The sequence below is a fragment of the Syngnathoides biaculeatus genome, chromosome 22 (assembly GCF_019802595.1).
Source record: "Syngnathoides biaculeatus isolate LvHL_M chromosome 22, ASM1980259v1, whole genome shotgun sequence".
NCBI lineage: Eukaryota > Metazoa > Chordata > Actinopteri > Syngnathiformes > Syngnathidae > Syngnathoides > Syngnathoides biaculeatus.
Genome location: NC_084661.1, coordinates 6,485,632 through 6,623,611, shown reverse-complemented (window position 1 = coordinate 6,623,611; position 137,980 = coordinate 6,485,632). Strand labels below are relative to the sequence as shown.

The following is a 137,980-nucleotide window of genomic DNA, read 5'->3' as shown; positions in this document are numbered from 1 at the left end:
TAATATTTGGTACAGTAGCCTTTCTTTGCAATTACAGAGGTCAAACGTTTCTTGTAGTTGTTCACCAGGTTTGCACACACTGCAGGAGGGATTTTGGCCCAATCGTCCACACAGATTTTCTCTAGATCAGACAGATTTCTGCGCCGTCACTGAGAAATACAGAGTTTCAGCTCCTTCCAAATATTTTCCATTGGGTTTAGGTCCGGAGACTGGCTAGGCCACGCCAGAACCTTGATACGTTTCTTACGGACCCACTCCTTGGTTTTCCTGGCTGTATGCTTCGGTTCATTGTCATGTTGAATGACCCAGCCATGACCCATCTTCAATGCTCTGACTGAGGAAAAGAGGTTGTTCCCCAAAATCTCACAATACATGGCCGCGGTCATCCTCTCCTTAATACAGTGCAGTCGTCCTCTCCCATGTGCAGAAAAACACCCCCAAAGCACAATGCTACTACTCCCATGCTTCACAGTAGGAATGGTGTTCTTGGGATGGAACTCATCATTCGTCTTCCTCCAAACACAGCGGAATTATGACCAAACCTTCCATTTTGGTCTCATCTGACCAAAACACTTTCTCCCATGCCTCCTCTGTATCATCCAAATGGTCATTGGCAAAGTTAAGACAGGCCTTGACATGTGCTGGTTTAAGCAGTGGAACCTTCCGTGTCATGCATGATTTCTAACCAAGACGTCTTAGTGCATTACCAACAGTCACCTTGGAAACGGTGGTCCCAGCTCTTTTCAGGTCATTGACCAAGTCCTGTCGTGTAGTCCTGGGTTGATTCCTCACCTTTCTAAGGATCATTGAGACCCCACAAGGTGATATCTTGCATGGGGCTCCACTCTGATTGAGATTGACAGTCATGTTTAGCTTCTTCCATTTTCTAATGATTGCTCCAACAGTGGACCTTTTTTCACCAAGCTGCTTGACAATTTCTCCGTAGACTTTTCCAGCCAAGTGGAGTTGTACAATTTTGTCTCTGGTGTCTTTGGACAGCTGTTTGGTCTTGGTCATGTTACAAGTTTGAGTCTTACTGATTATATGGGGTGGACAGGTGTCTTTATGCAGCTAACAACCTCACATGGGTTCATCTGATTCAGGATAATACATGGAGTGGAGGTGAACCTTTAAAGGTGTCCTAACAGGTCTTTGAGGGTCAGAATTCTAGCTGATAGACAGGTGTTCAAATACTTATTGGCAGCGGTAAAGGTGGACTAACAGGTCTTTGAGGGTCAGAATTGTAGCTGATTTTTTTTTTTTAGATTATCTCTTTCACAGTGGACATGCAACGGGGATGAAAATTTCCGACCCCTCCATTATTTATAAGTGGGAAAACTTGCAATATAGCAGGGTGTTAAAATACTCATTTTCTTCACTGTACATGATTTGATTTGAATGTCAAAAAGATGTTCCATGTTCACTGTATGACGTTATGATATTCCCAACTAAATGCATCAAACGAAACCAAAGACACCAAAGACTGAAGCTCTTAGTGTGTGTTTTTGTGAGAGCTCGATCACTCGGTGACTTTGTGTCCTCCCAGAAAGAGAACAAAGGCTTCAGGCTCATTCCAGGTGTACGTCAAGATGCTGCATCTGTTGATTTATCTCACTGAGCGGCAGGAGACAGGTGGTAAACACAGCCATGCTAATACGTAATTAACTGTTGGATCCTTAAGGGAAGTCTTGGATCTGGATTTCAGACCATTTGGACACACGTGGGGGAAAGAATTGCAAAAGTGATATTGAACCCACTTCAGTTTCACCTCATAAATTTCCGCTCATAAATACTGATTGAAATAAATTGACATTTCATACATTTACATTACTCCCGTGTCATATAAGAACACGAGAATATGACTGATAGATACAAAGGCTGCAATATTGTGTGTAATATTAGTCACAAGATACCTCCATGATACTCACTAATCCTGGAATTTCAGGGGAATCCAGAGAATTCAATGAAATTGACCAGCTACTGTATATACAGGTCACTTTTGAACAGTTTTTAAATTTTAAAGTGGTGTGGGGGGTGCACATATTCCCTCACCTTGATGAGGGAATATGAGGAATTGTTTATTTAAATCGTATTTTGAAAATGTACAATTCAGACACATTGTTATTGTTTCATTTTATTGCGGCACTGTATAACGCAAGAAAGGCACAACAAAGTTGTTACTGTCTCCTGTTCTGGCTCTTAACTCTCCTTTGGGGATTTTTGGGGATCTGCGTTTTTGGTGACCTTTTCGAGTAGATTTGCATTATTGACCGGTATGTGTCTTCATCTTTATTTGTTCTCGTCGGCCATGTCACTTATGACTACCAATTAGGTCCCTCCGGGCACTCATGTCCTCTCCAGGCGTGCCTTGTTGTCTCAGCGGTATGTTTGAATTTATTTTCAAATTCTTGGTTTATTCTCAAAGGTCCTTGTTGCATCATATCATTCGCCATGTTGTGGTGAGTCTATTATTTCTTTGTTCAACTTGTAATGGTGGCATTAGTTGGGTTTTTATTTTCCATCTGGACTTACATTTTAGCCCAAGCACCTTTTAATCATTGAATCTAGTACAAAGAGTATGAATCATGTGTGAATAATGCAAAATTAGGTTCAATGAAAGTCGTGATGGACAAGTGTATGCCTGAGATGAAAACCCCATTTAGTAATATGCAGGTAAGCTTCCCAACATGACCTGGAAATGTCAGATCAATGATCCTCAGCATGTGTGAGGTTATTATCCAACTTGCTCACAAGAGTGGCATTATAAATATGCTCAATTTAATTATGGTGTTAGCTCTTGGCTCATGCACGCATCCTTAAAATTTCTCACTGATCTCCTGGAAATGTCATCCCCAGTTATAATTAAAGTACAGGTAAACTAGGTGATCTGTGTGTAATGTGGATTTTTTAATTATTATTTTTTTGGTTTACTTTTTTCATTCCCTTTGATCCATTTTACCTGTTTTACTTGTGATATTCCCCTCTAGGACAAGAATGTGAGACACTGTCTAGTGGATGGTCCTTTCTCGTTACTGTTGTATTCTTTTCGTCAGTAGCAGCTCCATGCAATGTCCAGCTGTCACATCATAATGTTCATTGCTGATTATACTGTATTTAAAGAGCATCCTGTCTGATTATGTTAAGCATGTGACAAAATATATATCCTCCCTGATCTGTTGAACGTGACCCGTGACAATGGTAAATGTTAAACCAGTTCAATATCAACGATCGCAAATCCTAATGCATGGGGTCAATACTGAGCGTTGCTGACTCTAGGATTACAATGTGTAGCAGAACAATAACCCTCTAGGAAGTGGTCGGAAGCAAACACGCAAATAGAGAAAATATCATTTGGGTATATTTCAGTTATTTAATTGCAACCCCCTCAGTCCTTCATATTTCTAGTTAAAACTCGATACCTGGCTGGGTGCATTGCCCTGTTGAAACAAATGAGAATATCTCCTCGAATAGACATTTAATTTTTTCCCCCTGACAAATAGAATAGAATTATTATAGGTGTCACCGCCCAGAGCAGTGGCGTGGCCACACCCCTCTCGGCAGCGCCCAAGTCTTGCTCATGAGAGTAGCATGAGTCCTAAGAGATAGGGTGAGAAGCTCCGTCATCCAGGAGGGGCTCAGTGTCGAGCTGCTGCTCCTCCGCATTGAGAGGAGCCAGATGAGGTGGCTAGGGGATCTGATTCGTATGCTTCCTGGACACCTCCCTGGTGAGGTGTTCCGTGCACATCCCACCGGAAAGAGACCCCGGGGACATCCCAGGACACGTTGGACAGACTTGTATCTTGAATGGCCTGGGAAGACCTTGGGATCACTCTGGAAGAGCTGGATAAAATGGCTGGGAAAGGAAAGTCTGGGTGGATGGATGATTTGATCATTAGTGTCCTTTAAGGGGAAATAAAATTGACATTCTGTGTATTCGACACTGGATAATTTGTGTTGCACACATAGATTAAGATCCCACATATGCATGCTTGCAAGATGAGTTTTAGAGTGCTGCTGAGGTGGTTGAGACCACCTTGATGGTAGCCAGCAAGCGGACCAGCACCTCAACAAGTAATTTCTTTTGTTTGTTTGTTTTTTTACATATGGTAATTGTTCATATCTGGACAACAGAGTAACGTAATGGTTCAACGGTCATTTAAAGATCTAATCCCGAGGACCTGTATTTTGTCTATCATACAAATGTATCTTAAATGTCCCCAAAAATATTTTTTTAATTCTCAACACAACAGAAATTAAATAAATTAGCATCAAAGTCAGTCTTAAATTGTTGTTTTATATTTCACTTAGATTCGGCAAGTTTCGTAACATAACGTGATGTCACATCCAGACAAAATTTTGCCATAGAGTGAAAAAGCTAGCAAAGATGGTGATCGAGGAATTGTGTCGTATACGGCTGTTCTGCGTCAGACGCTGACGGAGTCAAAACATGAACAGATTGGCAGGTTATGGACCAGGTTTGTGAAGACAAAGCGGGCACATTGGACTGACAAATCAAAGTGGACAGTGATATGTTCCAAGAATTTCAAGGAGGACTCCTTTGAAAACCCGGTACAGCGTTCACTTGGCTTTGGTAGTGTTGGAGGATGCTTTTTTCCTCCCTGTGTTTGTTTAATTTCAGGTAGTGAGAATGTTGGTTATACAAATGAAGGCTGGAGATGATGAACAGTTTCTTCAAAGAATTTACTTACATAATATTTCGTGCACTTATGAGTTACAGACAATCGCTGTAGAGAGCAGATCAGAAGTGCGAAGGTACAGAGAAAGCACACATCCTTTATTTCGTTAGAAGGGCGGACTATGGGTGCCGTGAGTTCGGGGCTTTCCACTTAGACAAAGGGTTTCTGTCTCAACCGATTCTAGCTGGCAATGGATTATTAAGAGTCCAGTATACAGTTCATCAAGGTTAGCCTACATGCAGAGATGCGCTCAAGGACACATCTGGCTAGAGCTGAGGACATGAGGAAATTATGTAGTCATGACTAAATATGGGCATAAGACATACTTCAGTAGCAAGTATGTATGTGTTCAGTTGTTTAGTATTGACAAGTATCCACCGCATTTTAAATGTAACTACAATACCGATACAGATATATATGTCAGCTAATATTCGCATCCATGTGATGTTTAGAAGGTGACGAAATTTGGGCACTGTATAACGTTAGTGTACTGTTGACGCTGAGGTTTTCCTGAAATTTGACTACGGCAGTGTTTGCTCTCAAGTGTGAGGTGTATTATTTAAAATACGGGCTAAATGCATGTAAATAACATGAAGAATGGCCTATAAACATGTGATCTTTAAACACAGAGCAATACCGAAGGTTTAGATTTTTGTTTTACGCCGTCTCAGTCACTAGTACAACAACAACAAAAAACGACTCCCTGTTGTGTGGAAGCAGCATCAGACGTTAGACATTAGAAAATTCCTCCTCTTCAGTTCCAATCTCTTCCACAGAGCATTCCATAAAAACTTCTTCACCGCAACTGTCTATCTCCTCGAGATCCCACTTGCAGTGTGTATGATTGTCTGTGTAGGAAGCCATTTCTGTACTTGGGTTGTCTTGGTGTGACGTCACACGGAAGCAGCTTCAACAGAGCCTCGGTTTCAAACAACGATCAGCATTTGGATTACCAAAAAAAATGTGCACTTTGGCGCCAATTTATTTCTTAGCTGTTTTGTTAAGAATTTTTTAAATATTAATAATGTTTGTGTGTTACAAAAATGAAATATAGGTCCTCTGGATTAGATCTTTAAGCCCGATTTGTGGATGTGATAATGTCGTTCTGACTGGACAATCTTGTTGCCACCACTTTTAAACTATTGAAGCAGAGTCATTTATTATCATACACAAACCATACACCTACACATGGACACCAGTGTGTCAATAATAATTTATTAAAAAAAAGAAGAGTTACTCACCTCCATCTTATCTTTAGGCCAGTTATGACATATAAGCACATAAATCTGACATTCCTGCATGCATGCAGCATTTCTAATTAGTGATGATGGATAAATGTTTAATTGAATATGTGAATTTAACTTCAAGTTTCTTTTCATTAAATCAGATATCCAGATTTAAATTGAAAGATCTCAAATACGATTAGTTTGCAGACAGGTGGCATGTCCCTGAACCCAACCCTCATCTCTTCTCAACTTCTTAAAGTCTTCATAACTAAAATAATAATAATTACAATCATCATCATATCTTAACTTCAACCATTTGATCCTCCGCTCTAACTTCACTCTCTTGTTTTTTCCTCACCTCTTTCATCATTTCACACACAAACATATGTTGATCCTGCATTCTCCCTTGTCACCAATTTGCAGCCTCCAATCTCTCTGGTTGCATCGTCCACGGACAACGTTTTATGACTGATGTCTTTCCCGACACAACCATGAATATTTACAGTGGCTTGGGAGAAGCGCGGGAAATAAAATGGCTTGTGGACCCTAGTGGCTGCACATGCATTAAAAAAAAAAAAAAAATCAATGAAAACTGAAATTGACACGTTCACATTTACGAAAACATCACCTGCCTTGATATGTACAGAAAACATCCGTCATTACGCACTCTCAGTAGCTCAGTAAATAAACACCAACGGTAACTTGATCAGAAAATGCAGTATTTCATTTGCATGTGTCAACTACCCAACGTTTTATAAGATTAAAACAAACTGTAACCTATGACAACATTGTAATCATTAAATTAAGACGGATTGTGAATGGTGTGGATGTTCATGTTATGTCAGCAAAAATCTTTACTTGCATTCATCAACCAACATGACTTTAAAAAATGACTGCAAACCCGACGAGGTCAGGCTGCACTATGAAAAATTACTTGTAATACAAGAGAAGTTTAGATGGTCAAGATGATATACGAGTCTGTGAAGGACTTATGTCCAAGTTCTGTATTGTGTGAATTGTGTGTCAAGTGCTTTGAATATTTTGAAGGAAGAATATGTTTTATAAATGCAGCCCATTTACCATGTGGTCCCTCTATGAGAAGATTAGATTTATATCTATACTTTACAGTTTAGCCATGAATACGGTTGGTACAGTATATTGATCAAACCTATTGTATAAACTGTTCATCCATCCATAATATCCCCATTGGTCAAAGTCTATCTTTTTTTCTAACTTTGACAAGAGACTTTGATTGATCTATCAGACTACAGTATAAAATATGAATATATAAAATTATTAACATTTCACATTAATTAAAAGTCAATAAAATATTTTTAAAAAGTAGACCTATATTTTCAGAAAGGAACCCAGTCTGTTCATGAAGTTGGAAATGAATAAAGAGATGGACAATATAATGTTTAAATATTACAATTGTTCTCTTTACACTGACGCTTTTTTAATAGTGACTTTTTTTTGTACAATGAAGAAAATGTGTATAAAGACATAACTCGTAATTAGTTTAATGAGTAGCTATGCTCAATCATGAACTTTTATATGCAGAGTTTGAAGGGCAACACATGAACAGGGAAATTGTGAGTCTCGTGATTGCTGTGAAGTTGTTTGTCTTTACAGTTATGCATATTTGTTGGACGGCCATGAAATTACTGCATTATATTTTCACGTACATAACTATGATGACACAATCACCATTAATGTTTTGAAAATAGGACTTACAGTGAATAAAATAAGTATTTGAACACCCTGCTATATTATAAAATCTCCCACTTATAAATTATGGAGGAGTCCAAAATTTTCATCGTAGGTGCATGTCCACTATGAGAGAGATAATCTAAAAAGACAAATCCAGAAATCGCAATGTATGATTTTTTTTTTTTTAATGATTCATTTGTATGATACAGCTGCAAATAAGTATTTGAACACATGAGAAAACCAATGTTAATATTTGGTACAGTAGCCTTTGTTTGCAATTACAGATGTCAAACGTTTCCTGTAGTTGTTCACCAGGTTTGCACACACTGCAGAAGGGATTTTGGCCCACTCCTCCACACAGATGTTCTCTAGATCAGACAGGTTTCTGGGCTGTCACTGTGAAACACGGAGTTTCAGCTTCCTCCAAAGATTTTCTATTGGGTTTAGTTCTGGAAACGGGCCACACCAGAACCTTTATATGCTTCTTACGGAGCCACTCCTTGGTTTTCCTGGCTTTGTGCTTCGGGTCATTGTCATGTCGAAAGACCCAGCCACAACCCATCTTGAATGCTCTGACTGAGAGAAAGAGTTTATTCCCCAAAATCTCCCAATACATGGCCGCAGTCATCCTCTCCTTAATACAGTGCAGTCGTCCTGTCCCATGTGCAGAAAAACACCCCAAAGCATGATGCTGCCACCTCCATGCTTCACAGTAGGGACTGTGTTCTTGGGATGGAACTCATCATTCGTCTTCCTCCAAACACGGTTAGTGGAATTATGCCCAAAAAGTTCCATTTTGGTCTCATCTGACCACAAAACCTTCTCCCATGACTCCTCTGTATCATCCAAATGGTCATTGGCAAACTTACAGTAAGACAAGCCATGTGCTGGTTTAAGCAAGGTGTTTTGGCCATGTTACAAGTTTGAGTCTTCCTGATTGTATGGGGTGGACAGGTGTCTTTATGCAGCCAACGACCTCACATAGGTGCATCTGATTCACGATAATACATGGAGTGGAGGTGGACTTTTAAAGGCAGACTAACAGGTCTTTGAGGGTCAGAATTGCAGCTGATAGACAGGTGTACAAATACTTATTTGCAGCTGTATCACACAAATAAATTGTTAAAAAAATCATACATTGTGATTTCTGGATGTTTCTTTTAAGATTATCATGCGCCTATGATGCAAATTTCAGACTTCTCTGTGATTTCTAAGTGGGAGAACTTGCAATATAGCAGGGTGTTTAAATACTTATTTTCTTCACTGTACCTGTGAATATTGTTATTCATCTTGGTCAATTTATTCTCAGGACATTGAATCAATCGCAACTGGACTATTTTGGTTGTCTTAGAAGATATGTTCCCTCTCATCTGAGCAGGCTTCATCAGTTCACGCAAAAAGGTTTTGTTAGGGTTCACAACCCTGAGTTACTGTTAAAAAAAATTAAACGATGTTGCGAGTTGGAGTCAACCCCCAATGACTCCTTTATGGCATTCCAAAAGAATGATACTACGGGTGCCTCCAAATTGGAGCGCGAAAGTTGTTGGATTATTCACATGCATATATTCTTTATCCTCTGGAAAAATGTGACTAATATTAACGCAGTTTGCTGAGTCAACTCCAGTAGTTGTGAAAGCTGTCTTCATTTGTGCATTCATAACTTTATCATACTGCCTCCCTGGTCATGCACACCAGGATAGCGAGAAAGACAGACTATTTTCTGTTCTTTATGATCTCCCTTTGTTGATGCTTTTTTTAAATTACAATAACAGTTGACTATTTTTAAGTACTGTATTAACATCCTTGCACATAAAAACTGGTTCAATCTCTCAAAGTGCAAAGTGATGAGCAACAGGTTGACTTTAACACAAAAGACCTGTAAAAGCGAACACATCTTACTGGCATTACTGGTTGATCCTGCCAATTTTCTATTGATCACTGTGATAGTGGTGGGTAAATCAGAAGAACAAGTTGAATAGAACAACAGATTAAGGGCTTTCCGATTAGCAACTTGTATTCTGCTGGTGACAACGAAAAGAAAACACTCTGTGAAGACTCAAGAGAGCAATTAAAAATCGGATCCAGGCCATTAATCAGTTATTTAGAGTAGCTTTTGTGCGGAAGCAGCACAGCAGAAAATAAGGCGGTTGGCGTGTTTGCCCTAAATTCAGGAGATCTGGATTCAAATCTCCACTGGTCGCTAGCATATCATCCGCCACTTATCGAAAAACATCTATTTACACTCTTTAACAGCTATAGTTAATTTAGAATCTTCAGTTAATTGGGAGAGAACTGGAGTATCCAAAGAAAATCTACAGTACACAAGCACAGAGAGCTTTTACAGTATACTGTGCAACCTCCTAACAGGAAGCCTTTGGGCAAGATTCAAACACAGGAACTCAAAAATGTAAGGCAGATGTGGTAAGCCCAGACACTTGTGCCGGCATCACATTGTTTTTATCGGAAAGCAATTTCAATTCATTTGCCTTTTATTTAAACACAATTGATTTCAAAATATATCTGTTAAAACTAAAAATATACAGATGTTCTAGTTGGGGTACAGTAGAATTATTTCATGCCAAAGAGAAGTACCACAGATGTGTTATTTGCTTGAGGGTGTTGATGGAGGTGTACAGTGAAGGTCAGAAGGAGCAGCAGCATTTTAGTCTTTGTGTCACGAACCTCCAATGAGGGGCTGGACCCAAATGCAGGACTCCAAGATGAGGAGATGATGTTAGGCGTAGTTTTATCCAAGGTGAGGTGGCATAGAAACACTGTGACGAGGATAGCTCAAAACTACACTATTTTCAGTGGTGGTGGTGGTTACTACTATCAGTGAATGCAACTCACAAACTCAGGGCACAACGCACAACAAAATTGGCAAATGCCAGTGACCAAAACTCCAACTTAAATACACCATCTAATTACAGTCCCAATGTGAAACAGCTGTGACAGGTGTCACCGGCCAGGGCAGTGGCTGTCCACACCCCTCTTGGCCTGGCTCATGACACTTTGTAGATCTAGAGATAGCCTATGACGGAGTACCCAGAACGAAACAGGTGTGGTACTGCATGAGGATGTCTGATGCGGTCAAGAAGTGTGTTAAAATAATACCATACATGTACAAGGGATGCAGAACAGTGGTGAGGTGTGCCATAAGAGTGGCAGAGGGGAGGGTGGAGTTGGGACTGCATAAAGGATCCGCTCTGAGCCCTTTCCTGTTTGCAGTGGTAATGTAAAGCATGACAGATGAGGTTCGAATGAAATCCACTTGGTCCATGATGTTCGCAGATGACATTGTGATCTGCAGTGAAAGCAGGGGGCAGGTGGACGAACAGTAAGAAAAGTGGAGGCAGGCACTGGAAAGGAGAGCAATGAAGTACAACAGAATATTTGTACATGAATGAGAGATGAAGAGAAGGAAGAGTGAAGCTACCAGGAGAAGGACTTTAAAATACTTAAGGTCAACAGTCCAGAGCAATATTGAGCGGGGTAAGGAGGAAATGAAAATGCCCTCTAAAGCAAGTTCAAATAACGTCTATACTATTGTTGTAGGGAACTTTGGGCTTTTTCATGTGTTTGTTATAGTTTGCCAAAAAAAAAGACTTCAACAAATGAGAAAGAACAGGTGGAACCAATTGGCCTTTTTTATGTAGATATAAAAGGCCTCTAATTTTCTCCATGAGTCATTCCTTTGAAGTATTTATTAGACCAAAAGACACGCTGTTTATGAACAGACCGGTGATATTGATGCCAATGTAAGTGTGAAACTCGTTAAAAGTAAATGGTGCGTGGCACCGCGGCTCGCACGGTCGGTGCTTTGATCAGGGTGACCGGGGAATTGCTGAGCTCAAACATTGTTCGTGCATCACTCAAGTATGATCCCAGTGCAGTGTCATACATTTTTCCTCATGACAGCCACGGACACGGATCACATAGCACAAATCCACAGAGGCTCGGTGTACTCGCTGAATTTTGTGTTCTGATCTGTGCAGCAAAAAAAAAAAAAAAGTCACAAGCACGTTTCAAAAAGATGGACTGTTACAAACAGCCATAAAACAACTTGATGGACTGAAAATACACCTTTAGATTTTCATGTAGTGTAACTAGAGGACGATAAAAGGACAAAAATAAATCTCATTCTGGACCTCTATATTGATATGTACCCAAATGGAGTGCTTTCATCCTTTGAAGAAGCCTTAACCTTCCTTTTGCGTTCGTAGAAATTGGAAGTTATTTTTCTTTGGTGGGGGGGTGTAGCTGGACTTGGAACAATTTGACAGTTTTAAATTTGACAGGTTAATTTGCTTCAGGACAGAAGATGAAGCTCAGCCGCTAATTGGCTCCTTAGAGGAATTGATCACAATAACGACATTTACTCAGACTGACTGAATCTATCAAATTGTAATGAATATATACCTACTTCACATACATGGGAAATAAATGCAATGTGAATCAAATAATGGTCCTGCCCGATACTGACATTGCCCATTAACAAAGAAATTTGACTTTGATGAGTGCTGGATTGGGCGGCATGGTTGCACAACTGGTTCGAGCGTTAGCTTCACAGTTCTGAGGACCCGGGTTCAAATCCCAGCCCAACCTGTGTGCAGTTTGCATGTTCTACCCGTGCCTGTGTGGGTTTTCTCCGGGCACTCCCGTTTCCTCCCAAAAACATGCATAATTTGGAGACTCTAAATTGCCCCAAAGTTTGATTACGAGTGTGACTGTTGTCTGTCTCAATGTGCCCTGCGATTAGCTGGCAACCAGTTCAGGGTGTACCTTGCCTCCTGCCCGATGACAACTGGGATAGGCTCCAGCACTCCCGCGATCCTCCATAAGCAGCTCCCAAGATGGATGGATCCATGGAGTCCTCGATTGAAGTTCTAAATATTTCTGTTAGCCTAGATACCCAGGTGTCAAACTCAAGGCCCAGGGGCCAGATCTGGCCCGCCACGTGATTTTATGTGAAGGTATATCATGTCAACTCCCATCCTTCTTGTTCAAATCTGTACCAAATTTTTTAAATGGTCATATCATAAATGATAATGTTGTATAATGTAATATTGGAAGCATTTTGATGATACCAAACATCAGCAATAGTTGAAAAACGCATGGCATGCATGATTTCTGATACCAAAACTGTTTAATAAATTTCATGCATAGATATAAAGAGGTTTTTTTTAAAGATTTTTATGGTTTCACAGTGATAACAACCTTTGAAGGAAACCATAACTAGAATCCAACAAAAAATTAGTTTGACACCCCTTTTCTAGCAACTGACCATCTTCCTGTCCTGGAACTAAAATACCCCAAAAAATACCTTTTTTTATTTGTAATTAGTGAGAGGCCCCGTAGCTCAGTGGTTAGAGCACTGGATTGGTCAACCAGGGGTTGTGAGTTCGTATCCCATTGGGGCATCCACTCCCTGAGAAGGGTTGCGTCAGGAAGGGCATCCGGTGTAAAAAAAAAAAAAAAAAAAAAAAAAAAATGTGCCAAACATACATGTGTGTTCATCTGAGATGACACACTGTGGCGACCCCGAAAGGGACAAGCCGAAAGAAACGTAGATTTGTAATTAGTGACCATACAAGTATGTTACAGATGAAGTAGCAATTATTTTTCAAATTCTAGTGTGGGCTGGGTTAACTGTGAGGAGCAACTGATTGTGTTGAAGAAAATGTAATTAATAATCATAACATACAAATGTATTGAACAGAAATGTTCAATTACTATCCCATTCCATTTAATGTTTGAAAAACAATAATTTCTTAAACAACTAAAAGGTATGTGAAAAGTAAAAAAATGTACTGTACTTGATTAAAAAAAAACATTGAAACTGGGTTTATGACAACCTATTCTGTGTTTTATTGTATCATCTTATAATGTTTTTTTTTGCGTTATCATGTGTTGCGTCTGTCACATTTACAAAAAAAATGGTTAGATTCTTACAATTGTTCCATATTGTTGATACTCAAACATAACATTTCAGTATGTTTAAAAATTGGGTATCATCCAGCACTACACTTTAATTTCTTAATGATGAGACAATAATTGCTATTCTTTATTTTATGTCATGCAAGACATATTTATCAGTTTTGAAGTCATAAATGAACTGACCTTTTCACTTTCAAATCTTAATGAGCTACATTTCACTAAAGAAATGTGAAAATGAGAAAAAATTGAGCCGCAAAGCATCTTGAGTTCACGGAACATACAGGTTTTTTAATTATTCACTCTTGTTTTGTTTTATATGGATTTTTTTTTTTTTTTGGTATACATTTATTAAAAATCATAACCCTTGAGAAATCTCCCCCACAAACTCCTCCAAGCTGTTAAGCAGTTTTAAACCTGACTGGTACATTTACTCAAAGACCAGAACTGGGAAACAAGACCCTTGCGACCTTTCCCCAAAAGCCCATCCATCCATTTTCTGTACCGCCTGTCCTTACTAGACACACTGACATTACTTCTTAATTGTCCTTATTGGCTCAGTCAAGGTAATGGGATTGGTTCAGTAAATTGGTCGAAGGCTGGTTTGGCCTTTACGGAATGATTGTTGACAACTTGTTTGACAAGGACTAATCTACGTTCAAGAAGGATTAGAAAGCACCAGAGCCAACCAAGTCACGTCAATATAGAGGCAACTCGGATTTCTATTGCTTTTGACCATGATCAAATGTGACCATTTACTGTGTAAATCAGGGTCAATTATAAGGCCACACAGCGAGTATGTGGTTAGCATGTAAGCGTTTGAATCTCAATCTCAGTCGTGAGCTCACAAGTTTTCTCAGCAAGTACTCAAGCTGCATCTCACATTCCAAAAACATGCACGTGAGGTTCAGAGAAGTCTAAATTGTGCGTAGGTGTGAATGTTAATCATAGTTTGTCTACATGTGCCCTGCAAAACACTGGTAACTGGTCCAAGGTGCGACTGGCCTCTCACGCAAAGTCAGCTTGGATAGGCTCCAATGGGGCATGCAGTATAGAAAAGGAATACCTGGATAATTAAATATAACACAATGGTGGTATACAGTACATCATGTCTGGTCTGTGAAGTTTATTGATATAGACATGCCAATGGTTTTAGTGTGTGTTATGCAAGCACAGTTATGTTCATGTTGCCCGAGGGATTATTTATAATACAGTATTATAAACAAGAGACGCGTTGTTGGGATCTCCAAGTGTACAAATAACATACTATTGGTACTTAAATATGTAAGCTTACAAGTTCGTTGGGAGATCATGACAATTAATTGCTTTTGGTGATTCAATCATGTCCACCTGTTCTCACCAGTCAAAACTTGGGAAGCCACCTGCTTCATTGAAAATACTTTATCTTAATTAAGTAAATGCTCTATGTGCTTTGCTTATACGGAATACCTTCAAACAAGTACATACTATACAACCAGCACAACGGACAACAAAAGAACACAACAAAAATATCTTAACAAAAAATATCTGAACAAAAGGCAGGTTGCATAGAAATGACGTGATACACACAAAATTATTAGTACCCCTCTGTTAATTGAAGAAAAAAACATAATGTCACAAGAACATTGGCACAAAATTGTGGCTTATCAATATGCATTTCAGAAAATTTCTGTAATGGTGATGAGTTTTCTTTCTGTACCAACGATATTGCCTGTGCTGTGTGTACTGAGAAAAGAACACCATACCTACTGTGAAATAAACAGGCTCAGTTATGTTCTAGGACTGCTTTGCAAAATTTGCCACAGGGTGTCTTGATGCTATGCTCGGTGCAAAGACATCTCAAGGGTGTCAAGATATTCTGGAGTATAATGCCCAGTCCCGAAAAGCTTGCTCACCGTTCTAGGTCATGAATCTTCTAGCAGGAAAGATACTCACTGTCACGGACGAGACTCGGGGGTGGGCCCAAATGCACGACTCAGGTGAGAGGTAAGCAGTGCGGAATAAGCCTTTATTCGTTCCAATGTCGGTTACCAGGGAGTCAGTCCAAACAAGCAGCAAGATCAGTAACGGCAGGCTTACGGGGTAGGTCGGGAGACAGGTGTTGGTCGGTACACGTCAGGAGTACGGTAGTGCGGGAACGAGGCATGAGAGGCAACGATCTAGCAGAGTAATAGTCGTCCCCCGGGTCCTATATGTACTGGGTCTTAATCAAAGGTCATGAGGCGCAGGTGTGCACCTTCAGATTAGCTGGCCACGCCCAGCCCTGGCTGGAATCCAGGAGCATGACAGAACCCCCCCCCCCCCCAACGGCCGGCTCTGGACGGCCCAGGAGCATCAGGGTGAGCCGCGTGAAAGTCCCTGATGAGGGAGCGGTCCACGACGAAGCGGGAGGGGATCCAAGAGCGCTCCTCCGGGCCATATCCCTCCCAGTCCACCAGGTACTGGACCCCCCTTCCTCTGCGACGGGAAGACAGCAACCGGCGCACAGTGTACACCAACCCACCGTCGACCATGCGGGGGGGCGGGGGGGATTTGAGCGGAGGAGCCAGCGACGATGTGCGATTCGGGCGAAGTCTGCTGACGTGGAACGTAGGGTGCACCCTCATCGACCTGGGCAGTTTCAACGAGACGGCGACCGGGTTAATAACTTTGGAAACCGGGAACGGGCCAACGAACCTGGGAGCAAGTTTGCGGGATTCCGTCCGCAGCGGGAGATCTTTGGTGGAGAGCCACACTCGCTGTCCCACTCTGAGCTCAGGTGCGGCCCTCCTCTTGCGGTCTGCTGCGGCCTTGTAGGCGCTGCTCATGCGCAGCAGTGTCCTCCGAGCTGCTTCCCAGGTCCGTTTGCAGCGTCGCACCACGGCCAGGGCCGACGGAACTGTGGATTCTGTGACCAGTGGAGGAAACAGGGACGGAGGATACCTATGCACGACATGGAGTGGAGCCATACCTGTTGAAGCGGAGGGTAGAGAATTGTGGGCATACTCCACCCACTTGATGTGCTGGGTCCACGTGCTCTGGTCCCTGGATGCCAGACATCGAAGACCGGTCTCTAATTCCTGGTTAATCCTCTCAGTCTGGCCGTTAGACTCTGGGTGATGACCCGATGTCCGACTTGCTGAAGCGCCGATGAGGTTGCAGAACTCCTTCCAGAAACGGGCGCTGAATTGCGGACCCCTGTCCGAAACGATGTCCTGGGTTAGGCCGTGGTAACGGACGACCTCGTCTAATACCAACTGGGCTGTCTGCTTGGCCGACGGGATCTTCGGAAGCGGCACGAAGTGGACCATTTTGGAAAAACGGTCCACTATGGACAGCACCACTGTGTTCCCTTGAGAAGGCGGCAGGCCGGTGACGAAGTCCAGCGCGATGTGTGACCATGGACGAAAGGGGATGGACAGGGGTTGCAACTCACCAACAGGCCGTAGGCGGGAAGTCTTATTGGCAGCACACACCGGGCAGGCGTTGACGAACTCCCTTACGTCCTTGCTGAGGTTAGGCCACCAGAACCTTTGTTCGACCACTGAACGTGTCTTCGCCATACCCGGGTGGCAGACCGTCTTGTTGGTATGGGCCCAGTTGATGACGTCTCCCCGCAGAGATGGGATGACGAACAGGCGGCCCGACGGACAATCCGCGGGTGACTGTGTCTCTCCCAGAGCCTCCTTCACCCGCGACTCGATCGCCCAGGTGAAACCGGCCACGAAGCACCCCGCTGGCAGGATAGTAGCGGCCGTTTTTGGAGCCTGGGCGGAAACACACCTTAAAGTGGAAGCGGGTGAAAAATAGGGCCCACCTGGCCTGACGGGCATTCAACCTCTTCGCTGACTTCAGGTATTCAAGGTTCTTATGGTCCGTGAAGACAACGAACGGTACTTGCGAGCCCTCCAGCCAGTGCCGCCACTCCTCCAATGCGCTCTTGACCGCCAGCAGTTCCCTATCTCCCACGTCGTAGTTCCTCTCTGCCGGGGTCAACTTTCTAGACAGGAACGCGCACAGGTGGATCCTTCCATCCCTGGGACTCCTCTGCGACACGACTGCTCCGATTCCTGAATTCGATGCATCCACCTCCACCACAAACTGGTTATCTGGGTCCGGAATAATGAGAACGGGCGCAGTAGTGAAACTTGCCTTGAGCCTGCTGAAGGCCTCCTGGCAGGTCCCGGACCAGTCGAAGAGGGTATGTGGCGAGGTGAGCGAATGCAGAGGAGCAGCCACGGAGCTGAAGTTCCTTATGAATTTCCTATAGAAATTGGCAAATCCCAGAAACCTCTGTACGTCCCTCCTGTTGGTGGGGGTAGGCCACCGCAGCACCGCGTCGACCTTCCCGGGATCCATCCGTATCTCTCCCTCAGCCAGGACGAAGCCCAGGAAGGACACAGAAGCCCGATGGAAATCACACTTCTCCATATTCACGTATAATTGGTGCTGCTGCAGACGCCGGAGCACCTCTCTGACTTGTTGAATGTGAGAGGTTAGGTCTGCTGAAAAGATGAGAATATCATCCAGATAAACAAAGACAGATCTGTTCAGGAACTCCCGAAGCACCTCGTTGATGAAGTTCTGAAAGACGGCCGGAGCGTTAGTCAGTCCGAAGGGCATCACCAGATACTCATAGTGCCCTGTGGGGGTGTTGAATGCCGTCTTCCACTCATCCCCTTCCCGAATCCGCACCAGGTGGTAAGCGCTGCGCAGGTCGAGCTTGGTGAAGATCCGGGCTTCCTGGAGGAGTTCGAATGCTGTAGAGATAAGCGGCAAAGGGTACCTGTTCTTGACTGTGATGTCGTTCAGGCCTCGGTAGTCGATGCAGGGTCGCAGCGTGGAGTCCTTCTTCTTGACAAAAAAAACCCCGCACCAGCTGGTGAGGATGAGGGGCGAATGAGTCCGGCTGCCAGCGAGTCCTCGATTTAGTCCCTCATGGCTTGATGCTCTGGTCCGGTTAAAGAGAACAGTTTCCCTCTGGGAGGAGAGGTGCCTGGCAGGAGTTCAATCGCGCAGTCGTATGACCGATGTGGCGGCAGAGACTTTGCTTTAGATTCAGAGAAGACCTCCCGTAGGTCATGGTAGCAGGAGGGCACTGCGGTCAGGTCCAAGGCGGTACTAGGTTCTGTTAGCCGAACCGGCGCAACTTGAATACCCCTGTCTCTCCGGACAGCGACACAGCGACTGAGACAGTCCTCTCCCCAAGTCTTGATCTGACCCGTGGCCCAATCTATGTGCGGATTATGTTCTTTGAGCCACGGGCTAACCAAGATGATGTCGCTACTACGTGCGTCGAAGACATGAAAGCTAATACGCTCCGAGTGAGCGTCCGGAAAGCTCATACGTAGCGTCTGAGTGCGATGTGTAACCCGACAAAGGAACTTGCCGTTGGCGGCATAGGCGTGACGAAAACGTTGCGTGGGAAAGGTTGCTGCCCCCAGCTCCTCGACCACGCGGGGATTTATCAGATTTGCTTCCGACCCAGAATCAATGAAAGCCGTCACAGAGCATGAACGGGAGTCCGTTCCCAAGGTGAGGTGAAGAAGGGACCTCCCTGACACCGTCGCGGTGTACCGCACACTCACCGGAGTAGCGATCCTGATGTCAGAATGCCCTAGTCGAGTCGGGCAACGGGCGATCAAGTGTCCCAAACGCCCGCAGTAAAAACAGCATCCCTCTCGTCGCCGACGTAAGCACTCCTCCGCTGAGCTGCCAAGCCCCTCCACTTGCATGGCTTCCGGTGAAGCTGACAACACGGGTAGCCGGGAAGCGGAAACAACCGGACTGCGACTCTCCCTCTCCTCCTCCCTCAGGCCCTCCATCTGTCTCTGCACGGTGAGGCGCTGGTCCACCTTGAGGGCCAATGCGATGAGGGAGTTAAGCGAAGGCGGAAGATCCATGGCCACGAGGTGACCACGGATCTGTGGGCACAGTCCTTGTAAAACGCGTCATCGAGGGCTTCCTCATTCCAGCGGCTCTCGGCAGCCCGAATCCGGAACTCGATGGCGTAGTCGGACACGCGGCGACGCCCCTGGCGAATTGTCATGAGTGACGACGCCGCCTGGCGTTCCGGAGCCGCATACTGGAACACCTGGGTGAGCGCGCAGACGAAGCTCGCCCATGAGCGGCAGGTCTCCGAGTTACGGCTCCACTCGGCGGTGGCCCATGCCTCTGCCCTCCCTGTCATGTGGGAAATGACGAAGGCGATCCGGGAGCGGTCTGTGGGAAAAGCGGGAGCTTGCAGCTCAAAGTGGAGATCGCACTGCGCCAGGAAGGGCTTGACGTTACCGGAGTCGCCTGAGAACCGCTCTGGTCGAGAGAGCGGAGTGATGGTGGCACGGGGAGGCACAAGAGCGGCCGCGCTAGCTTGGGAGGCTAACCACGGTTGCAGCTGGGTGCAGAGCTCCTGGATCTGGTGAGTCATACCCTGGAGAGCAGCCTCTTGCTCACCCAGGCGTTTGCCCTGCACTTACAGCGCACGGCGAATGGCTTCAGAGTCGGCTGGGTCCATGTTCTTGGCTAGATTGTTCTGTCACGGACGAGACTCGGGGGTGGACCCAAATGCATGACTCAGGTGAGAGGTAAGCAGTGCGGAATAAGGCTTTATTCGTTCCAATGTCGGTTACCAGGGAGTCAGTCCAAACAAGCAGCAAGATCAGTAACGGCAGGCTTACGGGGTAGGTCGGGAGACAGGCGTTGGTCGGTACACGGGAGGTAGCCGTCAGGAGTATAGTAGTGCGGGAACGAGGCATGAGAGGCAACGATCTAGCAGAGTAATAGTCGTCCCCCGGGTCCTATATGTACTGGGTCTTAATCAAAGGTCATGAGGCGCAGGTGTGCACCTTCAGATTAGCTGGCCACGCCCAGCCGTGGCTGGAATCCAGGAGCATGACACTCACAGCCAATTAAAATAAAAACTTTAAAACAGTCAAGAATTGCTAAGACTATTCTGAAGACTCCTGACATAAATATTACTATACATCTGTGAAAGAAGCTAAAACATACCGTCTGGAGATAAAAAAAAATAGGTCAAAGTACCTTTCAAGACATGTTTAATGTCTTACTGAGTGTTATAGAAAATGCTATTATGTTTGATGACAGTGATGCCATCAAAAGGTTAAGGGACCACTTTTTTTTTTGTCCAAGCCCATTTTATTTTTGAAGATAATTCTGTTGAACAATAAATAAATAAATAAATAAATAAATAGATAAATAAAACAATGACTGAGATGTATGATTTTACTCTACAATTTTTTGGTTTATTTGTACTTTTATCAGTTTGTAAATTTTTCATTTATTTTTATTTATATCAGTTTGTAAATTTTTTCAATGTTATTTTTACTTTTGTCAGCTTGTACATTTTTATTTATTTATTTTTACTTTTATCTGTTTAATTTTTTTTTTTTTTTTTTGGAGTGGTCATTATGCTTCTTTCTGAGCATGTTAGCCTTAGCCTCTTGAAGTGATGGAATATGGTGAATCCCACGGCCTAATCAAGAAAAACCTCACGGCAGTCTGATTTATTTTGTAACAACTTTCAGGCAATCGATATTTTGCCTGGGGTCAGCCAATAGAAGGATAATAAAAACTTTGAGAAGAGTAAAGAGAACATTGATGAGAATTTTGCTCAAGTTTCTTAATGAAATAAACTGAAGATGATTTATAGTTTGAAACAAATGTGAGCCGAGGGAGTACAAAAAGTATCAGCAGAGACCAATTGAAAATGGAGGATGAGGAAAAACCAAATGATATCCCAAAACACATCTCAAAAGACACAAGAGAACCAAGACGAAGCATTAACCTGAATGTCATATCCTGTTGAGAACTTGCGAAAAATTGCCGGTTGCTTTGAATGTGGAATTACAGTAAATGTTTGAAAACTCATTGTACTATTTTGACTGTACAAGTACACTTCAATACATCATTCAGAGTGATGAAAACTATATCATTTTACTTACCATTAGATATGAAACTTGAGGGACAAGTTATACTGTGCATTCAGCCGCTTATCTTCACAAGGGTCGCGGTACAATTTAAAATTTTGGTGCAGATCTTAAGAATCATGGATACTCGCATGATTTACCTTTGCAGGCCACATAAAATCAGGTGGCGAGCTGGATCTGGGTTCTGGGCCTTGAGTTTGACACCTGGGGGTTTAATGGCGACATTGTTGTACTGAATTCCAACAATAAAGACATCAACACCAAAACTTCTGGCTTATAGCTTTAAGTGTAAAGGGGATCTAAGTTGTGAGTTATTACTGTGTGGTGTAGGGCTGATGTATTGTCCAGATATTTTCATTTCAGGTTTTGCTGCTGCTCAACATTGTTGCCCACAAAGGAGAACTTAGTTAGTTTTTCCGACGCAATCCTATGCTCGTTCCTATTTCAATGCCTCAGAAATCACATCCGATGATTCCATTGCAGGAAAAATAGATGCATGCATAAAATGTCTTTGTCAGGCTTTTTATTTCTACTTTATGATCCACAGTGTACACTGTATGCACTGAAGAATACAATGTATGAACTATAAAGGCAAAGCTTTCTTTTTCCTGAATGTCAAAACAATATTTATATTTGTGTGACGAGTTCAGTGCATTTTTATACCATATTTTACACATGACAATTATTATGATTTCTTTCAAATGGGTGCAAATGCAAAAGTAACACAACTGCTAGGATTTTTCAAATTTCCTCCAGTATGTATAATATAAATTATAAATAAGGGCTATATGTAACAAGTAGGTTTACAGCAGTCTCTGGTGTTGCTGCGCCCAAATGAATACAGATGAGGAAGGTTTCGCTCAGCTCTTTGTGCGTGTAAAATTTACACTGAGAAGAAATCACTTTAGTTACACTCAAGTATGTCATATAATCACAAACACTGCTATGTATTTGCACCTCATCGTTTGGCACGCTGACATTTTGCATGAGAGGAAGAACACACAAAGGAGGTCTCTGTTTGTTATTGTCCATAACATGCAACAAGTATTTTATGTATCTTTCTTTTTTATGTCAAACTTCTACTTGCTGCTTTGTTTACTTTCTCTTATACAACAGCCTTGCCTTAAGGCAAACACAACACACACACACACACGGGGATACGCTTCAAACATACGGGCCCACATGAGGAACAATATATAATTTTAAAGCACTCAGCATTCACAGTAAATAACTTGGAAGAAGCAACTGCACAATAAAGACTAGTATTCCCTACACTCAATTCAGAGTCGTGAATATATTACATTGTTTATGATCATTATATTTGCCGCACTATGTGCTTCACTTTGTGACGAGTACAAAGGCGCGGGTGAAAAAAATATTTGCTTGGTACTCACAACTTGGATGTGCGTCTTTGGTCAATGTCGCTACAAGTCGAGAGCTACTTTGTCACTGTCACCGCCGCCTTTTAATACGCTTGTCGGTGGTTTTAATGTGTACCATTTATTATTAGCTATCGCTTCCTTCTTCGAGTCAAATAAAAATACTTTTACTGTCTTTTGTCCTTTTTACTCATTATTAAAAGACGGAAATGGTGGACGGCATTCCACAAACAAAATCAGTGATGAATCATTATTGGACTAAATGTCAGCTATATAGCACGACAACGAAGATCACAAAAACTGCTGGTTGCCATGTTACTAGACAATGTTCATAGGCTACAATCATCCATGCATTCACATTGTAGAGATTGGGTTTTAATTAGTGTTAATTAAATGTTACTCTGTATACACTGTATAAATCCTCTATACCTGCACATTTACTATGATTGCTTATAAGTTTGTTAAACATTTACATTGCCTAATTGTATACCATATCCATGCTAACAGCAGTTCATCAAAACAATTAAATTTATCTACCACACCTGGTTATAACCCTCACCCAGTACATCTGTAAAGGAAATACCATTTGCTCCATACATACGCCGCAGCTGTGTAAAAGCCGCAAGTGCCCACATTGAATCCCATATTGAAACACGAAATATTTACAAAGAAAGACGTTACATAAAGTTCAACGCTAGCGCCGCCGTGCTAACACTAACACCAGTGCCGCCAAGCTGACGCTAGCATTAGTGGCATGCTAACTCTAATGTTAGCGCCCCCCTAACAGGGCCGGTTAATGAAAACATACAGGTATAAATCACTGAGACACGGCAGTTACACGCTAGCCCAGCTCTAACAGGGCCGGACCGGTAAAAGTCACTTCCTCTCCACATGTATTACACTGGTCTCACTCTTAGTTTTTCTGCTCGAGTGGCCCTTCGCGGCCGTTAGAAAAAATGCACAAATTAGGCGCATCACGGCAAAAACCGCAGGGTTGAAAGCGTGTGAAAAGAGTTACGGCTTATAGGCTGGAAATTACGGTATTCATGTCAGCATTTTTGTGTGGTCCTAGAAAAGTTTTTTTGAAATTATTCTAATTATTCTGTGGCTGGATTTTAGCCCCACTGGCCCCATCAGCAGATTTGTTAGTTGTTTAACTTTACATCTGATGGCTGGGCAGGCATCCAGGATGCCCAAATATTTGAAAATAAGCCATTAAAAAGTTTCACTTTATCAACAAGTTCCCTTTAAATTCAGAACAAACTGTTTGAAATCATTAAATATATGCAGTAGATATACAGTAGTTGGAATGTCTGTATTGCTTGCAGTGTGCGATGTCTTGCATCATTAAAAAGACACATTCTGGATGAAGCTGCACTCACTTGCTGGGGCTAATGAATTGCGCATGTCATTTGACTGTATTTATGCGTGCGTGTGTGCATGTGTGCCTGAGAATATGTCATCCATATGACAGTCCTGTCCTCCGTACGGCATGCGGGGAGAAGCCTATCACTATTCTAGGAGGCTCTTCATTTAGATTTTGTGCGCAAGATGTTAGACTTTTTTTTGGGGGGCCACAAGTGAGCAAGTACTTAACATTTGTGACAAGATTAGATAATAAAAAATATTCTGGTAACTGTCTTTCTGTTATTCTATGTCCATTTTTTTTGTTTTATAGTTTTATGGTATTCTATTAATTCAAAAAACATTCACGACGGTATGTGAGGGATTTATACTCATAATTGCACTGATTTATTGGATTTAATTTGAAAATTTTGAATAAAGGAGGAATTATGTCACTCCTTCCTTTTAAAATGCTGACAGAGGGTTTGTTATTGGTTTTTCTATAGAATGTTGGCTGGATTTGATTCACGCTGTTCTTTGTTATCCTATCCACGCCTCGTTACTGCAAATTAGCACGTATTGTTGCAGCTCCAACTTTGCCAAGTGCTGTGATTGTCATATAGTAAACACTTTTATGGAACGTTGCTCCTCCAAAACTTCCCAAAGGAGAAAATGAAAGGGTGAGCATCTGTTTGCATTAGCATGTTAATACTTCACGCCAAAAGTAGATTTAATGCTTTGAACGCAAAATCGAGGTTACTTTTGGGACAAAGACGCTTTAAAATCATTTAAAGGGAATGCTGAACAGCACTCGTAGACACGAGATATTAGCGCACACAAAAATAAACGTGAATCCCCAAACACACACCTGGGTTTTCAGGAAGGGAAAATTTATTGATTTCTAGTTCATATCTAGCTTTCCAGCTTTTGGGGTGGATTTCAGTGCTGTTCAATTTTTATTCCACAAGCCTCTCCATCATCCTTCCCTTCTGCATGTCAGCTGTTGCAGGGACCAACTTCCTCCAACCCTGAACAGCAGAAGCAGTATGGATAATGGATAGTCGTCACAGACGTAGTAAAATGAATGCAAAATGAAATATAATGCAAAATAGAATAGCATGAATGTGAGCAAGCACCCATTACATTTTAATGAAATGTTTGTTTTGTTAAAAACCACGGGAAAGTGTGGATGTGTGTTTAAAAAAAATCAATGTTAACCTAACAGTATGCACAGTGACTGATTGAAACTGCATGTATCAAGTGATAATTTACTCTTGAATCCCCAAAATACAACATTTATAAGATTGCTTTCAAACACTATATGCTGCGAAAATACTTTGAAGCTGTGCTGATTAATATTTTATATTGTCATGGTCTGGAATGACCAAGCGCAGTATGAAAAGAACCCGAATCGGCGGTTTCCCGAAGCCCCTGTGGATTGTGTCAGGGTCAGTTCAATGTCTCACTTTTTCAGATCACAACTTGTTGCTAAGTGCGACTCCCACCAGTTTGATCAATATTTTAGCCTGTCACTGCAGGTTTTTAGATCAACTGCCTGCCCCCAGGCCAGGAAACACATCAACGCCACCAAAAAGCGCACACACAAAATGCCATTGCATCAAGTTTTTGTTCTTCATCTGCAACGAATATTTTATTACAAATATGTCAATACAATCAGCCCTTTGCCCTACCATCTGTCCATCCATTTTCTGAGGTGCTTATCCTTATGAGTGTCGCGGGAGTTTCCGGGGCCTATCCCAGCTATCATCGGGCAGGAGGTGGGGCACACCTTGAACTGATTGACAGCCAATTTCAGGGCACATGGGGACAGACAACAGTCTCACTCACAATCACACCGAAGGGCAATTTAGAGTGTCCAATTAATGTTGCATGATTTTGGGATGTGGGAGGAAACCACCGTGCCTGGACAAAACCCACGCAGGTACGAGGAGAACGTGCAAACTCCACACAGGTGGGGCTGGGATTTGAACCGAGGTCCTCTGAACTGTGAGACCAATGCTATACAGCTGCACCAACGTGCCGCCATGTTTGCCCTACCATGTGGTTCAAAATATTTTTGGGGGATGTTGAAATGCAAACCTTTTAAAATTGATATTTTAGCTGTACAAGACCTACCAGGCTCTTAAAATAAGAGCAAGACTGTAGCCCCTTGCCAAAGGATATTTTCTCATGGGGATGGGATAGATAATCAATTTTTAGCTTTACTGCGATAGAGTTGTAATTAATCCTACATGGAAGATGACATGTTAAAAAGTAATTATCAAATAACATAATGCTGGTGGAATGAAAAAAAAAAGTGTATTATGGAAGTGCAGTCATTGTGAAAATAGGGCTGTGTGTTCAAAACCTCACGTATAGGCAGGCATAACTCATTATTGTGTTCGACCTTGAACCTAATGTAAATATCCATAACTATAAGCTTGGTCATATTTAAATTCACACAAATGAACAGCACAATTTGCATTTTTTCAATGATAATAAAAACCTGTTGCTATATGTTAAATTACACATCCATCCATTTTCCGTGCTGCTTATCCTGGCAAGGGTTGCAGAACGTTAAATAATCATTTACACAACTATTTTCCCAGATTGTAGTTTTCTATTTCCAGGTTGTATTGCGATCATGATGACTGGTTCTCATCTTGATTGCTGCCCCGTGATTAGTGGCCTTCACCCCGCATCCGACCAATAGGTGTTAGGCAAGCGAGCTGGATCATTGATTGAACCCCAGAAATCCGTTCCACCCGCCAGCTTCCCATTATTTGTTACAGGCATGAAATTGTTTTCTGATCTTAGATAAAGATAACATTTGGATTAGTCCCATTTAGATGCAACATTGAGCGGTGGTGTTGGGCCACTAGTATATTTCCATAAAAAATGTACAAAATAAGTTGGGAGTTAAATAAAATAGAATCCAGGGAGAATCCATATAGTGTCTGCAATAGCTGATTGTGTGATAGATTGCGTGTGTGTCTCAAAAAAAATACATTTCACTTCAACCGATAGCGCTTCATTTCAGTTCAATTTCATGGTTTTCGTCCATGTGTGTGTGTGTGTGTGTGTGTGTGTGAGACTTGAGGTAGCATGACAAGTTTCAGATGACAAAAGAAACCATTTTTCAATAGGAGTTTTCAGGCCGCTTCGATGCGAAGAGAGGATGGGAAAGCGTCTTCCTCCAAAACGCTCTAGGGATCAACATTCAAGGGGTATCGAACAAAGAAACCTTTGTCTCTTCAATACTATGTCAGTATGTTTTGGGTCTCTCTTTGGATATCTTGATCATAGCACTCACTGTTCCCGTTTCATATAAAAATGGATGGATCAATACTTAGCTCGCAGTGTTATGAAAAAAATGGGTTAACAATTTACCCGAAAATTCCCTCAGGTGTGAAATAGCCCAATATGTTTTGATTCACATCGAAATAAAGGCACAGACTATAGAATATTCTTAGACCATTGTTACAGTCTGCTTGCATTTGGGCTGAGAAATGTGGCTCGCTGCTATTTTTGGTCAGATGTGCTCGGGATCGTTAGCCCTTGGCAGAGGTCTGACATGAGGTAACAACTCTTTTGGTGAAAAATGATGAGATGTTTGGTGTCATTCTAGTGATCTTTATGAAGGCAAAACATTTTATGCAACACTTGGTTCACCGCTGGAGCGAATAAAGTATCCAGTAAATTCATGAATTATTCCACACCTCCAAGATGTCTAATAGCACTTAAATTCAAGTGAAGTTTCAAGTAAATGTCTGAAACTCAGATGTCCCTGAAATTTCATCCTGACTGGTAACCCTGAGGTGTTATGTTTCAAGTGTTTTTTCATCAACAATCTGCTCGGAAAATGGTTAAGAAGGACAGTCAAAAATTATTTACAATCACAAGTTATGATCTGCAGTCAACATCGTGACTCAGAACAACTACTTTCTGACGCTTATACCCTTACCGGTCATAAACACAGCACCAACTGGTTACGTATGAATAAGTCATTCACTACAATGTACACGGATGACAAAAAAAAAAATGCACCTCCACTGTCCAAACCCTCCTCCCCCACCTCACCTACAATACACACTGATCTAAAAAAAATAAAAATAAAAAGACTGGATGGCTCATTGGCTACCAAAACTGAAGTCGCCATCCGCCATCTTGATACCCCCAAAACAACCATGCCGACCTGTGTGTTAAATGCCAGCTTTGTGGCTGTGAGAAAACATTCCACAGGTAAGTTAGAAAGATTTACTTTGACACTGTTAAAGTTTGTTTGTAAAGGGTTTTTTATTTTCTGATGAGCTGAATTCACTTGTTTATGGTTGTTGTTGTTCACTGTTCACTCTCTGCTTCACCTTTATGGGCTGACGATTTTTCGTGAAAAAGCGATGTAAATATTTTCCCAAACTTCATCAGTGGATAAGCAAGGAAAACACATTTTCTGTGAAATTTTTGATGAATTTTATAATACAGAACTCGGCAAATTTAATTTGATTTTCAAAGGCAAGGAAACAAGTTTAAATTTTCTGTCTGAAATGGGATGTCGCAGAGACAACTAAAGAACAATGCGTATAGCATATATTTTCCCATTGGGAATCCTAATTTCCAAAAATTTTAAGTTTTTGTGACAAAAAAGTGTTTGCTATGTTATGATAATGCTTTACAGTGTATTTTGGGAAAAGGGAAAACATACTACAGAAATCGGGCCCTAGGTAATATGAAAGGTCTCTTGATAGTCAAGGTGTTATATGTCTTTTCTTTGCACTTAGCCTTTTTTGACTTACCAAGTCGAATTAAAAATCCTCCATGTTACCAGAACTGAAAAAAATGTCAAGGTCACATGACCAGTTTTAATTCTACATGCTAAACTTTGAGAAAAACCCCGCCATAATCCAACTCGTAAAACCATGTCCTCCACACTTTTTTGGGAGTACCAAGATGGCGGCCAACTGGTCTCAACCAATTGACATACGCTCAATGTGTACGCACTATCCAGTCTTTCTTATTTTTTTAGACCAATGACAATACCAGATATGAAGGAGTTCTCCCCCCACCCCCCACCCCGCCCCTCTACTATTAGTTATCTTTCTTCTTTACTGTATTCTCAGGCAGTCTGGATACCTTGTCACACCACTGTGACTTTCACAGGTCAGTCTTGGTACTACAGCAGGCAATATTTTTTCCAAGGGGGGGAATCTAGATTGTTCATGGAGGTATCGCCATGTGTGTGCTGTGTTAATCGTCTTGATTACACAACCAAGTAAACTCGGCAAGTGTAAACATACACTTGCCAAGTTATTTTTCCTCACCAAGCATTCGATATCTACGACCTCCTCAACTTAAAAAACGCGTTTGTACAAGGCAATGGGTAAACACGTCACTAAACCTTATCACAACACACTGAATTATGATGCAAGTAATTAAATGTTTTTTTATTTCATTAATACTGCTTTCAAAGGTAATGCAATTTGCATGAGTCATTTTGAGCAACCTATTGAGTCTTGGACGCTATGCTAGCAACTACATCATGTTTTCTTTGTGATATGCGCGGAAAAACAACAGTCATTCATCATTCCTTTCGATTTCAACACACAAAATAAATGTCTACTATCTTTCCCAACTATGGATTTTGGAGCATTCACAAAATTTCTCCCAAAAAAAAAAAAATGCTTGGTTTTCAGTCCCTATAACAGAACAAATAACAGAAACTGAAATAGCGCACCAAGACAAACTATTATTTTCTTTCAGTGAGAAACTAATAAAATGGTTCTTTCCATCAGACGATAAGTTATTGTTCTATTGATCGACGTATTCCCATTTCTATCAGAGGGGATAACTTCGCAAACGCCTTTGAAAAAAACATTTATACAATTTGTGTCGAGATGAATCCCTCCCCCACCTCTCAGCCCCCGTTAACTGACACTAGAGTATCCGCAAAAACAGCCTCTTCAAATGGAGCAGCGCAGCTGAGACTTAATCAGTTAATTCAGCCATGGATTTTCATTGTATTCTTTGTCCTAATTAGTGTCGCTTATGAGCTGGAGCCTATCCCCACTGACTTTGGGAAAGAGGTACACACCAGACATTATTATTTAATATTAATGTTATTGTTATTATTATTGGTGACATGGTGGGGCAACTGGTGAGAGCGTTGGCGTCACAGTTCTGAGGACCAGGGTTCCAATCCCGGCCTCGCCTGTGTGGGGATTTGCATGTTCTCCCTGTGCCTGCGTGGGTTTTCTCCAGGCACCCCGGTTTCCTCCCACATCCCAAAAACACGCAACATTAATTGGACCCTCTAAATTGCCCCTAGGTGTGATTGTGAGTGCGAATGGTTGTTTGTTTCAATGTGCCCTCCAATTGGCTGGCAACCAGTTCAGGGCGTATCCTGCCTCCAGTCCGCTGACAGCTGGGATAGGCTCCAGCACTCCCGTGGCCCTTGTCAGGATAAGCGGCCTAGAAAATGGTTGGATGGATCGATCATGAGAAAAACTCCGTGTTAAAAGAGAACCATCAGTACCTTCCTTTGTGCAGTGGGTTCCCATCAAGGGGCTTGTCGTGCAGGGTATGATGAGCCTGATCTAGCAGTGGACTTTATACTACACCAAGCAACTCCTGTAGGAGCCACACCATCCTATATTCAATTGGTTGAGTGCCCCCAACCCCTCCAGTGCTCCAAAAAGACAAATGTTGTGCCTCTGTATACATCATTCTCTCTATGTACTCGCACTCATCCTCAAATTCGGTCATATTGGTTGGAGTTGACAATAGCTTCAAGATCAGTAATTCAGGTATCATGGTCATCCAGGCCATACTCCACACATACCTTGTTTTTTTTTTCTCTAAATATTTGAACCCTTTTAGTGAAGGGGAAAAAAACAAATATATGCTTACTGCTCTCAGAGTGTGTAGCTTACAGTACTTAAAATAACCAACACACCACATATACAACAATGTATCCACCAATAATCCCAAATCATATCTCAAATAATGAAGAGCTCATAAATTGGGACACTCATAAATTAAAGAGTCATTTGTCTGAATAGTGAGCAATGATGTTTCCATACAAACTGATTAATCTTTTTGAAGTTGAGCGATTTATATCAATTTAACCATGAATAATGGCAATCACCATTTTTCTGAAAACACTCACATCTCTGTATGAAACCATTTTTTCCCCACTTATGTAATTTAAACTTCTGCAATTCTCTTGAGGCAAACTTGTTAAAATCAATCTTTTTTTAAAAAAATTATTCTGTTTGAAGTCACCGGGAATGGAGCCAGTCCCATCTGATTTAGGGGAAATGGCGTCACTCAGCCTAAGATCGTTGCCTCACTGGACTGAAACAGAGAAAAACACCTTCACACAATGGGGCTAGTCTTCAATGTAACGTTAATTCAAAGTGTAGTGCTTCACTTAGCCAACTCTCGTGCAATCAGGGTGTGATCCATTTCCCAAAATATTCTGTGTGCTTTCTGAGGGTTTCTCTGAGTACTCAGCCCTTCTCTCACTCAAAGTAAAATGGGAAGGCTCCAGCTCACCCATGACCCTGAAAAAAATTAATGCAAGGTCATGGCTAGACTGATTCTCAAAATCAGAACAAAATCATCTATTCATCTAATTTTTTGCCCATTTATTTTATGTACCCTTATAAATCTGTCTATTAATCTGTTATTGAAACTTCTCCTTGGCCTCATAGGTGTGACATGACAAGAACCTGATTGAACAGTATGTTTATTCCACAAGCGTGCCTTCCCCTTTGCGCTCTGAAACATGAAGTTTTATCAACACAGCACAAAGCATGTCACAGGTTTTGAGGGAGGTGTCCTTCTTCCATAAGCATCTTCCTAAGGCTCTCCAGAGAATTTGTTTCAGGACCCCCCACATCCAGGATCCTGAATTATAAGATTATCTGAGACAAGCCACCCGGACAGCTGTGGCAAAACGAAAGAATTTCGACACACACTGTCAGAAACAGTCTTAGGGAAGCTTATCTGCATACCGGTCATCCTCATTGGTCTGTCGTCCTGACTGCAGTATGTCTTCTTAACTTTCTTTCTCGAGTGGGCGTCTGGCACTTTGAAAAGGTATTCTCCTCATGGATGAATAATTTTTTTTATTGTGCAGAGCAGATGGCAGACAGCGCATATGGTGACCTGTGGATGTGCGGTTCGCCGTTGTCACAAATGTGGATCGAGCAGCCCTTAGTGGAGGTGGGATTATGATATGTATTGACACGTTGTGAACAATAAATTTTGTTGTTCATAACAGATGCAATGTTTCAATGACATTTTTACTGCTTAGAGGTGTTTTGATGAGATCCTGAGGCCCATTGTTGTCCAATACATCCATGATCATGAACTCATGTTGCAGCATGATAATGTACAAATTGTAAGGATCTGTTCACAATTCCAGGAAGATGCAAACATCCTAGTTTTGATTATTGTTATAATTATAGTAGTGCCTCTGAAGTATAGAATACTTTTGTGAGAGGTGGCTAACCTGAGTTCTTTCCTCAATCTAAATTAGGAACTAATCAATTAACTTAATGGTAATTACTCTAAACTTCGATTACAACTTCACTCTTTACTTGTGCACTTATTCCCTCTCATAGGGTCTCTGAAATAATATTTCCCCTTATGAGTTAAGGTTATCCTAATTTAAATAACCAAGCTACCAAATAAACTCCCCACTTTTTTAACTGTCTATATAGATAGTCAAATTATAGATCTGGTTATGTAACAAAAAGTGTGAACATTTAACAACAAAATAAAGGATGGAAAATTAAACATGTGCGGCATAGTGGTTCAGTTGGTAAAGCGTTGGCCTCACAGTTCTGAGGTCCCGGGTTCGATCCCGGACCCGCCTGTGTGGAGTTTTCATGTTCTCCCCGTGCCTGCGTGGGTTTTCTCCGGGCTCTCCGGTTTCCTCCCACAACCCAAAAACATGCAACATTGATTGGACACGCTAAATTTCCCCTAGGTGTGATTGTGATTGTGAGTGTGGCTGTGGCTAGATTGGCTGGCAACCAGTTCAGGGTGTACCCTGCCTCCTGCCTGTTGACATCTGGGATAGGCTCCAGTACTCAGCGCGATTCTCGTGAGGTTAAGCAGCAAAGAAAATCGATGGATGGATGGAAATCAAACATGTATACAAAACAAACTCATTCAAATAAAGTCAACATAACAAGTACACAAAACACACATGAGCTAAGCTAAGCTAACCTAAGGGTCCATACAAAATGAATATAACTGGAAAAACAAAAGAAATTCAAACCCCAATGTCCCTGCAGTGTTTTAAACGGCAGGAGTGACGACCGTCGAGGGTTGTGTCCAATGGTCCAGCCTCGTCCAAGTCCTCACGGTCCAATCTGTTGCGAAGCTTTTATCTTGAGCTCCAATGCAGGCCTCACTAGCATTTGCTGGTCGCGAGTGTCCTCGTCTTCTTCCTCGTGGTCCAACACAGGGCTCGCTAGCTGGTGTTAGCTTGTCGCTAGCGTCCTAGCAAAGTCAAACGACACACCATCTCAATTGAACTGCCAACAGTCCTTGTCAAACCTGTTGATCAATGTTGATGTCTGCCCTTAACTTTTTTTTTTCTTCAAACAACCACTGTACTTTGCACTTCTTTCTGCTTTTTCTTTTTCTCTTGTCTCTTCTCCCCAGCTCCTCCTCAACACGTCAATTCCTGTCCTTCTCAAACACTGTTTACAACAATAAAATGACAAACTAAATTATTTCTTTTCACAAATTAATCAACCATATTTAAATATATCTCACTCCAAAAGAAATAAATACAGCACACACTTTAACAAACATTCCACCACCTTGAATAAAAAATACCTATAACCTAATTGCTACCCTATTTATTTTAACATTTAGCTGTAGCAATTTCTTTGGGTTACATTATCTTTCAGTGCTTGAGGCAAATGGTGGTCACAGCAGCTACTAACATGGCTGTGTGACTACTCATTGTACATCGATTAAACAGCAATTGTGTTGGCATATTTGAGCCGATATGGAGGCTGATTGCTTAATGAATTCATGCACATGTTCCAGTCAAAACCGGCGTACGTTAGGCGGGCCACATTATTGGCGGTGAATCAGCAATGGTTTATACAAATAGCACTGGAACAAAAATACAAAGACGGACATGGGGCATGTGTTTTTATGTAATTTTACTTAATCCACAGCAGGAAATAAACGATTCAGTTCTGCTTGGCAATGCTGTTTTCAGTTTGAGATAGTGGTGGATACAAGGCTGACACTGCTGTGGAGATTAAATTCAAGAGCTGCATACAAACTTGTGCCTACACACAGATTTTGATGCTCAGGTCACAAATGCATTACACCTGAGCATGCGCGGGGCTAAAATGGATTCAGCAATCCTCTGCCGCGCCCATAAAATATAATTTCATTGGAATGGAGTTTTCAGGGCTGACATGATTGTCTAGTCGTTGGTAGCATGGCTGCCTCCAGCGGTTCTGTGTTCTAATCCCAGCTCATTCGGTGAGGAATTTACGTGTTCTCATGCAATAGCTTTAGCATTGGTGGAATTCTCCACACCCAAAACATGAGTTTTTCTGTCTTCTGTAGTGTTTTGTTTTACTCAGTAGACATTACACTTAATAAAACAGACTCTACTGTTTTAATGGAATACAATGTTCTTTTTCGTGCATGTGGCCCTGATCAGTTGACCTCTATACTGGTCCAAGTCTATCCACAGTTTTTTTTATTATTAATGCATATTGTATGACCGTTTCACAAACAGACCCAGAGTTCTGAATTTTTAATTGTGATTAGATTTATGGACTGGACAAGTCATCATTAGACCAGCGGGATTAGTGGAAAACAGTGAAACCTTAAATACCAGATACACTATTTTGTGGTGACACCACAAAAGGGTACCAGTAAGCACTATGATGATAACCATCGAATTGTGATTTTTTTTTTAATCACCACATTCTATGTACTGTATGACTACTGTGACAAGTGAAAAATAATAATACCTGCAGTATAATGTATAGCACAATTAGTAGTCTTTTTGTTTTAATAAACAATGGGCAACTTTTTAACCATTTTACCTTCCTTTCAACAGCAATTCTATGTCTACTACTATGTCTACTAATGCGAATGTTTGAGAACATTCTCTTTGAAGCTTTGAAGTGGTGAAGCACTGTTGATCCTTCATGGGGGTGTCACCTTGCTCTCATTGTGTCGATATGTGAAGAGCATGATAAAGGGGGACTGTTAAAATATCAATTGTAATTCAACTGAGAAATGTGTTGCTCGATTCCTCTCCATTCATAAATTCCTCAATCAATAGCAATCTTATTCATATGTTTATATGTGAACTGCGGCCCGATCGAGAGCAGCGCTTGTTACAATTCACATTGTGAGGGGAAATGTTAGAGGCAGGCGTAATAGAACGGCTCTTAGTGTGATCACTAAGGGAAAAACTAATTATCTCGATTGTTCAAACGAATCGTTCGACATATCTCCCTCCCCGAGTGAGAGGCAACATAAACACTTTTTAAATAATTACCACAAGTAAGGACTATTAACCTTATCTGACTGTTGGCGTTAGATGAGCTGCAAGCGAGTATGCTGTAATGTACTTTAAACAAAATGCCTAAATCAGTTAGTTCTCCGAGTTGAAGTCGGTTGCAGAGCTTTCATGACTCAGTCAACGACAAGGCTCCCCAAGGGAATCCGAGGCCAGGTCCAATGTACAGCCACAAAGCCGTGTCTGGAGCGACTGATAGGTCCAGCGAGAGGCTCTGCATCAGGAGGAGGTTGGATTTTCAAATACTATACATTAAATGCTTTTGGACCACAACATGAACATTCTGCAATCCAAAGATACCTAATACTTTATACAAAGTTAGTCATTTCAAACTGCTGTACATTATCAATTCAATGCTTAACGTGTGAACATTTTGCACCTCGTGAATTGATAATTCAAATTCTGGACAATCTGCAAACATCCATACATTACATGGGTTTGGTTTGATATGCTTTCCGCGTCTCAGACACAAGCAAGGATGCCTCAAGTATTATAAATCTGTGCCTTTGGTTGGACGCCTTAGTGTGGTGCTGTAAATCTGGAGTATCGTTTATTGGGGTGCGAGACAGGAGTCTCGAGTGCAACTAATTTGGTCGCATATGTGTAAAGGAATCAGGAAAAAGTGAAGAGCCGGGATCCTCCGTCTGATTGGTCGTGAGTTTCTGTATGCGTGCAGGTGTGTGTGTGTTTGTGTGTGCACATGCGTGCCTGTGAAATGCGGGCTTTCATGTACACAAAGCCAAGATTTCTGACAATGAACCAGCAGCTGCACAGTTAATGGAATTCATGGAATTGTTTCCAAAGCAGGAATGCGGGAACATTTTGGATCCAAGCCAGATGGATGCAGCCATCCCTCGAACATGGAATGTCAATTTTTTTTATGAAGTTGCAACAAAGACAACACAATTTAAAACCTTAAAGTGACAAAATACATTGTAAACACGACCCCCCCCCCCCCCCCCCCCCCACACACACACACACACATTCACAATTTCTTCAGCTGGGAACAAAAAAAGCCTGTTAGTATTTGTCCAAGAAGTCAAATACAGATTATTTACTGGTCTACATTGCAATGTCGATGTTTATTATTCCTAGAATAAGAATTAAAAGTGAATTGTTCTTCAGGATATGTTTAAACTGTGCTCTAATATCAGTGGCAAAAAAATAAACATCGTAAATAGTATCATTTACTGTGATAGTATATCATGCTTTAAAAATGTACTATCATGACAGACATCAACAAATATACTGACAGAGAACAAGAGCACAATGGCACAATAATATTGTACAAAGAATATAAAAAAGTGAGTAATACCTGCAATAAAAATCTGCAATATAGCAGGACCGCGGTAGTCAAATCTCAAAGTGTTGTTCTTAACTACATTTCTCAGTCGCGTGGTGGCAGCGCCATTGTTTCAACATCAAATAATTTTCATAGCAAAAGTACCGTAATTTGCGGCCTATAAGATGCAACTTTTTTCATACGCTTTCAACCCTGGGGCTTATGCGGTGATGCGACTAATTTGCGCATGTTTTCTAATGACCACAAGGGGGCACTTGAGCGAAAATGGTAAGAGTGAGACCAGTGGAATATATATGCCGAAGAAGTGACTTTTACCGGTATGTTTCTTTTTAACCGGCCTTGTTAGCGGTGCGCTAGCATTAACGCTCTGCTAGCGTGTTGCTGTTGTGTTACTGCCGTGTCTCAGTGATTTTTACCGGTATGTTTTTTTTTTACCCGGCCCTGTTAGCGCCACGCTAGGTTTAGCGCCACGCTAGTGTAAGCACCACGCTAGTGTAAGCACCACGCTAGTGTTAGCACCATGCTAGTGTTAGCACCGCGCTACTATGTTGGTACTGTGTAGCTGCCGCAGCTGTTTTTTTTTTTTATTTTTACCGGTATGTTTTTTTTTGGTTTTTTTTTTTAACAAGGCCTGTTCGTGCTCCCGTGTTGTTGCTATGTTAAGCTAACCTAAAGTATTAAAACTTTGAAAACTCTTTCTGTGTACCGCCTTTCTTTGTAAATATGTCTTTTTTCAATGTGGGCACTTGCGCCTTTTACACAGGTGCGTTTTATGTATGTTCCAAATGGTATTTCCTTTACGAATGTACTGGGTGAGGTTTATAATCCGGGCACTCTGTTGGCCGGAAAATAACGGTACTTTCATGTTCACATAGCGACAGCATGTCGGCATTCACAGAAGCTACAACTTCCCATGCAGTTCTAAACCTTAAATCAAAGGTCCTGAAGAGATTACTTGCAAGACACCAGGAGCTCACCAGGACATTCGTAATAGGAGCTCACTTTTCTAAATTCTCAACCATCCATTTCCATACAGCTTATCATCACTCCATTTTGGAGGCAAACTGGCACCTATCTCAGTCAACTCTGGGTGAGCGGCGGGGAACACCCTCAAATGGTTGCCAGCAGGGGGCACATATAACCAAACAACCATTCAAATCCATGTTCACACCTATGAGTAATTTAGAGTCTCCAATTAACATCCAATCATAATCAAAGATGCCTCACATCTTCCTGAGATTAAATGTTTATTCATCAACTACCTGTCAATCAAATCTTTACACTGTGGTGCTGTCTGTCATTAGTGTGAGGGCCAGGAGGGAACAGGCCCTCAAAGGCAAAAGTCTGGCAGTTGGTAAAAGATTCAATGTGGAATAACATTTTGCCAAAGTCCACAGCAAACTCTTCCAGGACTTTCTTGCAGGAAAAACCCTGTGCAACTGTAAAGCACAAAACGCCCTTCACCGATGGCAGAATCATTTAACAGCAATAACTGTTGCGGCGGAATCATTATTTTAGGACCATAAAAAAAAGACTGGTCGGCATTTCTGTGAGTCAGCCTTTTCTGACATGAATATGTGGTTCAGAAGCAGACTGATTAGAATTGATTGAATAGATTTCAAAATGGTCCAAATGGAGCATCCATACAGCATGCTCATGTATTAAAATGCAGCTAATGTGTGTACAAATCTGTTTTTAAGACTGTGAAAGAAGATGGGCGACAGTTGCAGACAGATGCCTAAGAATTTGAGCTCAAGGCGGTAACGAAAATGTCGAAAAATATTGTCATGAAGTTTTAGCTCAATTTTTCACCTTACTATATATGGATATTTTTGTCACCTAAGCAACCCCTTCTAGAATGAATGGAGCCATCACCTCCCCATTGCCTGAGTCCTGACAAGGCTATTTAAAAATGAACCTTTTCAATCTTTGGAATAACAATGAGAACATTTTTGCTATGATTCTCACGATGCATCTTGAGTAAATCATCTCATAATTCATTTAGACCAAGTGGGATTTATTGCACGGGTGTCATTCTGTTTATAACATGCAAATCTTATTCTAAATAACGTCCGAGGCGGCATTTCTTCAACATCTTGGGGTAGCAATCTGTCTCGATGCTGATGAAGCCTTTGTCCTTAATTAGTGGCCTGATTTGTTTCACATATGATCTATAATTGATTTTGGACCAACATGCATGTGGATTATGGTTGTCTATTACGATTTCATTTCCTGTGTTAAAAACAGTCAATTAGTTTCTTCCACTTTTCATCTTTTCAAATCGATTTGGCAAGATAGCTCCGCCTCTTCAGCTATCTTTTATTTAGCACTCGAGCATCTTGCACGTGCTACTGGGAAAACTCAGAGTATCACGGGTATTACACAATTCAAACATGACTTTAAAGCTAACGTTTATGTAGACTATATTTTGTTTTGTCCTGATGTGCTCCACTTTCTCAAAGTTATCAGAGACTTTAGAAGGTTTGGCGACAGGAATCAATGGCCCAAGAGCCAGACCGAATCTTTTAAGTAATCTTGGTGATAAAGTCGGGGTCAAACACCAGTAAATAATTAAAGACTGTGCAGGAGGATTAAAATATATAGACAAACGTATCCTTATCTTTTTGGGACAGGTACTTAAAATGAATGTGCTCCTATGATTAGCTTTTTTTTTTAACCCTTTAGAAATTCATTAATGAACTTGACAAATTATTTTCTTTGATTCTATGGAAACTGGAAATAGGCTAAAAAGAATGTCTGTACCTTGTAAAAATAAAGAATTAAAGATATGTTTACTCATATTATTTAGCATGTAATGTTGTATTCCCAATATCCTGGGAGATGGAGATGGCTGTAGCAGAAGATTAAAGCTGAAAACTGTGATATATTGGTTTTGAGCAATTAGGGTATCTGCCAGAATTCTCAAGTCTGTTTCTGTCATGCATAGCCTTGTACTTAAAAACTTGATGGAGGCTCAAAATGAATCGATTGATATTCAACCAAAGGATGCAGTCCTTTAGAGACATTGTTTGTAAGAGCGATAGATCATTGTGTTGTTTTTTGCATCCATAAAAGCACAATGGGAGAAATATTTGGAGGCAACATTTCACAAGATTACTTGAGTCACACAGTAGCTCTTCAAATGTGTTTGATACACGATGATGCAAATGGAGACTCTGAATAGATCCCATCTAACTCCAAGAAAATGAACTGTAATGTTTCTAAGTGGTGGCATGCGTGTTGGATGATGGGTACTTTTGCATTTATTGCAGACACATCTTGGTTTATAGGTAGAGACTTTTCCGTTATGTCCATAATTTATTTTTCCCAGTAGACACACTTTCAATTTAGTGAAATAACAGACAGATACATTTCAAAGGAACTTCATAATTTGTTCTATTTAGCTTTTCAGTCAGCTTATCATTTAAATGAATAATACTATTGGAAGCATTAAATATACTAAAGAGGTGGGGCGGTGGATCAGCTGGAAAAGTGTTTGCCTCTGAGTTCTGAGGTCCTGGGTTCAATCCCAGGCCCGCCCGTGTGGAGTTTGCATGTTCTCCCCGTGCCCTCCCACATCCCAAAAACATGCAACATTAATTGGACACTCTAAATTGCCCCTGTGTGTGTGTGTGTGTGTGTCTGATTGTGAGTGCGGCTGTTTCTCTCCATGTGCCCTGTGATTGGCTGGCAACCAGTTCAGGGTGGACCCTGCCTCCTGCCCGTTGACAGCTGGGATATGCTCCAGCACTCCTTGCGACCCTCACGAGGATAAGGTGCAAAAAAAATGGATGGATGGATGGAAATATACCAAAAAATGAAGTGAAGGCAGTTATGATCAAATTGAGAAAAGATGGGACAACAGTGACATGACAAGTAACCTGAAGAAAACTGGTCAGGGAGGCTGCAAAGAGGCAACACCGAGGAAGCTGTAGACATTTCCGGCAAGTTTGTTACAATTGGTTCAAATTCTTAAGATTTTGACTATGACAGCTGGATTGCTGTTAGTAAATATCTGGACTCACTATCTTTAAAAACCAAAGACCAAATCCTAAACTTTGGTGTTCTGATAAATTCTGGCCAGACCTTCAACAGTCACATATCAATTAATAAAACTGCCACTTACTATCTGAATAACATACTGTATCTCGAGTGAAGGCCTGTATGTGTCAAGCAAACCAGAAGAAGCTCATCCAGGCTTCTATCTGAAGTAGGCTTGACGATTGTAATGGTCTTCTGACTGGACTCCCAAAAAAGAGCTAGGGTTCTGATCAGAACAAAGAGGTCAGAGCATATTACTCAAATTCTAATTTCTACACTGGCTTCCAGTCTGTCATGATCCTGCCGCTTCAGCACGAGCTGTGCGGGTGCCCGCGCGGCTGCGCTAATTGGGAGGCACACACCTGCGCCTCATGCGGGCTGATCATCCCCTGTATATATAGGACCCGGTGACGACTGGTCCTCCGCCAGTTCGTTGAGCTTTATGTCCCATTCCAGCACTCTCGTATCCCCGTTTGAACCTGTGTGTACCGACCTTCGTCCGTTCTCCGACCAACCCCTTCCTGCATTTGGGTCTGACTCTCGTTTCTGATGGGACGTGACAGAACGAACTGGCCAATACAGGACCCAGCAGGAAAGACCCGGCGTCGCCGGGACCGACGCAAGGTAGACCGTCTGCCGGAGGACCAAGCCTGTCCAATCCGGGTAGGCTCCCTGACGTCCTCCACTTCCGTGTCTTACGCTCCGCCAGCGAGGTATGAATACGTCTCGAACACGACCCGTCCGGCGCCTCATATTCTCCTGGACTCTGACTTTTCGGAATATGAGGAGGACCACGATTTGTTTGACCGGCTGCTTGAGTATGACTCCGATGACTTTGATTTCGAATCTCTTTGCCCGGCTTTGCATCCCAGTCAGTTTGCTCCGCCTCCCCCCGTTTCCAGCACCCGAGCGACTTCGCCCTGTAGATCCAAGTACACCTATCGGTATGAGGGAACCCGCTTGGCCATCTACCCGGGACCTCCGCGTGGCGGCCAGAGGAGACGCCCCGGCCGGGCGCTCCCTGGTGTCTCTCGCTGCGCGGCAACGAAGACACCGTCCTCCCACTCCTCGCCGGCAACGGTGAGACCGGCAGTCCCGCAGCTGGTGGCGAAGCTTCCAGCCCAGAGGGAGGAGGAGCCGTCAAACCACGAGGCGTTCTGTCGCGAAATGCGGGCTCAGATAGAGAGGCAGAGCGCCGAATTGGCGGCTCTCACGGCCCAGGTCCGGCAAGGATTGGCGAACCGGCCGAGCTACGCAGTGGGAACGGATTCGCCACCTCAAGTGCACGTCGCAGTTTTGGCTGTTCCGAGCAGAGTTCACGCAGCAGTTGGAACTGACCCGCTCCTGAGACACGCCCACGTGTCAGTTTCGACTGACTCTCCGCCGACTCTCGTTCACGTTGCCCTGGAAACGGATTCGCCACCGCGCCACGCCCACGTTGTTGTTTCAACGGATGCACTGCAAGCTCACGTGGCAGTGGGGACCGACCTGATGCCGCCTCACGTTGCTGTCCAGGAGGTGGCGACGTCTCCACAGCCGCTTCTCGTCCGTGCTCTGGAATACCAGTGGCGACCGGCCCTCGAACGCTCCACACTCCTGCTTCGTCGGCGACCGGCCCTCGGACGCTCCACACTCCTGCTTCGTCGGCGACCGGCCCTCGGACGCTCCACACTCCTGCTTCGTCGGCGACCGGCCCTCAGACGCTCCACACTCCTGCTTCGTCGGCGACCGGCCCGCGGTCGCTCCACACTCCTGCTTCGTCGGAGACCGCCCCGCGGTCGCTCGCCGTTCCTGCTCTCTCGGCGACGGGCACGCCCATACGTTCCTGTCCAGGAGGAGGCAGGGACGGGGTCGCTGCCTTCTCACGTTCCTGTCCAGGAGGGGGCGGTACTGGCGCCGCCTTCTCATGTTCCTGTCCAGGAGGGGGCGGTACTGGCGCCGCCTTCTCAAGTGGCTGTCCAGGAGGGGGGAGGTACTGGCGCCGCCTTCTCAAGTTGCTGTCCAGGAGGGGGCGGTACTGGCGCTGCCTTCTCAAGTTGCTGTCCAGGAGGGGGCGGTACTGGCGCCGCCTTCTCAAGTTGCTGTCCAGGAGGGGGCGGTACTGGCGCCGCCTTCTCAAGTTACTGTCCAGGAGGAGGCGGCGACGGGGTCGCTGCCTTCTCACGTTCCTGTCCAGGAGGGGGCGGAACTGGCGCTGCCTTCTCACATTCCTGTCCAGGAGGGGGCGGTACTGGCGCTGCCTTCTCAAGTTGCTGTCCAGGAGGGGGCGGACTGGCGCCGCCTTCTCAAGTTGCTGTCCAGGAGGGGGTGGTACTGGCGCCGCCTTCTCAAGTTCCTGTCCAGGAGGGGGCGGTACTGGCGCCGCCTTCTCACGTTGCTGTCCAGGAGGGGGCGGTACTGGCGCCGCCTTCTCACGTTGCTGTCCAGGAGGGGGCGATGGCGTCGCCGCCTTCTCACGTTGCTGTCCAGGAGGGGGCGGTACTGGCGCCGCCTTCTCACGTTGCTGTCCAGGAGGGGGCGGTGCTGGCGCCGCCTTCTCACGTTGCTGTCCAGAAGGGGGCAATGGCGTCGCCGCCTTCTCACGTTGCTGTCCAGGAGGGGGCGGTACTGGCGCCGCCGCCTTCTCACGTCCCTGTCCAGGAGGAGCTGGGGAGTTCTGTGGAGCCACCCAGGAGCTGGAGAGACTTCGGGGTGGCGGTCATGGCTCTGGTCCTGCTCGTCATCATCTTCTTCGCTCCTGAGTGCGCCCAGCCACTTCAGGACCTGGCCTCGTTGGCAACCAATCCCTGGTCGTCTTGCAACGACGGCGTGGGAGGTTCTCGTCCGGAGCAGTGGCCTACCTCGTTCTGGTTCCTGCTTCGCCATTTGGTTCCTCACAGAGGTCGTGCACCCGAGTCGCCCCATGGGGACCCTGGTGCTTGGTGTCCGGGTCGTCCTCCTGACCTGTCCGCCCGGACGCCTCGTGTTTGGTGGCCTGGATGGCCACCAGTCTGGGGTTCAGGGGGGGGCGTGCCCTCCTCCGGACCCCCTTCCGCCCACCCCTGCCTGTGTTATTGTCTGTTTTTAAGTTGAGGCACGTCTGGGACCCGTGCCTTTGAGGGGGGGGGGGGGGTACTGTCATGATCCTGCCGCTTCAGCACGAGCTGTGCGGGTGCCCGCGCGGCTGCGCTAATTGGGAGGCACACACCTGCGCCTCATGCGGGCTAATCATCCCCTGTATATAGAGGACCCGGTGACGACTGGTCCTCCGCCAGTTCGTTGAGCTTTATGTCCCGTTCCAGCACTCTCGTATCACCGTTTGAACCTGTGTGTACCGACCTTCGTCCGTTCTCCGACCAACCCCTTCCTGCTTTTGGGTCCAACTCTCGTTTCTGATGGGACGTGACACAGTCAGCTTTAGAATAGATTTTAAAGTTGGTCTATAAATCACAAAATGGTTTAGTTTCTGAATACACTGTATTTCCAAATCCTAAAAAGTACATATGGCGCAAACACAACACTGCTCATCACCAATAGGACAGTGAAGCATAGCAGTGGCAGCATCGTGCCTGTTAATATTCAGCTGGAGCTTGGTCCTTAGTCAAAGTGGAGGGAATTATGAACCGTTCCAGATACCACACAGTGTCTCAGAGAAAGCAAAACATGTCAGGAAAAGACTACTAGACCATCTGGACATTCATCAGAGGCACTTTAAATGGTTACAGAGGTGTACTGACTCCCATTTAACAGGAGTTTGATACAATTCCTGGCTCACTACCTTCCCTGTTCCTCAAAGGCTGTGCCTTTCCTTCACAGTTAAGAATGCAACTGAAATGTAATATTTCAGAAGTTATCCATCCACTTTCCGAGCCACATATCCTCACAAGGGTCAGGGGAGTGCTGGAGCCAATCCCAGCTGTCATCGGGCAGGAGGCAAAGTACACTCTGAACTGGTTGCCAGCCAATCGTAGGGCGCATCGAGATAGATAACAGACTCACTCACAAACACACCTAGGGGCAATTTAGAGTGTCCAATTAATGTTGGGGATGTGGTAGGAAACCGGAGTGCACGGATAAGGTACAGAAGGTATATTCTGTATTATTCTGCTATTCGTCTGTTTTTTTAAAAATCTTTTTTTTGGGGGGGGGTTAATGTTCTTTATTTTCTCTCAGTCTGTCCCCTCACAAACCTCATGCCGGGGTGCATTTCCAATAAATGTCAGGATGAAAACAACCACAGAGGGAGTATTTCAAACTCCACTGTCGGACAGAAAAACGGTTCTAGCATTTTAAAGACATACAGATCCATGCATGACCACACAGCTAAACATGACAGTGGAGAGATAGATAAAAAGATAGAGACAGACAGATAAATAAATACAAAAAAAAACATTCATTTTAATGTGATATGTTAATCCAGTCACATCCCCAGTTATGAAAGTGTTGACATTTGTGCAACCGCATTATCCCTGCTTTTTTTTTTTTTGTACATCCCCTACCTAAAAGATTGATTTTACAAGTTATAGCTCACATTAACAATAGAAATAGATACAGAATCCATAAAAAAAGGAATTTAAAACCATGACAAAACATGTTAATTTTAATATGCCGGTCAAGCAAAATTTAAATTAGGAAAGAAAGCCAAAATGTTTCTTCAAAAATGGGTTTGAGCGTTTCACTTTGGTAGGAAATCTGTCATAAAATTCCAAATTTCCTTCACGTTTTTTCACATATTCCTGGCATTTAATTCCACCCAAAACTTTTCTCAACATCTGTAGACTTTTGATTTCAAATTTTATTTGTTATTAATAACGCAGCGTTATTATAACCACTGTGGGGTGGGGGTACTGAAATTCTTTTTTTTTTTTTTTTTTCATATTATTAATGTGTCTGAAGGGGAAATGCTGTTAGTTACGTGCCATGGGACAGTAGCGCTGGGTCTCATTAGATTGTCCAAATGTAGGCTCCCTAATATTGTGGTCAAGGACTGCATGACGAGTTTGTCACGGCGATGACGTCAAGAGCAAAACTGCAGCCAGTGAGCACCTTGGACGAGAGACGCATGCAGCCTGCACGAACGAGCGCATCTTGAACAGCCCCCACCTCCCCCTTCCCCCACAAACTTCCCAAGAAGGGCGCACGAGAGGCGACGCTGATTTAGTCAAAGGAGGAGAGGGGAAAAAAAGCAAAAGCAAACAAAGGAGGAGGATGACTAACAAGTCGTTTTCAAGTGCGGCCGACGAGGAACTGGTGATCTCTGCTACTTTCGGGAGCCTGCTGTCCGTCGTGTACATCGTCGGAGTGTCCGGGAACGTGTACACGCTGGTAGTGATGTGTCACTCCATCCGCTTGGCCACGTCCATGTACATCTCCATCATCAACCTGGCTCTGGCGGACCTGCTCTACCTGTCCACCATCCCCTTCGTGGTGTCCACCTACTTCCTCAAGGACTGGTACTTCGGCGACGCGGGCTGCCGCGTGCTGCTCAGCCTCGACCTGCTCACCATGCACGCCAGCATCTTCACGCTCACCGTCATGTGCTCCGAGCGCTACCTGGCCGTCACCAAACCCCTGGACACGGCGCGCCGCTCCAAGAGTTACCGCAAGGCTCTGGCGTGGGGCGTGTGGCTCCTCTCCTTGCTCCTCACCGTGCCCATGATGCTGATGGTGGCCCAGACCACCGCCAAGTCGCCGGACGGCGCCGTGAAGAGAGTGTGCGCGCCCACGTGGGCTCCCAAAGCCTACAAATTCTACGTGACGCTCCTGTTCGGCACCAGCATCATGGCGCCGGGCCTCATCATCGGATATCTGTACGTCAAGTTGGCGCGCACCTACTTGGAGTCCCAGCGCAACGCGGTCATCGGCCGAGGCGAAAACAAGAAGCGTTCGCCCAAACAAAAAGTTCTCCTCATGATCTTCACCATCGTGCTTCTGTTCTGGGCCTGCTTCCTGCCCTTTTGGATCTGGCAGCTGCTGCCGCTGTACCACGGCGAGCCGCTGAGTTTGGCCTCGAGGACGCACACTTGCATCAACTACCTGGTGGCCAGCCTCACCTACACCAACAGCTGCATCAACCCTTTCCTTTACACGCTGCTCACCAAGAACTACAGGGAGTACCTGAAGAACAGACACAGGTATGCACGGAAAAGAAAAGCCTTGCGCGCGATCCAGTTTGGTGTGGGTTCTAGCGGGGTTGTTTGGGCAGAAGCCTGTCAGCGCAGGAATTAATGTCATCTTGAATTGGTTGCAAATTCCAGTTAACATGAGTCAACTATAGCGCCTACAGCACCGCTCTATTATCATAACTGCTATTTATTTAGGTCTGCTGTGTTGCTGAAAAGTTGTGTATTCAGCACCAATGTTTTTTTTTGTTTTTGTTTTAGAAGATTTTTTTTCTTTTTCTTTGCTGCCTTATTTGGTCACACTGACAATGCAACAAAAAATTATACGGAACAAAATTTTAAAAATACCATAAAATAAGTTAAACTATGTGTTCTGAAATTGCTTTGTAACCGCCACTGATCCAATTCAAGGTTCGTGCAGACAACCAGGGGATGTCAAACGGGGAATTTGTTTTTTTTATGTATACATGTCACTCCCAGGCAACATGATCAATGTTGATTACTACGTACCTCCACCCACATGGACGTTTTACCGTCTCACTGGAACCTGGTATTGTTTCACAGTTTAAAAAAAGTGCTCAAATGGTTTGCCATACACAGGAGCTTCTACAGGTACACATCATCGTTCAAGCAGCGGCCGCCCAGCTTGTATTCGTGGGGAAAGTCAGCATCCTCCAGCAACCAGTTCGAGTTCACATCGGAGACGCTCGTCATGGGGACGTTCAAGTGACGTGGGGGCCGCTCGGAAATTAACTGGAGGCTTTTTTTGGAAGGTGAGAACCAGACATACTGCCAGTGTACAAAGCCTGCATAACTCAACAAGTAACTCAGTAAGGTGAAAAAGTAAAACAAGTACATAATGATATTCAGGATGAATTTTTCGACCATGTAATAAAAGTCAGCAAAAAACAGTTGGGCTGACGATTATAAATGTTAAACCTGTTCAATATTTATGATCAGAAGTCCTTCTGTGTGTGAAGCGTGACTCATGTTGAGGAGCGACTGAAGTGGGAGTTGGACAATCTTAAAATACATTCGTTGGTCCTCAGATCTGTTCGGAAAACGGTCGGGCTGACAATGGGTTGTTTTCACTGACGACAAATTTTTTTGCTCAACCATTGCGCACCGCCATTTAACCTCTCTACCTAACGCGTACCCTGTGTGGAAGTCTACGGAATACTCTCGGTTACTGTTTGTGTTTTTGTGTTTCACGGACATCTCGGGACTCAAGTACACAATAGAGGACTTGCTAACCATCAGAGAGCCTTCTCCTGACTTTTTTTCGACAACTCTCGCATATTCGCTGAAGCTTTTTCCAGAGTTACTAGTTGGCGCGCTCTTCAAAGCCTCGCGATCCAGTACACAAGTCCGGCTGCATAAGCGGGCACAACGTCTAGTGCTTCTGACGAAAGACTTTGGACGTTCTGCGGCTCTGCGCTTCATGGAGACTTGGCTTTGTGAACGAGTGCCCGACGCTGCTATCACGTTGCCCGGTCTCAACCTCAATCATGCTGATTTGTCGCCGCTACCAAGCTTAATCGATACTCTTTTCAAAAGGTTAACATTACAGTTAAGATCGTTTTTAGTTAGTCACTTGAAAGATTCGAGAATTTTGTGAAATACTGGATTAGTTTATCCTTTGTCTTTCTGCCATTGTCATCAAATTTTAAACAATAAATATTTCGCTTTGCTTGTGGTGAACTAATATACAGGTTTTACTTTTAGAAAGAAAAATGGAATAAATGGAGTTTGCCTCGATATTAAAAAAATAATATCCCACCGCCTTTCATTTTCCGTGTTAGCATACAGGTAAGTGCTCCTCCTTCATGATTTCTGTCACATAGAGTAAAAGATCAAGGGCACAATACTGCGCCTTTGTTACGCAGTCCTGAGTCCCATGATGTTTGCATGACAGGTAGTCTGGGCTTGATGTGGTGTCGGTCGCATCTTCAATAAATGCAGTTAGCAACATAATGTCATCCACCTTGCCTATGTTTGAGTAACGGGAGCTCCGGGGTCAAAAATGGCCACCGTTCGAGCCAGCCCAATGGGTGACGTCACGTGAAAACAACCCATTGAAAATACTAAACCTACGTACAATACAATTTGACAGATTCCTTTGGAAAGATGTTAAATAATTAAAATGCATGTGTGGAAAAAATGACAAGAAATAAAGATCAGGTATCAGATACTCTACCTTTTTATTGTTTCTCATATCGTTACATTTTCTTCTTTTTAGTATTTTCCAACAGTGAGGTAGCACCATGCTGCCTCTCAGAGTTCAGTGTTGGTACTACAACTTACAATTCTCCATCATGTGATACTGTATAAGATATGGTTGTGTTTGTAGTGTTTGAAAATTTTGCTAGTTGACCTTTATGAGGATGAGCGGCTCAAATAATGGGTTGATTTTGTTGATCAGTGTGATAGCAATGTTTTATTTGAACCTCAGTTATTAACAAATGTTTTTTTGTTGGAAAGAGTTTAAAAAATGCTTTCCCATTTCCTTTCGGAAATATTTAGTGGCTACACTGATGTAAAATCCAAAAGGATTCAGGCAGCGAATAACTGGGAAAACATCTTGTTCAAGATGTTCTTCTGAGAAGATCAACTAATGCTCAAATGTGTCTCATGTTTTATGGAGGGCTCATATGGTTGTAATGAAAGAAGCTCGTTTACTTTAATCTGCCTTATTAACGTATTTTCAGATCAAACAACCATCTGGTCTTTTTAGCATCACAATGCCTGGACATAAAACGGACTGTTGTTGCTCAGGGACAATGGAACTTTTTGTCATGTTCAAAGTTCAAATTTTCTAATTTCAAACCGCTATTGTCTGGGCACTTTTTTTTTTTTTTACCCTTGATTTCTGATTCCAAAACTATTTCCTAAATTTCATGTGTAAATATGATGACATGGTTAAAAAAATTTTTATGGTTTCACAGTCTGAGGGAAATTGTAACTACAATGTGGCCCGGGGAAAAAACGAGTTTGACACCCCTGAATTGTACACTAATTGTGTTTAGTGTATTATCTGTGTCTGCTCCCAGCCTTGAGGACCATTGGCATCCTCCCAAAAAGTTCAGCAAAACAATCAACAAAAATGCAGCACTCATTTGTTTACTACTATACTGTAAATAGTTCAGCCATTGACAGCAATTCTTAGTTTCATTTGTTTAGAATAAGAATTAGAATCAGCTTGAATGGCCAAGTGTGTAAAAACACACAAGGTATTTTTCTCCGGCAGTCGGTGCTGCCCTGGTACGACATGCAGAACACAGAAAACGGAACAACATAGCAACAAGAACAAGAGACATTTCTGTTTATGGGAAGTATTTCTTATTAGACGTGCAAGATGTAAAATCTACACATATAAGTGCGTTAACAATGTCAATTGTGCAAAGGGAACAGTTTAAAGTGACAAATCGTATAGTCTACAAACTACAAAAAAAAATCTAAAATATATACATATGATTGTAATAAAATATATAAATATATTACTCATACAGATTGGACCAGCAGGATGTGAGTGAGTGTCCTAAGAGGGCACAAGGCAGAAAAATAGTAGGTTCGCTGATCAAGAATTTAAGTAAAGGTGATTAAGGATAGTGATGGAAATATGTTGACTGGTGCCAGTAGTGTGCTAAGTAGAGGGAAAGAGTACTTTGAGAAGTTAATGAATGAAGAGAATGGGAAAGAATGTAGAGTCGAAGAGACAAGCATGAATGAACCGGGAAGTGGCATCGATTAGTAAGGGAGAAGTTAGAAAGGCACTGAACAGAATGAAAAATGGAAAGATAGTTGCTCCCAATGACATACCAGTGGCGGTATGGAAGCAATTTGGTGAGGTGGCTGTGGAGTTTTTGACCAACTTATTCAATAGTACAGTGATTCCCAAACAACATTAGTGTGCCGTGAGCGCTCTTCAGGTGTGCCGTGGGAATTTATCCAATTTTATGTAATTGGTAAAAAAAAAAACCAAACGTTTATTCCAAGAAATAATGTATCTTTATTCATCTATTTATGCCAGTGAGGCACAATGACAGACAGAACAAAAAAAAGATCTCTTCTATTAAATGGCAGGAAGTACATACAGTAACTAATCGATCCATTTTTGGTGACATTTACTGTTGTTGGTGTGCTGTGGGATTTTTCACGTGTAAAATATGTGCCTTGGCTCTATAAAGGTTGGAAATCACTGCAATACAATACTAGTGAAAGAGAAAATGCCAGAAGAATGGAGGAAAATTGTACTAGTCCCCATTTTTAAGAACAAAGGCGATGTTCAGAACTGTGGAAACTACAGAGGAATAAAGATGATTAGCCACACAACGAAGTAATGGGAAAGAGTAGTGGAGGCTAGACTCTGCAGAAATAAGTATCTGCGAGCAACAGTATGGTTTCATGCCTAGAGAGTACCACGGATGCATTATTTGCCTTGAGGATGCTCGTGGAAAAGTACAGAGAAGGTCAGAAGGAGCTACATTGTGTCTTTGTAGACCTGGAGAAAGCCTTTGACAGAGTACCAAGAGAGGAACTGTGTGCATGTGCAAGTCTAGTGTGGCGGAGAAATATGTTAGAGTAGTACAGGACAAGTATGAGGGCAGCAGAACAGCAGTGAGATGTGCCATTGGTGTGTCAGAAAAAAATTAAGGTGGATGTGGGACTGCATCAAGGTTCCACGCTGAGCCCCTTGCTGTTTGCGGTAGTAATGGATAGGCTGACAGATGAGATTAGTGTGGATTCCCCTTGGACCATGATGTTCACAGATGATATTATGATCTGCAGTGAAAGCAGAGAACAGGTGGAGGAACAGTTAGAAAGATGGAGGTACACACTGGAAAAGAGAGGAATTAAGATTAGCCAAAGTAAAACTGAATATATGTGTGTGAATGCGAGGTGCGCAGGAGGAAGAGTGAAGCTCCAGGGAGAAGAGACAGCGAGGGTGGAGGACTTCAAATACTTGGGGTCAACAATACAGAGCAATGGAGAGTGTGGTAAGGAAGTGAAGAAACGGGCCCAAGCGGGGTGGAACAGTTGGCGGAAGGTGTCTGGTGTTCTATGCAACAGAAGAGTCTCCGCCAGGATGAAGGGCAAAGTTTATAAAACAGTGATGAGGCCGGCCATGATGTACAGATTAGAAAAAGGGTAGTATAAAAGAAACAACAGGAAGTAGAACTTGAGGTAACAGAAATGAAGATGCTGAGGTTCTCGCTTGCTGTGAACAGGTTGGACAGGAATAGAAATGAGCTCATTAGAGGGACAGCAAAAGTCGGATGTTTTGGAGACAAGGTTAGAGAGAGCAGACTCCGATGATTTGGACATGTTCAGAGGCGAGAGAGTGAGTATGTTGGTAGAAGAGTGCTGAGGATGGAGCTGCCAGGCAAAAGAGTGAGAGGATGACCAAAGAAAAGGTTGATGGATGTTGTGAGAGAGGAAGAAGACTGTGGGTGTTAAAAGAGGAGGATGCACGAGATCAGCTTAGATGGAAAAAGATGACACGCTGTGGCGACCCCTAACGGGACAAGCCGAAAGAAAAAGAAGAAGAATTGCAAGAGGGGAAAAACTGTTTGAATGCCTGCTACTTTTGACTTTCATTGATCTGTATCGCTTTCCCGATGGAAGGAGCTGTAAGAGCTGATGGCCAGGATGTGGAGGGTCTGAAAGGATCCTACCTGCTCCGGACCTAGTTTGCGTTGCATGCAAGTCCTCAATAGTGGATATATAGGCTAATACGCTAATTTATAAACTACAAAACCCTTTTCCAGCAAGTAAAAATAATTAATCAAATGTTGATTTGGGAATGAATCTTCTCAGGGATGTGCTCCGGAGACAAAGAGACATGGAAAAATTGATTGACAGCCATTATTGTGGCTTTTTTTCTTTTTTTACTTCTCAATTTCTTAGTGCTAAGTCATGAATCCTAATGAGAATATTCCAACACATATAGGTCTGTATTGAAATTCAGATAAAAATGAAATAATGGTGAGGGGGGAAAAGGGTCTTGGCAGGAATGCGTTCTAACAATTTAAATGTGTTGCAATTGCAACTTGGTAACAAAATGGACAGTTGCACCCAATAAACTTTCTAATGTGGCCATGGGGGAAACCTTCCTGCATGGGCTATTTAATGGAAAATGTAATGGCAGTACTTGCAATGATTATTTTTACATAATTGGTTGTTACAAGTTACAGAGGCAACCCTGGTCTGTTTCACCCCTCATTTCAACTTGTTTACAAGTACTAGATAAATGACATTTTCAAAAGCCAGTGTCCCGGATAAATTTTTGGAGTGTGTACGGATGTCAAGTGCCACAGACTCATGAATAATAATAATCATTGCAGCCTATCCCTTAGTGCTTTGTGTACACTGACACTGCATAGATATGTAAACAGCAGCCGCTTTCTTTCTTCGGATTGTGTTGCTTCACTTTTGGGAAGGATTATCTCTTAGCAATTTCATTTCAAAAGCAAAACCTTTTTTTTGTACTGCTTTCTTTCCAGTTTGTGATGGATTCATTCCTTTGCAAGGAGAAGTATCATTGAAATAAGCATCTGAAAATCTTCCATCGGTTCAGAAATCACAATAGTCACAATCCATTAATAAATGAAAGACACCATCCTAATTTCAAGAATGTGAAACAGCTTCATATCTAGACCTTCAAGTGCACCAATAACCGAAAAAGTACTTGGCTGCTTCTGAAATTTTGTAAAAAATAATTTTGCCACTTTCATTTTTAAGTTCATCCAACAAATCTCAAACAATTATAACCACAGTATACATAAAATGTGTTTAAATGATGAGTTTATTTATTAAGAGAAAAAAAAATTGTTCAAGATACCTGACCTGGTGTGAAAAAGTAATGACATTAAATTAAAACCAGTAACTGGTTGGGGCACCCTCAGCTGGAAGACTTGAAATTATGTGTGTTCTTAAACGTGGAGAGTTTTGGATCCATCCGTCTATGCAGAACTGTTTTAATTTAACAACATTACATGGTTTTTGAGTATGAATGGCCTTTTTAAGGTCATGTCACAGTTTTTCCAATGAGACTCAAGTCCAGACTTCCAAACATTCTTCTTCAGGATTTTCTTGTAAAGAACAGAATTCACAGTTAACTCAATCACATCCTGGTCCTGAAGGAGCTAAGCAACCCCATAGCATCAAACTACCACCACCTCTAAATATTTGTATGATTTATTTCTGAAATACTGTTATTTCGTTTGTTATATTTCAATATCTGCCTTTGACCATGTGGTTCAAATTGCCACAATATAAAAGTTAAACAATTGCTAAACATGCCTATGCCACATACTGAAAACATGTTTTCAGAAATGACAACAATAATAGTCACATAGCACTTCAGTTCTCCCCAAAAAACAAACGAAAAAAATTTAGTGCCTGGTATCTCTAACTCAAAATGTAATCATCTCTAATTCAGTACAAAAAAAAAAAGAATTAAAAGCTAAATTCCACCTAGAATGGTTATTACAGGACAAAAAAAAATACATGGTACAATATAGAAATACCCTCATTGCAAATGTTATTGAACAGATTGCATATAATACATGCAGTAAAAAGATAGATTTATTAAAAGCTAGGTACATTTTCTTGTCTTCATACTCTTTCATCTACAAGATCAAAAGTCGTTTTGTATTTTTTGAATGTGTTTTTTTAGGCGGGGCAGAAAGTATTGGCATTTCAAAAACAAAGAGTGCCTGCATAAATATAAGATCCCAAAAATTCTTGCATCATAAACCATAACAAAGCATCACAACAAAAAACCCCACAAGATTAAAAAAAAAAAAAAAAAAAAAAGCAAGTGTGGACTTCCTTAAAATAATCACAGGGGGCAAAAAAGCTTCATTACAGATAATCGTAGATATGACATGCAAATTTGAAAATTTCACTCGGCGGAACCTAAAATTTTGTGGTCAAGAGACAATTTGCATTGAAATACAGTTAATCTGTCATATAAAAAATTCCAAGACAAATGTGCACACCATTGTGTTGCATATGTACTGCAGTGTAAATAATGATTGGACAATAAACGAGTCAACAGACCCCGAGGGAGGTGCCGACCCAATTCAACGAAGCACATTAAACACACTTGTGAAAAAGACAATCTGTAAGTAAGCATAAGCACTCCTGGCAAAGAAGCTCTTCTCCTGAGTTAGGTTTTCTCATGTGGCTTGTACTAGGCAGCTCTTCATTAAATATCAAAATCACAAGAATAACACGCGCACACATCCCTACTGTTGAAACTAAATCAGTTGATTGGGAACCTGATCATCAGATTCTGATTCTGGTATGTGCAGAAACCCAAACACCCTAAACACCTGAACAAAACTAAAGTGGATAAAAAAATCGTGTTTAGTAAAACAATTTCAAACACCTTAGGAAAGAAGATGGCAATGTCACTTTTTTTTGCAGAACCAAAAATAAGAGCCTGTGAAGGAAACAGACTGACTGTGTGCCTGCAGGAAGATTAGAGGAACTAAACTGAGCAAGAAATGAATCTCTTCTTCCTCTCCTCCTGTCTGATTGCTCATCCTTTCCCTCTCCCACTTCCATTCTGCAGGGCTTGACTGAGCCGGGGGACCTCGAGGTCCGCCCCCATCACCTATGGTTGCCTCGAGGCATAACAGGGTCAGCGATGGCTTGTGTAGGGTCGCACGTAAAGGACACCGTGATGGCATAACGGGTCCCCCATGTGACCTTCTCCACGCGGTGGAGGTTCTCAGAGCCGGAGGAAAAAAAAGACACTCGACCTGGATATGGAGAGTTAAAAAAACATAAGACTTGTGAGGTAATATTACAAAAGTATTCAGAATTTCTACAGTTTGGGACGATAAGATAATGGCTTTATAAATGTGGATATGACTTTATCATTAAAAATACTGGAATTACCTTCATGATATTCAGAAACTAATATACAGTGAAGAAAATAAGTATTTGAACACCCTGCCATATTGCAAGTTCTCCCTCTTATAAATCATGGAGGGGTCTGAAATTTTCATCTTAGGTGCATGTCCACTGTGAGAGAGATAATCTAAAAAGAAAAATCCAGAAATCACAATGTATGATCTTTTTAATTATTTATTTTTGTGATACAGTTGCAAAAAAGAATTTGAACACCTGTCCATCAGCTCAAATTCTAACCTTCAAGGACCTGTTAGTCCGCCTCTAAAAAGGCCACCTCCACGCCATGTATTATCCTGAATCATATGCACCTGTGTGAGGTCGTTAGCTGCATAAAGACACCTGTCCACCCCATACAATCAGTAAGACTCAAACTTGTAACATGGCCAAGACCAAAGAGCTGTCCAAAGACACCAGAGACAAAATTGTACAACTCCACACGGCTGGAAAGGGCTACAGAGAAATTGCCAAGCAGCTTGGTGAAAAAAGGTCCACTGTTGGACTAATTAATTCCGTCTTTCTCCAGAAACCTGTCTGATCTACAGAATATCTGTGTGGAGGAATGGACCAAAATCCCTCCTGCAGTGTGTGCAAACCTCGTGAACAACTACAGGAAATGTTTAATCTCTGTAATTGCAAACAAAGGCTACTGTACCAAATAAACATTGGTTTTCTCAGGTGTTCAAATCCTTATTTGCAGCTGTATCACACAAATAAATGTTAAAAAAAAATCATTAATTGTGATTTTGGATTTTTCTTTTTAGATTATCTCTCTCACAGTGGGCATGCACCTACAATAAAAAATTCAGACCCCCCCCCATGATTTCTAAGTGGGAGAACTAGCAATATAGCAGGGTGTTCAAATACTTATTTTCTTCACTGTACAACACCATCTATTAAGCTTGACCATTAGTGTGCTGCAGCAAGGGAAACAGCCCTTGAGGTATCATGGAGAAGTATAATTAGAGATGCTTCAGGCAATTTGGTTGAAATGTCAGTTCGTTTCTCAAGGTGGACACGGATACATGAATCATATGCATAATGAACTTGCGGAGGGAAAAGTGAGCAAATGTGAAATCACGAAAGTGTATTAAAACAGCGACGTTGTTTTGGTTAACAAATTACCTTCTGTCATTTTTTTCAAACTGAAAGAACAATATTGAGTTCTTCTATAAAGGGAACCTAAATGTTGAAGACACAGTGACCGACGTCTGGATCTGTGGTTTGTTGTATGTATCTCGACTGTGTGGTGTTCGCATCTTCTCCCCCGTACATCTGTGGGTTTTTCATTGTGTACTCTTGACTTGATGCTGCAAACCCAAAAGGTAAGCTGAAGAAATATAATTGCCCATCGGTGGAAATGTCATCTTGACTCATTGTTTGTCTATAAGTGCCCTGCAATTGACAGGCAACCAGTCTTAAATGTTACTCCTCCCCTCGCTCAAAGTCAGCTGGTGAAGGCGTGAGCTCACCCATGACACCGATGAGATCAAATAGATAGGAGATTTATGGTTCTACATTGCAATAAATACTGTATAAATATTGTAGAATGGCAATTACATTGCTACTGGAACGGCACAAAAAGCAGCAAGAGGATGGTGCAACAGGCAGCTAAAATTGGAAACATTGAGGTTGCATATTCATTTGCGTTGGCTGTCTGATTTGAAATTGTTAAATGAAATTTATCCTGGAGTGACACATGCACAATTAGCATCGCAACGTTTGCATCATTAAAGGAAGGTATTGCTTCAATGAACCTGTAAATTTGAATTATTTGAATATTGCTGTTGTCAGTCAATCGTATTTGCCCCCCCCCAATAAACTTCTGTGTTTAAGATGTGTACCTTGTCTTCTGTGTTCAGTGACTCGATGCTCAGAGATGAAAAATTACTAAAACACTTGACTTGCAATAGAAGCTTTTGTGTAATAAAGTAATAAAAGAAAACTCCCATTTTGTCCCATTTTCTCTTAAGGGAATGTTAGTTATTTGAGTGCTTGGTTTGATTTAAAAAAAAAAAAACAACAAAAAAACACTCACTTACCTCATGTAATAATACTATAACTAGAGGAATTGACTTTTACCGGCCATGTTAATGCTGCGCTAGTGTTAGCACTGTGGTAGCGTGTTGCTGCTGTGTTACTGGCGTGTCTCAGTGATTTTTACCAGTAAGTTTTTTTAACCGGCCCTGTCAGTGCCACGCTAGGGTTAGTGCCACGCTAGTGTTAGCATTAGCACCGTGCTAGTGTTATAGTTAACGGCGCACTAGCCTTAGCATTAGCGCCATGCTAGCATTTAGCGTCGCGTTTGTACTTTAAACTCTGTGTACCGTCTTTGTTAATATCTCGTGTTTCAATGTGGATTTCAATGTGGTCACTTGCGGATTTTACACAGCTGCGGCGTATGTATGTACCAAATTGTATTTCCTTTACAAATGTACTGGGTGAGGCCTATAACCAGGTGCGCTCTGTAGGCCTGGAATTACGGTAATTAATTCTTTTTGGAGTAGTTCCGGAGACGTTTATGAAAGTCTAAGGTGAAATTGGTTTTCCAAAAATATCTGTTTTGCATAGCGTGTGTTGATATCAAATTAGCTAGTCCCAGTTTCTTTGTTTCATATCATTGAAAGGGGGGCCATTATTGAGTTTTCAATTAACTCCAAAGCTTTAGATAATGACACAATAGAGTAATCTTTTTCAATTATGCACTACGATCACTGTAATCCTGCTAGCTCAGAAACTGCAACATGGAACACACTCGTCTGAGCGGATTAGCAATGACAATAAAGGTCGATAATATTACTGAACGTCTTTCGTCATTATTCTGGCATTTAGCAAATAATAACTCAGGTAGTGCTAATTTACATATGAGGGGGAAAAAATACTGATTTGATTTTTTTTTTTTGTCGCTAGCGGCTATGAATTCAAAAGTACAACAAAACTTGTTCAAATGCACGCGGGTTTGGGTATGTGAGATGTCTACAATGTGTACAAGAATAATTAGACGTTACTTTTAGCACACATAGACGAACAAGTATCTACCTTGTGTGTAATTGTGTGTAGAAGAAGACCTACCTCTAATTCCCATAGAAAAAGATGAAGCGAACTCTAATGTGTGTAAAACAACACACTACTAGTTTTTGGTGCCCACAAAGCAGGACACGGTACGGCATGGATGAACGCAAAATATATGTCTTTACTTGAATTTAAAATCTTTCACAATAAATGACCAGATGTGAAGGTTTTCCTTATCTGAGGTCTGCCAGTGGATTTTAAAAGTGTGGAGGAGTGTGAAAGAAAGATAAAAAGGTTGCACTGCTATGTGAGAACAGCACAACTTCAGCAGTAACTCGAGATGAAAATGAAACTGAGAGGTGAGAGCGACTAAGAGAATGAAATGGTGTGTGACAGAGAGTTTCTGAGGCTCCAGTAGTGAAGACGACAACTTTAGTGGCGTGAGTGAACAGGGGCAGGTGGAATAAAAACAAAGACTTTTCTGTTATGTTTGAGCCGTTTTACTGCTGTAATACAGTCACTGTTTGGAAACAAGGTATGTAAATTAACATTTACAAAGTCTTTGCGTGAATATCTAATTTCACAATGTACCAGTTCATACAGTATATATCTGCGGCGTATGGTCAGGCGAGGCTCATGTATGGGGTGGGGTAGGGTGGGGGACGCTACACAGAAAGGGCGCAGTTTATTATCCAGTGCGTGCTGTCGTATGAAAAATACGATAAGTTTTTTTATTTTATATACTGTATGTCAACCTCTGGTTTTGACTATGCGATTCTGTGAAAATGTCTTCATGGGCTGAATTTTCAAAAGCTACAGTGTCAACCTCTACCAGATGTAAATTTTCAACAATATGAGCATGATAAATTAAGACATTTTTCATGGGTAGCAAAAATCCCTTAAAATGTCGCTCAAGAATTAAAACGATGACAAAACAAACCTAATTCAAGAGGGCTGTCGCAATCCACCTTGCATCACAATAAAGGCACAAATGACATCAAAAGACAACTATTTTCTAGAGATGTAGAACTTTTTAAGTCAGTCCATTGTTTCTTTTCAAGTCTTTTTATAAAAGCTGCCTCTTACTCTATGAAAAGGGATCAGTATGCTTTGGGTACATTCAGCACATCTTTGGTTCACGCTACAAACTTGTTTGCATTTGACTGATTGCATTTCCAAACACCTCAGAAGCAGAGAATGAGGAAGAGATGGGGAAAAAAAGAACAACCACTTGGACCAAGGCTTGTCCGCTATTGAGACCGCTGAAAGTGCCTTGTTCTTGGCTGTGATTGAGCTCACGTCAAGTTGACAATAACGGAAAAGCAATGACGAGAAGAAAAAAAAAAGTGTTGTTGTCATGGTGGGTTGGAGGCTTTGTCAGAAGAGAGGCCGCAGTCCCTGACAGTCCCATGTCTTCAAATTGTGTCCTTGAGAGGCTCCCCAGGCACTATATAAACAGTATTGTTATATTTTCCTTTAAAAATTATTGGTGATTCTAACATCGGCGGCACAGTGTCGACTGGTTAGAGCGTCTGCCTCACAGTTCTGAGGACAAGGGTTCAAATCCCACCCCGCTTGTGTTGAGTTTACTCCCCGTGGCTGTGTGGGTTTTCTCTTAGTAGTCCGGTTTCTTCCCACGTCCCACAAACATGCATTCATTGGAGACTAAATTGCCCGTAGGTGTGATTGAGAATGCAACTGGTTAGTTGTTTGTATGTGTCCTGCAATTAGCTGACAACCAGTTCAGGGTGTATCCAGCCTCTTGCCCGATGACAGCTGGGATAGGCCCCAGCGCTCCTGTGACCCTTGTGAGGATAAGTGGCACAGAAAATGGATGGATGGAAAAGTGGTTTACAAACTGTCGGTGTCCATGCATCACTAACAAGTTTGTGGTGAAATCCCATATAATAAAAAAGTAAAAATTCATCCAATTTCCAAGACGCTTATCCTCACAAAAGTAAAGCACCCTGGCTCGACGGTGTTGTTCAACGCGTACTGCGGCGTCTACGAATAACCCCCTAAAGCAGCGCAGGTCGGCTCTCCCTCACTCAGCCACGTGCGACCACAACGCAGTAAAGTGCCCCGGCTCGACGGTGTTGTTCATCGCGTACTGCGGCGGCTGTGAACAACCCCCTAAAGCAGCACGGCTCGGCTCCGTCATAAGCCACACCGGCCGGCTGCGGAAGTGGATCGGACGGGGATGCGGTTTGGCCGTGATCGCATTATCATCTGAATATGGCTCGAAAAAATAGTGTAATATTGCCCCGAGGGCTCGAAACAATAGAGTAATATTGCCCCGGTAACTTCACAAGGTTGTGTGGTGTTCTCCTTTTCGAAAAGAGCTTCCGTGTCAGAAGGGACGCGTTCGTCTACCATAGTTAAGGTGCACCGCGTGTTTTCATTGGGGAATGTCCGAGTGACGTCACGGACGGAGGATGCAGCCAAAATGGCGACCACTTGGATGTCGTAGAATGACACTTCTGCAACTTTGCTGATGGATAATGCGCTCTCCGCTCACATTTATTTTTTCATATAGACATTCAAGTGAATAATGTTTTATGTATTTTTCATTACAATATCTATTTTAGAATGTTTATCGGGATGACACTTGGGGTTTAAGTTGTTGGGTGTTCAATTTTGGTGCTTCCACTGTACTTTTGAATTATAAAACTTTCAAATCTTGGGTTGTGATCATATTTCCAAACACCAGTTAGGTGATTCATTTTACCGAAATAGATGGCTGTTCTTTAATTCACGTCTCAATTCTCTCGCAACATTTAGTAATAGATATGGATCGTTGGTTTGCACCTACAATAACAAGCCATGTCACTTCTGAAACTCAGTATTATGGCGGAAGGTAAACAAAAAGCTTAACATCGAAAGACTCATCGTTGCCACTATCTATGTTTTCTACCCGAGTAAAATACCCAAATACAATGTTATCACAACAACAAGATCCACATCAATACAGAGTCAGTCAATGTACTGATCACTCCCATAAAATCACAATTAGATGCTGCTAAATCCCAAAGGCTGAAAGGTGTTAATGTAGGATGAGGTGCCAAATCATTACCCACTACATGGAGAATCACACTTTGTAACATTTAATGTAGACAGATGTTGACTGTGTGGAACAGACACTATTCACTGCACACAGGCAACTGCTTTGTACCACTACGTTAGATTAAATTCCACTAAGTGTAATGTTTGTATATTTTCCTTGAACAGATTTAAAAATGCAGATCATCAACATGTCAGATTAAATTCTGACAAATTCAGTGTTTGTATATTTTTGGCCATAAGACTTCTGTCTTAGATGACAATGTTGTGCAATTTTAGCAATGTTTGTTCTGCTGACATAAAGCACAGCTGACAGGTCTGTCTATTCCCTCTTTGCACTTTTATCACTCATTGAGCACCATAACAAAAAAATGAGGTCGACATAATCTGCAGTTAATCTAACCACATGCACAAAGACATATAATGTTATTATCAGGTTTGATTTCTTATTTCAGTGAACTAAAATATCCTAAAGGCTTACACAAAGGTGGTAGTGGACTCAGCAAGAAGAAATCAATTCCCAAAGAGTTTTAATGGCTAAACTTAGCTTTAATGGCTTTGCCGCTTCAGTCTCCCACAATATTTTTATAAGGGTATTAGTTCAGGGCCATTGGAAGTGTAGTGGTTCACAAAGATGACTTTCATTCAGATGACATGGGATCAATTCAGAGTCAGTGTTCCATATATAATCATCCTGCTGCAGACTTGTACTAAGTCCAAGGTGCAGTGTGCCTTTCACTCTGAATCAACCAGAAGAGTTTCCAGCCCCTGCACAACACATAAAAAGGGGATGCTGGAAAATATACGTGGATGGCCAGGGAGATTTGTGGAAGACTTGGGAAAAGTAACCTTAAACATAAATTGTAAACTAACTAAATACCACAGGGCTAAAAACTAGCCAGAAAGACAACTGCATTACTTCAAACTATTCTGACTAGCTTCTACATTGTGTTTGGCCTCTGAGCAGTCCAATCAACATGATTTGTGATTTAAACAATTAGTAAACTATGCTGTCGTTAGGGCATGGTCTCAAACGTGCGGCTCGCGGGCCATTTCCGGCCCGCCAACCGATATTTTCTGGCCCCCACCTTAATATGAAAGTGTAATGGTAGTGCGGCCCTTGAGTTTTATATGGATGGCACTTTTACAATGTTGTGTCCGGAGCTGATGAGCTGACCAGTCACGGTGGGGTAGATGGCTATCAGGCGTGTGACATCGACCAGGCTTGATGCAAGCAGAGAAACAATTTTCAATGAGAAAGTTACAGCAGTTTTTTTTTTTTAGTTTTGCACACAAGTTGTAAACACCAGCATCCTTCTTCATCTTATTTTGTGTTTAAAAAAGATGTTTGATAAGATGCGATTGCTTTTAATTTCTAATTTAAATTCCACCACCCTGCTTTAGGGTGATGTCTCCCTGAAGGCAAAAGTGTACAATTCTCACACTAAGCAAGCAATGCAATAGCTCCCCCCAGTAGTTGAGGCAGAACAAAGCTCAGTGTGAGGGTGGTATATGTGCTGTGTCGTGTTTTCTTGGGGCCAGTTCCTTCAAGCTGTTATCTTCTTGATTGTGAACTTGCATGCTGTTGTGCATCTCCGTGTTTACATCTCAGTGTATAGTCAGTAAATAAATTTACTGCTGCATCTCTGTTCTGAACAAGAAAGTTCAGGCCAAGTCAAAACATTTGGCACCTGGGGCGAAGAAGGAGGAGGGAAAAAAAAAAAAAGAAATCAAGCAAGCACACAATTCCAAATATTTTACTGTTTAAGGGAACCAGGGAAGAACCACATTTCTAAATTGAACCTTGATCTGAAAGAATAAACTGTAGAATCCTTGCTATGACTAAAGGCATCACTTGGGGGCTGCACCCTTTATCAGATCAAAGGTAAATGTAGAAGGAATATGTAAGATAAGCAGAGAGAGCGAGAGAGAGCGAGAGAGAGAGAGAGAGAAGAGAGAGAGAGAGAGAGAGAGAGAGAGAGAGATAGAGAGAGAGAGAGAGAGAGAGAGAGAGAGAGAGAGAGAGAGAGAGAGAGAGAGAGAGAGAGAGAGCACGTGTGGTCTAGTTTTAGTTATCGAGGCCAGCTAGTCCCCTTGTGGGGGTGAAAAGGGAAGCAAATTGGATAAGCCTCTTTTGACTGCTGGTAGGTAGCCCCTCCACTACAAAGACTCAAGCAGAGCCGCCTAAGAGCCACACGTGGTATCTAGGTACCCTGCTGTCCCAAGATAAATTGTAGGAGATTCTCTGGTTCAGCAGCAGGCCCCAGAGATTATGGGTACACAGTAATCACACCTATGAACACAACCTAATACCTGTTAACCGTGGCTCAATTACATCTTAAAAACCCTAGTATCTTGAGGAAAAAGGGGACACACCCCAACAAAAATGCAGAGGGCTGGTAGTGTATGTAGGTATGCTATAAAATGACAAAGGACGTGGCAGCTTCCTCAAATCTTGAAGGACAATTGGTTAACCATGATACTGGGTTTACCTCATCACTGTAGAGACTGCAACTGGGATGAGTGTTTCACTGAGGACAATTTAAACCCATCTTTGGGTAGTTATCCACCTGACTTTAGTGAACCCTATCTGGACTTTTCCAATCTGGCAGGGAACGTGTTTCTGATGACTGAAGCAGGCATGAATGAACCAGAAGCCCCTATCTGAAACTCAGCAGAACAGCAGCATAAGGGCTATTATGGTCACTAAACGCTGGTACTGGATGGCAGCTGTTCTTAGCAGACCCCTGTTGAAGCAGCCCCATTTAGGGACTGCAATTCTCACACCAAATTCTCTGGCAGCGCTAATAGGCACCCATACGAGAGCAGCTTTGATTGCTACTGAGGTGAAGCATTCCGACATTGATTTTGATGCTCTGAGTGAGACCAGGCTCCGAGATGAAGAGTCACCAACAAAGGAAAGGATTGACTACATGTTCTTCTGGAGAGGTTAGCATGTTGTCTACATGTTGTGGAATTGGCCATCATAAATATTTTACCCATCACTGGATGATGTTGTACAGTATACAGGACCCAAGGAATAATATCTTTTTGCATGGATGCTTTAATGACAGGGCAGGGCCAGAGAGGTGGATAAGGAGTGGAGTGTTTGATCGATAACGAACTGCCCAGGCTAATGCAAATGGAATGAGACTACTCACTCTCTGCTCTGACCATAACCTAATCATAACCAACATCATCTTCCAGTAGAAGTCCAAGTATAAGTACATATATCATGGATAAATAACACTTAATGCGGTGTGACAGACGCAATCCTAGTTACTTGCGTAAGAAAGAAGACGTAAGAAGATATATATATACACACCTATCCATTTCTTACCCTAATGAGCAATGTTTAATAATTAGTGTTCAATAATTAGTGTCATTATTTTTTTTTGCTTTCTCAACAAGCCTGATTTATTGCCTTGGAGTTTTAATTATATCTTAGTCATCACTAAGAGACATGGTTATCTTAGTGAACTAATTATCCATCCAAATCAGCCCCCTGCAAAGACAAAATATGACAGTCAATCACGTTGCATGCTGTACGCATTGTCAATGAGGTGAAGTTGTTTTAGCAAAAAGAGAAAGTGTAGCTCAGCTATTGATGTATAATGTTCCCGTGTTAAATTTTGTCGTCTCTAAATAAACGTCTCAGTCATCAAGGGATGGATTACTTGACAGTTCTGTCATATTAGGATTCTAAACAGGTTCTTTACTCGGTTGAGAATTCTCAACCAGCCAAGAATGCTTAAAAAATGACCAATGTCATCTTTTTTTTTTTAACTTTTCTGTTCTACATTAACCACATTTTACAGGGTTTAGGATCTGTGTGTCCTACATTATTATTCTATTTTCACTGATGCAAGCTACTGCACTATTCACAACCAGTTGTCTCGGGAGGCAATTCAACAGGGACGTCGTCATCACTCTTCACCACCCCACTTCTGGACGCCATCAACAGAATGTCACCTTTATGCACGCTGCCGACTTAATCGAGTGTCTGACTAAAAGTGGGACCATTTTTTTACGAGTGGGACAAATTATTGTATGATTGAGAAGGTGATTATTTTGATAATAGGTCAAGATGGCCAATGTAATGAGGGGAAAAAAAATAATCAAAAGGAATTATGAATCAAGAGAAGAGATGATGGTTTCTGTAATGTTAGTGAGGGATGACCATAAAGAGAAAACTGCTCTAGGATATATTTTCATATGGAATAGATTAACAGTTCAGTTACAGATGGTAATAATGGGAAATATGATATATTAAAGTATACAATCGCTTTCGAACATTTTTCATTCAATTAAAAAGATTCTGAGGACAATCCACGTGTACATGCCAATCAGTTTTTGGATGGAGGCAGACATGATATATTTTGACTAGGACACCAAACATTCAATTTTGGGTGTCTCCTCCTATAAACAAACATTGGTATATATTCATCCTTCCATCTCTATATTGCTCATCTTCATTAAAGTCGCTGGGGAGCTGGAGCCGATCCCAGCTAACTTTGGGCAAGAGGCAGGTTATACCCTTAATTTGTCGGCAGCCAATCCAAGGGCACCTAGAAACAAACACTCACATTGAAATGGCCAATTTTGGGTCTGAATTTTTCTGGAATATAGAGTACCCAAAATAGAACCCAACAAACATAGGGACAGCATGCAAACTCCTACAGAGGATGGCCACAGAGCTTTAGCATGGGGGCGCATGGGGAAAAAAGAAAAAAAATCATGATGAATTCATAACTTACATCTCGACCCATATTAAATTACATTTTGAGCAAATAAAAACATTCACATACACTTGTCAAGCACGACTTGCATGCTTCACTCACTACACTCATGATTCACTTAGCCTGCAGTCAGATGTAATCAAGGAGTTAAAATATAAAACCAGCTGAACTGGGATATGCTTTCATTGAGAACAAAGACTGACTCTAAAACTAGACTAATCAATTGGGAAAGACATTTTTCTTCCAGCAGCAGTGGTGTATAAAGTCTTGCTTGAAACAAAAGCAGCTACAAAAAGGAGCAGTATACCTTTCAAATGATACTGTAGGGAGAAGAAATAAAAAGACTCTGGGTTGACATTAACTCACAGTTAGTGCGTGCTACCCCTAGCAAGGTGAAATCTTTGAAAACTTTCTCAAGGGGGGGTGACAGGCAGGTCTTATTTAGAAATGTAGTTTATGTTTAAAGAGTGCGTCTGTCACACAACTTCCACAGTACAAAAACTGTGTGAGAAGCAGGGCTAGTCTTATCACAAATGAGTTATTAATTTATTGTTGTATATGTGCCAATTGGTGTTTATGTTACGAACACTATGCTGCTGTTTTTGAAGATAAACATTTTAACAGGAGATTTGTGCTTTATGAGAAGTAAATATTAACTGCTTATATTAAATGACCAGGACTCAATCAGTCTGTGCAAATCTTTTCACCGTTTTGTACTGCACATAAAAATTAGAAATGAAACATCAAGTATTGCAGTTTTGGGTTCAGTCTGTTCTCATGCAAAGTCAATGCAACACGTTTAATAGAAATTAGTAATATTTCAGGGTTTACAATGGACCCAAGTTTTTTTTTAAAGTCTGTACATGCCAAAAACTCAAAATATAATATTATTTATTAAGGTTTAAACGCTCACCTTCCAGGACAGGCAATAAGAACAGTTTACCCTTATCCCTTGTGCCTCTCTAAAGCGTATGGGTCAGTACATCTGATTATTCATTTAGTGAGATTATGCTCACGCCGCTACTCCATTGTCTGTTTTTAATGACCTTGAGATTCCCCAATTTAGTTGACTGTCATTATAAGAGATCCTGAGATGAGATCCTTGAGCATGCATTACTTGGTTTAAGTGTGGCTTTAATGGATTTAAGCAAATAAAGATGTAGGTTACAGGTGTTAATCTTGCTAAGTAAGTCTTGAAGAGCAGATATTGAGAAAATAAGTGAAGTTACTTTGTCTTAAGTTTTTTTATGAACAGGCGGTATTTACCTGCTTTCGGCTCTACTGTCTTATTACCATCTTGGTCCATAAAGACAAATCTTCCTCCAGTGAAGTCAACGCCATAGTCAGAAAGGTATAGAAGGGATGTGTAGTCAAATGAGCCATAGGTGACCTAAAAGAAAGTAAAAGGAACACGACATTTTCAATATACCTAGAAATTCTAAATGCACTTGGGTTGTATTTTCTTTTCCTGAAGATTCAATGTGACCCAAGGACAAATGTAGCAGTGCAATAATTTATCAAATCACGTTTGGAACAGATGAAGTTTCATCGCACAAAGATTGAAATAAAAGAGGCAAAGGGCTATGTACATTTTAGAATGATGGGTGCTTCCATTTTGGTACCAACCAGACCTATGTGCATGTGATCTTACTGACACAATTAGTGGGCCTCAATAATTAACACTCACCATGTCTGTGTTCTCATCTAAGCATTTGCCATTTTAAGAAAATCTGAAATTTCCCAAAACAGAAACTTTCCTAAACAGCTGTCAGAGCACAAATAAATAGATGTTGACTGAAGGAGGCAACAAGGGAGAGTGGCTTAACTCCTCCTGCCAGTATTGATCTAACGAACTGGATTACAGCATTAAAACATGGTTGCAACCTGGGAACATAAAATTGAAAGTGGTATCCTTCCAGTCTTTGAAAATAAAAGCAAAATACTTGGTGGAAATGGAACTTTTGACTAAACACGAGAGGTCCCTACAGAGGACTGTGAGAATGCAAACTACATGGAAGCCACTGGGTCTGCAACCCGAGGCTCTATCGTCACATGTGGTGCTTTCATCCTTTTGCTGAGGGTCTCAGTGACTGGAAAATAAATGAGAACTGTAATCCTTCGTTTATCGCAGCAGAGATAGATAGATAGATAGATAGATAGATAGATAGATAGATAGATAGATAGATAGATAGATAGATAGATAGATAGATAGATAGATAGATAGATAGATAGATAGAATCAGATAAATGCAAGAAAAGGTTCAGAACAAATCCCCCTAAACTATATTAAAAACAAGCAGCAGTTACACCTCACATATTAAAGTTTACAATTGAGTTTTACATGGTGACAACTTGCAGCCTTGATAGTTTTGCATTGTATTCATGATTCGCTCAATAAGATAATCAATGCATTTCAAAGCAAGCTTCAATAAGCTTTTTTCATATTTTTTTGAGGGTGAAAAAAATATGTAATGACCGTTTTCAGACAAACAGGTAAAAAAAACAAGCAGTATTATCTCGAGTTGTAATGTCTAAACTTTTTTTTTTCCTAGTGTTTTGTTGTTGTTGGTTCCTGTGGGAGATCATCAAAATTGTTCTGAGTATTAACAGTTCCCGACCAACCAATGGGGTATACAGTTCGACAGCCATTGTGAACATAAAATGTCAGCATATAGCATACTTTCACCTTCCCATCTAAGAGAAGCAAAGGTCATGACTAAGAATAATGTTTGCATTTAGAAGTGCCTCTACTTTTAATCTACGTTAGTTTCACATTATTGTCTGTCTAGCTCTGTTATTTACAAAATGCACTTCGAACTCTGCCAAACTGCAATTTCTACTCCGACACATTAATTGCTGTATGATCGATGGGGAGGAAATTTGCTATTAAAAATGTCGAAGCCAATTTATATTTTAATGAGGGTGGGGTTTTAGTTAATTATCCCCAAAAATGTCTGCAGAGTCACAGAGCATGGAGGCACCCATTCAATTCTTTCAGCTACTGAGATACAGAGATGCCAAATATTGATTATGGCCACACAAAACCAATGACACAGCAGACATGCAAAAATGAAATATAATTTCATTATAATATTTTATTCAATCATAGTTCCTCGCACTGTTTCAGTTTTCTAAAAAGGACTTGCACTATTAGTATGAAAAGTGATGTCAAACCATACATTTTGCTTCTGAAGTTATTGTGTAATTGATATGACCAAATGTTATTTGCTGCAGGAAACAGTCTTCAGAGGGCAGGTTTTCAAATAAGTTTGTTTGAGCACCCCAAATGTTGTACAATTTGGAGTTTGACCAAACCTTGGGTGAAAAATAAATCCCAAATACTGTAGCTATAAAGTGTGTGAATACAAATCATTTGTCATACGCGATGTCCATGTATAGTCGAATAGTGGACCTCAGTAGACTAGGGGCGGGTATTTTAAAGTGAGATATTTTTGCACCATTTAGCTTCAAGGAATACAAATATACTTGTACAGTATGTCTTCTGAATGAAAAAGTATGAGAAAATCCAGAAAGTCCTTCCAAAATTATTCTGAATGTCAAAAGTCTCGTCCTGAATATTTATGTGAATTAATAAAACCAGTCAGTCTGTATGGATACATTGCATTGCTGCTTTAGTATTTGTAACCATCCACAATTTCATTTGCCGCACACGTTATCAAAATTAAGAACCTCCAACCTAAAATTAACCGCAAACTCGACCCACCATCAAATACCTTATCTATGTGTGGGTGCCAGTACTCATCATGTTGGGTCTTGGCTATTGTAGAGTTGATTCTGGAGAAGAAGGTGGGCTTGGTGAGGTACATCAGCGCTTGGTCTAAACCAAACTCCTCTGCGATAAGTGTTTGGATTCGCTTGCGTACATCTCTAAAGATGAAAAGAATATGACATAGGTTAAGATAGCACATTCAGAGGTTTGTATGTACAGTTGTGCAAATAAGGCTGAATGAGGAGGGATTTTTTTGTTGTTGGATTGTCTAAGAGCTCAACATTCCTTTGTCTTTCCATACCAGTTTTTGTAGTCATTTGAAAAGGGTGTATGTAAATACGGAAACTAATCCAAGCAAGGCAAGGGGGTAAATGATAATTTATTGAGTCTTTATTTATGTATTTATTGTTAAATAAAACTGGACTCAGTGGTGTCCAAGTCATTATTAATGTAGACTTGATGACAATCTGAAAGCCAGAAATTTAACAAATGCAATTAAAACAAATTAACCAGATTCACTATCAACTAAAAGCCTAGTTTTAAAACTACGCTTACTTGCTCACCTATAAAGATGGAAATCCTCTTCCGTGAACACATCCTGGATCTGTTCGCCAAAATATCTGGATACAAATTCCAGATGCAAACAAATCCAGTAAGAGATGACATTCGGAATAGGGGACAAAAACACAGTCATTCAGTAGAAGAGGAGAGGAGCTGAGATCCGTTAAGATAAAGTAAATATTCAAGCATCCGTGGGTCAACCATGAGAGGAGTGCTTTGCCAGCTTGGTACATGGTACTATTCATGTACAACTGCTTTATCTGATAAACCTCTACAATAACAGGTGAGGGGTTGGATCACCCCAAGTTTTAATCCCTGAGAATCCTATCATGATAAACACCTCCTCTCGGAGATGACATGATAGGATGTGGAGCTGGACTATGGAAGAGGGTAAGAGAGGAGCAGACAATCCCAATAAAATCAAGTTTTGCTGGCAGCGACGAATTAAGGTTAATTGGGTCAATGGACCTGAGGGCAAATTGAGCAAAACCGATGCCTACTCAGGAGAACATATTCCAGCAAACACTGTATATTACACTAGACATTCAGGCAGTAAAATACTGAAAATAATCCCACCTGTAAATGTTGACAAATTGCTGCCCCATTGATAATGCTCCTGAGTGCAGGTCCAAAATGGAGGCCTTTTCATGTCAAAACAAACATTGGCATGAAAACATTTCAGCAGAAGCACAACAAAGTCATTGTTACAAACCATCGCCCCTGTGCCCCTTAACTGATATCACCGTGAACTCCATTAGGACACTGGTGTTTTCGTCATCGTTTATTTCCCCACAGAAGTCACTGAGTTGCTACTTGATAAATTGGCCCATCAGTGGCTAAGAAGAACATTTTTTTAAAGCATAAAGGGGTGATAGGACATGGCAGGGACATTCAAATAGCTTGCAATATATGGTGGAGGATATAAAACGTCTACACACTCTGCTCAAATGTCAGGATTTTGTGATAATAAAAGAGACCAAGAGAAATCATTTCAAAACATTTTTTTCCCACTATTAATGTTACTCATATTCTTTAGATGAACGCTCATATTTGTTTGGCACAGTTTTTACGCCGGATGCCCTTCCTGACGCAACCCTCTGCATTTATCCGGGCTTGGGACCGGCCTACAGATCGCACTGGTTTGTGCCCCCATAGGGCTGCATTGTGTCTTTGTGGATCTAGAGAAGGCCTATGACAGAGTACCAAGAGAGGAACTGTGGTACTGCATGCGTAAGTCTGGTGTGGCAGAGAAGTATGTTAAAATAGTACAGGACATGTATGATGGCAGCAGAACAATGGTGAGGTGTGCCTTAGGTGTGACAGAGGAATTTAAGGTGGAGGTGGGACTGGATCAGGGATCAGCTCTGAGCCCCTTCCTGCTTGCAGTAGTAATGGATAGGCTGAAAGATGAGGTTAGACTGGAATCCCCTTGGACCATGACGTTCGCAGATGATATTGTGATATGCAGTGAAAGCAGGGAGCATGCAGAAGAACAATTAGAAAGATGGAGACATGCACTGGAAAGGAGAGGAATGAAGATTAGCCGAAGTAAAACAGAATATCTGTGCGTGAATGACAAAAGTGGAGGGGGAAGAGTGAGGCTACAGGGAGAAGAGATAGTGAGGGTGGACGACGTCAAATATTTAGGGTCAACAATCCAGAGCAATGGTGAATGTGGTAAGGAAGTGAAGAAACGGGTCCAAGCAGGTTGGAACAGCTGGCGAAAGGTGTCTGGTGTGTTATGTGACAGAAGAGTCTCTGCTAGGATGAAGGGCAAAGTTTACAAAACAGTGGTGAGGGCGGCCATGATGTACGGATTAGAGACCGTGGCACTGAAGAAACAACAGGAAGCAGAACTGGAGGTGGCAGAAATGAAGATGCTGAGGTTCTCGCTCGGAGTGACCAGGTCGGATAGGATTAGAAATGAGCTCATTAGAGGGACAGCCAAAGTTGGATGTTTTGGAGACAAGATTCGAGAGAGCAGACTTCGATGGTTTGGGCATGTTCAGAGGCGAGAGAGTGAGTATATTGGTAGAAGGATGCTGAGGATGGAGCTCCCAGGCAAAAGAGCGAGAGGAAGACCAAAGAGAAGGTTTATGGATGTGGTGAGGGAAGACATGAGGGCAGTTGGGGTTAGAGAGGAAGATGCAGGAGATAGGCTAAGATGGCAAAAGATGACACGCTGTGGCGACCCCTAACGGGACAAGCCGAAAGGAAAAGAAGAAGAAGAAGAATGTTACTCAACTGAAAAGAAATATAGGAAGCAAAACAATGTTCCCTCTAAGCAGCGCGCGTGCGCATTTGCACATTGCTGATGTGGTTTCTGCGCACGGAAATTCTGCATTGCACACAAGAAAAATAAATAAAATACAACCTGAATTGAAAGTACAATATCACGAACAACTATTCTTTTTTTTTTGATTCAATGCATGAGGAGTGACTTGGCTGCATCCGATTCACGTATGTAATTACACAGCCAGTCAAATGATGTTTACAATGACAGCGTCCTTATGTGTTGCCCACCACTGTCTAGGCATAGTAGAGCAAAGACAAGCGAGACACACTACTTATGTTTACCCTCGTGGTGAAAGTAAAAAAGTTGAAAAAGAAATGCTCTTATTTTATGATGCAATGACTGCCAGGAAACGTGTGGATGGAAGCTGGACTAATTCAAGCATCACATTCTGCACAAGTCATTTGAAAGTAATCAGAATTGTACGCAGATGTGAGTGGGGAATCGGGATTGGTACTTCGTTGGGGGAGAGCGCCAAAGAGAAAAGGAACGAGGTGACACTGGTAAACAAATCAAACACAGAGCAAGTTAAAATTCACATCAATAATGTTCTGCTAGCCATAAACAGGAATGCATCTCTGCTGTCTGTTTAAAAAAATTCACAATCACATGCCAAAGTGTTTTTTTTAATCAGTCAATGATTAAAACAACAATCAATTAGTAAAGTTACAGTTCCACCATGCCACACCTTCATCATGGCTGAAAGCACAGAATATAGTGTACAAAAAGCTAGTTCTGTATTTTGAATTGAGGGGGAAAAATAACATTCAGCATCAAACTGTTTGGGAGAATCTATCAGCTGTCAGCTTGCACTACAAAGAATATTGTGGAGGCAATAATTCAGTTTTACACCAAGAAAAACAAACACGATATTATTGTGAATTAATTAAAAAAATAAATACATTTGGAAGCGGGCTTTCATATTTATAGTTTATAGTGGTCTTGGTTTGGTTAGCAATGTATTTATTGGTGTAGTTAAAAGAACAAGTTTGTTGACATTGTCGGTGTAAGTTTGCAAATATATAATAAAAATAATTGTTCTTAATAAAAGTATTCTGATAGGAATGGAAATGCTGTAATCTGATTCTTTTAATAAGTCTTGTAACTTCAAAGGATGACACATCTAATGTTGCTCATACTGGTCAAAGGGGCCGTTCAGGGGCTTTGTGTGTTTGCTCAGACATAAAAAAATTAGAGGGAACATTTAAGCAAATTAAATACTTTTGAGAGGGGAGTTCATTCCATGTCACATATAGCTTAACTCGCTGGTAAACATCTACATACTGTACATATTTAACAATTACATGCAGAAACAAAGTTCTAGAATTTAAATGGCCTTGGCTTCTTTTTAACAGAGGTCTCAAACTCAAGGCATAGGGCCCAGTTCCGGATCTCCCCATCATTTTAGACAAAACATAGAACAAATTGGTCCTAAAGTTTGACGAAGAACTTGCTGACTAATGGTGACTTGTGTTCCTCAGAAGCAGAAAGTTCTATCTCCAATTTAACCTTCTGATATCAGAGTCTAGGAAGATATAAATCATGGTTGCTGTATATTATGGCTCTCCTCTATAGTCAATAATTATTCGAAAGATTACTGAGGGAGAACTCTCAAAGCATGACAGATCTGACAAGTGAAATCTTCAAGCTCTGTTTTCCCCAAATGAGTAAAAGTGGACAAAGAACGAGTTTATTTGTCACGGACGAGACTCGGGGGTGGACCCAAATGCACGACTCAGGTGAGAGGTAAGCAGTGCGGAATAAGCCTTTATTCGTTCCAATGTCGGTTACCAGGGAGTCAGTCCAAACAAGCAGCAAGATCAGTAACGGCAGGCTTACGGGGTAGGTCGGGAGACAGGCGTTGGTCGGTACACGGGAGGTAGACGTCAGGAGTACGGTAGTGCGGGAACGAGGCATGAGAGGCAACGATCTAACAGAGTAATAGTCGTCCCCCGGGTCCTATATGTACTGGGTCTTAATCAAAGGTCATGAGGCGCAGGTGTGCACCTTCAGATTAGCTGGCCACGCCCAGCCCTGGCTGGAATCCAGGAGCATGACATTATTCTCACGGAGCAAAGTCACAAAGTAGAGGTTTTTGAAAACACCAGTGCTATCCACTAAAGACGCAACAATTTCTAGTGTACTGTTCTCAAGACGAGAACAACTGTTTCATGATCTAGAGAGGAGTGGCCTGAGGCTGACCAGGAACCTAATATTGAGCCCTGCCTCGAAATAAATACCGTAATTTCCGGCCTACAAGCCACGACTTTTTTTACACACTTCCAACACTGCAGTGATCCTGCTAATTTGTCCATTTTATCTAACGGCCGCACTCGACCGGAAAAGGTAAGAGTGAGATCGGAATATATGTGCCAAGGAAGTGACTTTTACCGGCCATGTTAGTGCTGTGCTAGCGTTAGAACTGTGCTAGCGTGTTGTTGCTGTGTTGCTGGTGTGTCTCTGTGACTTTTACCGGTAAGTTTTTTTTAACCGGCCCTGTGAGCGCCGTGCTAGCATTAGCACCGCGCTATCGCCATGCTAGCGTTAAACTCTGTGTACCGTCTTTCTTTGTAAATATCTCGTGTTTCAACGTGGGTTTCAATGTGGGCACTTGCGCCTTTTACACAGCTGCGGTGTATAAATGTACCAAATGGTATTTCCTTTACTAATGTACTGGGTGAGGCTTATAACCAGGTGCGGTCTGTAGGCCGGGAATTACGGTACTATGAATTAGTAGGTTGAAAAACCAGCTGGTGGAAAGGTGAGAAACCGTTCTGAATGGCTCTTTGACTTCTGCTCTTTTGTCTGATACAATTCAAAACCTGGCTCTTGGCCTTTATATGGTACTGACAGCATCTATCTGTGGTACGTTATCTGTTTAAATGGATTCTTAACATTGTGCCGCGCCAGACTGTGTAAACAAACATTGTCAACTCCACATCCATTGCACCCTGGTCGAACATTTTCCCCCCAAATGGTGTTTTGAGTTTTTCCTTGCCCGGATGGGGGGTTTAGATTAGTTCTCTTTTAGAATTAAAGGCTATACAAATAAACCTGACATATTTACAGGAGTAGGTACCTACAAATTTAGCTTTTTGACCAAATACCCTCAAAATGCTGATTATTTCGCTGACAGAAAGATGCTCCTGAACATTTGAAGCATGTTAAACACAAGAAGTCTTCAAACCTCCCACAGCTAACTTGTGCAATTTTTCAGTCAAAATGAATGCAAAATCTTTTTTTATTATTATTTTAGCTTTAGGATAATAACCCATCATGTTTTAATGTGGAGAAAGGCGTGAAACCGATATGGACATACAGCAGCCAAACCATGTTCTGTTCTAAACAGATATTTGCACTCCTAAAAAGGATTCCAAGACCACAATTTATGAGATCAGAAAAACATTAAAAATTAGTAGAGAGGAGTGCTGAGTGCACAATGTGCAGAACCATTAAAGTTCCTCTAGTTTTATTTGGCAATATACTCACTCCTCCCTCTGATCCAGCCAGTTGAAGTCCCCTCTCAGCCAGCCTACATCAAAAAAGTATTAAAAGTGATTTACCCTTCCTATCAAGGCAGGGAAATTAAATGGCAAAAAAAGAAAAACAACTAAGAAATAGAAATTAAACAGGCTGCTCTCTGTTGGGCAGTATTCACCTTCTTAGGAGCTGAGCTTCTTCCCTTGTCACCACACCGTCCGCGACAGCGCGGCCACACTTCTGAGGGGTACATCCTGAGAAAGGACATGAGCACAGCGAGGAACTGAAAATTAATTGCAGCTTTTCTACATATATTCACACCGAAATTGATGAGTAGAAAGCAAAACGTGGGAAGGAGTTTATAGTGAGGGGTTCCACTAGTTACTGTAATTTATCGTCCACCCATGTAAGATACGCAGCCCCAAAGTTGACCTTGAAATTCCGGAAAATCCTTAAAACTATGTACAATGCATGACATTACTTCTACCAGTATGATCAAAAGATGAAATAGTATCTGTATTTTGTTGTTCTTTTCAAAGATATAGTCTGAAGTTTAGTACATTACTTGAACAAGTAATACTTTCTATTAACTTGCGCTTATTTTGAAATGCACAGCCGTACTATTAAAATAAAAGTATCGTGTTTGATTACCCAGGCCAAATTTGTAAGATGGCTACAATTATTTAAAGACAAAAAAAATGAAGCACTAAGTGAAACACATTTTATTTCAGTGGGATTCAAATTAACCTGTCAAGCATTTCAGAAAAACATTATCACTAAACAAAGTATAGCCATCAAGAAATTGAGGATGCATGTTGTTCAGTCATTACTCGTATTTATAAAAACATTTCACAAATGATGCCAGGGTGTGTAAACTGTTGAGGACAACTGGACAAATATGCATTTATATGTACCAGTCATATTGGAATAAAAGTATAGAGTACAACTTTTTTATAACCTTAAGGTGGCGGTAGCATATGAGAATGAACGTGTACAACTTTTATATAACCTCTAGGTAGTGGTAAAATATTGCAATGAAAGTTAACAGTTTTTTCATATCCTCTAGCCAGCAACACACATTTATGAAATGTGAAATATTTTGTCATTTTGCCCAATATCTACGTATAATACTGATGTTTGGGGAGTGAGGGGGCACATTATCGACAAGAAATTACAGTAGTCATAAAGACAAAGGTCAGTCTGAAATGATTTGCCTTGGGCAGAATTGTACAGAGAACATAACCTGTGCACCAGATTATCGATTATTATGTGGAAAGTGGGACTTTTTGCACGAGAGATATCATTCTTTTTCATGTGCCCTGGTGGTAATCCCTCAGTGAACAGAAGAACAACAATATAAATGTTGATATAAATGTTGTTCCTTTGCAAGAATGTGAGTGGTGTGTACTCATGTTTGAAACATTCAATGAATTGGTTAGAAAAAAAATAGGTCTGCAGTGGCAAATATAATTTACAGTTAATGTCGCACATATGTGTGACTGTTTTATTGGATCCATCTTCGAAGCTGCTTATCGTCACTTGGTTCACAGGTGTGCTGGAATAACTGGTTTTCAAAGTATCTCTCCCCTTCACAAACTTGCATTTGCAAGAGGAAATAATGGCAAAAATGGAGGACAATTGCTTGACTTGCATGGTTGTAGCTACACTACTTTTGACTATAGAAACCATTTCTACAAGTAAAATCCTGCTACAAAAACTCAAAAACATATAATCAAAAACATCACAGGTTCCATTTAGTGATTTTGAGATAAATGCCATTAAACGTAGATAATTACGGTACAACATTCATGTTACTTCACAATTGTGCTCTTTGTAAAGGGGTCTGAAATATCTGGGTCCGTTTTCAAAATGTGAATACCACCAAATCAATAAAAGGTTGTAACTGTTCTTTCCAGAGCAGCTTCAATAGAAAAAGGAAACCTTACATAAGATAGTATGGAACCCCCTTTTTTTTATTACAATTTGTTAACTAGTAGGACAAATCCAGTAAATAACCACCAGGAAAGAATTGTAAAATAAACCAACCTGGAACATTCATTGGCATTAATTACCAATTAATCAAAAGGTCTTTGTACACGAAACAACACATCCAAAATTGTGTGTACTGTCAAACAGTGTGCAGACTTTGGCAAGTACGACAGTCGGCCAGTGGTCATAGTGCTATTTGAATAGCTACTGCAGAGGGCTGAAACTCTGCACGTGTAACTGAGAATTTAAAAAAAAAAAAAAAAAAAAGAGAACTAACAAACAAAACAAAAAAAAACATATCAGGGTCCAACATGAAGCCTTTATGAGTGGTGCCTCAATGAGTTGAGTTGCGGTTGCCCTGTCAGAACCCTTACTGGACCTGAATATTTACGATATCATACCATCAGGTTTAACAATTACAGATAAATACACAGAGATTCAATAAATTCTTTTATAAGAATATATATATATATATATATATATATATATATATATATATATATATATATAAAGCCCCTCCTCTCTGAACAATTATGTGCGACAATATGTTGAACGCTTTTTTGTTATCTCACTTTTGAGTTTTAACTTATTCCATTCAATTTATTGAATGAAACATTTGAAGAAACATCATAATGATATTTTAAATGACTTATAGGAGTAAATTTCCAAGTCAACAAAAACATGATGCTGCAATAAAATTATGTGGATTCTCTCCTACATTTAGCCTGGATAGCTTTATTCAGAATGTGTTCCTGCAGCAGCCTCAACACCCAAACTAATTTGCATACTAAATCCATATCATATCATGTCTGAAAATTATAAAATGGGGAGAGGGAGGAGAATTTGGTCTTTCTATGACAGCGAGTGAATTCAAACAGGGTTGTTTCTTGTTGCTGCTGTGTGCCTCTGTCCTGACATCACACAGCTTACAGAAATCTGGCATTCGTGACATAGCCACAGTGGAACCGCCGACTAAATCGGGGTATCAACTGTCCTGAACCCGCACCGCTTGGCGGTCATTTTAAATCAACAATGCTGATTGAGTACCCCACAAAAGTGCCTCAAACGTCGGTCATGGGTTGCTTTCTAACATTGTAGAGTTGAATACTGAACTGATCACTGGGGTCATTTGAGGTAGGTGATAATTACAATCACCTTTTCCTGAGAGGAAAAAAAATCTGGCATCTATTTGGGGACAGGTATTTGTTTTATGAGGTCGACCATCTGGTGCCAAATTGAAGTATTGGAATTGAGGTATCAGGTGTCCTTAGACCATTACTATTTACATTATTCCCTTGGCTACATATCAGCACATTGCACCAAGGGCATCATTAATTTTACGGGTTTTACTCTTCTTATTAGAATTTGCACACCGGTGTGCAATGCCAAGATTGCATGAAAAGTTACGATTCAAAACAATTATTCCGCCAGTTCTGAATGTGTGGGAAGGAGAAGACAGCATGTGGGAGTTTTGCCTGCCAGTTATTGAAGGTGGAGTTTGGAATGAGCCAAGGCCAAGGTGAGCGAACCTCTCTTGGCAAGTTAGTGATGACACCACAGCGGGTGTCGAGGTGAAATTGCTGCCACATTAAACTGGATGAAAGACACTTGGCTGCTTTTTTTTTTTTTTTTTTAGCATCCGCAATCACATCTCGGTCATACAGCGTCACACCATGATAGAGCGTCACCAGTCCTGCGGGAAAGTCAACGCTTTTCACCTTAACAGACTGGCTGCCCCCGAGTGCACACTGGGCAAACAACAGACACACATCCGACTACGTTCATAATTGATCTGATAAAACCAACCTTACGAAAACAATCTTTTTTTCTATATTATTGGGGTGCTGGATTGTTGTCAGAAAATGGAATCATCAATTTTATTGATCGTACAGACAATTTCTTGGCAAAGGGCTTGATGATTCATGTTTTTAGCGATGAATCCTTGTCTACTGTGATATTATTAGTTTATGTACATATGTATGTATATGTTGAGCATGAGGCACTATACAATGTATTCTCATAATGTTTGGCGCTGGGGAACAAACATTTATCAGAGTGTGAAATGAAATAAGAGAAATGAGCAACAATTGCAGTCAGTCACATTTGAGGAGTGCGACCATGCTCGCGCGCCTTCATGCTCGTAAATCTGCACAGTTGAGCAAGAAAAATCACGCGCGCACAATTTGTTACGAGTAGAAAAACTAGATACTGAAAGACGTCGCTTATTTTGTGTAGTCTTGACATTAATTTACGTGTTTATTTCATAAACGTTAACTAAAGAACCCTTTTCCTAAACAATCAGTATTCACCCGGAAACAGGAAATTAAAATGTTAACCGTACTGAACATGTACGGAAGTGATGCCACAAGCGCATGTTCAGAGCTTCTTCATGTACTGCGAGGGCATTTACGTCCAAAGTCATCAACATAATGAGCCATGTCAAAGGAAATTCTGTTACACCAGGGGTGCTGAATGGCAGTGTGACGGCGTGCACCCCCCCCCAAAAAAAGACGTTAGATTATCATCCACTTTGTCACTTGATTCAAGTGTGGTCAATATATTGAGTGCACACACATAAAGACGCGTTCTAGCAAGTAGGCCTCCTAGTTACGGTTTCATGATTGGCGACAGGCATGTTTGTTACAATGTATCGCTAGCTTGTTGCCACTAACGCCGATTATGTTGAACTAAATTTTCAGCATTTTCAAAACATTGCGGGTATAGACCGTTTGCGTTTGTTCCTTGACAGGCCAGTGCATTTAACTTTTCCTCAGATAAAATTTGTCAGATCCAGAATTTTTATTGATGAAAATTTTTAAATACCGTTTTATATCATGTTCAACTAATATCAGTTGAAATTGGAAATCATTTCTGAAATTGAAATTTTTGTTTTCTATTTTAGCTATTAATTTGTTTATTTTATTTTTAATTTACAGTTATATTAATCCAGTCAAGTATTTTAAGGTCTTGAGATTCCATCCCTAATCACACCCGCAACTTTATCTGTGAGCATGACTGACCACGCCCATACATTTTTCAAATGTGAGTGACGGCAATTGCCATTCTTGTGGAATTATCACATCTCAATTGATATTCAAATACAAATCTAACAGAATGGCTATTTGCATTGGGACATCAGCAAAGAGATATTAAAGGAATGCAAAATACAGTACAATTATGTTGACTTGTGAATTCCAAAATAAAAAGGAAGTGTTCGATTTACAAATAACAAGTAAAAAAAAAATCCCCCAAAATGTGTTCACCAATACATACAAAACCATACAACAACTAAAGCGATTACATTTCATGGATAAGATTGAAAATATTTCAAATGACACATTACACTTGAGGTTCTCTAAATGAGATGTAATAAAACATTTGTGATTTCCAGGGTACGTTACATTTTTTTTATTTGGAGTCAAACCTGTTACACTTGTTTTGTTGCACTTGTTTTGGAATGTAAGTCACCTTGCCCAACAGTCACTTTTATCATTAGTGTTTCATCTGCCTACATGTTTGAAGCAAGGGTGTTCCTGAAATGCCATTGCTTATGTGTTTCACATGGAGATTTTGCTACGTTTGTTTTTTGTTTGTTTTTTGTAGTGATGGGCAAGTGAAGCCTGAAGCACTGAGGCGTTCCTAACAATTGTGCCAAAAAGATTAAAAGCGTCAAGGCTTCAGTCATGGTGACATCTGGTGGACAACTGAAGCCATAGCAAACTCTCAAGAAAACCACCGAAGCACTGGCACAGTTTCCCAAGATAACAATAAAAGTTCAGAAATGTCTGTATGATCATCCAAGTGTTTGTTAACACCAACTAATCAAGCAAACATATGTCCAATAAAATATGCAGATGCTCTCCCCGATACTCTAAAACAGATTCCAGATTGTTATTTAACATTGTTACTATTCTGTGTGATCTGTGTGTGTGTTGTTTTGAAGGAAAACCTTCAAAGATAATGGTTTGTCATTTGGGGACTTGTATGGTTGACTTGCCAAAATACTCTCACTTACCAAATCTCCTCATGATGCATTTTATACAGCTAGAAGGTCATTGTTCAAAAGTCATTTAAGTCAAGGAGGTTGTGGTAACTGGCACACATACACTATGTCACAAAGAGCAATCCAAAATTCAGAGAGACAATTTTGATCTCACTCTAGTCCAGTCACAAAAGCCTCACCTGGGTAGCGTTTATAGTTCTCGTAGTCCTCAGAGCACTGGACGATGTAAACTCTGGGCTCAGGTGTGACATGCTCACGCTGGGTGACCAATGTTTCTGTTATGTCACTGTCCAAAGAAAAGAGCAGCCAAGTAGCTGCACCACACAAACAAAGAATAACCAGCAGCAAAGCGAGGAGCCCTCTGGCAGTCCACCAAGCAGTGCCCTGCCGCAGTGCATTACCCCTGATGAAGGGAGGAAACCGATCAGATACACAAACCCTTACAGTATCACAAAAAAATAATAATAATGTTAACCTCTCAATAACTGGCAAAGTTCTATAGTTGCTAATTTCAAAGCACTATTAAAAGGAAGCAGTTACTCATATTTACACGAGCCAGTGACAGTTTATTAAAAGTGCATGAGTACTTTAAATTTGTTCTCAATACAATAACAATGAAAGTAATAATACAATATGACTGATTGTGAATTACAGTATCTGTTCATTTAGTTAACTTACTGAAGAAAAACTTTGGGTTTGTCCATGCACCCATCTACTTTAACAGAAAATAAATGCAAGGTGGTGTAATACATTGAGTATTTATTTAATAATTTTGCGTTTCCATATCTACATCACGTTCTTGCCATCGAGGGTATGAATAAAACATTTGCAGTCCTCGTAATCATCAATGTTGCCTGTATTAACATATTAAAATCTGAAAAACAAAAGAATCTTAAATTGCCTTTTGAATTTCCCTTTTCTAATGGAAAAAAGATTTTAAGCCTTACAAGCATATCTTCGCTGGGGCAATATGTAGCAGAGACAGGAATGTGGAATCTTGAAATATTCATTGTACTGAACTCCCTTTTGTGTTTAAGGCAATTTGTATTAACTTCTAGTTGAAGAAGAAATGACTGCGTAACGTTGGTATTACAGGTAAATGAGGTGCAATGTATTATTAATATTTGTGCACTTCAAAAAAGCAGCAGGGATCAGTGAAAACGCACTGAAATCTTGAGTTTCAAGTAGAACATCAGATCCATTTGCCCTCAGCAGCAAAACAAGGCTATCAGTTGTGCATATCAAAAACTACTTTTTAAGTTTTACAAGATAATAAAAGTTAGACTGTACCATAGTGGGTCATTCAACAATTTAGGATGTCATGCTGATTTGTAAAAGAAGTCCCTTTGGTTTACATCAGTCGAAAATTGCTTGATTGTCTTACCTTTTAATTTTCTTTCCGATCTCAGTCGAATTGAGGCCCTTAGCATTTCTTTGTCGAACCGGCGCCATTAAAATTGGAGCTTTCTCAAAACGCAGTCATGTACTGATACTGTTGTCGCCGTCGTTCCGTGCAAAGCACACTACACACGCCGCGCCATTTGCTCCCAAACTCTCTTCCATTTCCGGGTTAGCACGCCTCAAACATCATGATTGGTTGGGTTGAAGAGAAAGCTGCTGTATCATTGGCTTCCCGTGAAGTTGACGTCACCGAGTTATGCGGACATGATCCCAACAAACAGGACCGGATTTTATAGTTCTTTATCAGATAAACTCTTAACAGTATATCCTGACTTAAATATTACCGTTTTTGTGAATACTTATGTGACTCCACAGTGATCTAATCAAAGGGTAAGTGATCGTTTTCGAACGGTTAAACTCAACCCCTATGTTTTATTTCTTTTGATGCCAGAATTACTGCCCAAGTCAAGATGAATAACCCACCGTGGCCCAACGGAAAGAAAGTTGTTCACTTGGATTTGAAAGGTGCCCCTCCGAAAGTGGAATACCTTCACCAGGTAACTCCTCTCACACACAAAAATTACAACGTTCAAAAGCCGTTATCACATTTCCATAAGTCACCTTGTAGCTGATCGAATGCTTCGCTCAACTTGGTGCCGATGGTCTTCTCGTGGAATATGAGGACATGTTTCCTTATGAGGGGGCTCTGAAGGTGCTGCAGGCCACAGCACAACCTGCATACAGGTTAGACTGGAGTGCCAATTTCTTGAAATGAATTTATCATGATGCGAATTGGAATCAATGTTACTGTTTGTGCAATTCGTTTTGGGTTTTTTTCAGCCGAGATCAGATATTATCCATGCAGAAAGTTGCAAAATGTAAGGGAATGGAGGTCATACCACTTGTGCAGACTTTTGGCCATATGGAGGTATGCCACACATTGTGTTGCTGTGATACAGTCTCTGACTAAGTCACTGCTGTAATTCTATTCTTCATGGTGTAGTTTGTCTTGAAGCATCGACCCATGTGGAACCTGAGAGAAGTGCCAAACTGCGTGGGGACTCTGAATCCTCACAAGGAAGAAGGACTTAAACTTGTGATGGAAATGCTGAGGCAGGTGGTGGAGCTGCATCCAGATCTAAAAACATTGCATATAGGTGCAGATGAGGTACTGGAAACAACACATTATTTTGTTCGTTCTCAGGTAACCCTCTTATGACTGAAAATTTAACTTAAGGTTTACATGTTGGGTGAGGGTGAGCTGTCAAAATTGTGGTTGGCCTCACCTGGACGCACGGTGGAACAGCTTTTCTTGAATCACATTGCTTCCGTGGTAAAGTACATCAAACAAGTGTGGCCTCATATGACCATCATCATGTGGGACGATATGATGAGGGGGATGAGTCTGGACACGCTTAAAGGTTAGTAGAAGCTTCTTGAAACGGAATACAATGTAAGAAGTACTTTTCTGTCAGATGTCTGACATAATGCAGTGAAGTTTTGATTAAATGCCAAAGTATTATCAGTGTACAAATCATTTGTAGTGAACTGAATGGTAAATATTTTGTTACAGTTCCAATTTGCAAATAATTACACAAGTAAAACAAAAATGGAAGGAAAACTAGTAAAATAGACAAACTAATTGATTCGTGTATATGACTGTGCAGCATCATTTGGCAAATGTTAAAGGAAGGCAGTTTCCTTGGGAATTAAAGGGGGCTTTGTCGTATCCTACACATGGCGGTAGTGTCGTTGGCACTCCAGTGACCAGTCCAAACCCCGATACAGTATTTGTACTGGTACAACCGCCATGTTCATTTGGAAACCAGTTCCGGCTGGTTGCCAGCCAATCGCAGGGCTCATAGAGACAAACAGCTGCACTCACAATCACAATGAGGGGCAATTCAGAGTGTCCAATTAATGTTGCATATTTTTGGGATGTAGGAAGAAACCGGAGTGCCCAGAGAAAACACACGCAGGCACGGAGAGAACATGCAAACTCTACACAGGCGGGTCCGGGATTGAACCCAGAACCTCAGAACTGTGAGGCCAACGGTTTCCAGCTGAGCTACCGTGCCACCCAACTTCACTTGAGAACTGTATTTATATTAAAAGTCTTCTATTTTTATTAACGGGCCACTGTCATGAAATGCATGATTTTTAGTGTGTTATTAATGAAAAAACGGCAGCTGATGTGGACCCGTGCGTTTTTTCACCAAAAAACATGATTTTGACGTATACAGGTTTTTGTAACTCCCGCCATGAAAATCCTCTCTAGGGATTTGTTTTCGAGAAGAAGCAGGAAGTGACGTACATGAAAGGACCGCCCTCAAGTGAAGTCATTTGTTTCTATTAGTTTTACCTCCGGGATGGTAGCTCTTTGTTCCTTCATGTTAGCCAAAATGTCGGCTCGTTGCATTGTTGGACATTGGTTGAACTCTCAGGTGGATGGATTTACCCTTGATAAGTTTGCAATAGACCCAGTTCGTCGTGAAAAATGAATTGCATGGGTGCAAAGGACGAGAGATTTGTGGGTTCCAAATGACAGGTGGGTGTGTCTACAGCTACTAAAAAAAATAATAGATTGGGGACCACGTAATGCGTCTCTCATAATGTAACAAAAGATTCGTTTATGTAGGACAAGGGTGCTAAATGTGTCAATGTGCGCATCGGACGGCTTCCGCGTTGGGCTCGCCTGCGAAGGCTGCCGTGACGGCTCGCCGTAAAGTGGCCCAGCTCGGCGCCGTGATAAGCCACCTCTGCGGCGAAATTGACCACCCCGGCCGACAAGGCCGCAGAAGTGGATCGGACAGGGAGGCGGTTTGGCCGTGATCGCATATCATCTGATTATGGGTCGAAACTATAGGGTAATATTCCCCCGGTAACTTCACCCGGTTGTGTCATGTTCTCTTCTTTCGAAAAGAGCTTCCGTGTCAGAGGGGCGTGTCCCATAATAGGGGTCACAGCGTGTTTTCAATGGCGAATGTCCGGGGTGATGTCATGAACAGGAGATGCAGCCAATATGGCGACCACTTGGGTGTCGAATAACACTTCCGCAACTTTGCGCATGGAAGACGCGCTCTCCACTCATATTTGTTTTTTTTGTGTAGACCTGAATAATGATATATGTATTTTTCATTTCACAATCTATTTTAGAATGTTTATACGGATGACATGTGACCTTTAAGCACCTGGTTAAGAATGGTGTTAATTAAATATCACTGCCCGCCTCATGAATATCAATTTCTAAAGACAGAATTCATAGCAGAGATGTAGTGCACTAGGTGATTTCTGCTGTAAAATGACAGCCTCCCTGTATATATACAATATATATTTGATCTATTGATGAAGAAGATTGTATCAAAGTTTAAGGTAGAAAGTAATAACGTTGAATGTTTGACATACTGTATAATCAATCTGTTTTGCTATGACACAGCGAGTGGTTTTGTTGAAGTAGTCCAACCAATGCTGTGGGACTACACCCCTAACCTGGACGTGGAGAAAACAGGTATGAACTCTAATTTTGCTATTTTGTAAATCATCAACTGCTGTTGTGTAACAATGCCGTCACTGTGAAGCTTCTTGGTTTTGCAGATCTTGATATGATGCACGATATTTTATTATGGAGTTTAGTGATGGATATACAACTTTCTTGAATAGTGTCATTGCTGGAGAAGTACTACGGTGCTGGGATGCAACACGTTTGGGCGGCCAGCTCCTTTAAAGGCTCCACCAATGTTCACACCAATGTACCCAGCACACAGAGACATGTTGAGAACCACTTGCAATGGTTAAAAGTGGCTGCATCCGTGTCCTCTGGCTTAAACATTCGGGGTATTGCCATGACAGGTTGGCAAAGGTAAGCATCTACACAGGCACAAACGCTCATTAGGTACACAAAGATGTCCTTGTGTTTTCCTGATGTCAGGTATGACCATCTCTCAGTGCTGTGTGAGCTCATGCCTGTGGCTCTTCCATCACTAGCGGCTTGTCTCCAAACGCTTATCCATGGCCAGTTTAGTCCAGAGGCTCAAAACAAAGTGACTAAACTGTTGGGTGTCTCCTCCGTGGAGGCAGAGTCCATGGGAAGGTCAGGCGCTAAACTTTCTTTTACCAGTAATTAAAACACATACATGTATACATGTTAATTCTTAATTGCCTCATGCTGTGTTTAAGTACGTCTGATGATGCCACCCTGTTCCCGGGAAAAAGACTAGCGGAGTCGATCGTAGAACTGGATTCACTGCTTTGCGTTGAGGACATAAGGTCTTTTGAAAGAAATATGTGAGTAGGTTGGTTAAACATGAGCAGTAGCCTTGCACGTTTGCCTTATAGTTCTGAGGTCTGGTGTTCAAATCTTGTCTCTGTGTGGAGTTTGCATGTCCTTTCTGCGCTTACGTGAGTTTTGCGTCATAACATTCTGAATTGTCCACTGTTTTGGGAATGTGAGTCTTAACAAAGAGGGGGGGGAGGTGACTATACTAAAGTGCAGAAAGCCAAGGGCCATTTTCATAAAGTGTTCGCACACTTATCTGTAACACTTTTAGCTCAGTCTTTGCTGAAGAGTTATTCAGAACCACCATGAGAGCAACGAGAAATGAAAAACCATCTTGCTGAGGAAGGAAGGAATAACATTATATATAACTCTTATTGAATCTCACAAAAAATAGGGTGAGCATTGGCTCAGTTACATGAAATGACATTGACCCCTCAAAATAACGTTTAAAGTGACCTGTAATTATAGATCTGTGGGGTATTTGAACAGAATTATGTTAGGACACCTGGGAACTGTTTTAAATTGTGAAATAAATGTGTAACATCGCCTTTTAATATGTTTTTTAACGGTACAATAACTCATAAAGCTGACATAAATGACCCCAACAGCACAAGTAAACCTAGAATATCTATCAATAAACACAATTCAGAGCCTGCAGAGTGCATATGTCATTTACATAAGACAGCTCTGTGATATTTATAAGATTAGGAACTCCTCAAATTGTTTCTGTGATCATTTTCTGAAAGAAGCTGTCACCCCAGTCATTGGTGTCCACAATTCTCTTACTGATAACACGCAGAACCTACAATGAAGAATTCAAGGCCTGAGCTGAGCCAAATCTGAACCTCTCGTCTGTGAGGGAGACCTGCTAACCACACAATTCACTTCAATTTTTTACTTCATATTTTATTTTCATTTTGAGCCATTATGTGTAGCACATTCTTTGTGATTTTAGGGCATGTGGCCGTTATGATTTGTGGAAGTGCATTCCTCCAAAATACATACTTTTTTAGATACCAATAATGTAGTAATTATATCTACTTCTATATGGTTGACTTGACTAAAGATCCATGATGTAAAGATAACAGTCTGCATGTAACCTCAGGTATGTAAGAGGGTGGTTCAGTCCCTACCACAGATCAAGAAGAATGGCAAACCCTCTCATCGCTGTGCAAATTCAAAGTCAAGCATCAATGTAAGCAAACCCTTCTCATGTTACACTTTGGACATCATCTTTTCTTGTATCCTGCTCACAAATACTTCACAATCTTGTCTCCTAAGGTATTTGGCTCTATTGCAACAGAAGATAGATGTTGTAAGAGAGGAGATGAGCCATCTTTATCCAAATTCAACAGCTCAAGAGTGGATAGATGAACATGTTAGCCCAGTGATGGGCCCCATACAGAGGATTATAGAAGAAATCACAGAATGTATAACGGAAATAGTTCCAGAGAATCGTTATCCATTTCAGCTCTAAATTCCTTTTTTTTTCTGTATATAATACAAGAAGCATTTTATTAAAGACAAACAAGCAAACTTTGATTTTTTTTAATACAAAAGATATTCCAGAAAATGTAAAAATAAAAATGGAAACAAAACATTGAATCCAACGTATAAACATATTTTCAAGTGGTTTTAAGGAATCTATTTGTTCATTTGATACAGCCCCGATTTACAATGAAAAGTGAAACACACAAAAAAACAAATCATGTCTTTGGTTCACAAAAGACCTGCAACAAACGGTGAAATTCACACACAATTTAATGTTCGTTGAGTAATGGAAATTTTTCATGTGTGATTACAGTTGGTACATGCATTCATCATTGGTTGCTAGCTGTGCGAGAATAAACAACCAAAATGTGGTTGGTCCTGTAAATTGTGCAAACAGACCTTTCACTTGACATATGTAATAAATACCGAATAGTCTTCAGTAGCAAGGCACAGTAAAGCTGCAATGTGGAGTGTTTTGTAATAGTAATTACACCATAAAGTTGTCTTTAACGGTGAAAATGAATGGAAATAAGTCGCCATACTCCAAAAACAGAATACAGTAAGATTATATTTTTCGTAACTGTCACAACTAAAATTCCGTTATAAAATCATGCATGTACATTATTTAAAGTTAGTAGTGAGCATACCATGCAATGAAAGCATCTCAGTAACCTCAGCCCCTGTTATCTCTTATCGGCAGCATCATCCCAAACTCAATTTCAAAGTAGGTGAAGTAGATATAAATGTAGAGGTCAAGCGTTTTCTCTTTCATCCTCTGAATCACTGCTGTTATCCAAAAAATCTGCTTCCTCCTCTGTGTACTCAGACATTTCCTTCTGCTGGCGCTGTTCCTCCAACCCCAAAAAGCGCTTAAGCAATGCAGCCATTGCCTCCACATCACTGATGAATATCACATGGGGGAAAAAGTAGAGGTTAGATCAGACGTTCTCACACTTTAATTTAACTGTTCAGTTTTGCACATCATAAAAACATACTTGCATTGCAAATGTAGTTTATGCCCACTAAACCTGGGTTTAGAGAAGTACCTCAATTCATGTCTAATGTGACATCATTACAGCCGCAGACCCCCCCCACCCAAAAAAAAAATAGGGAAAATAGCATTCTATAATAATGCACATTACTCTACAAAAATTAAGTACCTGTAATAAGGTATTTAAATAGAAAGGCAAAGAATTAAAAAGCTTTTGCATCACAATTCATTTTGGGGGAAAGAGTGAAGCAACTGCTTAGAGCTTTGGCCTCACAGTTCTGAGGACTGAGGACCTGTGTAGAGTTTGCATGTTCTCCCCGTGCCTGCGTGGGTTTTCTCCGGGCACTCCGGTTTCCTCCCACATCCCCAAAAACATGCGTTCATTGGAGACTCTAAATTGCCCCAAGTGTAATTGTGAGTGCGACTGTTGTCTGTGTCTCCATATCAACTGTGCCCTTGCCTCCTGCCCAATAATAGCTGGGATAGGCTCCAGCACTCCCACAACCCTTGTGAGGATAAGCACCTCAGAAAGCATATAGATGGATAATTCTTTTTGATTGTGTGGTTCCTGGTATATGTGCCTTTGATACCTGTGGGTAGTACTACAGAAGCATGGCTATCCATGGAGATGGTCATAACTCTTTAGTAAGATGTTATAATATAGTATTTGTCCTTTATTGCACATGATGAATACCGGTCTCAGAGTATTGTTATATGGTCTGTCTAAATATTGCTCCACTGTTTGTGTTCAAACATACGTGAATTTGAAAGGGTATAACATCATGATAGTGATGCTATTCGTGAGCCTGTCTATTAACGTTTAACGTTGTACGTTAGCATTAAAGTAAGCAGAATTTCCTAAAACCAGAGCCAAGATTCAAACCCTGAACTTCAGAACTGTGAGACATGCTAACCACAAATTCACCCAAAATGATGTATGCCTAGTTGATAAATTGTGCATAGGTGTGGAAGGGAGTGTGAGTACAGTTGTTTATGTGGCCGTGATTGACTGGCGACAAGTCATGGATGGACCACGCCTCTCACTCAGATTACAGTATATAACCTTACGGATGTTTAACTTTAGAGTTATACTGTATTAGTGTGTTCATAGTTAGGCTCTACCTTCGCCCCCCGATTGTGGCACTCTGTGTCAGGGGGTAGGAGAAACCTGTTGCCAGACGCAACATGACGTGGTAGCCTTTCCCCAAATATCGAACCTTTTCTTCTGCAACGCAGACATCCTGCAGGTGCCTCAAGTCCAAGACAACTTAAAAAGGGAGGAAAGGGAAAATATTTATTTTGGATTTGCATTTCTGTGCTCCCAGGTGGATAACTAAACCTCTGTTATTACTTACCTTTCTCTTGCCCCTTTTTACATAGCGTCAGAACTAAAGTGTACAAACTAATGGTTTTGAGTTGAATCTCATTGTTAGTTTTGTCAAATACTGCCTCTTCCCATTCTTCCATGTTCTGAATGGCCACAAACAGACAGCCAGTCACGTAGAAAAGTTTCCACAAGAAGCTATCTGTGGAGAAAACATGAGATGGAAAGACATGAGTAATTAAAAAAGAAAAAGAATGTATAAGGAAATCCAGTAAAAATAAGATCAACCTGCACTGTAGTAAGCGGCTGCCAAACCAATAGATGTCATACCTGGAAAAAAATGGAGAAAGGAAAATAAATTATGTTCATTGGGGACCCATTTATTTCAATTGATAATTCATAGAAGAAAAATATGTACCGATAAAAAGAGACCAGGAACGAATCCCAGGGTTTCTCTTCAGGTGCAGCATTGTAAAATTGTGCTTCTCTACAACCATGTATCCCATCTAAAACAAGGGACAAAAATGTTTGTTCAAACTACAGACTCACCCTAAACATAGTTGTGTGTGTGTGTATATGTGTATATATGTGTGTGTATATATATATATATATATATATATATATATATATATATATATATATATATACACACACACACACGCACGTAAAGTGGCAGCACAGAGAAGCAAATTACAAGATCGCTGGCCTCACATTTTTGAGAAACAGAGTTCAAACATGATCCCTTTGCATAATCTCCCTGCACTTGTGTGGGTTTTCCCCGGGGACTCAAGTTTCCTCTCACATGTCAAAATCCTGCATGATAAGTTAATTGATGACTAAATTGTCCTTAAGAGTGAATGTGAGTGTGAACGTTTTTGTTGTTTCTACGTCCCCTAGAATATGCTGGCAACCATTTCAAGGCTTGCCTCGCATTCTCCCCGAAGATAGCTGGGATAGGCTCCAGCACTCCCACGACCCTTGTGAGGATAAATGGTTCAGAAAACGGATGGTTATTCCAAATATTGCATAATTACATTTTTTTTATCTATCAGTTTTGGAAGCCAGTTCTTCCCTTTAAATTACATCTATTCACCAAATATAACAGTGTTGAGTCTATGCTGTGAGGTCTTTCACCCAAATGTAACCATTTTGAGGGTTGTAAAATTGTACCAGGAAGCACAACTAAACGAGATCCTGTAGGACAACGTAAACTCTCTTCTTTGCCTCGAAAAACTACCAAACACCTTACCTTGATAAATAAGTAGAGGCTTCTCAGAAAATGAATGGATGGATATATCAAATGAAAAGGTGCAGAATATTAGACTTGGTGAATAAATAAGGAAGTTCTACGCGTGTATGTGTCTTGAATGGCTGATACTTCCTTCCTGGATGCTTGGATGCTAGTTGAATGGTTCATTTTCGCTGTGCTTCAAAATAAAAGCTTTTTGAAAAACAGTACTGCATGTGCAAACGTCTTCGTCACTATGTCAACATTGGCCCATATATATATGTACAGTACTTTAATGTTAAAATATTGGAATCGAGAAAAAAATTGCCCAATTCCTACAGTAAATTCCAAATTTGGTTCTGATATGTATTTTGGTGCTTTGGGAATTAACTCGATAAATCTCGTCATATATATTGAGTACAATGAAATTACGATATATTTAGTATTGAAAACAAAATGTTTTATTTTGAAGTCAATATTTTGGTTTATCTCGTGCTCATGTGGAACTTCCGGGCAGGGGTGACAGAGGGGGGGCTCTGCTTAATATGTAACTGCGCATGCGCACTCTTGTACTGTAGTGTTCACCGGCTACGACAATGGAGTCCAATAGCCGTAGACCTCGGTTTGATAAAACGCCGATTCTCTTAAACGCGACAGTTTTTTTTCTTCTGAAATAACACCAGAGTCCTTCAAGGACATTGCGGGCGACTGCGTACTCAGGGAGTTATTCTTCACGTTGTAGAAGTACTGGACTCTTGTGTGTTCACGTTTTCTGTGGGTTCTTGCTGCAGCGGTCGCTCCTCCAATGGTGCTATGCGTCTGTTCATCGTCGTTTTATCGTCCTTCTAATTTTAACAGAGTCTAAATACAACCACATACACCCCGGGTGAGTTTACTAAATCTTTGTCCTCTCTTGTACTTGTTTTCTTAAATCACCCACGGAGCTGGATGTCTATATTTTATGTAAACAACATGGGAGACAATGACAATACTGTACATGCTTTGCTGTCTTTGTCTTTCTTCTGTAAGTATAATAAAATACATTTGGTTTGATGCTTTCTTTGGCTTGTTTATATCATTAACTCGTTAGTCATTTTACAAGTTAATGTCAAGGTGCTTCTGAGGTGTTTGTGATAAACGGGCTGTTTGTGAAAGAACGTCGGCCAGGAGGGTGGAGTCGTTAAACAAATACAGTAACATGGTTTGAATTCTTCTTATGACTTGCATTTTTTTTAAGGATTCTGCGTGGGAATGATACGTTTCTTGGAAAGTACAGTTAACTGATACCCTCTGAAGTCACCGCCGTCTATTTACAGATAACTGATTAACAAAATGTCTGAGGTCAGCATTGGGAAGCGCAAGGAAAAGTGTGAGAACTGCACCAAGCAGGTGATTTTTTTTTTCTCTCCCTAAATACTTTACTACATAACCATAACGTATATGTAATGTAATGTATTTTACTTAAATACTTGGCTCACAGTGCAACAAGAAACAGAGCCATGGTGATGTTAGCTCACACTTTGAGGGAGAGCAAGTCAATGGACTGGTAAAACGTTATTTCTAAGTAGTCAAATTTAACTCCCACCCCCACCCCAAGTTGTTTACAAATGCGTAAAATATTTTTGTCTTTGTTCCATGAGGAGAATGAGGGATCACAGCTGTTGCTGAGTGCTTGTCTCTCTTGCGATGGCTGCATGTCTGAGGAGGAGAGCATGAAGATCGCTCAGCAGAACTTGGAGGAGATAGAGCGGGTTTTGGCTCTCAACAAGGTACTCTCAAATGATTCCTGACTTTGTCAACCTATGTTTTAGTTTTACTATAGTTCTGAAATTTCTCTGTCCTCATCAGAAGTGTGACGTGACAAAGCACAGGGTTCTGGTGGCGTCGGTGTGTCCACAATCACTGCCTTTCTTCGCTGTCAAATTTGGTGTGGACATTGTTGATGCCGCCGGCAAACTATGCGGTTTTCTCAAGAGCCTGGGTGAGCTAATTGCTAAAACTACTCATTTGGGAATGTATTTATCACGTGCATATGTTCAAACTGAACTATGTAGAAATACTCCATCCATCAATCCATCCATCCATTATCTTAGTCACTTATCCTCACGAGGGTCGCGGGAGTGGTAGAGTCTATCCCAGCTGTCAACGGGCAGAAGGCAGAGTACACCCTGAATTGGTTGCAAGCCAATCGCAGGGCTCATGGAGACAAACAGCCGCACTCAAAATCATACCTCGGAGCAATTTAGAGTGTCCAATTAATGTTGCATGTTTTTAGGGTTGTGGGAGGAAATCGGAGTGCACAGAGAAAATGCACATAGGGACGGGGAGAACATGCAAACTCCACACAGGCGGGTCCAGGATTGAACCCGGGACCTCTAAACTGTGAGGCCAATGCTTTCCAGCTCATCCACCGTGCCGCCATAGAAATACTCATTTTATTAAAATGTATTGCATATACACAAAGTTGTAAAAATTTTAAAATTAAGTTTATCTAGATTAATATTTGGAAACAAACAGTTCTTACAGTTTCCAGTAAATTGTATTTTACTTAAGTTAAATATGACAGAAATGCACTTGTACTATACTGAATTTAAAAAAATGTCAGCCACTCTAATATAAAGTTTGAACAATTAATTGATTGATTCTTTCCATAGCACATTTTGAAAATCAGTTGTTCAGGCTTTCATTTTGGTTCACATTTACATTAGGTGTTCTTTTAATGTTTTTATTTGTGTTGTTTGGAGATAGAGGTTTAAATGTCAACAATTGGTGTATTTTGATTGCGGATATGTACATTTATGTTGCACTTACATTGTCAGATTAATAATATCAGATTTATCCCCATTCAAAAATGATTTAATTGTGATTTGTAGATATCTGATTCACGGTTGTTGTTTTGTTTTTTTTATTAATGCTTCCATGCTGCACGTCCAAATTTGACTGTGAAAAAATTAGTTGTTACTCAAATTGTCTAAAGTAAATCTATAAATTTATCCATTTGGCAGATGGAAAGAAACTGTTCTTAAATTTAAATGTTTGTGTTTTAGCTAACATGAATCATCAATTTGTTATCTTTCTGTTTCTCAGTTATTCTCTTTTCCATGCAGGGGTGCAGTTTGTTTTTGATACCACTTTGGCAGGAGGGTTTAGTGTCATAGAAAGTCAAAAGGAGTTTATTCAAAGATATCGCAGGAGGCACCATGACTCCCACGCTTTGCCCATGTTCACCTCGTCCTGCCCAGGTAAAAATATCCACAACCTTCCTTTTTGTTTTACCGTTAATCCTGATGTATTAGAGTTCTTATGCGTCAGAGATAAACTGGAATATCTTCTGACTGAAGCTGAAAACGGGGGGGTTGCTGAAACCAGAAATAAATTGTTACACAAATTATAAATAAAAATTGCATTCATGGCTATGACTGTGTACTAACCTTGCTACAAACCCTGTCATATTTTTTTTTCATTTGTCGATATCCATATACATCCCAATATGAAAAGACACCACTTTTTTAACTTAAATGTCCCTCTTTATTCTTCTGCTTTTGATTTCAATAGTTAGTTCCTGTGAAAAGTTAAAGATGAGAGAGAATATTATACAACTGTGTAAAACTAAACATGTTATAGATGTGTAATCTGACCCTTCAAAAGTTTTTCCAAAAGTTTCCCAATTCCAGTTTATGCCTGGGAGCTTGTAACTTATTTTCAACTGAGCTCATGGTTTTTGCAATAGTTTTTGTTGTTGTTTTTGGATGGGGCGTGCACAATGACATCGTTGGGAACAAAGGCCTGAAAAGTTAGTTTTTCTTGTTCTCTTGTGAGAAGAAAAAACTAGTTTTCCACAGCTAAAGCAGTAGGCTACAAACATTAGCATCAGCAGTGTTGCGTCGTGTTGTGAATGTGCAGTGTGGATTAACCTAACTGGCATAGTTCGAATTGATGCCACATGATTTGTTCAATGTGGAGCAACTTGCATTATTATTGGCAATTCATATTATCTGTCAAAAAATGGATGAATGCAATCGGTCAGTCTTTTGACTACTTCTCACATGTTTATCAAGTAAAATTTATTTTGAGATATTTACTGTCGTTCTATTATCCATCCATCCATTTTCTTTGGCGTTTATCCTCACGAGGGTCGTGGGGAGTGCTGCAGCCTATCACAGCTGTCAACGGGTAAGAGGGAGGGTACACCCTGAACTGGTTCCCAGCCAATCGCAGGGCACATGGAGACGAAAAGCTGCACTCAAAATCACACCTACGGGCAATTTAGAGTGTCCAATTAATGTTACATGTTTTTGGGATGTGGGAGGAAACCGGAGTACCCGGAGAAAACCCGTGCAGGCATGGGGAGAACATGCAAACTCCACACAGGTGGGTCCGGGATTGAACCCGGGACCTCAGAATTGTGAGGTCAACGCTTTACCACTGTGCAGCCCTCGTTTTATCATCACCCACTAATTAAAACATTTATGTGGACCATCGCGAAACAGCGAGGCTGAGAGCACGCTGCATCATACTTGGTGGCCCCTCTGACCTTTAGCCAGTCAAAAGCGTGCCGTCATCACAAAATCCTCTTTCAATGTGTGTGTGTGTGTCTGGGTGTGTGTGTTTCTTTCGGCGTCGCCACAGCGTATCATTTCAGATGAACGCATATATATGTTTGGCACAATTTTTACGCCGGATGCCCTTCCTGACGCAACCCTTTTCAGGGAGTGGAGGCCCCAGTGGGATACGAACCCACAACCCCTGGTTTATCAAACCAGTGCTCTAACCACTGAGCTACGGGGCCTCCAAAATCCTTTTTCAGTCATATCCCAAAAAACAAAATTGGACCTTAGGGCAATTTTCTGAAAGTTTTTGAGTGACTGAATATTTGGCGCACCCCACTGATTTGGCACTTTTTACTGTTTCAAACACGATTGAAAAAGTGAACCTAACACAGAAAAGTAGTTCAAATAATCGGTCACATCTAACAACAAACTTATCTCACTATCTAAAAAAATGATTATAAACCATCAAAATCATTTTTCAGTTTAATGTAAAGTTTACGTAGTAATTGGCCTTCTGAAATGTATTTTACGAGCTGTTTAATCAATCTGTCAGTTTCATCTTTTGAATTGACCATCTAAAATAAATGACATTTTCTGTAGTACTGTATTCTAATTTATTATGATGCATGTTTATGTCGCAAGGCAGATAACAGTGCAGTGCTGGTAGTGATAGATAGAGAACTTGTCTTGCGGCACTCCCTTCTTTGGCGACAGGGTCAGTAAACGCTTTTGCACTCTGACAGCTATCCATACTTTCCCATGTGCGACTTCAGACCGGTAAAGAGTCTTTAGAGGTCCAGTACAGAGATGTTCTAGTATGGAAACTTGTAAAATGACAGAAACAGACCCTCAACTGAGTGTTGCAATAAAACACATTTGTACTTATCCAAGGTTGGATCCGCTATTCAGAGCGCGTCCTCGGGAGTTTGGTTACTCCACACATCTGCACGGCAAGGTCTCCGCAGCAAATTATGGGCTGTCTAGTCAAAGACTACTTCTCCAAACAGCAGGTGAGTAATTGCAGTGGAATTATATATGATGTTGTCATAATACTAACAATAATAATCATATTATGATGACATCATTGTTGAGTTTTGGCGGAAATTGGCTGTGTGGATGCATTGTCTAAGGAAACAAGCTGAGGCATTATTTATTATTGTTAATATTATTATTATGATATCATTATTTATTCCACATATTGTATTGTTATTATTGGTTCAGCATTTAGGGAGCCATATAAAGTATACGTATTCGATTTGTGTACAGAAGGGATTTGGTGGGGAAAAAAGATGGGAATATTTTTTAAAAGTGAAGACAGATTACAATTTCATTAACATATATTCTACCCATTTAACAAGAAACATGAAATAAAAAATAAATAAATAAAAAGTTTGATCTCGTGGCACCACCAATTATTTTTTTTAACCACGGGTAAAAAAAGCACCCATCTTCACTTGGCCATAACAGTTTTCTTCTTTTCCTTTCGGCTTGTCCCATTATGAGTCGCCATAGCATGTCATCTTACATTAACGCATATTTGTTTGGCATAGTTTTTACGCTGGATGCCCATCCTGACGCAACCCCTCTATGTGAGGAAATTCTTAAAGTAGCAATGAAGTCTGGCCCAGAATGAGGAGCCTGGGAAGGAGAGATTCTCATCTGGAGTTTTATTGGTTTAGTGGTTAATTGCTAGGAACAAAGAGACTTCAGAAAAACAATTTTTAAGGCACATATACATACATACCTGTAGTGGGGAAGGAACCGGTGCTACTGGACCAGCAAGTCATTGGCAAGCACATTTCATCATCAACTGCTCCAAACCAAGCACAAGCAATCATTTACAGATCACTACAAAGTGTTCCCAGTAAATTGGACTTAACAAATTATTAAAAATGTCTTGGATGAATCTGACATATTTTCCCCCTTTCTGCTAACAGAAGCTAGATGCGGACAAAGTATACCATTTGGTGGTGGCCCCCTGCTTTGACAAAAAACTGGAAGCTGTCCGAGAAGAGTTTTACAACAGTCTGCTGGAGAGCAGGGATGTGGACTGTGTCCTTACCTCAGGTTCAATACTCCTTATCTTTGACACGGCCAGCGGAAGCCAAATAAAATACCCGTTAGTGTTACAGAATTGTTTTTGTTCCAGAGGTTGTGTTGACCAATGCATTCGGTTTGTCGCACAAGAAGGTAGAAACCTGGTCTGTTTAGTGTCCCAAGCAATCTTAAATAGACCCGCAAAGTCCCCCTTTTATTCGCTGGACATAGAATGTCCTATTCTAATTTTAATGTTATAAATGGTAGTAGTAGGGGAAACAAGATATCCTTTTGGTCAATTTTTCCTAAAGGCATAAAATTAAGATCAAACAAGTGAAACTTGTTGATACTGGCACATTTCATGAGCATAATGTGTCATGTTTCAGGGGAAATTTACTGCCTGATGCAACAGAAGAAGGTCTCAGCAGAAGATCTCGACTCTGTTCCATTGGACCATGTGTGAGTAGTTGTTTTCATTTATACAATATATGCACGGGGCATCACAGTAAGTAAGAATATAATAGAAAAGTTCATTTCAATCGTTCAACTAGTATATCATAGATTCATTAAACACAGAAAAGTACTTTTCAGGAGGCCTAGCTCATTGATAATCAATTTAGTAGTTTATGTCATAGTTGGTGATGGTGAAACTATTTCATTGTGTGATGGATCTAACTATGAGTTCCACTGTACTAGTAAAATGATTTTGTAATTTCTTGAGTTCCACCGTTATGTTTAGGAAAAAAAAGTACACTAAAAACAACGCACAGTCCAAGAAAGATCATTTATGGTAAATGGATGATAGATTGAACAATACCTCATTTGCAAAACTACTATTACAGTCTTGGGGAAGGTGGAGACGTGACGCTGATTCGGCACGAGGGTCGCGGTTCAGAGGGTTTTCTAGAACATGTGTTCAAGCACGCTGCCAAGGAGCTTTTTGGCCTGGACGTCCACGAGATCACGTACAAGACCCTCAGGTGAGAGGAGATGACAGAAGCGGCGGTTCACGGTGTGATTCCCACACTGGTTGTGGTTTGTGTTGCAGGAACCGTGATTTTCAGGAGGCGACACTAGAGCGAGACGGAGAAACGCTGCTGCAGTTTGCTGCAGTTTACGGTTTCAGGAACATCCAGACCCTGGTGCACCGCATGAGGAAGGGACGAGTGCCTTACCAGTTGGTTGAGGTTCTGTCCTGTCCAGGAGGTAACTCTGCATATGTGTAGAATTTGTTCATTCTCTTTCAAATAGAACAATTAGGATGTGGCAAGATTTTGTCTTTTTTTTTTTTAACTAATGTAGACGTGATTTTTCCGTTTATAGGCGGACTTCCGTCTTTTTTAAATTGCATTTAAAATTTTTTAATTGCAATATACATATATTTACCGTTTTTCTGCAATATTCCGACCATAACCCGTGCCAGAATCCACAATCGTTCATTTTCCAAGCCAACTTTTGCAAGTGAGGCGGAAAATTTGATACGTGTTTGTTGATTATTCGAATGTGGAACACTATTCCCGATGTGGAACAAATTCGACCAATGAAAACGCTTGTTGTGTACAAGGCAGTTTATGGGGCCAATTGCACATGATGAACATGATGGCAGTGCTCGAGAAGAAAGACGGCTCTCGGGTGAAAGAAATTGACAGAAATGTCAAAAATAAGTTCCGATGGGATTGGATAGAACGCGAAATCGTCGATACCGTTGGAAAGAAGGAAGTTAGCACTCTGTTAAGCGACTTCATTCGCAAAATCGATCGACCTCATAAAGCATTGTGCACGTGGGGTCAGGATACTATTGACTATGGATGAAGAAGTTTCAAGCCACTGGAAGTTCACACGAAACGACAAAAACATGACAAATAGCTGGAAGCATGGAAAACGAACTTTTTCATAGTACATTCAGATATCAACCCAAGGCCAACAAACCTTACAGACTTCATCCCTTGTTTATGTCCACTACTACCGGTCTTGAGAGGCAAGATCCACCGAAACCACCAACCCCAGTTGCAGACAGGGTAGTGAATAACGAGGGGAGAGTTCAGAAGCAATTACTTGTAAAAATGTCTGAATTATTTACTGATAACGAAACATGACGTTAATATTTTTTGTCAAATTCAGGTGTTTCAGTTATTTACAAACTTGACATCAACTTCATTATTTTCATTTCTTTTTTCCATTGTGCAATGAGAAGCAAGGAACTGTGTGTACATTTCCTGATTCAGAGGCCCGGTTAATATGGTTCAAATAGAGCAAGCAGAAGGAAAACATTCACAAACTCCTTCTGACTGCAGCTCGAGCTTTTCATTTGGCACTGACTTTTTCCCTTTAATAAATGGGATTGTCATTAAACGTTTCGCACACTCTTCTACTGAGAGATCGGCATCATAATCTGGCCTTGGCTTTTATAATTATAACTAAAGGCCGTGGACCTAAAGGAGACATACCGTTCCTTGCACATCAATGCACAATGGTTGAAAGAAGAATGAAAATATAAGTGTTGTTGAAGTGATTTGCCCTACATCTACTCGTCCACATGTAGAGTTCTGTGTGGATATGAAAAAGATTAAAACAATGTAATCTGACAAAGAGCGCGGAAAGAATATCTCGATTGTCAGCCGAAATACATGAAGTTGACTACAGTAATGCTTGAAACTCATTTCTCTATGATATAATTTCGCCGATCATGGTTCGGATAGACTATGGTTGTTAACAAGGTAACGTATATTTACTAATGGTTCTTTTTAAGTTCCATCCTGGAAACCCAAATGCTTTGATATTAAACTCAGTCCTGTGACCCTAACTCTTCATTTCATAATTTTGATCTCAGCCTAAAATGTGCAATTTGAAAAATCTGGCACCTTATCTTTTTGTCAGTTAGCTCAAATGACAAATAACACAACAAATGTCACAATTCCATATTTATTTTCTAATGCCAATTAAAAATGTAGAGAACAAATCGAGTACGGATTTGCATTTCTCATTTGTAAACACTTGTGTTTTTCAGGGTGCTTGAGTGGCCGCGGTCAAGCTGAGAATGAGACGGGAGGCGGCGTGGATAAAAACCTGGTCCAGCAGATGGAGGAGATTTACAGCACTCTGCCTGTCAGTCTCCCGGAGGTCAACCCGACTCTGCAGACCCTCTATCAAGACTGGCTTCAGAGCCAGGATTCCCAGCAGACCTGCAAGAAGCTGCACACACAGTACAGGAGTCAGAGTCACACACCCTTACAGCCACCACACATGCAGTGGTGAGGATGATGGAACATGAAGAGCCACCTTTTGTTTATTTGGGAATCTGCTTGGATGAGCTCACAAACTGTTGTTGGGATAAATTATAAAGTACTCAATATCATTGCTCAAGTCAAGAGCGGGACTCAGCTGATGCAGTTCTCCCATTTGTCCACTGGCTGGCGTTGTATATGCTTTGGAGACAAAGGATAAATTCAAAATAAAAACCGCTTCAGTTCACTTAAGAGGTTCTGGGAAGTGAGGTAGCAAGTGTGATCTATTTGTTGTTGCCAAGCAATAAGACAACTAGGAGAACTTTCAGTCTTACATTGGAAACCAATGATCTGAGTTGAAGGTACCAAACGCACAATTTTGTTTTGTTGCCATATCAGTCAAAAGGTTAAGTTGTGGTCATCCTGCCTGAAAGCATACAACAGCAGTGTTACAAATATAACTATGCAAGTCTCATCAAGCTACTCCATGAGTACCATGGCAAGTATTTTTTTTTTAAATCAAAGTTTGTGTTGAGTGTAAAGAATGTATGACAAAAAAGTGAGCATTTTTGTCCCGTTCACTCCAGAGGCTTCACCGTGTTCACTTTGTCATTCTATAAATACAGTACATTTAAACCAAAATTATAATCATTGCCATTTTTTGTTGGGATGAATATGCATATTGTAACTGGAAATAACTCAAGAAAGTGAAGAAAGCATTTAGCAGCAAATGAGCTGAGTATTGTAGAGACGAGAAGGTGCGTGTGATACGCACTTCCTTTATGAATCACATAGCAGTATTGAAGCATTCGTGCGAAACTCAACGTCTTTATTCTGTCACCTGCCATGTCTAAACCTTCATGCGGCCCTTGTTGCAAGGATGGAAGCTCACTGGTGTAGCTGCGTGCTTGGATTATTCTGCCTTCTCTCTGACGTGAATGCCTGGTCTGGTGAGGAAAAACATGTTTTGGGTTGTTCACGAAAAATTGTTTATTCAAAGTCATTTTTGGGCTAGTTCCGATGCATTACTTGCACTGACCATTAAAAAAAAAAAAAAAAAAAAAAATATATATTATATATATATATATATATATATATATATATATAATATATATATATATATATTATATATATATATATATATATATATATATATATATATATATATATATATATAATGATTTTACTTCTCACATTGATGTATTTGACTTCAGATGCATTTTTAAGTTGGTAAAAAGTACTGCAATTTGCTGAAACTACCATGGAGCAATTAGACACATTTTACTTGAATGTAACTACTTTAATTGGAGTGCTCAAGATAAAACGCCCGTGAGATGTGTAAAGGAACAATTCAAATGACACAAACTCCTTTTTGTGTAGTCTAGCAGGATAAGATTAATAGTGGTCTTTTTCCAAATCACTATAAATCGATTTTGATCATTTAAGAAAAATGACTCATCCATAACCCTACAGCAAATAATTGTATCATTTTGAAACAATTAATTCACTCAGTGTGATTGTCCGTTCAATAAAAGTTTCAAAGAGTTAGGTCCACAGTGAATGGCATGGAAAGACTGAACATTTATAAGTTTTGCTTTTGTCTTCTTTTTGGAAAGTAGCTCTTCATGTGTACTTGGTGTGGAAAAAACAACAGGTTCAGAGATGGAAAATGATCACTATGCAGACAAACATATCTTTTCTACCACAGAAAAGTAGCCCGTGTTTAAGATAGAGCCCATCCCAGTTTTCTTGGGCACCAGTTAATCAAGTCAGAAATAAACTATCTATCATTTTCTTTACCAGATGTCCTCATAAGGCTACGTTTATGTTATGTTCGTGGTGACCACTCTCCCCCTTTGCCCAAAACGGTAAAGCCTTAGGTGCCTTCACCCTGTTTTACATCAACCAAGGTTTCGTCAACTGTGACTGCCTTGGCCAATTTTCTTGACAGTTATATGCATCCATGCCAATGACAGCCTGTCACAATGGCCAGCTACCACTGAATTTCCCTTGCCCCCACACCCCCACCCTGCACATCATCACAAGATCATTTGCTTTTGTGGCCTCCGGAAGCATAGTGCAAGTGTAGCCCTAACTGTCAGACTGTATTTAAAAATGAATCTCTTTCTTGCAGTTCCACGGGATCCTTCACACACATCGGTAGTAAGCTCTGAGTTCTCCTCTGAGATAACATGCTCCACCACGTTGTCCAATCCGGGGGAAGTTTACTTAAGCAGACATTTTCAAGGTGAAAGGAATGTGGTGTCCCTGTCCTTGGATAGCGATTGGTCAATCAACAAGATGACAGCTGCAGGATTTGAGGGCCGAATTCACATAACACCTTTTCACCACACCATAAAAGGCCGTGGGTTTACTATCAAGGTTACACAACTGCAGATGGAAGACGCAGACTTGTATTACTGCAGATGGTTGTTTTTCAATCCAGATCGTTCCACAGGACGAACACTTCTCACCAATGAGACCCTTATCGCTGTCAGAGGTACAAAGAGTAAAGAAAAAAAAGTAAAACAATATGGGCGTTGATTCAAGTTGAATCTAAAACCTTTCCCTCACAGATGTGATATGCAGTAAAAGTTTGGAAATCACCTTGGTTGTTCTAAGTCTGACAGTATTATCTGCAACAGTGGTAGCGGGAGCAATGATTCTGAGACACATATACAAAGTAAGTTGAAATATTACCATGAAATGATTTGGTACTCTGCATTTGAACACAGTTTCAACTGAATTTCTTTCCTGTAGATTAGAAAGCACTTCAGACCTAGGAGGCGTTCAAAAGCAGCCAGATCGAACAGGATACAAAATGTCTGCCATCAGCAGCAGCAACAGTGGGAGGATAATTGTCTCTACAGTGCTGGAGACATCAGACACATATGAGTTATGTTTAAACTGTTTATGAATAAGCACTGGTGGTGTGCAGAAGATCGTTTTTCACAGCCTGCAAAAAGTGTCACCACATTTTGCTTCCTTTTGTAAGATATGTTTTGACAGCCTGTAAATTTAAGAGAAACCACATCCCGTCTTACATGTGTGCTCTGTGTGAAATGTACCGGTAAATGAAATTACTCGGGCAAGCATTGTTTTCTTATTCATTTTCGAATAGTCTACATTACATAACAACAAACAGCATTAAAATACAAAGTGTTCACAAGTTTGCTGTTCAATTTCAAATTTCTTGATAGAAACAAATTAACTGAAAACAGGAAAGAAAAAAAGATTCTGGAGTGTATCACATTTTGATTCTTTATTCATGAATGATATTTTTTAATAATGTTTTTTTTTTACATATTCGAATCCGCAGTTAATAGGTTGTGGATATATATACGATATATTAATCCAAGTCGGGCAAAAAGGATAAAGATACATAAAATAGAGTCTATAAAACAGCCAATATGGTATAAAGTGAATAAATACAATTAACAATTGCATTTTATGTGTGCATTAATTACCATAAGAATTAATGTAGTGACACTTAAAATATATAAATAATTCGAATGAAAAAATACACGAACACGTACATCCTTCCATTAATTAATAAACCATTAACGTTTAAGTAATAATCATTTAAACCGATGATTACATTTTGTTTAATAAGAATTGATTAACGTTTTTCCTATACGTATATACGTTTAATGGGCATATTTTCAACTAAAAAGTCTACTGGGAACCAATATGTGTACATTTGTTTTTCTACCGGACTATTTAAGGTGATACACAGCATCGGCGTGTGAGATAAATTGATGCTGTTTTCATAATGTGACGAAGTTAATAAATGTTTCATTAAAAGGTGGTGGCGCTGTGCCTTATCTACATCAGTAACCAAGTGTAGTGGAGCAAACCGACCGAGAGAGAAAAAAATCAGACCTTGGCTTTTGGTCTCGGTCCCCGTCGTCATTCCAAAATCGAGGAGGATGCGATGTTGAGCTCCATAAACAGTAACGCTTTTGTTTAAAATCAACATTGTCTACTGCAAGCCATGTGTGCTTTTAAAAGACTGTTTACTGGTGTCACATTGTGGACGTGGAGAAGGAGTAGATGGATAAGTAGACACGGTGAGTCACTTTTATTCTTTTACGTTTTTATTAAACATTTTAGCATGTTAAGTAAGCTTAGCTCTGTAATTAAGGCTTTTTTCTTTTTTTTTTTTGCCTCTAGGAAAGGCAGTATTTTCCTCTTGCAAGCCTAAGGTGTGCGTTGTTGGCAGTGGACCAGCAGGTTTTTACACAGCACAGCACTTGATCAAGGTAAATATGCACACTTTTTCACCATAGTATTTGTCGTTTGGCAAAGGCAACTCTATTATGAAAACTGGCTACAGACCATACGTGAGGATTTTATTGGCCTTTTGTACTGTAAGTTAAACTGACATGGTTAACAGAAATAGATCTTACATCTTTCCTAACTCCTGCAGGGCCGTCATGACGTTGAGGTGGATATTTACGAGCGACTCCCAGTCCCTTTTGGCCTCGTTAGGTTCGGGGTCGCCCCGGATCATCCTGAAGTGAAGGTGAACTTTAAAGGAAATCGTATAGACTACATTAATGGTCTGGGTGTCTTTGAAATACTTTTTTTTTTTTTTTTTTTTTTAAACTCAAGGATCAAGACTTATAGAATGCACTCCATTTATTGTCTTGGTAAAATTGGCAATTATTAAGGGGTGACCCTGTCTCATGGAAGCGAGTGAGCCAGCCTTCATCCTGCCCAATATTTTGCTGGGCCGATGGCGAGTCCGCCTTTCCTCACCCTGACGACTGACTACTGGGGTTTTGTGGGCTTTCGAGACTATACAAGCATTTTTATTCGTGGAGGCAGCACCTAAAATTCTATGCAATGCAGATCTATTTACCAAACACACATTCGACACCAATGCATTGACAAATTCCAAATTGTATTTCACTTCTAAGTTCAATGCAGTCCATCTTAGTTTTAAAAAATGTTTGGTTTTATACATTTATCTTGGCACAATTTCTATTTAAGTTGTACTTTTTCAGTTGACTGACTTTAAAAACATTTTTTATTTTCCTGTATGGATGAATTTGTAATGTTCAAGTGGCTTACAATACTAAAATACTTTTTAGTTATAAAACCTTTTTTTTGATGAATACTTTAGGCTTTCAATTCAATTGTATTTAATTTAAATCAGTATTAGACGTCTATGGGCTTCAATGGCAGAATTTGCAGTACCCCAAAAAATGTTTTTTGTTGTAGTGCTGAGGTAAAACTACAAAAGTGCAGTTAACATTTGAATTACTTTTAAAAAATACACCGATTTATGATTTAAAAAAAAAAAAAACACTAATTTACCAGTTTTATTTCTTGTCTGTAATCTCCTCAGAACGTCATAAACACATTCACGCAGACTGCCAAACATGCACGCTGTAATTTCTACGGAAACGTGGACGTTGGCAAGGATGTGAGCGTTCAGGAGCTGCAGCAAGCGTACCATGCAGTAATACTCGTAAGAAGCTTTTGTTCAAAACTAGTTTGGAGTAAGTGTGTTTTTTCTCATGTATTGTTGTATATGTTATCATAGAGTTATGGAGCAGAAGGAAACAGGAGGATGGGAATACCTGGAGAAGACCTGGCTGGTGTTTATTCTGCCAAAGACTTTGTGGGCTGGTACAATGGACTGCCAAGCTGCCGAGAGGTACATCTCTTCATGAAAAATCGTTCTTCTTTTGCCTCCTTTTCCACAGAGATCAGATTGTAAACCATAATCTGTTTTAATTCAGCTGAGCCCCAACCTGAGTTGTGAAACTGCAGTCATTCTGGGACAGGGCAATGTGGCTTTGGACGTCGCAAGAATATTACTATCACCTACTGACATTTTAAAGGTAAGGTAAGGAAACTCATGTGTTCTAATTTCTTGCATCAAATTTTTCTGGCCCAAGGTAAACACCCAATTAAATGACCACTGATGGTTCCTGTCTCTCTAGATTTAGCATTATAATTTATCACTGGTTTAGGGATTGTAATAAAACAAGACAGTCGACATAAATTTACAGGCTGCCCTGTCTCATGAAGTTGAGCGAGTGGACTGGATATCATGGTTGTCTGCGGAAGAGGTAATGCATTCATCCAGTCACATAAAATCATGTTGTTTTTTGTTATCTGCAGAACACAGACATCACTCAGCCTGCCCTTGAAGCTCTGATGGAGAGCAAAGTCCGCAGGGTGCTTATTGTAGGCAGGAGAGGACCCCTGCAGATTGCCTGTACTATCAAGGTGGGTCAGTTTTCAAATAACTATAGTACAACAACTGATGATGACTTTTAAGAAAGTACCGTAATTTCCGGCTTGCAGAGCGCACCGGATTATAACACTCACCCAGTACATTTGTTATGGAATTACCATTTGGTACATACAAAAGCTGCACCTGTGTAAAAGCCACAAGTGCCCACATTGAAACATGTAATATTTACAAAGAAAGACGGTACACAGAGTTTTCAAAGTTTTAAGACCTTAGTTTATCTTACTAGAGCAACAACACGGTAGCAGGAACAGGGTTGAATTAAAAAAAAAAAAAAAAAAAAAAAAAAACAGCCGCAACAGCTACACAGTAGCAACACGGAAGGACAGCACTAACAGATCCAGTTAAAAAAAAAAAACGTACCTAAAACACTGAGAAGCAGCACTAAAACAGCGGAAGCATGCTAGCGTGGCGATAAAAGGGCCTGTTAAAAAAAATCACTGAGATGCGGCAGCAACACGCTAGCACAGCTCTAACAAGCCCAGTTTAAAAAAAAAAAAAAAAAAAACAGGAGCAACACGGTAGCACAGCATTAACAGAGCCAGTTGAAAAAAAACATGCCTAAAACACTAAGAAGCAGCACTAAAACAGCAGAAGCACGCTAGTGCGGCGCTAACAGGGCCGGTTTGGAAAAAAAAAACATACCAGTAAAAATCACTGAGACGCAGCAGTAACACTGCAGCAACAAGCTAGCACAGCACGAACAGGGCCAGTTAAAAAAATAAACATACCAATAAAAGTTACTTCCTCGGCACATATATTCCAGTGGTCTCACTCTTACCTTTTCCTTGTGGCTGTTAGAAAAAATGCATAAATTAGCTGCATCACCGCATAAGCCACAGGATTGAAAGCGTGTGGAAAAAAAGTCGCGGTTTATAGGCCGGAAATTACGGAAATACAAATCAAGTGACTACTAATGTCACCATTGAGATGAATGTAACATTTCTACACTATTTTTCTCTGTGTGAAATTGATGCTTCTGTAAGTAGTACACTGGAAGTTAAAGTCAATATATCCATCCATTTTCTCAGCCGCTTATCCTCACAAGTGTCGCAGAAGTGCTGAAGCCGATCCCAGCTGTCATCAGGCAGGAGGCAGGGTACACCCTAAATTGGTCGCCTGCCAATCGCAGGGCACATACAAACAGCCACACTCACAATCACACCTAAGTGCAATTTAGAGTGTCCAATTAATGTTGCACTCTGCACGGCATAGTGGATCAACTGGAAAGTGTTGGCCTCACAGTTCTGAGGTCCTGGGTTCAATCCTGGCCCCGCCTGTGTGGAGTATGCATGTTCTCCCCATGGCTGTGTGGGTTTTCTTCGGGCATTCAGATTTCCTCCCACATCCCAAAAACATGCAACATTAATTGGACAGTCTAAATTGCACCTAGGTGTGATTGTGAGTGCAGCTGTTTGTCTCTATGTGCCCTGCAATTGGCTGGCAACCAGTTCAGGGTGTACCCCACCTCCTGCCCATTGACAGCTGGGATAGGCTCCAGCACTCCCCGTGACCCTTGTGAGGATAACCGGCAAAGAAAATGGATGGATGGATGGATGGATGGATGGATGAATTAATGTTGCATGGTTTTTGGAATGTGGGAGGACACCGGAGTCCCCGGCAGGGTTCGCACGCGGCCCGAAAAGTCCCTAAAAACCCCTATATTTTCGAAGGTGCATATAGGGGCTCTTAAAAGTCTTTAAAATCCACGAAAACCGGTCAAGCCCCTAAAAAGGCCTTAAATTAAAAAAAAAAAAATCAAAGGGAGGACCTCTACCGCCAAAATTCTCCCTAAAAAATAAATTAATCTTTTATTTAAAAAAAAAAATAGCGATCCGTCTGGCGTCCAAATCAGCCGAAAATTGTCAACGGAAGTCACCGTGTTGACAACTAGTCGCCATCTTGTCGATATTCCATTATTTGTTTCCGTGAGTAGGCATTTCACTTCGTCTTCGTTACGACGTAGCGTAGTTCTTTCATCGATCCAACTTGTATCACAGGGAGGTGCATTTTTCAAGAAGCTTGGGTTGAAAGTAAGGAGTTTGGGAGCTGGGTTCGTCGAGATCCAAAAGATCGGCACATGTTTTACTGCCATCTGTGCAAGCAGAGTTACCAGCTTGAAAAGATGGGCGTCAAAGCGCTGGAGTCGCACCGGAAAAACAGGAGACACGCTGATTTGGCGAAGACTCTCTCATCTTCCGTTGGCATGAATCTGTTTCTAAAATATCAAGATAGTGAAGCATCAACTTCAGGCAGTGGTACTAGCAGTGCATGCTTACTAGGGATCACAAAAAAACCGCTTACTTTCATAACCGGTTTTAACCGAACGGCTGTAGCAAAAAAACGATTAACCGGTTTTAAAACCGGTAGCATTGTGGTGTTTACATAATTCACCCGCGGGACCTCGAGTTGGGGTGCGGGGTTCCACACGGACTGTTTTTGTTGTTGCTCTTCCGGAGTGACGAGTTCACAGAGTTCCCCCCGTTATGCGAGTAGTGTTTTGATGTCTGCCAATAAAACAAGTTTTGTTCCTGTGTCCGACACTCCGCCTCCGACTCCTTTTCTCCGGCGCTACACCATCGATCGTTAATTTACTCCGCGGTAATGGGGTAGTTTGTATACAATATTGACAAACAAGCTTGTTGAATGTGGCTTTCAACAACGCACTCGTGTAAGTTAATTTTATTTTTTTTTTTGTAAAAATGTTTTAATGTTGACATTCTTCTTTCGGACTTTCAGAAAGGGCATGAAAGTATACCGAGCATTTCCTCGATGCCATGTTTGTTGTTTCTTTGATTTAACTGAATGTTCTTTTGAGTCCAACTTTAACAGCGAAACTTGAAAAAAGTGGAAATGATGTTGAAAAAAAATAGCGCAATGTGGAGTACCGGAACCGGAAGAAATGATTGGAAATTTTAACCGATTTCGAAAGTCCGATTACGGTTTCGGTTTTAAAAAAACGAAAACCGGTTATTTGTAACCGGTTGCGATCCCTAATGCGCACCTTCAGTTGTCCAGCCATCGACTTCAACCAGCCAGAAGTCAGGCTTTATGAACGTAGTTCAATACACGAAGACAGACTCGTTATGGCAGAGATCGTGTGGACTTTAAAAGTGAATCTGCAGCTATTACAGTTACAAATCTTGTGAAAATAATTCAAAAGTGTTTGCAGTCATGTTCCCAGACAGTGACATTGCTAAAAACTACCACTGTGGGGAAAAGAAGACTTCGTACCTGGCTACATTTGGCATCGCTGCCCACTTTTCATCTCTACTGCCTCAAAGCCAAAAAAGCCAGAATAGAGACTGACATATCTACACTTATTGAGAAGGCTAAGAGGCTGTTTGAGGAGGCAGAAGAAAAGAGGAATCTGAGGTTTATCACTGAGGCCAATGCACTCAGAGGCAGAGCAAAGGACAAGAGAGCCACTTTGGCACCTCTGCAGCAACAAATAGAGGAGGCACTGGGTAGGTTCAAGGAGCGAGAGTTGGGGCGCTGAAACAGACATCAGTAGAAGACATTTGTCTATATAGTTGCAATTCTAGTTAGAATCTGTTTTTCTGTATACTGTTATGTGAAGACGTTGACAATGGTCATCAATGAGAACTACCACAAGGGGTGACAGGTGATCACTGTCACAGGTACTGAGATACTGGAACATTTGATGAACTAAGAACGGTTGATGGCACCATTGGGTAAATCTTTTTTCCTTACGCTTGATTTCCCACTATGGCCCTAAATTTTCTGTGTCGGCCCTAAATTTTTTCCGTGTCAGCCCCTAAGAATCCACCTAAAAAGCCCTTAAATTTTTTGGGTCAGACTGAGTATGAACCCTGCCCGGAGAAACTCCACGGAGGCCCGGGGAGAACATGCGAATTCCACACAGGCGAGGCCGGGATCAAACCCTGGACCTCAGAACTGCGAGGCCAGCGCATTACCGCTGCCCACCAAGTCAATATAAAACCTCATATATAAAAATTCAAAATGTCCTAGTGCCACTGAAGTCACTCTGTCAGGAGTTTGAACTGGTATCATATCTTGAATGATATGCAAGTTTTGACTGTACTTCACAAGCTGCTAGTATTACATAATTAAAGCTATGCATGTTATTTCTTTGGTTGAACCACCTAAGCAAGATTTGTCAGGAGAACGAAAAAAATACTCCTGTGTCACCAAAAGATTTTCACATTGTTTTTAAAGTTTAAGAGTGTTTTAATCAACAATTTACAATGTACAGAGGTCCATGTCATTCTAGATTTGTCCAACAAGTAACGATATTAAAAGGGAAGTTGTGGAAGGTTCTTCTAAATATGGTTTCAAGCTTAACCATAAAGCAGTTAAACACAATTTAAAAAAATATATATATCTTAACTGATTTTTAAATGTAGGAGCTTCGAGAAATGGTGACACTACCCGGCACCAGACCTGAGATGATGCCGGCTGATTTTGAGGGCGTCCTCGAAGCTCTTCCAGGTGAGAAATCATCAAAATATTATCAAGGGTTCAATCACTTGTTACCCTTTTGTTATACACTCACTCATCCCTTTCACCCCTTAATACTGTAATTAGATTTGACTGATAATGGTAGTGCAATGTTAATTTAATTGTTTTTTTCTACTGAGTGTAGCTCTGCTTAAGATGGCCACACCAGGAACAGCATTGAAAATAGACTGTGGTTTACAGGAAATTTAAACGCGTTCCTGTCCACCTTACAACTATAAAGACAGCTATTCTTATATTCTGCTGTTCAAAAGTTTTCTTATGTAAGAAAGAAGTTCCCCCAGAGTTATCTGTCGTCATTCCACTGACTCCAGGACCGGTCTTTGCCAGAGAATTAACAACAGGGCAGAACTATGCTGTATAAGGTTCAGGGATGATGACTTGTACATAAAGGAACGGTTTTGCTCAACTTGCACACCACTACTGGAAATGTACTACGACCAGTCTCTTTTGACATATGTTGATGTAGTTTACACGCTTCACTTCAACACTCAAAGGAATACATTGCATAAACATAAGGCACAGTCCAACATTAATGAGCACAATTTAATTTAAACTACTAATATATTCCTTGCTGTTTGTAGGTACTTGATTAAAGGTTTATTATTACATAAAAAAAGTTTTGTTTAAGCCTGTTTTCGTCCCGTAAACCTTTTGTGAAAAAACTACGGTGTTGGATGGCCATCAGAAGCAGATAACTGGGATTTAATTTGTTGCTTTGGAAGCAAAACCATCAATAAGTGTTTTCAGTTAATAGCAAAATGTTTACAGCACAGTCAAAAAAGCAGGTGTCCAGGGATCAAGGGTAAAGAACAAGAGACTGTAAAATGATAAAATTAGTTCGTTCATTAGTTAGTTAGTTCATCTGAAGCCAGCCAGGAAAAATTCTATTACCATGTTAGAAGTTTGTAGTTGACCCAAAAACTGTAGAGAAAATGGTTCAGAAGGTGAAACCATCAACAAGCTATCTTGACTACCATTTGACTTTTTCAAAACTATTGTGAAGTTTGTGCAAGCTGATTTGCAGCTAATAAAATTGCCACACCGGCTGAGGCGAAGGCTGCGCGTCGGGCTTTGCGACGGGGGCGGCTCTGAAGAACCCAGCCGAGAATGCGTTACTCAGTCGTGTGCGCGCAGAAAGTGTGTGTCGACTGTGTTGCTCAGTACTGCGGCGTCTGTGAGCATCGCCCTAAAGCAGCACCGCTCGGCCCTGTCATAAGCCACACCAGCCGGCTGTGATGAGCTGCGATGGCTCATCTCCGACGCGGAAGTGGATTGGACGGGGATGCGGTTTGGCCATGATCGCATATCATCTGAATATGGCTCAAAACAGTAGTGTAATATTGCTCTGACAAGGCAATAGACAACGAGCTACCTTCCTGGAGGTAAAACTAATAGAAACAAACGAGTCCACTTGAGGGCAGTCCTGCCAAGTACGTCACTTCCTGCTTCTTCTTGAAAACAAATCCCTTGAGAGGATTTTCATGGCGGGAGTTACAAAAAGCTGTATACGTCAAAATCATGTCTTGTAGTGGAAAAAAGGCATGGGTCTATGTCGGCTGCCGTTTTTTCATTAATAGCATAGTAAAAATCATTCATTTCATGACAGTGGCCCTTTAAAAAGTGTTTTAATGGGTTCACATTTAAAGTATGTGGGAGGAATAAAAGTTTGAGGGGGAAATAAATTTTCACCTGGTGACCAGTTCAGGGTGTAGTCTCCCTTTCACCTAAAGTCAGCTGGGATAGGCTCCAGCACCTGTGAGGATGAGCATCTTGGAAATTGGATGGATGAAGAATTTCACCCATCATGGGTTGTTTGGGAAAGTATCCCCCACATGAATAAATTATTAGGCCCCTCACCCCACTGTACTGTTTTAGATTTACCAAGACCAAGAAAACGTCTCACAGAGTTGATGTTAAAGGCAGCTGTCAAGCTTCCACTGGAAGAAGAACAGGAAAGACGACGCAAATCCTCGCGCAGTTGGGGTCTTCGCTTCTTCCGGAGCCCCGTTCTAGTCCTTCCCAGTCCTGATGGCACAAGGACAGCTGGCATCAGACTTGCAGTCAACAAACTGCAGGTACATTTTATTCCATTTTAATTGCTGAATTAACCATTTGTATTTGTACGGTATTGTCTGCCTGCATGTAACCAGGGTTCGGGTGAGGCTGCTCGTGCGGTGCTCACTGGCAACGTAGAGGATGTGACCTGTGGCCTTGTCATTAGCAGCATTGGCTACAAGAGTCTTCTCATTGACCCATCAGTGCCCTTTGACTCTGGCAAAGCAATAGTCCCGAACCAAATGGGCCGCGTTCAGCAATCTCCAGGTACCTAAATTAAAAAAAAAAAAAAAATGCCAATCAATGAAAAAACAGGTAAAAATTAACATCTCTCAATGGCATTTTATTTCTTTTAGGTCTGTACTGTAGCGGCTGGCTTAAGACAGGCCCAACTGGCGTGATCGCCACCACTTTGAATAATAGCTTTGACACTGCAAGATCCTTAATGGAAGACATGGATGCAGGGAAGTTGGATACGTCTGCTGCAAAATCCGGGTCGCAAAGTATTAGAAAGCTACTTGAAACGAGAGGTATATGACAATCATGGAGTTTCTGCATTACTATGTAAACTGTCCGTTTTAAAATGCAGATTTCAAGCTCTTTCCATGTATATATTGTGTGAAGTAGTCAAAGAATTGCTCATAAGGCATTTTTTTTTTGTCTCCTAAGGAGTGAAGCCTGTGATCTTCTCAGATTGGGAAAAGATTGACGATGTGGAGATGAGAATGGGTGAATCAGTGGGAAAACCCAGAGAAAAGCTGCTGACTGTGGAAAAAATGCTTCAGGTGGCATGGGAATGATCTTCACAGCCAATTTTACTAAACTGTGAAGGGGCATTCGTGCCACCAGTGTAGAACATTGTGTCAGAAATAAAAAGCCTTGAACACATCAGGCAATGAAAATGTGTACTATGACAATATCATGTATTGAATTAATTTATTGAACAAGATAGGCTAAATTGAGTTTCCAAGTATCAAAGGTCTATAAAAAGTTTAGTATATATATATTTGACTTTATGAAATCAGTTTAATCAGACATACATCACAATAAAATCTTGTAATTATTTGTCTCTGTGTACTCTAAAATGTAATCTACTACTCGTATGACTATCATGATTTCCTGCAAACTAAACTGGATTTTCTATTCATTATTGATCAAATGAAAAACTAAATTGAAGTGTGTTAGTTTATGACACTTGAAAAAAATCCCACCAAGAAATAAATGTGAAGCTGTACCTCTTTATTAACCCAATGAAAAATCATGAATGTGAAGACCACAAAAAATACAAGTGCACACACAGTATGTTTAAACACTCAATTACACTGCTGTAAAAAAAAAAAAATAAGTTCTTGCATTCGAGTAGCAGACTAATTCCAGTCTTGATGTAAATTTTAAACATTTTTAGTGCTACCAAGACAAGTCGGGAGAGTTTTGAAAAAAAAAAAAAAAAAAGTACAGTGCTGTGACATCCCTTCTAACATTTAACAAGTAGCAACCAGCCAATCTCCCTTCTTGACCTCCTCCCCACCACAAAAGGTGAAAACAGAAAAATTCCACTGACCAGATACATTTATGAACTATGTAAACAGACTGAAATTTAGAAATCATGTACATTTCACTCTGCAGCCTCCACCTATACTGTACATTCAAAATGTAGATTTCTTTTGGCTTGTCCCTCTAGGGGTCGCCACATCGTGTCATTGCAGATGAAACGCTCAAATTTGTTTGGCACAGTTTTTATTTTTTTATTTTTTTTTTACGCCGGATGAAAATGTTAACTTAAAAAAAAAAAAAAAACTGACAAAATGTTGGGGCTATATTTGAATAATTTTATTTGAGTGGTTCAGCTGGAAAACCCAACACTTTACTACACCATTTAAGGCCTGATGTCTCAGTTTCCTGGGAATACTCTAATTCTGTGATTCTTGTTCTGGTCTGGCGCTTTTTTGGCCAAACTATTTAGCCAGACTGGTAGTGGTGCAAGAAATCAATGAAGTTTGTCAAAATATGACTTTACAAAACCATAATGGAGAACCTACAGATATGGCAACCCAACCAGGTCTAGCAGTGGAAATTTCAAAGTGCAAGAAAAAGATTGAGAAATTACAATTTCTGCAACTCAATAGTTCACACGAAAGAAAACATTCCACAAAAATGGCTACTCCCTACCATTGTAGAAGAAAATTAGAGCATTGATAAAAATAAAAACTATTGCAATTAGAGTTAGATGTAAATTTTCATTTTGTGGTTGAGGATTGACTTGTACTTCTAGTTTGCAGCTCAGATATACAAATAATTACCTTGTTTTTGATGAACACTTACCCACTGACCATTTAAGTTGTAGACCAGGGGTCACCAACGCAGTGCCCACGGGCGAATGGTAGCCCGTGAGGACCATGGAAAGGAACCCACGAGGTATGTTCTAAAAATACCATAGGCCAAATTGTTATTTGTCCTTTAAAGTCTGAATCTGACTTGCCTACATGAATTTAAATTTCAAAATAACTGTCATTTACTACAATAAAACAAAAATATTTTATGTAATGAACTAAGTCTGAATTTTGCCGCAAAGAGGTCACGTAGGCCATCATACGATCGGTGCTCACGAAGTAGCCCTAAGCCTCAAAAAGGTTGCTGAGCCCTGTCGTAGACTCACTGGACAGTTTGAAATGTACAACTTTCAAAAAGGGAAGAATTTTAATTCAATCAGACAGGAGTTACAAAACATCTCTTGCATGCCGAATAAATCAAATGTTTACTACTAAGCCTTCATCATAGTCAAGTCTGGGATTCTGCTGGACTTGGAAGGACTCTGTCTTTTGGTTGTAGTCTGTTTTGACATTCTGATTGATTTGTTGAAAGGACTCTGTTGGACGTGGCTCATTGTGCTGTTCTGATTGACACTCTCCTGGACTTGTTCAAAGACGTCATCATGCTGACCCTTACTGCTGGTCATAGCGGACAGCGTCGTTCAGTTGCCCGTTGCTGCTCGTGGTCTGGTCATTTCTCAAATGTTCACTTGGGTCTCCAAATGCCCCTTTGCTTGCTGGTTGGGCTTGAGAAGTCAGTTGTCATTGAAATGTGCAATGCATTTCACACCAGGCAAATGTGTACATTGGACAGTTCCATCTACACTTATGTAACCGACTGTTGTCGAGAAGTGATTTAAACAAGTAAAATGGTGTCTTGACTCAGTAAAAAGGTAAGTAAACATGGAACTAGAACACTGGCAACACCCCACTTACCTGGAGTATGTAGTTTCAACCCAGAGTCCAAAGATAGAAGTTCAACAACTCTTTCAGGTGAAGTGTCATCAGGAGACATGTCTGTAGAAAATTAAAAGTCTTATCACATGAATTTATATCAATAATAGTCATCTAGTACACCTGTTTGAAGCAGGGCATTGGCTGCCGCTTGTTTAGCTCCACCTGGAAAACAAAGCCCTGCAGACACACAAATTCCCAAAGGCCTTTCAAACTACAAAGGCACTCATTTGAACACAAAATTAGTTACACACCAAAGGAAAAAGTTACCCAAAAAACAATAGTAATAGACCACCTTTGCCTATGCAGCCAGCATAGACAACCACAACCACAACCAAGGCCAATACAGCAGCCATTGTTCCAGGTGCAACTGTGATGAGCACTGAGCAGGTGAGCTTTTATAGCATATGATGAGTGACCACACCAGGTGCTAATTGGATCCAATCAGGCTGGAGTGTTAAAAAAAATGGTTAGTGTATTTTTTTTAATTTATATAAACGTTTACATTTTCCTTTTAAAGCCATTTAGGAAATGTTCTCACCTTGGATTCTACATCTGATAACCAAAAAGCATAGAACAAAGTGAAAGGTTGGGTTCAAACCAGTGTGACGTTTGTTGCTTCTTCCTGTGCTTACATTTGTTTTGTCCTGGGGCCGTAAACAGGTTCCAAATACATGTTAATGTACTTTAAAAGAATGCAGGTAAATATCTTCTGTATTACTTCCTTATTTGTAGAACAGCCTCAACAGCTCTTGTGGCAAGCTTTCCTTCGTCAGGAACCACATCTTCTGCTGGGTATTTTGGAGGTGGAGATGTCGGTCTCGCATTTTACATCCTGAGAAATCAATTCCCGGGAACTTGAAGCGTTCGACAGTTGACAAGGGCAGTTGGACTGCATGTGGGGCAGCTGTGGCAAGGATGTTTCCTGAACTCCACGATCATCTCTTAGTAACTGCCCAATATGTCTGTGTCTGCACCATTTATGTTCAAAATTTGTCAAGACCTTGTAAAATGTGACGCGCTAAGGAACATGACACTGCTGAGATATAATGGACATCCAGATAACCATATTTAAAGGAGCACTTTGTCGAAAAAATAGGAGTTGGAGCACACAAAAGTTAGTAGATGAAGCTTCAGTGTCTTTTTAATGCCAAAATTATCCACAGATTACACAAAGAAACATCTCTAAATTGGAAACTTATTGAAATTATTCTCTCACTCAGACATTCTAATGACCCCGGCTGCAAAACTGACAGCCAATCACCTTTTGCCACTTTACACAAACAACTGCACTTCAAGGCACCCAGCTGTCAAACGACTGAAGCTCACAGATGTCACCACAGTCATCGGCCTCATCAAAGACAGCGACAAGTCTATCGATAGGAAGTTTGGTGTGGCCAACACAAGTTGGCGTTGAACACCCTAAAGACTGTAGAAATGATTGTGGACATCAGGAGCCATCCGTCACGCTGTCCAACTCTCTTGTATCAGAGACATTGAGGTTCTTGGGAATTAGTCTCACAGGACCTGAAGTGGGGGACAAACAACTTCGTCCTCAAACAAGCCCAGCAGAGGAAATACTTCTGAGTAAGCACAGCCCATTTGAGTGCATTTTAGTTTGTCGAGTTAAAACTGTACTTTTGTGGGCCAGATACAGTAAAATGCTTGTTTTTGAAGAACACCTACTCATGAATTTGATGGCAGTAGTTTTTGCAAAGCTGTAAGCCCACGAGACAGTTTGACTTTTCTAACATTGAGGAGAATGTACAAGCTTAACATTGGGGGTTGATGCACTAACTGCATCCCTGCACAACAGACCCTAAAAATTGAATGTCTTGTTACATACTTTGTCATAAAAGCTTAGTTATTTGCAGGGTTAAGTTAGGTGAAAGAACTTAGATTAAAATTCCCCAGAACTGCTGAAGCCATTAAACAGTTCATACTCCAGAAACAATTCTATTGGAATAACAACTCCCTGCAAAAAAGGTACCCCAAAAAAAAAAAAAAAAAAAAAAAAAAAAAAAAAAACTTGATAAAAATTACAATTCAAGTTAGTACATTTTACACATTCCAAGTTAATTGCTACTCTGTGGCTCATATAAACCTCGGGAAATTAAAAAAAAAAAAAAAAAAAAATGAATACTTTGCCATGAAGTTGATGGCAGTAATTTGTGCAAGGCGCTAAGCCCACTAGACCAGTTTGAGTTTTAAAACTGAGACAGCTTTATTTCAAAAGTTAAGATGAAGAATTTTAATAGGAGTTACATAAGACATGCATGCTGAACAAAAATCAAATGTTTACAACGACGCCCTCATCCAGTTGAACTTGAAAGGAGTCATTCTGTTGGCTGTGGCTTATTGTGTTCGGTTGATGCTCTGATAGACTTCTTGAAAGTCATCATGCTGACCTTTACTCGTGTTGCAGCTCTGCTGGTCATAGACTGCATCATTCAGTTGGACCTTGCTGCTCGCGTAGTGGCCGAGGGCGTCGTTTCTCACATGGTCGCTTGGATCTCCAAATGTCCCTTTGCTTGCTGGTTGGGCTTGATTTAAAAAAAAAAAAAAAAAAAAAAAAGTCAGTTTTCATTGAAATGTCCACTGTGTAATCTTTGTCAAATTTAATGCCAGTGGTAGGCAAAAGCTACCAGTTAGCCATCATGTTGTTGGGGGGTTTCTAACTTCATTTGAAAATCTACAGTTTAGTGAAATTTTGTTGCACTTGTGAGAATTCACTAAAATATTTGGTTAGACACATTTGGGTAATTCTAGCTACACTTACAAAACACTGTCAGTGAGAAGTGATTTTCTTTATTTTAAAAGTTTAAAAAAAAAAAAAAAAAAAAAAAAAAAAAAAAAAAAAAGGCCTTTACTCTGTAATAGGTTAGTCAACTTGGAACTAGATCACTGTGGACATGCCACTTATCTTACCTGGAGTATGTAGTTTCAACCCAGAATCCAAAGATAGTTCAACAACGCTTTCAGGTGAAGTATCATCAGGAGACATGTCTGTAGAAAATTAAAAATTCTAACCATCAAAAGCATTTATATTAATCATAGTCACTTAGCACACCTGTTTTAAGTGTGGCATTGGACACAACTTGTTTTGCTCCAACTGGAAAACATAGGCCTGGAGACACACAAACACATGAAGGTATTTCAAACCACAAATACACTTGTTTGAACACAAAATCAATTACAAGAAAAATATAAATAAACCACCTTTGTCTGTGAAGACAGCATGGACAAGCACAGCCAACACCCATACAGCAGCCATTGTTCTAGATACAGTGGTAAAGAGCACCAACCGGGTGAACTTTTATAGCATGTGATGAGTGACCACACCAGGCGCTAATTGGTTTCAATCAGCTCCACCTGTACCTCAGTGCAACGAGGCTTTTTTTTTTTTAAATGGTACTTAAATTTTCAAAGGTACTGTATATATATATATATATATATATATATATATATATTATATATATATATATATATATATATATTTAAATTTTCCTTTTAAAGCGCTTTAGCAAATTTTCATACCTTGCATTCTGCGTCTGATACCTGAAAAGTACTAAAATAATAATCTTTGAGGGAGCATGGTTATCCAATGTCTACCATATTTGCCTCACAGTCAAAAGGTTGGATTCAACCTGTGTGAAGTGTCTTCCTTCTTCCTGTGCTTACATTTGTTTTGTCCTGGGGTTGGAAATGGGTTGCAAATACTTGTTAATGTACTTTGGAAGATGATAAGTCAATATGTTTTACTTGTGTCTTTTTCTGACTATTTACTTTTGCTTCCTTTTTTCTAGAACTGCCTTAACAGCTCCTGCCGCAAGCGTTCCTTCCTCTGGAACTATAGGAAGCACATCTACTGCTTCCTGTCTTGGAGGATGGAGTTGATATTGGTTTTCCCACTTCAGGTCCTGAGAGACCAATTCCCAAGAAATTGAAAGTCTTAATGGTTGACAAAAGCATTTGGACTGTGTGAGGGGCAGCTGTGTCAAAGATGTTCCTGAATGTCCACAATAATCTCTACAGTGTTGAGCATGTTCCACGGCAGGTTAACATAAATAGCATACAGAAAATATAACTGCGTCATAATTAAATATTACTCCTTCTGGTGTGTGTGACTGGGACACCGGATGAAACTTTAGTCACAGTAAGTTTTCTCTTGGATTTGCTGAAAGTCGTCATCATGCTAACCCTTACTCATGTTGTAGCTTACTCATGTCGTAGCTCTCATAGCTGATGGCGTCGTTCAGTTGCCCCTTGCTGCTCATGTTCTGGTCGTTTGGGTCTCCAAATGCCTCTTTGCTTAGTGGTTGGGCTTGACCAAAATTGACTATCGGTGAGGTGATTATTTTTTTCTACAAGTAAAATGTGCCTGGACTGGACGGTTCGTTCACAGAACTACAACCATGGTGATTTTATTTATTTTCATTTATTGGATCCTCGGATCCTTGGATTCATTTATTTTATAGCACATTTCATACACACGGTAACTCAATGCTTAATTCAAATACATCAATAAAAACATTTGAAAAAGTACAATTAGAACAGCTTTTATTGCAAGAAATAAAAGTGGAAGTACTCTAAAATGCACGAGGGAAAAAAAGTTTTTATTCTGGATTTGAAAACACTCACACTTGGGGCAGACATCACCTCTGTTGGGAACTTATTCGATTTTTTTTAAGCATAATTGTTCACCATGTTTGCTTTGGATTCTGCATTTCATTATTAGACTTGAGTCAGTTGATCTCAGACCCCTACTGGGTTTGTATTCCATGAGATTTTTTTTCATGTATTCAGGATCTAAACGATTTTGTGATCTATGGACGAGTAGCAGAACATTAAGATTTACTCTAAAACTGATTGGAAGCCAGTGGAAAGACTTTAGAGTTAGAGTTATCTGCTCTGACCTCTTTGTTCTGGTCAGAACCTGCGCGGTAGCATTTTGCATGAGCTGCAGCTGTTTAATGCTCTTTTTGGGGAGTTCATTCAGAAGAACATTACAGTAATTAAGTCTACTTGAGATAAAAGCTTAGATGAGCCTTTCCTCTTGACAAATACAAGGCTTCACTCTAGATATGTTCTTTAGATGGTGAAAGGCGGTTTTTGTGATTGATTGGCTATGACCATCGAAAGTTAGGTCAGACTCAATCAGGAGATCAAGGTTTCGGACTTGGTCTTTGGTTTTTAAAGATAGTGAGTGCAGGTATTTACTAGCAGCAATTCTCTTTTCTTTATTTCCAAAAATAAACCTGTTTTGTTGTGGTTTAGTTGAAGAAAATTTTGGCTCATCCAATTATCTGCTTTAGACTGTGTCACAACACCTCAATTGAACGGTAGTCATCTGGAGACACTGCTAAACATAGCGGTATGATAGTCAAAATTAAAATGTAAAAATCTGACCCAAGGGTAACATATACAGGCTGAACAAGGAGGGGTCCAAGAACTGACCCTTGAGGGACCCCATTTGCTGAGATTGAGCACTTCCAATGGTTTCAAAGTAGCTCCTTTCCTCCAGGTAGGACCAGAGCCATTTAGTCCTACTGTAAGAGTAATTGTACACATCGCTTTCTGGTTTTAGATATTCTAGTACGATTCTGCAAGGACTTCATTTACATACACAAAAGTACATTGTGTACAAATCAAAGTTGTTTACCATGCTGAAGAGACCAGATATTCTGTTCATAACCACAGCCTTGAGAAGTGAAGATATGGGGCACATGACATACTCACAGCTGAAGATTCCTCCGAATATTTAGGAATGCAATGTGTTAAAAGGAGAGGAGGCAAGTGCAGTGTTTTCAGAACTATTTTAAGAGTTAGTGGTTACACTCACTTGTTCACCTCACAAGTAAAAAGATAACTTTGCTAAACTTCAATTCTGGTTTGTCATAAGGGTCCAATTGTGAGACCTGACAACTCATTTGTAGAACTGCCTCAACTCCTACAGCAAGCAATCCTTCTATATAAACCACAGGAAGTACATCTGTTTTGGAGGATGGACTTGATATTGGTCTCCCACTTTAGCTCCTGAAAAACTATTTCCCAGAAACGTCAATGGTTGACGAGAGCAGTTGGACCGCCTAAAGGGCAAGTCTGTTCTGGCAAGGATGATTCCCGAAGTCCACAATCTGTCTTAAGCATGTTCTCCACCAGGTTTTCGGCTTAATAGCCAAGATATAAAACCCATGTGCAACTGCGCCACCTGGCGAAACTTAATGGCCATAGTATGTTTATGACTGAACGCTACTATATGACTGTTGTTGCACCATTTGTGTTCAAGTTATTAAAAAGGCCCCATGAAGTGTGGCATGATTGTGACACTGCAGAGATAATTGACTTGATCCAGACAAACCGATTTAAGCACCCCACCTTGAGGGGGGGGTGCCAAAACAAATGGAAGTCATGAGTTAGAGTTTTAAAGTTTGCTTCCCCCCAGGTTTAAAATTGTGCTTGATACATTTTCTAAATAAAAAGAACACTTAATTGGTAGTACTTAGAAAATTTATTCTAAAATTGCCCAAAAAAAAAGTGAAGGGAAAAATTTTAATTCAATCAGACAGGAGTTATATAAAATAGCACTCTGAACAAATCATATGTTTAAAACAAAGCCTTCAGTTAAGTCATCCTGCTGGACTTGTAAGGACTCCATTTGTAGTCAGTGTTGACGTTCTGATGGACTTGTTGAAAGTACTCTGTTGGATGTTGCTCTGGTTGACCCTTTCCCGGACTTTCTGAGAGAAGTAATCATGCTGACCTTTACTCACGTTGTAGCTCTGCTGGTCATAGATGACAGCATCATTCAGTTGCCCCTTGCGTTGTGGCCACCGGAGTCATTCAATTGGCCCTAGCTGCTCGTTTCTCCAAATGCCCCCTTTGGTTGCTGGTTGGGCTTGAAGAGTCAGTTGTCATCGAAATGAGCACTGTCTCAAAAGCAATGTCAACAGTATGCAGAAGGTACACACTACTAGTACCATTTACCTTCATAGTACAGACTGAAAAATAGCTTTGTCATGCACAGGCAAGGGGGGGGGGGGAATGAATTAAAATGCAAGTAAATTCCTTTGAAAATCATTAAGATTTACTGAAATTTGATTGCACTTAAGGTAAATAACTGAACTAATCTAAAATTTAAATATATCAAATAAGTTAGTGATTCCTTTGGCTCTGATGTCAGACCAAGCAAATGCATACATTGGAACAGTGGTATTTTTTTTTTTTTTAAATAAGAAAAATATACCTTGATAGTTTATTTAAAAAAAAAAAAAAAAAAAAAAAAAGTGAAACAGAACTAGACCACTGGCAACACCCCTTTTTTCTTACCTGGAGTATGTAGTTTCAACCCAGACTCCAAAGATAGAAGTTCAACAACTCTTTCAAGTGAAACATCATCAGGAGACATGCCTGTAGAAAATTATATCTTAATAATCACAGAGATTTATATTATCATAATCACCCGGCACACCTTTTTTAAGGAGGCCTTTGGGCGCCGCTTGGTTAGCTCCACCTGGAAAACAAAGGCCTGCAGACACACAAACTCATGAAGGCCTTTCAAACCACAATCTCATTTGAACACAAAATCAGTTCCAAACTAAAATCATGAACCATCTTTGTCTGTGGAGATAGCATGTACAAGCACAACCAAGACCCATCCAGCACCCACTGTTCCAGGTACCACTGTGAAGAACACTGACCAGGTGAGCTTTTATAGCATGTGATGAGTGACCACGCTCGGTGCTAATTGGTTCCAATAAGCACCACCTGTTTCACCAGTGGAACAAGGCTGGAGTATTTTTTTTCATTATGGTATTTTTTTTTATACACACATTTACATTTTCCTTTTAAAGCTCTTTAGGAAATGTTCCCACCTTGCATTCTGCATCCGACTACTGAAAAGTACTAAATTACCTGATAATCTTCAAGGAAGCGCGATTGTCCAGTGTTTAGCATGTTTGCCTCACAGTCGAAACATTGGTTTCAAATTTATGTGAAGTTTCCTGCTTTTTCCTCCGCTTTCTTTTGTTTTGTCCTGGATAGAGATAGGTTGCATATTGTTGTAAACTTACTCTACAAGATTACAAGTGAAGGCTTTACTTGTTTCTTTTTCAGTCTTTTTACTTTTACTTTCTTATTTGTAGAACTGCTTCAACAGCTCCTGTGGCAAGCAGTCCTTTTATTTAGAAACAACAGGCAGTACATCTTCTGTTGATGTTTCTGAGGATGGAGTTGATCTGCATATCCTACTCTAGGTCCTGAGAAACTAATTCCCAGGAACTTGAACCTATCAATAGGTGACACGAGGACAGTTGGACGGGTGAGAGGCAGCTGTGATAGCAGAAGCTCCCGGAAGACTGGACAACGACAGCTAAGGTAATCAGAGAGACAGGCAGGAGAGTACTTGGTGTGTCTTTTGGTAGGAAAGGGGAGAAGGAGACTTGGTGGTGGAACCCCAAAATACAGGAAGTCAAACAAGGATAGATTAGTGAAGTGGGACACAGTACTGAGGAGAGCTGAAAGGAATACTTTGAACGCCGACGTAGAGCAAAGGCTAAACAAGAGGCATATGACATGTACAACGGAATGGACACAAAAGGAGAAAAGGATCCCTACTGATGGATAGAGATGGGATGTGTAGCAGGTAAGGTTGACTAAGGATAGAGATGGTGTTGACTGGTGGCAGTAATGTGCTAATAGATGGAAAGAATACTTCAAGAAGTTGAGAAAGAAAAGAGGCAAGTGTGAAGGACCAGGAAGTGTCAATGATTAGTAAGGGGGAAGTTCGAAGGGCACTACAAAAGGATGAAAAATGGAAAGGCAGTAGGTCCTGATGACATACCTGTGGAGAAATGGAAGCAATTTGGGGAGGTGGCTGTGGAGTTTTTGACCAACTGCACTTTGCTGCTCACGTTGTAGCCTATAGCATCACTCAATGTCACGGTAAGTTTATAAATGAAAAACTAGTGTATGCCAAATACTGTTACATGCTTCATCTGTTAAATTTATTCAAGACCCTAAAGTGTGGCATGTGACAAGACTGAGAAAAAGGACATCCAGGTAAATTGATTGTACCTCCCTACCTTTGGTGGCCAAGAGGAATTAAGGTTTCATTTTAAATGATCTTGCACATCTATGACTCGTTAGGAAGCCTTCCTAGAAACAAATGTTACTTTTATCTGAATGTCATACCAGGGCAGGACTGACTGCCAAAGAAAATTTTACACTTGGCGAATAAAGCAGATTCTGGTTAAATGAGATTTGCAGGGATTTTAAGTGAATTCCCAGAGTTGTTGCACACAGCCATAACAACCACTACCTCAGAGTAGCTCATACTATGGAAAAGACATTCCATGAGAATGACAGCTCTCTACAAAATGGTACAACAATTTGCTCTTGCCTTCACAAAATAAATTTAAACTGGCACTTAGCAGTAATGTGCACTTTATTGGTGTCCCCGATACTTTATAAACGTGACTAATGAATACTTGCCCCATGTATTTGTTACCACTTTGTACAAAGTTGTACACCCCATGGTTTGAGTCTAAAAATTGATGCATAATTTAAGTCAAAGCAGTGAACAGAAAAGGCTTTTATTCTTTCAGACAGACATTACATAAAACAGCTCTTGCATGCCAAACAAATCAAATGTTTACAACAAAGCTCTCATTTGAATCATCATCATCCAGTCTGTCATCCTGCTGGACTTTGAAAGTCTCTGTGTTGACAGTCTGATGGATTTGTTGAAAGGACTCGCTCTGTTGGATCTGACTCATTGTGTTGTTTTGGTTAACGCTCTCCTGGAACTGCTGAAAGTCATCAAGCTGACCCTTACTCATGTTGTAGCGCTTGTGGTCGTAGCTGACAGCATAGTGCAGTTGCCCCTTGCTGCCGGCATTCCTCACATGGTCACTTGGATCTCCAAATGCTCCTTTGCTTGCAGGTTGGGCTTTATTTAAAACGGAAAAAAAAAAAAAAATTAAAAAAAAAAAGTTGCCCATTGTCATTGAAATGACTGTCAAAAATCAATAGTTATAGGCAGATTTTACAAACTACCAGTATTAGCTACTTGTTGGCCTTCATGTTAGCGTTCGTAAAAACAGCTTTGTCACGTGCAGCCAGACAAAAAAAACTCATCACAATTGACCAAGTTAAATTCATGCCTGAAAACCTGCATTAAGATTTCATTGCAGTTTACCTGGAGTATGTAGTTTCAACCCAGAGTCCAAAGACAGAAGTTCAACAACACTTTCAAGTGATTCATCATCAGGAGACATACCTGTAGTAAATGAAATTTCTTAATATCACAAGCCTTTATATCATCAATAACATCACCCGGCACACCTTTTTCAAGTGTGGGATTGGACACAACTTGTTTTGCTCCACCTGGAAAACAAAGGCCTGGAGACACACAAACTCATGAACTCAAAACAAATATGCTCATTGGAAAGCAAAAAGAAAAAAATAAAGTTGAAAGAAATAAAAATAATAATAAACCACCTTTGTCTGTAAAGACAGCATGGACAAGCAAAACCAAAACCCATACAGCAGCCATTGCTCCAAGTACAGTTGTGACGAACACTGACAAGGGGACCTTTTATAGCATGGGATGAGTAACCACACCAGGTGCTAATTGGTTCCAATCAGCTCCAGCTGTTCCACCAGTGCAACAAGGCCAGATTTTTTTTTCATTGTTGTATTTGTTTTATATCCACAACATTTGTCTTTAAAAGCCCTTTAGGAAATGTGCTGCATCTTTGAATAAATGTTTACTTTCGTATTTGTCTTTGTGTTGGTATTGCCATCTGTTCCTCCATTTGTTTTGTAATCTTGTGACCCTTTGTTTTGAGAAACTAATAAAAAGGGGGACACCAGAAAGGCTGGGTCAGAATGGGTGTTGGAGTTGCACCTCGTCAGCCAAAATCGTGTCTCCCCGTAAATTGAAGACTTCTCTTGTCCCTTAATTTGCATAATCCATCCAGCGGTTGGGTTTAAACCTAACAAAATGTTAACACCTTCCATTCTACATCAAATAACGGAAAAGTACGTATCTCTGAGCGAGATGAGAATTTTGATGGTTTCCAAGTTAGTCAGTGAAATCTGATCATTTTGGCATTAAAAGAAACACTGAACCCTCATCTAACTTTTGTGTGCACAAATTCCCATTTTATTTTTTTTGACATAGTCCTCCTTTAAGCTCCCCACCTAAAGCAGTGGCCAAACCGAATAAAAGAGTCATGAAAATGTCTGTTGCAGAGACTTGAGTGCAAAGAACGTTATAGATTTTCAGATTTGCTGCCAGAAGGCATAACAAAACCCTTCTCAATAGTTCATACTATAGAAATGACATGTCATTTGAACATCAACTCACTGCAAATGGTGCAAGAACAAAATTTCTGCCTTAAATTTAAAACTCTGGCAATTAGTTTTGTTTCAAGTCTAAAATTATACTTCCTTTTTGTTTCGCAGAAATACTTAAATAAAACAACCTCATTTTTAATGAATACTTCCATGTAATTGCTTGCAGGACTTTGTGCAAAGCTGTAAAGTCACTAGACAGTAGTTTGAGTTTATTGGTCTTCAACAAAAATTGCTTTACCTGTATGTTAGCATACACATCGTTCAAAAAAGAGTCAATGGTGAAGGCAAGAATTTTAATTCCAGACAGGTTACACAAAGCAGCTCTTGCATGCTGAACACATCAAATGTTTACAACAAAGCCCTCATTTGAATCATCGTCCAGTCTGTCATTCCGCTGGACTTTTAAGGACTCTGTGTTGACCTTCTGATGGACTTGTTGAAAGGACTCACTCTGTTGGATGTGGCTCATTGTGTTTTGGTTAACACTCTCCTGGAATTGCTGAAAGTCATCATGCTGACTCTTACTCATGTTGTAGCTCTGCTGGTTGGAGCTGACCGCGTCGTTCAGTTGCCCCTTGCTGCTGGCGTTGTGGCCACCCACGGCATCATTCAGGTGCCCCTTGCTGCTCCAGTTCTGGTCGTTTCTCACATAGTCATTTAGGTCTTGAAATGTTCCTTTGCTTGCAGGTTGGGCTTGATTAAAAATTAAATGTCAGTTGTCATTGAAATGTTCACATGTTAGCATTACACTGAAATACAGATGTGTCATGCACACCAAAACAAAAACCCCTCAGAATTAACTCAGTTAAATTTTGTTTGTAGACCGGCATTAAGATTTCTTTGCAGTTTAAAGGTTGGGTTCAAACCTGCATGAGGTTTGCTGCTTCTTTTTGTGCTGACATTTGTAGTCGGACATAGGTTGCCAAAGCTTGAGAAGATTAAGAATAAATGTTTGAAGAATGTGTCTGGCTTTATACTTTTACTTATTTGTACACTTTAGGTCCTGAAAAACTAATTCCCAAAAACTTGAAAGTCCCAATGGTTGACAAAGGCAGTTGGACTATGTGAGGGGCAGCTGTGTCAAAGATGTTCCCTAATGTCCACGAACATCTCTACAGTCTGCATCTGATAACTGAAAAGTACTTTAACTGATCATCATCAAGGAAACAAGGTAATCCAGTGTTGGGAATGTTTGCCTCACAGTTGGGTTCAAACCTGTGTGAAGTTTGCTACTTTATGTGCTTACATTTTTTTGTAAATAGGTTGCACATACTTGCAAATGTACTTTAGATTACATGTGAGGGGTAGCTGTGGTAAGTATTTCTCCTGAAATCCACAATCATCTCTACGGTCTTAAACCTACAGAAAACAATGGGGTCACATATGACCCAGTGTAATTAAGGCCCCTCTGTAGAAACAACACACCAAAGAGGATTTGGAAGTCTTAGGTTCTCGAGGATTAAGCATGTTCTGTGCCAGTTTATAGATAACTGGATCATGGTTCATTCAGTATTGCTCCTTCTGGTATTCGAGTGAGACTCAGCCACCAGGTGAAACCCAATCACAGTAAGCTCATGTATTAAAAACTACTGTATGCCAAATACTATGATACAGCTCCATAGGTTCAATTTATTCAAGACCCTAAAGTGTGGCATGTGATGAGAATGATAATGGACATCCCGATAAATTGATTTAACCTACCAACCCTGGGGGTGGCCAAGAGTAATAGTTTCATTTTAAATGAAGACTTTACATCTTACACATCTGTGACTCTTATGAATCATTCCTATAAACAGAAATATCCCTTGTTCCTTTGTTCTGTCGTACTAGAGCAGCACTGACTGCCAGAGAAAAGTTTTCACACACTTGGCCAATAAAGCTGATTCTGGTAAAACAAAATCAAGATTAAAATATTTATAGGGATTTTAAGTTATTAAAGCACAAAAAAAAAAAAAAAAAATTCCAGGAATTGTTGCCAACAGCCGTAATGTACCCACTACCTCAGAGTAGTTCATACTACGGAAATGACATTCCATGAGAATAACAGCTCTCCACAATGGTACAAGAATAATTTGCTCATGCCTTGATGAATCAAATTTAAACTGGAAATTAGAGTGTGCACATTGTGTTCGAGGTTTAAATACTTTGCAACTCAGATACTTGAGAAACATTACTTTTTGATGAATACTTATCCTCATGTATTTGTTCCCAAATTGTGCAAACCTGTAGGCCCCAGGTTTGATTAGAGTCAAAAGTGATGCATAACGCAGTCAAAGTGGTGAACAGAAAAGGCTTTTAATTCTATCAGGTAGGAGTTACATAAAACAGCTCTTGCATGCCAAACAAATCAAATGTTTACAACAAAGCCCTCATTTGAATCATCATCCAGTCTGTCATTCTGTTGGATTTTGAAGGACTCTTTGTTGACATTCTGATGGACTTGTTGAAAGGACTCACTCATTCTGTTGTTTTGGTTAACGCTCTCCTGGAATTGCTGAAAGTCATCATGCTGACCCTTACTCATGTTGTAGCTAACCGCGTCATTCCGTTGCCCCTTGCCGGTGGCATTGTGGCCGCCCACGGCGTCATTCAGTTGCCCCTTGCTGGTTGAGTTACCGTCGTTTCTCACATAGTCGCTTGGGTCTCCAAAAGCACCTTTGCTTGCAGGTTGGGCTTCATTAAAAACAAAATGTCAGTGGTCATTGAAATGTGCATTGTGTAATCTTTGTCAAAATCTGCCAGTTGTAGGCAGAAGGTACAATACACCAGTGTAACCATCTACTTGATGGCCTTCATATTAGCGCAACACTGAAAAACAGCTTTGTCAAGCGCAGCCAAACAAGTCCCCTCACAATTGACCAAGTTAAATAAATGTGGTTGAAAACCTGCATTAAGATTTCATTGCAGTTTACCTGGAGTATGTAGCTTCAACCCAGAGTCCAAAGATAGAAGTTCAACAACTCTTTCAAGTGAAACATCATCAGGAGACATAGCTATAGAAAATGAAATGTCTTATCACAAGCATTTATAAATCAATAACATCACCTGGCACACCTTCTTTAAGTGTGGCATTGGACACCGCTTGTTTTGCTCCCCCTGAAAAACAAAGGCCTGGAGACACACAAACTCGTGAACAAATTTCAAAACACAAATATTCTCATTGGAACTCACACAAAAAAAACTTATAAGAGAAAAATTAAACCACCTTTGTCTGTAAAGACAGCATGGACAAGCAAAACCAAGACCCATACAGCAGCCATTGCTCCAGGTACAGTTGTAATGAACACTGACCAGGGGAGCTTTTATAGCATGGGATGAGTAACCACACCAGGTGCTAATTGCTTCCAATCAGCTCCACCTTTACCCGCAGTGGAAAAAGGCTGGATATATATGTTTACATTTTCTTTTTGAAGCCCTTTAGGAAATGTTCAAACCTTGCATTCTGAAACTGATTACTGAAACTAATCATTGTTGAGGAATCCAGTGTTGGGCAGGTTTGCCTCACAGTTGGGTTTAAACTTGCATGAAGTTCGCTACTTCATGTCCTTACATTTTTTGACCTGGGGTTGTAAACAAGTTGTGAGGGGTAGCTGTGACAAATATTTTTCCTCAATTCCAGAATCATCTCTACAGTTTTAACCCTAGAGAGCCCATGGGGTCACATATGACCCAGTGTAATTAAGGGCCCACTGTATAAACCCAACCCATCAAATTTTAAAAGAGGATTTGGATGTCTTAGGTTCTCCAGGTGCCAGGTACAGATAACTACATGATTCATTCAATATTGCTCCTTCTGGTATTTGATTGAGACTCAGGCACCAGGTGAAACTTAATGGTCACAGTAAGTTTATGAATTAAAAACAAGTGTATGCCAAATACTATGTTACAGCTCCATAGGTTCAATTTATTAAAGACCCTCAAGTGTGGCGCGTGACCAATGGAACTTGAGAAATAATGGACATCCAGGGGGTGGCCAGGAGGAATTAAGGTTTCATTTTAAATGAAGACTTAACATCTTGCACATCTGTGACTCTTATAAAGGAATCATAAAACAGAAATGTCTTTTTCCTTTGTTTTGTCATGCTAGGGCAGCACTAAATGCTGGAGAATTTTTTTTTTTTTTAAAAACACATTTGGCCAAGAAAGCTGATTCTGGTGAAAGTCAAAATTAAAGTATTTATAGGGACTTTAATTTATTAAAGTACAAGAAAATCAGACAAATTCCAGGAATTGTTGCTGACAGCCGTAATGCAACCACTACCTCAGAATAGTTCATACTATGGAAACGACATTCCATGACAACTCGCACAAATAGTACACAATTTGCTCTTGCCTTGAATCAAATTTAAGATGGCAATTAGAGTTAATGGGAGTTTTATTTGCATCTCATATACTTGACAAAAACACTTTTGGATGAATACTTTGCCCCATGTATTTGTTCCCACTTTGTGCAAAGTCCATGGATTTCATTTGATTCATAACTCAGTGAAAGGAGTGAACAGAAAATGCTTTTAATTAGTTACATAAAATAGTTCTTGCATGGCAAACAAATCAAATGTTTACAACAAAGCCCTCATTTAGGTCATCATCCAGTCTTTCATTCTGCTGGACTTTGAAGGACTCAGTGTTGACATTCTGATGGATTTTTTGAAAGAACTCACTCTGTTGGATGTGGCTCATTGCGTTGTTTTGGTTAACGCTCTTCTGGAGTTGCTGAAAGTCATCATGCTGACCCTTACTCATGTTGTAGCTCACCGCGTCATTCATTTCCCCCTTGCCGCTGGTCTTGTGGGCGTCCACGGCGTCGTTCAGTTGGCCCTTGTTGGTCGATTTCTGGTCATTTCTCACATAGTCGCTTGGGTCTCCAAAAGCCCCTTTGCTTGCAGGTTGGGCTTGATTAAAAATACATAAATGTCCGTTGTCATTGAAACGTGCACTGTGTAATCTTTGTCAAAATCTTCCAGTTGTAGGCAGAAGGTACAATAAGTGTGACCAGCTACCTGACCTTCATATTAGTGTTAGACAAATACAGATTTGTCATGGACAGCAAAACAAAAACCCCTCAGAATTAATTCAGTTAAATTTTGTTTGTAGACCTGCATTAAGATTTCATTGCAGTTTACCTGGAGTATGTAGTTTCAACCCAGAGTCCAAAGATAGAAGTTCAACAACTCTTTCAAGTGAAACATCATCAGGAGACATACCTGTTGAAAATGAAATGTCTTAATATCCCAACCTTTATATCATCAATAACATCATCTGGCACACCTTTTTTAAGTGTGGCATTGGACACCATTTGTTTTGCTCCATTTGGAAAACAAAGGCCTGGAAACACACAAACTCATGAAGGAATTTCAAAACACAAATATTCTCATTGGCACAACAAAAGGGGGAAAAAAAAAAAAAAAAAAAAGCTGAAAGAGAAATAATAAACCACCTTTGTCTGTAAAGACAGCATGGACAAGCAAAACCAAGACCCATACAGCAGCCATTTCTCCAGGTACAGTTGTGATGAACACTGACCGGGGGAGCTTTTATAGCATGGGATGAGTAACCACACCAGGTGCTAATTGGTTCCAATCAGCTCCATGTGTACCATTAGTGCAATAAGGCTGGAGTTTTTTTTGCTTTTTTTAAAAAGGTAATTGTATTTTTATATTTACATTTACATTTTCTTTTTGAAGCCCTTTAGGAAATGTTCATACCTTGCATTCTGAAACTGATGACTGAGAAGTCCTTAAACTGCTCATCGTCATTGGGCATGTTTGCCGCACAGTTGGGTTCAAACTTGTGTGAAGTTTGCTACTTCGTGTGCTTACATTTTTTGTCCTGGGGTTGGAAAAACTTGTAAATGCACTTTAGATTACGCGTGAGGGATAGCTGCGGCAAATATTTTTCCTGAAGTCCATAATCATCTCTACAGTCTTAACCCTAGAGAACCTATGGGGTCACATATGACTTTATTTTGATTTTATTTTATTCTACATCATTGGTTGTGAAGCAAAGCAGAGCAGGAGTGTGATCATTATTTTCTTAAATGAAAATAAACATGGCTGGATAAAGCTAAGTATAAGAAGTTCTCCAGGAACTCTTACAAAAGCTCCCACTGCAGGAGACTGCATTCAACACTAATCAATGATGACAAAAGTACTTCTTACAATTAATGCAAATTCTGGTGCTGCACAGTTTTGATGATGGCTTGATAGTCCAACTTCCATCCATTAATCGTGAATGTAATTTAATTCGATTTGCTATCATGACAAAGGCATGTCTTCTATTCATTTGATTATAATGTCTTTATGCAAAGTTGAAAAAATGTTTATTGGCAACGTTCAAGTAAGAATGCTTTGGTATACTCCCCATCGATGAATTTTGACACACAGCAGAACCCTCCCTCTTCACAAAGGCTGTCCATTCTTGTTGAAAACTTGGGTATTTTTTATTTTTTTTGAGCCATCTTAGTCACAATCATTTCCATAATTCGTTCTTCCAACACTATCGGAATTCAACCCTTCTGCGCCTGTGGACATCGAAAGCCAAACTAATCTACAGCAACCCCACTAGGACAAAGCTTCTTTGCATTGTTTGCGTGACAAAAATCACATGTACGGTATGTCGTAAGGAGGGCTCCAGGAGCCATATGCAACCACCAAAAGAGCCAGGTATGGCTCGTGAGCCATAGGTTTCTAACCCCTGTTGTAGAGCATACAAAAAAAAAAAATTGCATGATTCATTCCATATTGCTCCTTCTGGCATGTGAGTGAGACTCAGCCACCAAGTGAAACTCAATGGTCATAAGTTTTTGAATGACAAAAACAAGTGAATGCCAAATATTAAGTCTGGTACTGCTCAATGTGTTCAATTTATTAAAGACCCCATAAAGTGTGGAGTCTGATAAGACTGAGAAATAATGGAGATCCAGATAAATTTATTTAACCTCCCCACCTGGGGTGGTCAAAATGAATTGTTTCCTTAGTCAAGATTA

General features: G+C 40.8%; 7 protein-coding genes, 1 long non-coding RNA gene and 1 other non-coding gene across 10 annotated transcripts; 5 read left to right on the top strand and 4 right to left on the bottom strand.

The window, feature by feature from the left end:
• The first annotated feature begins 46,321 nt into the window (after nt 1-46,321).
• On the top strand, nt 46,322-47,965 carry LOC133495759 (urotensin-2 receptor). The gene is made up of 2 exons (XM_061810708.1): nt 46,322-47,247; nt 47,836-47,965. Exons 1-2 carry the CDS (start codon nt 46,322-46,324, stop codon nt 47,963-47,965), a joined length of 1,056 nt encoding a protein of 351 aa, XP_061666692.1.
• A 6,057-nt stretch (nt 47,966-54,022) lies between these two features.
• Nucleotides 54,023-84,597, bottom strand: uts2r2 (urotensin-2 receptor 2). Its single transcript, XM_061809407.1, has 9 exons — nt 84,408-84,597; nt 83,203-83,426; nt 77,210-77,285; nt 77,041-77,083; nt 71,835-71,899; nt 71,261-71,317; nt 70,702-70,855; nt 68,235-68,358; nt 54,023-56,006 (listed from the first exon to the last, which is right to left on the bottom strand). The coding sequence occupies exons 1-9, from the start codon at nt 84,473-84,475 to the stop codon at nt 55,855-55,857; spliced, it is 963 nt and encodes a 320-aa protein (XP_061665391.1). The 5' UTR covers nt 84,476-84,597; the 3' UTR covers nt 54,023-55,854.
• Nucleotides 84,598-84,669: 72 nt separating this feature from the next.
• Nucleotides 84,670-90,177, top strand: hexd (hexosaminidase d). Its single transcript, XM_061809404.1, has 12 exons — nt 84,670-84,814; nt 84,876-84,981; nt 85,053-85,168; nt 85,265-85,352; nt 85,428-85,592; nt 85,662-85,845; nt 87,861-87,932; nt 88,085-88,283; nt 88,353-88,514; nt 88,601-88,708; nt 89,806-89,895; nt 89,982-90,177. The coding sequence occupies exons 2-12, from the start codon at nt 84,895-84,897 to the stop codon at nt 90,175-90,177; spliced, it is 1,467 nt and encodes a 488-aa protein (XP_061665388.1). The 5' UTR covers nt 84,670-84,814; nt 84,876-84,894.
• Nucleotides 90,178-90,232: 55 nt separating this feature from the next.
• On the bottom strand, nt 90,233-93,915 carry LOC133495146 (cytochrome b-245 chaperone 1 homolog). The gene is made up of 6 exons (XM_061809411.1): nt 93,756-93,915; nt 92,925-93,012; nt 92,795-92,836; nt 92,538-92,708; nt 92,305-92,449; nt 90,233-91,091 (listed from the first exon to the last, which is right to left on the bottom strand). Exons 2-6 carry the CDS (start codon nt 93,010-93,012, stop codon nt 90,944-90,946), a joined length of 594 nt encoding a protein of 197 aa, XP_061665395.1. The 5' UTR covers nt 93,756-93,915; the 3' UTR covers nt 90,233-90,943.
• A 379-nt stretch (nt 93,916-94,294) lies between these two features.
• Nucleotides 94,295-104,187, top strand: narf (nuclear prelamin A recognition factor). 2 transcript variants are annotated; one of them, XM_061809406.1, is made up of 12 exons: nt 94,295-94,620; nt 95,051-95,123; nt 95,215-95,280; nt 95,378-95,503; nt 95,583-95,715; nt 96,842-96,976; nt 99,176-99,294; nt 100,222-100,351; nt 100,708-100,780; nt 101,164-101,301; nt 101,370-101,527; nt 103,329-104,187. In XM_061809406.1, the coding sequence occupies exons 2-12, from the start codon at nt 95,067-95,069 to the stop codon at nt 103,574-103,576; spliced, it is 1,383 nt and encodes a 460-aa protein (XP_061665390.1). In that variant the 5' UTR covers nt 94,295-94,620; nt 95,051-95,066; the 3' UTR covers nt 103,577-104,187. The 2 variants fall into 2 exon arrangements, with proteins under 2 accessions (XP_061665390.1, XP_061665389.1); XM_061809405.1 differs by having other exon boundaries at nt 95,375-95,503.
• trnai-gau (transfer RNA isoleucine (anticodon GAU)) lies at nt 98,451-98,523 on the bottom strand. The gene has a single exon. It is a non-coding gene; the product is annotated as a tRNA-Ile (tRNA).
• Nucleotides 104,188-104,330: 143 nt separating the features above from the next.
• LOC133495145 (uncharacterized) lies at nt 104,331-106,688 on the top strand. The gene is made up of 4 exons (XM_061809408.1): nt 104,331-104,495; nt 105,680-106,045; nt 106,122-106,228; nt 106,306-106,688. Exons 1-4 carry the CDS (start codon nt 104,426-104,428, stop codon nt 106,438-106,440), a joined length of 678 nt encoding a protein of 225 aa, XP_061665392.1. The 5' UTR covers nt 104,331-104,425; the 3' UTR covers nt 106,441-106,688.
• A 562-nt stretch (nt 106,689-107,250) lies between these two features.
• Nucleotides 107,251-117,262, top strand: fdxr (ferredoxin reductase). Its single transcript, XM_061810753.1, has 12 exons — nt 107,251-107,615; nt 107,719-107,807; nt 107,975-108,070; nt 108,899-109,021; nt 109,097-109,210; nt 109,296-109,397; nt 109,681-109,788; nt 114,202-114,286; nt 116,192-116,391; nt 116,467-116,638; nt 116,728-116,901; nt 117,041-117,262. The coding sequence occupies exons 1-12, from the start codon at nt 107,540-107,542 to the stop codon at nt 117,169-117,171; spliced, it is 1,470 nt and encodes a 489-aa protein (XP_061666737.1). The 5' UTR covers nt 107,251-107,539; the 3' UTR covers nt 117,172-117,262.
• Nucleotides 117,263-126,172: 8,910 nt separating this feature from the next.
• LOC133495686 (uncharacterized) lies at nt 126,173-127,308 on the bottom strand. Its single transcript, XR_009793637.1, has 3 exons — nt 127,106-127,308; nt 126,964-127,044; nt 126,173-126,563 (listed from the first exon to the last, which is right to left on the bottom strand). It is a non-coding gene; the product is annotated as an uncharacterized LOC133495686 (long non-coding RNA).
• Nucleotides 127,309-137,980: the final 10,672 nt, after the last annotated feature.

What these genes read in the sequence shown, in the direction of transcription:
- narf (XM_061809405.1), top strand. Translation starts at nt 95,067, where the DNA reads ATGTCTGAGGTCAGCATTGGGAAGCGCAAGGAAAAGTGTGAGAACTGC. An exon ending in GAGAGCAAGTCAATGGACTG is followed by an intron (nt 95,281 to 95,374) that starts GTAAAACGTTAT and finishes TTGTTCCATGAG; the next exon opens with GAGAATGAGGGATCACAGCT. An exon ending in TCTGTTCCATTGGACCATGT is followed by an intron (nt 100,781 to 101,163) that starts GTGAGTAGTTGT and finishes CTACTATTACAG; the next exon opens with TCTTGGGGAAGGTGGAGACG.
- fdxr (XM_061810753.1), top strand. Translation starts at nt 107,540, where the DNA reads ATGTGTGCTTTTAAAAGACTGTTTACTGGTGTCACATTGTGGACGTGG. An exon ending in CACCTACTGACATTTTAAAG is followed by an intron (nt 109,398 to 109,680) that starts GTAAGGTAAGGA and finishes TGTTATCTGCAG; the next exon opens with AACACAGACATCACTCAGCC. An exon ending in CGTCCTCGAAGCTCTTCCAG is followed by an intron (nt 114,287 to 116,191) that starts GTGAGAAATCAT and finishes GTACTGTTTTAG; the next exon opens with ATTTACCAAGACCAAGAAAA.
- LOC133495759 (XM_061810708.1), top strand. Translation starts at nt 46,322, where the DNA reads ATGACTAACAAGTCGTTTTCAAGTGCGGCCGACGAGGAACTGGTGATC. An exon ending in TACCTGAAGAACAGACACAG is followed by an intron (nt 47,248 to 47,835) that starts GTATGCACGGAA and finishes TGCCATACACAG; the next exon opens with GAGCTTCTACAGGTACACAT.
- uts2r2 (XM_061809407.1), bottom strand. Translation starts at nt 84,475, where the DNA reads ATGGCGCCGGTTCGACAAAGAAATGCTAAGGGCCTCAATTCGACTGAG. An exon ending in TGGCTGGATCAGAGGGAGGA is followed by an intron (nt 71,900 to 77,040) that starts GTGAGTATATTG and finishes TGACATGAAAAG; the next exon opens with GCCTCCATTTTGGACCTGCA. An exon ending in GAGGATTTCCATCTTTATAG is followed by an intron (nt 70,856 to 71,260) that starts GTGAGCAAGTAA and finishes TTTCATCTTTAG; the next exon opens with AGATGTACGCAAGCGAATCC.
- hexd (XM_061809404.1), top strand. Translation starts at nt 84,895, where the DNA reads ATGAATAACCCACCGTGGCCCAACGGAAAGAAAGTTGTTCACTTGGAT. An exon ending in TGCATATAGGTGCAGATGAG is followed by an intron (nt 85,593 to 85,661) that starts GTACTGGAAACA and finishes ATTTAACTTAAG; the next exon opens with GTTTACATGTTGGGTGAGGG. An exon ending in GAGGCAGAGTCCATGGGAAG is followed by an intron (nt 88,515 to 88,600) that starts GTCAGGCGCTAA and finishes GCTGTGTTTAAG; the next exon opens with TACGTCTGATGATGCCACCC.
- LOC133495146 (XM_061809411.1), bottom strand. Translation starts at nt 93,012, where the DNA reads ATGGGATACATGGTTGTAGAGAAGCACAATTTTACAATGCTGCACCTG. An exon ending in AGCCGCTTACTACAGTGCAG is followed by an intron (nt 92,709 to 92,794) that starts GTTGATCTTATT and finishes TTTTCTCCACAG; the next exon opens with ATAGCTTCTTGTGGAAACTT. An exon ending in TAAAAAGGGGCAAGAGAAAG is followed by an intron (nt 92,450 to 92,537) that starts GTAAGTAATAAC and finishes TCCCTTTTTAAG; the next exon opens with TTGTCTTGGACTTGAGGCAC.
- LOC133495145 (XM_061809408.1), top strand. Translation starts at nt 104,426, where the DNA reads ATGGAAGCTCACTGGTGTAGCTGCGTGCTTGGATTATTCTGCCTTCTC. An exon ending in TGACGTGAATGCCTGGTCTG is followed by an intron (nt 104,496 to 105,679) that starts GTGAGGAAAAAC and finishes TCTTTCTTGCAG; the next exon opens with TTCCACGGGATCCTTCACAC. An exon ending in GACCCTTATCGCTGTCAGAG is followed by an intron (nt 106,046 to 106,121) that starts GTACAAAGAGTA and finishes TTTCCCTCACAG; the next exon opens with ATGTGATATGCAGTAAAAGT.